Source organism: Larus michahellis, chromosome 20 (assembly GCF_964199755.1).
Source record: "Larus michahellis chromosome 20, bLarMic1.1, whole genome shotgun sequence".
Lineage (NCBI taxonomy): Eukaryota > Metazoa > Chordata > Aves > Charadriiformes > Laridae > Larus > Larus michahellis.
Genome location: NC_133915.1, coordinates 7,207,302 through 7,351,480, shown reverse-complemented (window position 1 = coordinate 7,351,480; position 144,179 = coordinate 7,207,302). Strand labels below are relative to the sequence as shown.

Genomic DNA, 144,179 nt, shown 5'->3' with positions numbered 1-144,179 from the left:
CAGGAGCGCATCGCCAGCCCCACAGCAGGGCACAGAGCGGGGGCTCAGGGGCAGGTAATGATCCACTGTCCGTCAGGGGGGCAAAACCGGGGGCAGGGGATGTCACCCACACACGGGGATGGTGTCACCAGCGACACTGAGACGATGTGAGGGCCATCCCTGCTCTCACACCGAGGCAGAGGCAGCGTGTGGTCGCCAGCCTGCAGCGATGCCGAATGAGAAATCCCAAGGAAAGCCAGTGAGGAAATGAATTCCAGGCCAGCGGCTCGGGCAGGGGGAGGGAAAGGGTGGAACGAGCGTCTCTCTTTTCAAGGCAGCCGGGCTTATTTTAATGGGCAAGGTCAGCAAAGAAATGACCAGGAAGAGAAATCGCTGCCATTACAAATCAGTCGCGATCTTGTATCAATTATTCCCTGCGCAGTTCCTTGCCTTGGGCTGAAGCAAACACGGCCTAATCAGTTTTACATCTACGTTTAATTTTATTGGAAAGAGGAGCCAGCAATGCATCATGGGGCTGGTGCGTGACATGAAAGGTGACCCCTGCCAACTTAATGACACAATACATAACCCTTAATGAAGTCACTATCTTGTCCTTTTTTTGCTGTCTCAGCCTGATGATTTATGATGGCATCATTTTGCTTTGCCCTCTTTTCATTTCAGCTTGACAAAGTGGATGAAACAATTATCTTCGTTATCGGCCAGAGCAGTAGAAATGTGATAGCTGAGGATTTCTGCAGGTGGAAGGCCTCGGCTATGGATCAAGTGGATGGAAAAATACGCTTAGGAATGCTGGAGTTCCCCCCTTTTCTCTCTCCTGAAGATGGATAGAGGATCCCACCAAGCCTTGCAAGCCCTATATCACTGTGGCAAGAAGTAATTTCAAGAGAAAGAGCTCTGTGGAGCAGCAGATAGAAGAAAGCTGGGAGGTGTCAATACCTTTCCTTTTTCAGCTTTTTCCCCTCTCGGCTCCATACACAGCGGTACCGGTGTGACGCACGCCCACCAACATGCCTGGCAAAGGTTATCAGGCATGTGTGCAGCTCTATAAAGGTACCCGGTGCTAACGATCACTCTGTGTGTGTTTGTGCCTCCACATATCCAGATGTGTGTGTTTGTACCTGATTTTATGTATAATTAAAATCAGCATAAGCTTGTATGTGATCCTTCAGAGCTGAGCCCACCTCTCCGTGGTCACAACACTTTCTGGCTGCAAGTGCATTATAAACCTGCTGTTACTAATTGTAGCTTCATGCTTTGACCAAAACCACAGCCCAGCTTTTTAACCAATTTTTAGACAAAATAGGTACCTTTTTTCCCCTGGTACCAACAGAGGTTGCATGATGGAAGCCTTCTTCCAATGACAGAGATGCAGATGGAAGCTGACGGCACAGTATTTCAGTCCTGCTAGGCAGAAATGACAAAGTGCCCTCGCTAGCCATATGCTTGACGGCACTTGGAACTGCCACAGCAATATTTTTTGGCTGGTGCTGCTCAGGGTCTGATGTGGCTGTTGCTGTTTACTTAGTTTCTCCTCTACACTGAGATGATTCAGGATGACTGTGAGCAGACCTTCGTAGCAGTACTTAGGCACATGAACAAATTGCTGCAATTCCTCACCGATTTTAAGAGATAAAAAAGACAGACTCAGCTATTCCTGTCATGTCCTTTGCCTGCACAGGGCTGCTCCTTGCAGTGCCTCTCCCAAGCCCTGAGCACAAGCATTCCTCTCGTCCACAGGCTGACGGACGCCCTCCTTCCACATCCTACCAGCAAGGTTGAGCCTAAGAGGTTTCTGCTCCATCTTACGGTACTTAGCTACCCCAACTCCCCAGTCATGAGCTGGAATTAAAACGTCCATCCAACACTTGAACACAGCACTCGGCCAACTCAATCACACTGTCCCGCTCCTCGCTATGGCTTCACGTATTCAAAAGACTACCTTTTTAAGCCACATTTTTGACGTTTTTAGAAATAGTAGCCAGAAGCCTTCCAGGATTTTACCACCACTGCTTCAGCCTTTTAGCGTTCTTAAATGCACCCTTGTAGGTCAAGACCTCTGTACAGTGAACCAGTTAGAGTACCTCTAATTAAGTTATTCTGCCTCATTCCTGACTAATATAAAACATGCTTATCAACCCAGATTCTGCATTAGGGCTCCATCCTCCTCCTCACAAGGAAGGCTTTCTCTCCACGCTGTGACCTGAGCAGGGTTTCTCAGGGAGGGTGGGGAAGGAATGAGAAGATAAATGTAGTTTGGCAGGACATTAAGGGAAACCACAATATTGCCTTGTAATGCAGCTCCTATCTGATCAGCGGAGTCAAATGTGGTGCCAGAGTTATGTCTCATAGGAAGTGGAACCAGCCGCCCCGTCAAACTGATTGCCGAGATCTTCCCCGAGATACTCCTTCTGTCTGTCAGAGATACCAGCTGCTGAGGAATTCCCAGCATGTGCTGCAAGTGACCCCAACCGAACTAACGCAGACCCTTCGCCCGTCCCCGTCCCTCAGGCTCCTCTCCCTACATCCAGCCTCCTCCAGGGGCTGCAGCCACTGTGGGAAAGGGACAGTTGCATCCACACCAATGCGCTCGCCGGGCTTTCCTACCATGCCAGGGCCTGGGAAACACGGCCTGGCTTATCGCGGTGAATAGTGGGAAGGGGACATGACTACCACTTTCTCTTACAGCGAAAGAAAAAGCTGCAGCTCCCGAATTGCTCCTTTAATTTCCTAACACCTTCCTTCTGCCCTCACAGGAGGCATTTCCTGCTCCTCTCGTCAGTTTGGACAGCATCCGAGGAATTCATTCACATGGAAGGTGGGGAACGTGATGCGTTGGCAGAGAACACAGACAGCAGTAGCCCCTAGTGCTTTCAGAACAATCTGCAAAAATGTAACTGATTAATTCTTGGGGCGATCCTGTAAATTAGATAGGTATGAATGCCATTCAGCAGGGGAAGGCCAAGGTCACCGAGTGACACCAGCGCCCCCGCAGTGACGGGTGCTGGATGTGGCCAAGCCCGGATACATCTCCTTGGAGCAGCAGAACTTCAGCTCCAGGGCTGCAAGTCCTGGTCAGGTTCAAATACAGCAGAGAGAGAAGAAAAGGCCCTCTGGAGCGACTCCTCTACTATCGGGATAATTACAGCCAAGATTAGAACCAGTTGGAAAATAAGAGTGTTTTACAAATGAAGGAACAACTAACTGTAGGGTAGTTTAATCTTAATTAATGGGAAGACACCGCTCAAAGAGAAGCTGCACGCGGGCCTGGCTGTGGTTCGAGCAGCTGAGTGTGATGTATAGTGGCTGCTTTCTAATCCCCCCTCTTTATATGCCCATTCTTTCTCATGTCCTTGCTTTAAGAGGTTTTACAGGTTTTACATCATGCTCCTTGCTATGGTATCCAAGGGTATTTAACTGCCGCAGGTTGATACACGGGCTCTGGATTTGGGAACAAACAGCAGTGAACCCTTCTCCGGGAAGGGTGTGCTTTTCCTGATGGATCAGGGGCTCTAAGGGTTAACGCAGTCTTCCACTTTGCTTGCCTTTAGTCCCACTGCCAAAAACCCCACTCCTTCGTCTGCTGCGCTTCCTCCGCGTGTCAGCAGAGGAAATCCGTAATCTCCCAGCTACAGATTTGGGGAACTTTGACATCCCCTAATGAGGTAAACACATTACTGTCATGTACAAACAAACAGCAACAAATTAGCAGCTGACACGTGAGGAAGCCACGGCGCAGCAACATGCGGCACTCTTTACAGGCAATTAAGCTGCCTGTGCTGCTTGCTCACGTGCCAGCCGGGTCCCGGCCCGCGCTCCCCAACCAGCCCCGCGTCCTGCCGGCCATTCCCTGTCTGCCTCTTCCTCCCGGGGTTTCCTCCTCCTCTGCCATCTGAGGGCCCTGGCAGCAACTGGGGGCCATACGGGGTACGGTCAGGTGCAACACAAGAAGCTACTGGTACAACCGGGGAAAAAGGACCTTAATATCGCGGCGGCCGACCGCGAGGAGCTGGCAGGGCACGCGGCAGGTTTTGCAGTGACATCCCTGAGCACCCAGCATGGGCTCCTCCAGAGACAGGGGCTGAGCTGGTGAGACCCTTGGCTTGGCCCCCCGGATTGCTTTTATTTTCCAATGGGAACATCTCTGAGCCCAGAAGAAGGACTGCAGTGCTCCAGCAGAGGAGGTTCTTCGCTCAGGTCTCTCTGAGAAACCCGTTTCTTGCAGTATCACCCATAAAGATCCCAGGGTCTTTCCTCCTAGTCTCTTGCTCGAGGCCCTACCCCAGGAAAAGGGCTCAGCAGTTAAAACAAGATAAGAAGGGGAGACAGAGCTGCTGAAGAGAGACAGATATTTGACTTTTATTTTAGCAAAATATATTTAGCAAAAGCACTCTATTAAGCGAGAGCCAGGGCAATAGGCCCATGGTCAAAGGCCTTTATTATTATAATTGCTTTGCAAAGGTGAAAGCCTCTGGATAAGAATCCAAATCAGTCATCACTCAGAATAATAATCACGAAAAGAGATAAATAAATAAAGGTAGGATCCAGCCAAAAAAGGAGCTCACATTATCAGCCAATAAACCAATAATCCATTAGTGACCAAGGTTGCTGAATAATATAGTACTTTCACAGTACCCATAATTTATACTGCAGACTAGAGAATAGACACGATTATTAGAGTGAGGGCTACTGGATGACACATGATGCATGACCGCGCGGCATTGATCTTCACACAACAGGAAGGTGTCTAGACTGGGAGATGTATGGCCGTGCGATTCAGAGCAGGGCATATTTCATGCGGGGCCTAATGGAGTAGTGGAGGCCGTGATGGATGACTTGCCTAGTTTCAGTAGCAGCGCAGTTATAGCAGTGCTAATGCGTGACCTCTCCCGCTCCCTGCGTCCTTCATTCAGTCAGGGTGACCTCATTTAAAGGGATGGAAAATGAGAGGCGCAGAGTACGAGGGGGAGGGAAGAAGGGGGAGAGAGGGGAGGAGAAGAGGAGAGAATAAGAAAAATAAAAGATAAGGAGAGGGCGTGATGTAAATGAACAATCTCTTGTAGCTTCTACCCTGCTCCAGGCTCACTCCAGCACTGCAGTGGCACCGCTGCTCACGGGGCCCATTCTGCTCCTGTTGGGATGGGGTTACTCCTGATTTAGACAAGCGCTATGAGGGCACAGCAGGGCCCCCGTGGTGCAGGTCTCAGCCTTGCTCATGCTCCCAGAGCCCATGGGACCGGGCCAGCAGCTCCCCCAGACGCACTGCGCTCCTCCTGGCTCCAGCGCCAGCCGCGCAGCTCCCACCAGCTGGGGCGTTACGGGTGCAGAGGATACCGCTGCAAGGTGCCCATCCAGTCCCTCTGCCAGAAACTGAAAACCAGCGGTTTTCAGCCTAGGGCAACAAAATAACCCAAAACTAGTGCCAGTTCAGTCTCATGGTGGGCCTGATTCCTTGTTGCACGATAACAGGTGATGAACAGATTGAGCGAGTGAGTGCCTAGCCCCCTCATCAAGGCCCTCCACCTTTGCACTGGAACCCCCATCCCCTCTTCAGCATCCCTCCCTCCATCCGCTCTTCCCTCCAGCGGACACTCAGCCACCAGCCTCCGCTCCCAGGCAGGGGAAACTGAGCCAGCAACGTGGAACACCCGAAAAATCCCAGATGTAAAATATGCAAGCGGAATCAAAATTAATAAATGGCAGCAGTCCTAAAAAAATTGAAACAAAATAAAACAGAACCCCACTATGAATTTTTGAAGTGGATGAGATTTGGTTTTAAGCGCAGCATTCAAACTTAGCCACAAAGCATCGCGGCGAGTGCTGTCAGACACGCGACAGCCCCGGCACAGGCACCTGGCAGAGCTCCCAGGGGCTGAGGGAAGGCAGAGCACCTGGGACCGGCACGGAAAAGGGCTGGATTCACTCCATGCACTCCAGGACAGAGGAGCAGGGAAGGAAAATGTGACACTCGGGGCAGAGCTGCAACAACATTTTCCTTTCTCTCAAGGCGACTGGAAGGACTGTTAAAACGCTGGTCTGAGGCCCCTCTCTGTTTAGAAAGGTTATTGCAGCCACATCAGTGTGCCCAGCCTGGAGGAATCTCACTCCGAACCCCAGTACATCTTATTAGCTTGGGTCAGGACTAGCGGTGGCATTCCAGCACTCCACACTGACTGCTGGGACCTGGCTTCCAGAAGAACCCTGTAAGGATCATCAGAAGAATCTGGGGGGTTTTATTTGCTTTTGGGGTTGTTGGTTTTGTGTGGTTTTTTTTGTTTTGTTTTTAAAAACTTTCAGGAATTTCTTTGAGGAATACAGAAACCTGGGTAATTTTTTAAATGGCATTTTGTCATATTTTCACATCTAAGAATACCACTTTTTGATAGAAACTACTATATTCATGCGTTGGTAAGAAAGATACCCAGACTGAGAAAACAACACGCCCAAGAGCTCTAAGCTGATTTGTCTCAGGAAACCCACAGCGGAGCCCGGCGCGGAGACCAGCGAGCGGCTCTGCCACAGGCAGCACAAGCCTGGCCTGCAGCGAAACCCGGCTACAGCCGAGGACCCGTCAGCCACCGCCCTGCAGCCCTCGCCTGGATGCTCGAGGCTTTCCGTGATGAATTCTGTGCTTCAGTAATGAATCCTACAGGATCCCTGAAGGTTAAATAAAATGATCTGCTAAAGTTGAAAACTGAATCGATAAAAAGGAACTGTTTGCTTTCTCCCTACTATTTTGATTCTACTTTCCTTATCTCCCGTTCATTGTTTCGGTTATCCTGGATGGGTGCCCAGGACTGTTGCCAGCCAGTGTGTCTGCACAGAGAAGAGAGAGTCTCCGCCCCAAAGAACTTGCAAGTTTAACAGTGAAGACAGATGGATAAAAGGCAAGATTATTATTCCTGGTCAGAGTAGGAAACTAAAGCACTCCGAGCACACGCCACTGCTTGCAGCCGCAAGGGAAAGGGCAGAGCAAAACCAGGAGCTAAGCCTCGGGTCTTGGGGCTTTGAACACAAGAGCATCCCTCCCCTTCCAAGCCGCCAGCGCTTAAACCGAGCCGTGCAGCAGGTCACTGTGTGGGCAGACAGAAATGGCTGTTCGTTAGGTCCTTGGAGCATTTTTCAAGTGACTTCTCCCGTGTCTGTCCTCAGCCCTAAACTGCACGAATATCCCCCATTAGCACAAATCCATCTGGGATCCCTGAGGCTCCTTCAGCTCTGTCTCTCTGCCCACTTGCAACAGCTGTGCAGCCCCTTCCCCACACCACGGGCCCATCCACAGACGCCCCCTGCTACGTTCCTTCCCCTCCGTGTAAGGGCTCCAACTCCCCGAGCTGTGTGGAAAGAAAAAGAGAGAATGGCCATTTACTGCGTTTCCTTTGCCATCTGGGCTTATTAAAAACTGCGCAGCAAATTAAAAATAGGTGGGAACAAAGATGGGGGAATGACATAAAGGGTTGCAGAAAATTCTCTGTGTACTTTTAAAAGCTGGAATTGCCATATGGACTGGCAGAGAGACATGTTTTACATTTCCACTGGTACATGACTGACATCATTTAGCATTAACTTCTATTTGAATAAAATGGTAGTAGACATTTAGGTAATATTACAGGGCAATAAATGTTTTAAAGAGCCTTGGGGGGATGCTCTTGAAACACAGTCCAGACCAGAACTCTAAAAATATGTCTTAATATATATTAACCTCTTTTAGGACTTTTGGCTCTCAAACAAATAATGGAGGATAGAGGATTTTTTTTCTGCCCCCCCCCCCTCCCCTTTTACTCTCTGAATTAAGAGTCCCCAGCTATATTTTTTCCCTTTTTCCTCTTTAGCTGTGCTGGGAAGAACATGAGGGAATGTAGTTAAAATTCAAAAAGGTTCCCCTTTATCATTACCATGAATCAACACAATAAATGAGCCCCTTCAGAGCACGGTAATAAGAATTTGATAAATCATCAGCCAAAAATTAACTAGATGTCAAAACAATCTTTGGGAAGTGTGATGGATTAGGGGCGATAGTGGCAATTAATCTCCCAGCATGAGTTCACAGGAGAGACTGAGCGCTGGGAGATGGATAGGGGGGAGACCAAGGCCTCACAAGGTCAGGACACTGCAGAAAGGAACGAGAGAGGGAGAGAGAGACGGAGAGAAGAAGAAAAAAATTCCACTGAGTCGGCAATACCCGGGCCCCCGGCAGCCGAGGTAGAGGTCAGTCACATGCCTTTGAAAACCTTTCTGTCTCCAGCTGCTCGCTGTGATGAGGCAAGCACTTTTCTGCTCCTGCTAATAAATGCCACAAGCCAGCTCATGGGGTACAACACATGGCTGGAGAGAGCCGGGGACCGAGGCAGGCTTCGTTCGGGGGCTGTACTGCTTTGTAAACAATAACAGGGGCGGCTGGAGGTGGCAGGATGCCGGAGGGGGAGCGGAGGGAGACAAATCCTTCTCTAATGTGTGAATTCATCCATACAAGGCCTGGCAGTGGGTGCGTGTGGCTTGACTAATTCCGTCTGAGCACAGGAGGGGAGAGTGCAGGAAGAAAGTGCCGCTGCAGTCATAAATCCCTATCCAGCTGGCAAAACTGCTTTCTCAGTCTTCCACCTTGCGAGACGGTTTGCAGCCCGGTCAGAAGCAGCAGAGGCAGCGCTCCCTGCCTGCACCAGTCCAGCCACATCTCCCGCTGCCGGGCTGGGGTCCACCAGACCCCTCTGACCACCCCATGGAGAGCCATGGGCAGGGAAGGGTTTGGGCTGCTCTGCCTGGCCCCTGCTGGGCTACCTTGGGGGAGACAGTAAATAGCAAGGTCCGTAGCTCCTGGCGTGCAAGCATTAGGAAGAAGCCGCTCACTGGCCAGGAGGAGGTCAAGGGGAGCCATTCTGCTCTCCATCCCCACCTCCCGCGACACAGCAGGCGAGCCAGGCCACGCGGGTATCCGCTACCACAGCCTCACTCGCCTCCACTGAGCGGCGGTGGGTCCCACCAGAGGCGTTTGCTACAAACGGAATCACAGAGCTTCATGCCGGAAGGGGAACAATTCACACGGTTGCAAAAACTTCAAATAAAGGATATACAAAACTTGCAAAAGTTCAGACTGGCCTTCCAGAGCTCCCAGAAAGGACTCTACATTGGTGCTACGCATAAAACATTGTCATAATCAGTGATCTTTTTGCAGCCTCAAAGACAACCTCACAAATAGCAATGGTCTGTAAGTCTTTTCATGGCACCTACGTGATGGCTTGGGCTGAAGGAAGAGGGTGGAAGTGTTCAAGCTCTGCTCCTCCAGCACAGCCTGTGACGCACAGGAGGGCTGTGACAAAGCAGACCGTCACAATATGCCTCAGTTTCCCTTGGTTTGCAGTGCAGGTGATTATACCAATGCGGTAGTTTGCTACTGCAAAGTTTAACCTGCCAGGGTTGGGAAGCATCCTGGGACACCAAGAGGAAAAGGTGGAGGGTTCTACACTGTGTTAACAAGATCAACCTTGCAGAAATGCACCGAGGGTGTTTCTCCGCCACAGCTTCCAGGATCCACTTCTTAAAATCCTGTACAGGCCTCCTTTCCACTCTGGGAAAGCGATTATCTTTACCTGCCCGCGTTACTTTTGCATCTTACACGCTAACAGCAGCAGGCTCCCAGCTCAAGTGAAGTACGGTACAAACAAAAATGTCTACCATGAGTCAGCCACCGCTTCACCGTTCTGCTGCCCTGGGCAATTGCTTGCTCTGCCGGCATTGCACAGCGAACAGCACAGCACCTACCCCCCGCTCCCCTTTCCCATCATGTCCAGCCCTTGGTGATTCCGCTACAGCAGCATCTCCGCTCTGACCCTGCATCTGCGCTGGCAGGACTTTCTGACCAGCATCAGCTGGGCCAGATCCAGCAATTATGTGCACAAGGGGTGGTGGCATACGCTGCCAGTCTTGCCCAATTTATGCTCTTCCTTCTTTGCACAAAATCTGTCACCTGGAATCCTTTGCAATCCAAACAGGGGAGAAAAAAGAAAATAAAAGGGGGGGGGGGGGGCAATGAAAGAAAATAAGAAGTCAGGCAATCGCCTGGCAGGGCTTCTGCTGACATCTCACACTTTGCAGCGGGCCTCAGGGTATGGAGCTCCCAGTGACACTTCTCCCAGCAAACACAGAGCCTGACACATACTCGGGATCACAACCGCCACTCAGGGTGGCACTGGGGCACGGACAGGCCTGCAGCTGGCTTTTTTAGGAGTGACAGCAACCACGAGAAAATAAATAATTGGCCTAGATCCTCTGCAGCCACACTGCTGCGGTTCTCCTTTTCATCACTCTGAGGCTTACAATCCTTTCCTGAGCTGTTTAGCATCTCTCCTCACATTTTCACTGCTGGAGCACTGTTGGCTTTGATACACACTGTGCTCTTCCCCTCAAGCGACAAGGAACAAATGTTCATGGAACAGAGAAAGCGCCCGTGGGGTGAGGAAGGAGAGCCTAAGACTTACTGAAATGGGCCGCGGCTGCCTGCTTTCACCACTGGCTACCTTCCCACTCCCAGCGGGTGAGAGGACCAGGAGGCAGCAGCCAGCGACGGTGTCTTGGCTCACCAAAGGTTCCTCTCCTCCGCCGTCACCCTGGCTCACACTGACACCAGCTGAGAGAGAGGACAGGCTCTGCTGCTGACAGCCCAAAGGCCTCCAAGGATGATCAGGAATGTGAGATCTGGGCAGAGCATCCGGCAGCAGGGAGGAGCTCTGCATAGCGCTGAGAGCTCCAGTCGTGACCTGAAAGCCTCTCAAATGAGATAGTAGCACACACAAGTGAGATTTTGAACCCGAGTTGTAAAAGTGGAGCTTGGAAGCAGAAGTGGTTGTGAAGTGAAACCAGAAGTGGGAGCACCAGCGAGGCAAAATCTGACAGGCAGCGTGAGCTGTGCTCCAGCAAGCTGTTAGCTCTCCTGTCTCATCTCACTAGAGGTGCTGCTCGTGGACTGAGAAGATAAAGACTCGAGATGCAGCTGTGGCAACAGCGCTGTCAAACTTCGCCTGTTTGCATTGGCGAGGTTCACAGACCCAGTTATGCTGGAGACTCCACTACAGTGGATGCTCCACAACTACAATGCAAGATACGGTCCTTTTCCTGAAGAAATTAAAGTCCACAGCAGGTCGCAAACATTGGCAATGGCAATTATTATTCTTTGGTTAGATGCCTCAAGGCCAAATACTGTTGTCACTACTGTAGGGCATGGGGTCAACCCACTGAAGTAGAAAGAATTAATTCAGATTTGCGCACCTCAAATAAATGGGTTGCTAGTGTCTTGAACAGAGGTGGTACGGCACCACGGCTCAGACAGAGCAGAGCTCCTCCTGGCTCACCGGCACCATGTGCTCTGCAGCGGTCTCAGGGATGCTGTGATGAGAAACTCATTGGCTTCCCCATTAAGATAAAGCAAAATATTTGCTGCGGTCACCTGAATGTGCACATCCAGCTCAGTAATGTCTGCCACCATAACCTGATAGTCACGTATTTACTGAAGTAGGGTTAGAGCAGAAGCATTGTGTAGTTTTCCCTTCCCTACCTAATTTTGTTGCTATGTTAATAGAAACTCGCCCACTATTATTTGTTGTTAGAGGCTAAAGATAAGCCTCCATTAGCACTGATTGCATTGCTCCTGCGTATTCATACAGTTGATAACACCTTTCTTCAATATTTGCATCCTTAAGAAGCAACCTTTTTTTTTTTGTAATCTTATTGCATCTTTCATGATTTTTCCCTGGGTTGCTCATACAGTTTTGTGTAAGAGACAAATGCCTGGCAAATGTTCGGATACTGCTGGCTGCTTGGCGCATATCAATGTCAGAAAGATTTTGGGGGTGGGGGGAAGAGAAGAAAACACCCGCCCAGCTGGAACACTTTCCCAGAATGCCTGTCTCTTCTCAAGACAGACAAGGCTTGGACAGAACAGATGTTTCCACCCAAAAGCAGATGTGAAGATGTTACTTTCCCAGGGAGGAAATGTGGTGGGGTTTATTATTAACCAACAGTCCCCATATGACAGCTTCCCTTGACCAACGGTCGGAAAATCTGGAAAACAACACAGCCCTCTAATCCAAGTGGTGGCAGGAAATAGCCAGCCCTGACGGACTCCCTTGATTTATTATTATTAATTACAACCCGGAAATGACCAACAACATCTGGGAGAGCCAAATGTGGAAAAGAAAGAAAGCTTTTGCGCAAAGGGGCCAAATTTTTGATTCCGTGATGGCCTTAGTGTACTGCTGAACTTCAGGCAACGCAGCTGCAGAGTCGGTGGGAGCAGCCCCTCAGGCAGCAGCAGCGGTGGCCGGCGGGGAAAGGGGAGCCACGCACCCAGCAGCGATCCCGTACCACACACGGAGCGTAACCCCAAACGAGGGACAGCCCAATCGCTAGAAGCACTGGAGTTGTATGAGCACGATGCTGAGCCTCAAAAAATGATGCTTGCTAAAGGCAGACTGGAGCTGTGGCACACTGAGCGCCCAAACCAGTCTCCCCCCACATTAAATGGCAGCCTGCGCGTACAGCCGAGCCGGCCAGCAGATCCCCACGGCACTGTGGCTACGCCACACCAACACGCTGTAAATCAACTGATGGAAAACAGGCAAAAAAGGAAGAGAAGAAAGTTCAGACCAAGCCCCAAAACAAATGCAGTGAATAAGAGCAGAAACCCATCAGAAAAACAATAGCGAAGTTTTCAATGAAAGAACAAAAAAGCAAAATAAATTTTAAAAATGTAAGACATTTAAGACGTGACCAAATCTCTAGTGATGGGAATGTACAGACAGCTCTCTAACTAAGTCCAGAAAGCTTAATCAAGTGTGGTTACCACTTTGGAACCGGAACAAAATAAACCAACAGTTCACAGAAGGCTGATCAAAAGCAAGTGAGGCTGTGACAGGTAACAAACAGACATGTGCAAGTTGGCTTACAGTTCCGTGGCAAGAGGAATTGTGAACAGAGTATGTACAGCATCAGCGGGCCCCCGTGAGCCGCATCGGCACGGGAGCGGCATCGCTGGGTACTCGGGCTGCTGCTCCTGTAGCCCATTTGGGTCTCATTTACTGCCCTGCCCGACACCGCAGACACACGGCACCACTCTGCTCCGAAAGCACCGCGCTCCGAGCCCAACACCAGCACATGGGTGTGATGGGGAGCCGCCATCAGAACCGGAGCAAAGGGGGTACGCAGCCACTCAGAACCCAGCAGATGCACGCCTGTGTCGCTGAACTGAGAGACCACTTCAGCTTTACTAAAAGCGTTGGATTTCTTTAGTCCTTTTACTCTATAGAACTTACGCTATTCCAGATTTTAAAATAAACATTGAATCAAGCGTTACCACTGCTAGCGTAAAGCGAGACATTCGCTGCCCCTCTGCTGACAGCCCCACCGAAGGACACGTGGACACTGTCCCACCAGGTACTGGGCAGCGCGGGCTCCCGACACGCAGACGCGCCAGCTGCGGTTCACCCACAACCTGAGAGCCCCTAAAACATCTGTTTATATTTTCAGAGCAGTATTAACATTGTCAGACCGTGGCAAATCTGCTTAATTTTAATAGACATATGTATAATACACAAGCCAAAATACACTTAAAATGGGACATGTCAGAAAATAAACAACTATTAACTAATGAAATATAAAGGAAGTCAGTTCTTGCACTTTCTCTCTCCCACACACATCCCCTGCAGCCACAGCTCAGTCATCTCCTCCTCGTGACTCCCCTCCGCAGCCTCACACCCAGGAACTTCTACAGAAAAATAAAGACGCCTCGTCTCAGCGTGCTGCGATAGCAGGGGAGGGAGCACGGAGGAATGGCGAGGCCTCTGCCTGCATTTGTGTTTCACCATCAGGGTAGCACTGCTCTCATGGTCCAGATGTTAATCCCTTTCTAAGGAAGCTTAAAAAAAAAAAAAAAGGCGAGCACCAAATTCATGTGAAAAATCAACCTCACTGAACCACTTAGAGAACAGTTCTGGCTCAGAGACACCAGAGCTCCACTGCAGCCACACGGGCGGGAGGAGGCATTAAAGGCCTGGGTTTCAGTTGTGCTGTTTGGGGTAGTTACGCTACAAAAGCTTCAACGGGGAGACTGGAACCCAGGCTCACTTTAAAGCTCTTTTCCCACATTAGATTGGGGGAAAGGGCTTTGTGCACCAGGACCAACAGCTCCTGTCTCTGGGCGTGCCTGCTGCTAAGGACAATTGCATTTTCTTTGGGGGGTTTGAAGTTCCTTCTTAAAGTGGAGTAACAGTCCCACCCTCAGACTCACCATGCCCTCTCTACCCCTATAGATATATTTGTAGAAATTGAACCTGAACGGGTTATTTCCACCCCTGCCCTTTTCCTTAATTCATTTTGTAAGGTATATACTGCAAAAAACGACGGCAAGGAGGTGAGGAGAAGTGCCCCATAATTGAGAACAATATCTCCAAGGGGCTTTTCCAATGAGGCGCAGATTTCTCTGGCATACATTTTCAGAGCTGAAGTCAGTATAATGAAGTCCAGAACTTTTAGGTTTCTCCTTTAATATATCCATCATGTCTAGATCCATTATTGACATGTTGACTTTCTTGTTTCTGATTTAAGCTGCCAGACTTGGTAAAATTGCCTTGACAGCTTTAGCATTTGTGGCAGAACACTGACATGATGTTACTTACAGCTAATTAAAGTTGAGAGCATAATAAACAATCTTGGGATCCTAGCAACCTAATTTCCTCGGGTACTGAGTTTGCTGGATCTTGACCCGAGTTGTTTGAAGCTCCAGCAAATTCTGAGCCTGCCTTCCCTGCTCCATGGGTGCTGGCTTTAGAAATCAGGGTGCCTTCTCTCCCAGTGGGACGACACCGAGGACACAGGGACCCTGCCTGTCTGAGGAGATGGTGAGTGATGGGGAGAGACAGCGATAGGTAACTGGTGAGGAAATGGGAATCTCTGAGATGCTGGAAGCGGGTTTCTAGGGCCATTTCACTGAGTAGAAGTGGGCCAATGGGTTATAGCTAATTAGCAACGGGATGAAAGCGAGCAAAGGAAAGTTTAGATTGATGACCAGGAAATCTTTCCTACTGGTGAGCTCTGTTAGACTGCAAAATCCTCTGTGGAGGGAAGTGGTGCAGACCACATGGCTTGAGTCAACTCAAACTGGCTGGACGAAGCACTGCAGCCCAGAGCGCTGGGAAGGGCGCTCGGGGGTGGGACTGAGGTGACCTCACAGAAGTAGGTTTTCTATTACTAGTCCACAAGGTCTTGGAAACTTCAACTGCATCACTTCAGTTCTCTCCTCTCCCATGCCATCTCAAACCCAGCTTGTTTGACACAGAGGTGCCTGTCACAGTGCGGAAATTACATACAAAACAGAAGAAAATTTCTTTCATCCCAAAAGATCAGTTCAGCCAAGGGCAGAATTTCACCTTATCTTCTGATGAACGCGTTTTTGCTATTTATTTTCTTCTAGCAACAAAAGAATAAAACTTGCCATACCCAAATCAGATTCTTAGAGCTGACTCAGCCAGCAAAATCAGCATTTTTTTCTTGTCTGCAGTGAATCAAAAATCACTACTCACTTGTGCAGAATCAACTGAAATTTGAGGTGAATTAAATCCAAAATCTCCCTCTGTTCCTGCAAATGACTGACATGCCTTCTTTATTGCCAGTTTCTTGAGTGCTATTGGACTGACTTCTCTCCCACTGTATCTCCTCATTCTGCAGAAGTAGGGCAACAACATTTCACATCTCTTTTGGAAAGACTCAAATGCAGCGCGAGTGACACCCTCACTGTGAGTCGAGTCACTCTTAAGTCATTAGAGCAAACAAAAGTTAACTTGTACTAAGTTAAATCTCAATGAAAAATGTTCTAGTGCAAGCATGTTAACTTGCATTTGTGCCTATAAAGAAGAGAAACCACTGAAGTCACAATAAGATGATGATGCATCTGAAATGTCAATAGATAATTTTTAACTGATTTAGCAGACCAGCACAAAGGCTGTGCTGGCGCTCTTAATTGAGCTTAAAATAGTCTGAAACTGAACCTCATGTTCACGCAAGGGTTTACTGCATTTGGAGCGGTTTCAAAACTTCTGGGCACAGCCCAGGCCCTAGAGGTGAAGAGGAGCAGCCGCGTATTCTAAGAGAAAGGATCGCTGGGTTTCTGGGCAGAGCCACGCACGGGAAGGAAGCAGAGAGTAATTATTGACCAAATGAAGTGAAAAGCTTGGGGGCACACATGTCTCAAGGCAGAACATCTCCTGGGCCTCTCGTGAAGGCCAGTGACACCACCCCCGAACTGTACTCGCTTGCTCCTTAGTGCATTGTTCAAGGGGGGAGTGGAGTTACTAACTGGGGGCGACGTCCTGCCTCCTCCCGACTGGTGCTGGCGCGACAGGGAGAGGAGCTTCACCACCCGACAGGCTTGGCTTGAGGCAGCCAGGGCTATGAAAGCGCTGCAGGGGATGCCTTTCTCAAAGGTGACAGTGGGACCTCGGAAGAAGAGGTGCCGCGGGAGGAATGTCTCTGTGCTCCTGGAGAGAGGTGCGGATCCCAGCCTCCCCCCATCCTTTCCCAGGAGCCGGGGAAGGCAGCGTGGGCTGGGCCTGAGTCTGGAGATGCAGAAGAGACGAGGGCTCGGAGCACTCCCTCCCTTTCAAGTTTCATTTCCCATTTCAGTCCTCCCTGTTTCCCGGTGTTTCATAAACACTGAACTTCATTTCAGTTCGCCGGCTGCACACAGTCCCTTTTAGCAGGCGGGTAGAGGCAGAATGGATGGTAGAAGGACAGTGAAGGAAAAGGAGCATTCACATTCCCCAAATCCTGTGCTGAAATCCCAAGTTTCCCAAATCCTCTTGGGCTGCACCCTTCCCTGTCTCCAGAGCAGTTAATGCAGCAACACCACTGAACTCACTGCAGGGAGGGGAAAAAACACGACCAAAAAAACCAGCTCTGGGATGAAGGATGCCTGCAAAAGCAGCATTTCCTCCCTTTTGTCTTGGCTGGGGCTGTTTTCAGTTCCTGGTTGTTCAGACTCTTTATTCCTCACTTTCAGACTCTTGTTCGTTTCCAGCTGGGCTGTATGTGTGCTTCAGAGATCCAGTGGGAAAGGTGGTGCGCGGTGACCCCCAGTCATTAATCAAGCTGCCTAAGCCGGGGCCTTTTCACAGCCAGAGCCTGATTATTGGCTCTTGGGAGCTGCGTAATAAAATGACAAGGGGAGTGAGTCTATTTCCTGCCGCCAAACTGCTGACATTAATTCACACCGGGGGGCTCGGGGAAGGCAGCGGGAGGGGGAGAGGAGGGACAGAGAATCAGGCTGCAGGATCTGCGTGCCGCTACCCAGCTGCTGTGCGCATGCGTGGGACCAGACGTGTAACGGCACAGATGCATTCACGGATGCACTAACCGTCCTATGGAGCGGAGTAGAGCAGCTTGGAGAAAAATATGGTTCTACAAAATACTAGGCAAAAATCTTGGACCAAAACTAGGATCCGACTCTTGATCCTCCATTACTTCAGAGGTCCAGATCCGCTCTGCAGCTGCTTGTTTTATCTAGACTGATATTCACACTACTACATCTACAAAGCTCAGGTTTTTTCAGTGGTAGCCCTTAAAAACAGCAAGAAAATTAGGTCAACACTTATAAAAGTTTACAGTACAACTTTAGCTCAGATTCCCAGGCTGTAGCCCAACCGAAGAAAACTCCAAACAAAATAACCACCAGCACACCCATTTTGTCTTCAGACTGCCGGGGCACGAGGGGTTCACCTCCCTCGGCAATGAGCTGTGGCTGCAGAAAGCCTTGTTCCCAAATACCTGCTGTGCTTCTAGGGATGACAGGAACCCATCCTAACAGCTAGGGAAAAAAAACAAAACAAAACAAAGCCCCACGCAATTACCACAAGATCAACACTGGAAGTAGTTATAACTGAGATCCTAGAGTCCTTGTGTCTAGGAAAACTGGGCGATTGCACCCTGACATTCCTACTGCCGAGGAACAAACTGGATGGTAAGTACAACTGGTAACAATTTGCTAAAATTGCAGAAATCTCTTGTTCTTTTCTTTTTTTCGTGGTTAATAGTTCTTTTGTCCTGACTCTAGACATTTTGCTAATCAGTTTATATCATATGGGAGCTATCAGCAGAGACAGTCAAGCCTGGGGATATGTAAAACCTTTCCCTTGCCTGAAGAATCCAAGGAGACCTTTGACACTTGCCAAATTCCCTTGCAAGGGAAGGGAGAGAGAATAAAGTCAGAGCCAGAATCTGGAAAGTCGATTCTTCGTTAGCCTTCAAATATAATCTTAGAACTTTCCTCTGCTGATACCATGTTTTTATGGGGCAACAACAATCGAGGAACTGTTTTGCTAAGACTCCTTCTTGCCAGCCTCTTGGCTCTGCTCCTTGCACACAGGTCACTCGCAGTCTAGCCTGGCCATCTGGCCCCTCAGCATGTCCCCGGATGGCTGGGAAGAGCCAAGTGTGTGGAAGCTGAGGATCTGCTGCACCCCGCCAGCTCAGCTGCTGGGATGCGAGCAGGCAACACGGCATGGGAATGGCAGCAAGAATAGAAACACCTCTGACATTTTTCTGGAGCAGCGTCCTCCGACACAACATTATTTCATCAGAGTCGTTCTAGTTGCACATGTAGAATACTTTTTGAGCCTGGCTGACCTTTGACATGATCCTCACCATCAGCAACAGCCTTGCAAAAAGAAGCAGAAAATACCCTCACGTTTCCCACAGTGTGGCACCAACAAGGTCTGCAGAGGTGTAGATGTCTGCACGAGGCATTGGGGAATCATGTCGAAATTCTTTCCTGAAACATTAAGGATCAGAAGTGTAGGTCTAACGTTTCCTAGCCACCAGAGCAAACCCAACCTTCTGGTTTAAGCAGAACCGGAAAACACATATTCCTCCATCCTCCAGCCACCAAGAACCATTCCGCCCCCCCAGACAAACCACCACAAAACCCATCCCACCACATATGAAACCGCGTGAGGGGCTGACCGGAGGTACCACAGAAGCCTCTGCTCCACAGTCCAACCTGTCTTTTACCTTTTCTATTGAAGTAAAGGGAACACAGAAACTGAACAACGTCAATTGAAAGCAACAGCCCAGAACCCCACCAGTCTCCATTCGTAGAGCTGAATTGCCTTTGATGGAGTGGCACCACCCCGCAGCATCAGAGCCCCTAGTGCTCACTGATCACCAGGTACGTTGATCCTCAGAGAGCGTAACTGAGCCCAGGGCTCAGTCCCCGGAGCCGCAACGCAATGGTTGCACCAGCAAAGCCCCAGCAGCCGGCGGTGCCAGCACCAGGCTTCGGGCTGGTACCGAAAGCAGCCAGCAAATCAAGGTGTGCAGAGGAAATCGTATCGTTAATTCTCACATGCGCCTGAGCAAGAAGTGCCTGATAAAAAAAGACCCATTTGCCATTGCAACTATATCAAACCTTCTACAAAAAGTCACTTTGAGGTCACTGTTTTTGTCCAGTATTTCAATACATTAAATGCAATTACTTCATTGTTGATTTACCTGTCATTAGAGGCATGTGTTTGAACATGATTTATTGAGTGAGTTTTGTGCCAGTTGACTTGCAATAGATTGCACAATATTCAAAAAGGCTCATTTGCTTGGCATTACATTAGAAGCAGGGTGATTGCAACACAAAGCAATGTAAATGAGTTCTGAGAGGCTCCATCATTCATGTTGTCATGTACTGAATCCTATTATTATTTATTACCATAATTGTACTGTGTTTCCTGGGGCGATAAATTAGGACTGATGGGTCCCGCTGACAGCCAAGGACTGGACTCGCTCTATATAATTTAATAGGGATACTGTTGGATCTCTGCTTGGAGGAGACTTAGGAAGGAATTTAGTAACTAAGCAAAATCTTTTCTTAAAAAAATTAAAAATAAAATAAAAGCAGAGGGGTTTTTTTCCCCCCCCTTCTCCCTTGGCAGCAATTTAAGTCTTGATAAAAGCTGCAAAGGAAATGGGAGCACTCTGTCTTTCATAATAGGATTGTTAAAAAAATCACTGCCCTGTGTCACAATCTGTTTTATGCTCCCTGCTGACAGGCAGCCTCACCACGGCTGGGAACAGAGGGACAGAGGATGACTTAAAGGGATAGCAGTGACAGCTCCTGACCTCCGGCATACCAGCTCCAATCCAACCCACAACTGCAAGCAGAAGTCGTTCTCAGCTGACGGCAGCGGGCAAGGAGTGAGGTCAGCCCTACACCGCGCACACGAGCACTCGCAAAATGCCGTCAAACCCAGTTCTTCCTGCAGTCCCACACGAGAGGCTGTGACCAGCCTGGGGACGTCACCTCTCACTGAGGCCTCTTCCACAGCCCGGTGGGGTCTGAGCCCACCGCCCCTCTGCTTCCCACACCCGACCCTCCCTCCGAGGGGCCTGCAGGCGGTCCGAGCTACTCAGCTGATCGGGGAGTTTCTGTATTTCAGATCCTGGGATGTTTTAGGCCTAAGTTTGATAATGGCTGAACGCTTCTCCCCATACGACTGAATTCTCAAGCCCCGAGGGGCCAGCGCAGGACCCAACAGCCCCAATAACCCTTCCAGAGAGCAAACCTAGCACAAAGGTGGGACCACAACTCCAAGCAGATTTTCCAGCCACTACTTGTTGAAACCAAGCAGTTTGCTCCTCCTAACGTCAGGTGCTTCAGGGCGCAACACACAAGGAGGAGTCACAAGACTTAGCTCTTAATTGTAATCCAACCAGTGAAAGCTTTCCGAGTGGGACACCTAGAGTGACAATACCAAAGCCGGGACAGGGTTAGTCTGGGTTCGGTGGTGTGTCAGTGCAGGCAGTCCCGGCCCTGCTCTGAGCTGTACAACCTGTTCTGTTCTCAGCCCAGCTGGGACACACCTTCCGCTGTTATTTAAATGAAAAACTAAACACTTTATCTAAAACTGCTGATGAATGAAAACTGTGACCTTTCCCTTTTCTGTTTGAGCTTGGAATCAGAAAATAACAGTAAAACCAAGACAAGGGTTTTTTCCCCATCCCACAGGCCTGGATTCCAAAGCACGTGGAATACACAGTCATGGCAAGAGTGTCACTAGTTCCGAACTCACTGGCAAAGCACGGGACAGCCTTCAAAAAGCACAGCATCTAATGGGCACCAAAGCTTGGAGAACTTCAGGGAAATCTGTCTCTGCAGCTCTGCGAGCTGTAAAGCTCTCTGCTCTCGACTGGTGCCGAGAGCCAGCAAAAACCCATCACACGGCTCAAGTTCTACTGAAGTCCTCAGAATAAGATGGAAGTAGATCGTCAGCAAAACACAGGCCCAAATTTTAGTCTGTAACCTCCAGAAGTCTCATTCTCCCTTTATGCTATTTCGATACCAATGTCATTGTGCTGACACAGCCAGAGCAATTCTGGATTTACCAGAATTTACTTTCTACCACACTTCTGAAGAGACTCAGAGCTGCAGAACCTCAGAACTGTTGGACTAGAACAGGTTAATGGTCTCTACAGTCCTGTATGTTGTATTCGTGAGCAACCAAATGTCCATAAATCCTCCTAGTGGACAATTTTATGGAATAATCAACACATCAAGGATATTTCCTTCTAACTTTCTCTGAGTTAGTGACTGGCTTATGCCCTGAGGCATGAGAGCTTCTTGACTGGATGCATCTCTTGTTCAAGTCAATAGATATCTGTCAATTCAGGTCAATTCAAATGAGATTTTATTGACAGGAGAAGCTACACAAAATGTTGCCAAAGTGTGAGAGAACGACAGCACACCCCTACCTTCCTCGAGCCGTCTGTCAGAGGTAGACACAACCTGCACTGCTTTTACAGAGAGACTTACTCCCAGCTTCATTGAATAGAAATTGTCCTTGATTTAGCTTCATTGACTTAATTGAGCTGAGCTATGCTAAGCATAAACAATATCCATCCTGTTTCTCTATGGACACCATCAGAAGCAGCACGAGTACATTAAAAGGCTGAGGTTGTAAACCCATAATTATGTTAGAAACAGGGCAATACAGGTATCCTCCTGCCGAGGAGCAGTAAGCAGCGTCCACAGCACAGAACACCCCAGCCGCGCCCGCACCTACAGTGTCAGGCCACCAGCAGCCCCGTTTCCCCCTCCCTGCCCATTGCAGCTCCAGCTCGTGTTCTCTCTACCCCACACAGACATATGAAACTTGTCACTCAGACATCAAAGGCGCTTTTCGCTCACCCTTTCTCAGCGGTGACACATTTTTGGCCAAGCACATCACATTAATAGAACTTGCTGTCAAACAAGAAGGCTTTCAAACAATGGAAGGATTGTACACTGTGCAGCATGGCTGATGGGCAGATCACCAGGTAATGTGATGCAAGAGCTATAAAATATCTCAGAGACACAAGCAAAAAGCACAGAGCTTAGTTTTGAAGGGGGACTTGTGGTTTGGAAAGACTTTTTTTTTTTTGGTATAAATTTTGGAACAGACCCTGGCATTGGACTTGGTTGGGTTTCCAAACCCAGCTTTAGTTTAACATGCATATTTCCTTAAGCGGTGCAGCGTTTCCTTGTCTTCTCCAGTGCCTCCCTCCCCAGCACATACTCCCCACCCTTCATTTCATTACTTGAGACAAATTATGGGCCAAGGTCAGCTGGCCTCACAGAATCAGTGAAAATATTTCAAACACACCACGCTGCACTGTAACCTGCGCAGAAACAGCCTGCTGCTCACTAGCACTTCTCAGCATAAAACAAACAAAGGTTCTGCTTTGCATGACACCATTCACGCTGTGCTTGAGCCCCAGAAGGAATAACAGGGAGAGCTTCCGTGAGAACCAACACTTCACGCTAGAGACAGGGTGAGCGCAGGGCACACACCTGAACCAGCCCTCCGTGGGGATGTGCCCCTGAGACCTTTCCCAACAGAGGCCTTCAGTGCTCCACGTGATGATTAATGAGCACTTGGGGTTGGAGCTTAGTAATTGTGACAATTCTTTTATATAAATCACTGGTCAGCTAACAAATATCAAGAAATAGTATAAGGAAAGGAGAGAAGAAAGAAAACCATGCACGTGTCTGTAACCCCAACTCAATCTACCAACTAGCCAGGGAAGTGACCCCAAAGGGTTTGATTTCTTCCAGAGCCCCCGAAAAGGCCAGTAGCTCTTGCCGCGGTGGTGGGGGGTGTCTTGGCAGCACATGCTGCCACAGCTGGGCCAGCAGCACTCAGGGCACTGCAAGAAATTCCTGCAGGGATGTCAAGCCCGTATGAAAAGTACCCTGCTGTCGTGGGGGCTGAATCTTGCTTCAAGGCACAGAAGGGCAGAAAGGGAGCAGGGCGCTGCCCTGGGGCAGGGAGAGCTGCAGTGCCCGGACCTCGGCAGTCGGGTCAGGCTGGGATTTGCTGCCCACCGGTAACAGACAAAGCGTAACCCATTTCTCCTCCGCCAGCACCCAGAGAGCACGGGAGAGCCCTGCACCACTTGGTTCACGTTCTCATAAAGACGACAGGGATAGGTCAGAGCAACTGAAACCACCTTTGGCTTCAGTCGCGCAGGCCACTGAACATCCATTAGCTAGTAAGGATTTTTGGCCCTCAGTGACCTGGCCTGGATTTAAATCAGTGACCTGGCAATCAAAGGCTGCACACCCCATTAGCCACCTAGACTGTGTCCTGAAGGGATGCTTTGTGCAGCTTTGGCGAGCTCTCACAATCCGTACGTCCTTCCACACATCTCCAGGAATATTACTGCGATACAAAGTATGACTGACTAGAGAGATGAAGATATTAAGCATGTGTCTTTGTCAGTTATGGCCATTATCATTAGCAGACTAGCTACTATTCCCTATATATTCCTTTTAGAACCGTTTACAGCTGAAACATTTTTAATGGCTCGATGAATATGAATGCAACATTTATAACCATTTACACATATGAGACTTTGGGGCACATCCATCTTTCATTGCAGGCACATAACCTCCCATTACCACACTGTCACACTGAAGAGCGAGTGGGGAGAAGAGGACCCCACTTTGTAGTGAAAGATGAGGGCATTATTTCTGCCTGTTTTGTGAAACACATGTTCAGAAATCTCCCTTATTGTCACCACAGACTTCTCTCCCCAGTCACGCGCTTATTTAGACTCTTTATACTTTCATTAACAATGGAAAAATGCAGGCCGTTACATCTGTTAGCAGACATAATTTTAGACAAATACAACTTCTTATCAAATAAGCCTGCAATAAATGTTTCATGAACAGAACCCTTCAATAGAACTCCCAACACTAATTTAATGAGAAGTATCAAATGAATTTTTTTTTTTATTCTGATATCTCCCCTGAGACAAATGATACTTTGCAGGCCTATTTTTAACAAATGAATTATTGACTTAAACTGGCACAATTAATCACAATATAATGGGATCAGGGGATGTTAGAGGCTCATTCAGCACGGCAGATGATGAGTACTGACTCTTCCAAGAAATGAGGCTCTTTAATCACTCCCAGATTAACAGCTACATGCTTTCAAATTTCAATCACAGGGAACTGGCAGTGTGGAATGAAAAGGGCCCACTCCAGCAAGAAGGGAGAAAGCAGGAGGATTTCTTATTCCACAAGAGCCCCTGTGCTCATTGTCTCAGAAACAGGCACCCAGCTTCCCTTGGGAAACGACAGGCTCTAAATCACGCTGCATATCCAGTTCTTCCTTCCAGTCTTTATCAGGTAAGAATCTGGTTTCAAGAGGACAGAGCATGCTCGCAACACATCAACACCTGCCCATAAGGGAAAATCTTCAGGACTTAAAAGAAAAAGGCTCTTAACTAATCCTCTTCTTATCAGGGTAACTGTTCTTCAGAGTTTTTGCATATTCCTGCAAAAGGTGCTTCTACACCGCATGCCATGTATATGAAAGGTGCTGGTTTGGAGTTATTTTTTCTTATTTTCTTTGGTCAGCTCCGAAGGCTTATAAAGACATTTCTAGGAATTGCAAGGCTTCCCCCCACCCCCCCCCAACTCCAGAACTGGGTTCTTTATGCCCCCAGTCCTGCATGCACGAGCACCCAAACTCTGCAGGCAGTGGGGCCACAAGCACATCTGGCACTCTCTCCTTGCACTTCCTACAGTTCATAAAGTAAAGATCTCTCCCTCCTATTCCATGGAGGCCTTGGGTTCTGAGCTAGCAAAGCACTTAGGACACTACCTTCAGCATAGATTATATCAGCTCCGGTAATGCTGAGGAGTCTCCTACTCTGCAGATCAGTTACCGACCCTTGGGGGAAAGAGAGGGGCCAGGCAATCCTATCTGAGCACCTGCAGAAGGGGCTCGTGTGTTCTGAGCACCAGCACCCTGCAAAAGGGATTGCAAAAGCTCCATTGTGGGCCCCCAGTGTAAAACGCATGGCTGATTTATCACCTTGGCTAGACTCTGAACTCTTGCAGTCGCCCAGATACAGATCACAGCGAGAGCATTCCTCACACCGGGGACTTGATGCAATTGTCTTGCCATGATTGGGACTGGAAATTCTTTCAGCTCCCCAGACAACATCTGACCCAATTAAAGAGTAATGCAGAAGCTTTTGTGACAAACGATAACAAAATGATAAGTATACAGATTAACTTTTAAAGCCAGAAACAGCAAAGGAAACGAAACAAAATTAACATCAAGGCAAACTGAACGCATGCTGAAACTACAGGGAAAGGCAAATACTATGTCTGCTTTACTTTGCTGGTCTTGAGTTTAGGGTTCTGTCTTTTCTCAGCAACAGTTAGCGACATCTCAGCCACCTCTAGCTGAGCTTTCTCCTTCAGCCTGTGCTGCTTGAGGTGCCTGTGATATCCTGGAATCTCGCAGGGAAAAATTGTCAATTTGACAGGAGACTTGGCAAGTAAATAACCGGTAAATAGATTCCCAGCAGCTGAGCTTCAAAACAAAAATGCATTGTTGTAATTTGCACTTATAAACTATCTTAAAAATTAGCTCCTTTCTAACCTGAGGAAAGGAAGCAATTTCCAGGGTGGATCACGTGCATCATCTGCCTTTATATCCTGCCTTTGAGAGTGACCCGCATCAAATGCCCCAGCAGAAGAGAAGAATTCAAGAAGCTTCATAGCAGGATGCTCAAGAAACAAAGGGAACTCCGAACACAGCCCCGCAGCCCACATGGCTGTCTCCTCCTGAGCGCTTCCTTATAAACAGACGCAAACCCTGAAACACATGTTTTAGCATTCTTCCAATACGTGTTTGATTACTGTTTACTATTATATCTCTACATATTAACATTATTTAGATAAATATACAATCTCCCTTTGATTCCTGTGCAGAAAAATAAACAAACTTCCTGGCTAAGGGTTGAAGAAGGAAATAATTGGCTCCCTCCAAAATCATTGCCCAGAGGTGAATTTCATTGACACTGAAGCCAACGTTAATATTTGCACTAAGGGCTATCAGAAAGAAAGTCTCATTTTTTTCAGGATGAGATTCTGTGTTGGAGCCGATCACGGGACAAAATAATGAAGATGGTTCTCCCCCTGTGCAGGGAACCTTTGCTCCCTCTGTACCAAGAGGTATTTGCCAAGAGCGTTACGATATTGCACGGTTACTTCCCAAGAAAGTCGCCTGGTAATCTTTGCCTGCTTGATGTACAATACGAGGCTTTCAAATGAACCCAAACAGGACCTGGTAATACTAACAGCACAATGCATTTAAAGTTGTCAATATGGTAAAAGTGAACCCTTTTCTCTTCCCTCAACTTTGCATTTTACCTGAGTGTGTAGCAGTCTCCACTAGGATTTCACTGCAGGAGAAGCATCCAGATTATTTTCCTGATCTACAGCCACTTCCAAATATTTTGACAGGGAGAGGTGACAGTTTTCTGTCCCCTTCAGTCCTGATTCCTGTTGAAGCTGTCAGAGAGTTCCTCAAAATGGGTTCGCTGTATTCACCACGTGGCTTTAACAGCTGCACGTCCTCAAGCAGGAAGGAAACTGCAGCTCCCATTATCCCTAAATTCACCCAGAAAGGGGGAACAGCTATTTGCAATGGAAAAGCAGTGGGAAAGAGACTGGGAAAGATGGCAGATGTACCGGGCTGTGCCAGACTTTTTCAACACGTCTCATTGTCTGCAAGGCAGAGTGCAGAGATGGGAAACGGCAAGTGAAACCCGTTGGTGCTTAAACACGCCTGAGCCTCCTCAGAACCAGGGCTGCGCTCAGAAATGGGGGCCAGCTCCCGGGTCTCTAGTGGAGGTCTGGTAGCCAAAAACCATTCCCTTCTTTATTTTAATTTATAGGCCTGTCAGAGAGTTAGAATTGATTGGGAAGAGGTCTTGTTTTACCTATGGTGGGAGGAAATCAAGTGATGTTAGCAGCAACGCTGGGCACATTATCATCTGCTGGTTCCATTTAACAACTTCTCACAACATATGCAGTTTACATTACGGTATCCTGCACATGTAGTCTTTGGCTGAAAATATCCTCCAGAGCTCTGAATTTATGGTCATGCAAATACTCAGAGAGGCAAGAAACAGGCATGCCAAAGAATGAAAAAGGAAAGCCTTCTTTGTTTCAGCTTCTAGGTCGCGTTAACTCTAACCCTGCCGTGCTGCAACGCAACAAGGGATGCTGGTGTTTCAGCCGCACACCCGCATCTTTGCTGTGGCAATTCCTCAAATACCACCATCTAACACAGACGCACTTGGCTTCCATGGGCAGCTGGAGCTGGGCCTCTGAGAAGAGATCTGCTCCCAGCCAAGCTGTCTTTTCCCTCTCCGCAAGCCTGGCACAGCCACAGGCCTCGCTCTGCCCTTATTCCTACCGGTTCTGCATCCCAGGGGAGTCTCCTGAGTCCCAGCACAGACCCTCAAGGCAACGCTTAACCACTGGGGTCAAAACTCCACAAGCACAAAATAAGGAGTTTGTTCCTTACTGTTGCTATCCTTTCTGCTATTTTTTTTCCCTGACATAAAAGCTCAGTGTGACACAAGAGGAGGATTGAACAGACCCTTTGTCCATCCTTCCAGCATCACTATCTCCACTCTCCAGCACGGATCCAGTAAACTGCTCTGGTGGTGTGCGATGCCCATCAGAGACACCAGGCTCCATCCCAAGATCCCTACGTACATGGTGGGGGTCCTGAGCTTATTAGCCTTTCTTGCCCAGTTGATTAGCTTGGGCACAATTATGCTGATTCTGGAGCTGTGGCCTCAATAGTACTTTGGTATCTTTGCACGAGGCTGGCCAGTGGCTGTAATTTTTGTCATAGTGGGTTTGCAGGTTTAATGAAAGAAAAGAAAAACAAAAAGACGTTGTTCAAAGACCTCCATCTCACATTAGGGCACAACCAATATATATACAAGCAATGCAGCAATCTGTCACCTGTCAGCTGTCGGCAAAAGCTTTGTGGGAAATTAATTTTCAAGTGCAATTTCAGTAGCCCATTGATCTAACGCCGTGGAACAGTGGGAAGGGATCAAACGGGAAGCAGCCCTGTATGTTTCCCGCTTCTCACAGCAAAGATGCAGCCCACTACAAAATAAAAACGTATCTAAGAAATTTTACGTTCTATGGAACTTTTTCCTGTGCTAGGCTGGATTGTCAGTTCATGTAAAGGAATAGGGTTTCATGGGTGCAGGAGTAATCTCACTTTATACCCAAAGGTAACATGACCCTCCGTTCTGCAGGGTGGACGCTTGGAACAGGAGGGTTACAGCACCAGAAAGGCACCAGGATTAAGTTACTAGGATTACCATCAAAATGGCAGCATGTGTCACCAACAGCCATAGCCAGAGAGCGTTGCTCTTCGCGAGTCCAGCAAACCCATCCACCGCCGGTGGTGGCAGCGAAGCCTGAGCACGGCTGTGCTCCCCGCGGTCCTACGGAGTAACACCAGTAAATACGGCTATTTCCAGCCCTGACCTCTGACTAACCCACATCATAAATTAGACCGTCCCTTTCGGCCACACATATGTTAACTACAGTGCAGTTTGGTCACAACTACTGCAGAGTTCTATTTTTTGATAGATTTAATTACTCCTAATTTATATCAGGCAGAGCTGCACTTCCTGTGTGAAGTACTTAGCACGGGCACTTTAGTGTCATGCTTAATACACATTTTTAGAGCTCTGGTCATTAACTACACAATAGATCTGAGCCCAGGATTTACTATACGGTGCTCCAAGGCCTCATGTGGCTTTTGGAGGCTGTTGCAGCAGCCTAATCAGTGCTGCCTCACACACAACATAGGCTCTGTGTACAGGACAGACACCCCATTGCTCAATTTTGACGTCACCAGGAAGAGCAGCGCACCTCTAGGTGTGACACGGGCTTTATTTTTAAAGAGAGATTCTCAGCTTCAGAGACCCGCAAGCTTTCAGCCAATATAAATCAGCGTGCTCAGAAATGAAAGCAAGTTTATGCTTCTTGGGAATGTTTATTATTGCGACAGTTCAGAAATGAAGTCTCGTATTTGTGAGAAAAATACGGTTGAAGTTGTTCCTACATGAATAAAAGTGACCCACATTCCTACTTTCCTCTTAATTTTTTATTAAGCTGATTCATTCACTGCATGATATCACTACGTGTTCATATCTTTAACAAAAACATTAATAAAATATTCACTTCTATTTGTTTACCAAAAATGCCTTTTATGGAGATGAAATATTTGTAAAATCTACTCATTTATGTGTTTTACTAAGCAATATATTAAAAAAACAAAACATAATTTGTGTTGGTGAAAGTTAAAGAATTTTGACAGCAGCAGCAACTTGTTCTGCGAAAACTGTTTTTGAGGGGAAAAAAGCAACTCAAATTCCACAGTTTGGTTGTGTGTTTTTTTTTTTTTAAAAAACCCAACCTGCTTCTGTGTTTGCTCATTGCTGAACACTTTGTGTCCTCGATGCCATCTGAGGCATCTGAACACTGTAGAAACATAAATATAAATGAACATGCTAAATGGAGATTGCCAAGTTGTCTAGCCCATCATCCTAAAACGGCCATTTAGGACAAATTCCTTGAAGCTCATGAATGCAATTCTTTTCCTTTCAAAGGTCTTGTCTACAGGGTACACTGAGGAAAGTTGAGACAAATGAAGCCAAAGCGTGACATTAATGTGCACGCATCAAAGCTCTGGGGTTCAATGAAACTACAGCCACATTATCCTGAAGCGGAGCAGCCACACGGGGGTTTCTCAGCTCTGAACTTCTGTTTCTATCTCACACAACTAGTTGCTCCTCACGACTCCCCACACAGACAGGACCTAAGCATGCTCGTGAGCTTACGGGTTGCGTGAGTTGTTTCTATACAACCAAGCTGTTTTTGTCCCACTTCAGCTCACCAGGAGCTGCCCCGGGCAGCCGAGACACCCAGGATGGTGCCTCAGGATGGGCCTGTGGGATGCAACTGCCCCGTTCCTGCTGCTGCGGCAGGACCTGGGTCGGTTCCTCTGTTCCAGAGCAGCTCCAGGGACACAGCCACCACAGATGGTGCTGCAGGTGAGACTCGAGGGAGGTACAACAGCTCCTTTCCTGGGCTTTCTACAAAGCACAGCTGTTCCATCATGCTCTTTTCTGATAGTAGTAAGTAGGACAGGGAAAGTTTTGCTACAGAAACTGCAATTACTCATGGTGTGTGTTATTCATCTTTTGATTATTTATGAGAACATAATAACAGAACAACTGAGCAAGCAAAGCCCCCCTTCCTCTACTCCTTCTCCTCCAAACAAACCAACGTAAGCAAGCAGGCTGTGTTTATGAGTTGGCTTTTACAAACATACAACCGCTACCTAAAAACCTGGGGAGAAAAAATCCCACCTTTTCTGATTGACAGGTGCCACAGTGATCAATAAGGGCAAAGAAAACAATTTGAAATCACTGTTCGAGTTGCTGTTACACAATTTTGGCAAACAAAGGGAAGTCTCCACTGGCAGTCATGAGTGACATGGCATTGTCTCCCGTTAATCAATACCAGCCGCACGTACCCTGCTCCTCCCAGGACCCAGCTGTCCCTCCAGGAGAACCTGCCTGCGGCTGGAGGGGGACGCAGCTGAGGAGAGATCAGTGAAGGATCGGGCATGGGGGACTGGAATTCATCTGCAAGCAGGTGTTAAGTGAATTCCTCCAAAAGGACAAGATTCATTCTTTTGCTGGCTTTGGGATGAATTAGCATGAATTCATAATCCATAAATCCTGGTGGCAGCAGAACAGCATCCCTCCTGTTGTTATTTATTTTGAGATTTTCACTGGGGCAATAGCTTTACGTTTGACATTTATATAGGTCACAGTGAGCTAATAGCCATCTGCCATCTGGGGACTTTTATAATGAACATTGCAGAAGACTATGAAACAATCTCTGGCATTTCCGATTTGAACATAAGCTGAAATAGGGTTGATCTTTACAATATGCTCTGCTGTCTCTCTTCAGGTTTGCATTAGTCATTTGCCTGGCCTTGCTACACACACACACACGCTTGCACATATGGGAAGTGGTGGGCTTCAGCATTTAATACTACCAGTTAATCACCACATGCATGAAAAAAACCCAATACCTTGCACAGCTATAAAAAGACATCCCTCACCTGAAAATTCTTAACACATTTCAGAAATATCAATGACTCCCCAGCCCTCCTTCCCTGCAGCACTGGCACAGGAGACTCAGCTACAGTGCTGGCTTAGCTATGGTACGTAGATGTGAAACCGCTCCTGCAAGGTCACATAGTTCTTTAGCATAACCCCATTGCCTTGGTCATCCAAAACACATACCAGGCTGAACCGTCAAACTTGAGAACATGCAGAGGTGGAGAGCCCCCAGGAAAACCACCACAGGAGCTGAGGTACAGCAGATAACGCCACTCCATCTCCCCCTTAGGTCAAAGCAGCTGCCCCTACCAACCCCGACTATTTATCAGTTACCCAAAGCATTCAGCCAAGTGCACCCATGATTGAAATCAGCTGAGCCCCCTCTGCAGGGGAAGGCTGGGGCAGGTGGGTCACGTCCTCACCTCAACAAGCAGCAGAGACCTGCAGTGAAAAATCCCTGCGAGGGATTTTTAGTGCCACGAAATATCCACAGTGTCCCCTCTTGATCATCTACGCCTATACTGAAGGCGCTGTTGATGCAGCAGCCTCTGGGCTGGCCCACTGCCGGCAGCAGGGAGCTGGTTGTACCCCACTGACCACAGCACGTCCATGGCGTGACCTGAGCTCCCTGCAGGACAGGAGTCACCCTGCACACGGGAACACATCTCCTTCCTAGCACCTGGGTGCACTGTGCTACTATCATCAGCTCTTGCAGATGGGGAATTGATAGAGGAAAAGAGTATATGACTTGCTAAATTGTAGAAGTCACCTACAAGAGCTGTGAGTGAACCCAGGTGTCCCGAATTTCAGGTCAGCACTTTAACTGTGAGGCCGCCCCTTCTCCCAGTACCTACATGCTGTTTATTTTATGATACAAGTGTGTGAAAGGACCGAATGTGCTCAGACAGATGAGAATATCCCATCTCAATTAGTCACTCTCCAAAAAGCCTCCTAGGGGGCCAGGCCTCCTTAATGCTGCATGTTCCTCCTGAGTTCCCCAAGCCTCAGCAGGCCTCAGGGTAATAAATTACATTTGTCTCTGCCTTAGCAGCAGCAGCCTGGCCGAATCCTCCTTTCCATGACTCAACTCATGATGAAATGCCTATTTCCTGGTGCTGAGATCTGTGAAAATTGGTCTTTTCAGCCTCCCTCCTGAGGGACGTGCCTCAGCGAAGCGGCTGGGGGCATCTTTGATCAGATGTGCTTTTCCCCCTTCCCTTTGCCCCCTGATACAGACGCCTGGTCCTGGGGTGTCACTTATTTGTATTATGTCTTTCAAGGACGACACACAGAGTGCGTTTGAAATCCAATCCCCTCTCGTGGGGCTGTGAGGACGGGAAGTTAGGGAGATGCCTGAACACTGACCAGGTTTTGACCTGGTCCTACACGGACTCAGGTTACACAAAACGCTGTGCTGGCTCTGATAAGCATAAATCTTTTGGGCTGCAACTTTTGCGAAGTTCAGCAGGTGACAGCTTAAATAACTTAATGCTCAGCTGCTGCCTACTAATGCTGACATGCAGGGGGGCACGACAGGCTGGAGGGTGGCCTGGGAAGTCCACCTTCCCCACTGCCACCACCACCGTTCCCAGTTGTCTGTTCCTGACAGCGAGCTCTGGCTCTCTGTGCCGGTACGGCGGGCAGCCTTGGTGTGACCCAGCAGCCTGTTGTGGGCTGTGAGACTCCAGCCCATCACACAGGCTGCAGCATGACCCCCCGAAGCCCTGCAGCCCCTCCTGGCTCCAGCAGCGGCTCGGTCCCCGCCGGCCTCTCATCGCCCCCAGCCTGATGGATTTACTTGCGCTGCTGCTGCTGCAAACAGGCATGGCTTTGCCTGTGTCACCGACTCCCCGGCACAGACACCACTGCAGGCTCTGGTCCACGAGAGCAGCTTCATTACAATGGAAGCATGAAAAGATAAACGCTATAACAGCCTTATCTCTACTTCTTCCACCACATGCGCGCTCCCTTCCCCACAACACAGGATGTGCGACACTACACAGTCACGGCTGTACTGTTAAACACAGCTCATTCTTCTCGGCACCACTGGCAGTACATAACACAGCTCAGCCTGAGGAGCGCTTCTGGTATTGTTATTAATGTCCATGTCATAACTGCTTCCATAGGATTTCCATTACAGGCAGGGATCACAGTGTGCAGAAGGTGCCAGGAGCTCGGCCCAGGCCTGTTTTCCCCCAGCGGGATGTAAGACCCAGCTCTCCCTTTGAAGAATTACAAAGCGCAGGAGAGAGAGAGCAAAGTTTCACATTGTTTCAGTTAAAGGGGGATCCCCAAAGGGTACAGAAGAGAAATGAAAGCAAAGGGGTCATTCCTATTGCTGGGAATACATTTTTGCACCAATGACATGAGGTAAATTTACTTTTGCTTTGCTGCTTAGTGTTTTCCTGCATTCCTGTCCTGCTTCGTACCGAACTGCAGCACCAAAGGCAGCCCTTCATGCAGACCTGCCCTGTCCCATCTCTGCGCTCTGCCCCAGCACTGACTCCTGCAACCCGGCGTCAATCACAGCCGGTTTAATGTGCTAACTTTCTAAAGCCACACTGGTGCTTACTTAACAATATGCTGCTTTGATCAGTGTAATACAAGCAAAACTAACACAAATGAGCCCCTTCCCTCCCTCCCCTCTCCTGCGGCAAGCCTCGCCAGGCCTCAGGCTTGTAAAACCAAAGCAATTGCAATCTTAATTTTATTTCCTTTATTTTCAGGCTGTTAGCTGCTGGTTCTGATTAGGGACATTCTGAGCAGGAATAAAGCTATTTTAAATAAAAAACACGTTGAGCTTTAGGAGGAAAAAAGCACAACCTTATCAATTTAGAAGAAATGTCTTTTCAGCCGTTGTTGTGGCCAAGGCTTCCCCAGGCATCTTGGGAAGCAACCTTTCTTGTTAGTCACATTGCTTTTATGGTTTAGAGATCAGAAGATCATTTGTGGGTAGAGCGAATGGATTCAAGAGGACAAGGGCTCCAAGCATTTTCAGGAAATGTAGTTCCGGGAGCACATTCAGAGATAACTTCTTCTTACCTGCCTCTGAGCCTCACAACACCAAAGAGATTTCTCTCGGACTTCACTTGGGTAAATATGAAGTCTCCAGCTTGATTTCAATAGAGTGCCACTGAGGATGTACTTCATACCCTGGTGAAGCCGAAGTTGCTGCACTGGGACAGCTCTACAGCCACCTAATTCACGGAGGCTGATACAGTCACGCTAATCTGTGCTGCTGAACAAACAGGCTGGTGTTTGCAGTAGAGCTGCTCTGCGCTGCTGCTGCTGCTGTAAATGAAATCAAAGATGGCCCAGTGGCTGGATTTACACCAGTGTAACTAAAAACATCATCATGCCTTCGGAGCATGGGTCTGACACACCTGATCCCACCAGCACAGCTCCCTGACCAGTGTAAACAGGCTTCCCTAGAACAGCGTCACTTTTAAACAAGCTGCCCAGATGCTATGCATAGGAAATAGGTGCGACATACACGTGGCTCTGTGCTACTGCACAGGATTTTATGGTAGGGTCAGGGGAATACTCCGGACCCACCATTTAATCCTACTCAATTTGGGCATGAAATCCGCCAAGCCCAGCATCCTGACTGCACTTTGCCCTTCAAAGCAGCTCCTGCCTACTCTGGTGACTCTGGGTAGCAGAACCTTATCTTTATTTTCATCTGTCTGTCATTCTTGATTTTTACCTCTTTGGATATGTGCGCTCTCCTCCTACCCCTGCAGATCCTATCACCTCAAGGTCCTCCACTACTCAGTGCCAAAATCGTGTCAGAGCTGAGCTTCTGCTCCTCAGGAAGGAGTTACTGGGACCTTTCACGGGTCAGGGTTCAGATTAAGTTAGAGGCAGGGAGATAAAAGCCGGAGCAGACTCTCGTGGAAGAGTTCATGGGCGCCTGCCGTACTGCAATACAAGTGGCTTGACTTAAAGTGTGCTGAAGCCAGCAGAAAGTGTTTTGAATGCACCAAAATGCCTTACGTGGTTTTATTTTTATTCATTATTTTTACCCTGGTTGAGGATAGAGAATGACATGGCTGTGTTAGGACTAAGACTAAATGCCCGATGATGAGACTTTATATATACCTTCAGGTGTGCTTTTTAAGACCGAAAAGACTGATCAGAATAAGAAGTTCTAGAAACAGATTTAGGGTGAAGAGTACACTTACCCCAGTACAGGAATTGATCCCTTTTAAGTGACTAGCTCTGTCCCGGTAATAGCTATTATTATATTATTATTCAAGTGGGAAGAAACTTTTCCACAGATGCGGGCTCCACTGTGCTAAGAGCTCAACGTGGAAGACAAGGCTGTTATCCCAAAGGGCTGGCAATCCACATGCCGTTCTGAAACTCGCTGCTAGCTGTGGCCTTAAAAAACTGCCTCTGGCACAACCAGTTTCAAAGTCTTTTTCTCATTTGGAATTTTGCAGTATAACATGATTTCATTCAGCAGATGCTAGACAGATAACGTGACATCTTCAAGAAAGGGGTGTTTCCCAAGTGCTTAGGAGTTTGCTGCATGACTCTGATGTCAATACAAAAACTTTGGCAGACATCAGAGGACTTTGAATCAAACCCTTTCCTTTTCTTTCCCTAAGCCATGCTTCTGTTGTAATTAATATTTTCACTGGTCGTTCTGTGACAGGTACAGGTGGCCTGGCAAAACCTTCAGGGAAGCTTTGTGGGACGGAAACACACCATCGCACGGCCCTGAGTGTTGGTCCTGCTGGACCGGGACCTCATTACTCCAAGTGCTGAACAAGCGCTGGGAAACCAGATTGCCCCAGTTTGCTGAACAGAAAGTGCAACAGACCAGTGCAGTTGCATGCACTTCAAAATGCTAATTTATTTTCCCAATATGTGATTTTTATGATATCAGCGTTTTGTAGCCGAAAAGCTCTGGGTTTCTTTCCAGTATAGGGAAGGTCAGCATTCTCTGAAGTGCATGTGGGCTCCTCTTGTTGGCACGCCAAGCCAGGGCCCCAGCTAGCCAAAGGCAGGTGCTTTCAGCAAAGACCTGGCCCCTTTCCAGTGCTTCCAGGTGGCCAACCCCAAAAGTGAAGGCATCTCGAGACAAATCACTTTGAAATTCTTTCACCAGGACTGGCAAATCCCCTCTAAATCCGCCTTTGCGTTAGTCGTGGTGTAGATGTGGGGAATTTGCAGAACCAGTCGACGCACTCCGCTTTGAGAGGGGCCCCGGGCCCCACGTTGCCACGAGGGCTATTGTACCTCTCCTGGCAGTTGCTGCATTACTATGACAGCTGCAGCCCCCGATGAGTGAATAACCTAATCGAGCCATTAAAAGAAACAGAAGCCCTCTGCCCTGTTTGATTTCTCTCTATAATGATGTAAAGTGCACTTTAATGGAGTCAAAGTGGTCCTGGGCCATTCTTGTTAAGGCCATTTGATGCAGTGCTATTGAGTCCCACTGCTAGCGTTCATTACCTCCCTTCAGCTCTCTCCCCTGCTGCATTGTACTTCAGACTTCCCGGCACAGTTTCTCTGCTGCTACAGCCCCTTGCCTGCATTTTGTCTACATAAATTAGACCTTGTGCAGCATATTGGCCTGTCAGGGGACTAGGAAGAAACTGTATATTGTTTCTGGCATTCCCGGGCCCTTCTGCCCCTGACATCTGCTGTGTTTGTGACAGGGAATACATTCCTGACTCATTATCCGGGCAAGCGGAATCCCTCCCTGACAGCACCATTAATCAGAATCAAGCAGTCCGGCAAATAAAAAAAAAAAGGGAGAGAGAAGAAGAAAAAGAAAGCAAGCAAAGAAAAGAGACAGTTCCTAACTTTCACTTTTGTGTCATTCCAGTGTCTGGACAAGTAGCAATCTATCTTTCTGAGCGACAGCTCTGATGGATGGCATTATTTATGCTTTTGTGTATTAAAAGACAGTTCTGGCACTGGCTTGTCACTCTACCAGAGATTTGAAAAAAGTTGAAATTTAATTTGAAGGAAAAGAGGGCAAAGATCATAGGATTCTGGCTAGGGAGTGTTGCCTGGGAGGGACAGAGATTACAGTGGGAGGGAGCAACTGGGAGAGGTGTAGAAATGATGCATAAATAAGGAGTTGCCCTCACAGGTATAGAGGTTTCTATTTTTCACTGGCTATCGATATTAGTATCTTCCTGGGCTGGAGAGATCTGTTTGTTGACACAAATAGGTTTGATGTTCCTTGGAGGGATGCATCATTTTAGGGCGAGACAGGCATATGCTTAATTTTCTGTACATAATTTGTGTGTGTTTGTGTATACAAACATTATTATATATGCACATATATATGTGACTAAATGGGTGTATATAACAGGGTGTTTTTACAGGCACAGGTGTATTTACACAAATTAATTTTAAATATAGGCTTTTTGTTCTAGCATACACATCTTCAAGATACAAAACACATATCTAAATATCTACACACACATGAAGACAGTCACATGGATACATCCCAAGATGAACAATACATCCATATTTTTAACTTCTTTTTAAAAAATGTTTACTTACTACACCATTTGTAAGCAAATTTAAGTACAAACAAAGGACAATATTCTTTAAAGTATCTTAATTTGTTTAAAGTTTGGGGGAAAAATTGCATTTAACTTCATCTGGAAAGTGAAGTTTGACTGTTAGTCTAGTTTTATGTCTTTATATTTATCCACACACAGGCTAGCTGACTGGTAGGAGATTTAGATGCCCACACTTCTATTGGTACCATCTCCTGCCTGTAGAAAAGGCTGGTAATTGCGTGTGAAGTGCCAGGCTGAGGAGCCGTCTCATACTGACCCCTTTATAAAGTCAGAATTGCAAGGAGTGTAAATCCGAATCTTTGTTTAACTGTCCTGATTTATCTGCTGGCAACTGAACCCATAGGTATTTATAGAGCATATACCACACCGTCTATAAATACTGCAACAGGCTCAAAGTATGTTTGTGTGGGGTATTCTACACAGTGGTACAAGAGGAAACAAGCAGGCCACATTCACTTCAAGAGCAAACAGGCACATCTTTCTGCAAATTGTTGATTATGTGTATTTATGCCGGCAGTGAATTTGGCTCTACACATATTTAAGTTTCTGCAGCCCTGATGATAGGAGTGAACAGTGAAGACTTACCTGATCTGAAGACCGTACTTAAATTACTAAAGGACACTATATGATTAAGGCATCCCAAATTTAGGTGTCAACATAAATTAAAAGCAGGAATCTTACCTGGAAAAACTGAACTTATTCATAAATTTTGGATCACAGATAGATGCACATCTCTTTTTTTATCTCCTTCTGACGTATCCTGGGACTGAATGGAGGGAACTGTTGTGCTGGCCCCAGTGAGGGATGGAGATTCGCAGAGGTGCTCGTGCGATTCACACACAGGCATCTGCATGGGTATAAAATTGAAGAGAGCGATTTGGTCAGAAGTGGAGCAAGGCTACCAGCCTCTGCCTGCAAAAACGTTCCCCTGCTGTCAGTGCCTGTTGAGCAGGCTGCGGCTGCCCGAGTAACGCCACACACAGGTTTCTAACTGCACAGTGGGTTGGGTTTATGGGTGAGATACACGGAAACGATGGCACATAGTTCCCTATAGCAGAACAACACAACATGCTTCACTCTGTGGTGTTTCCAACACTGAATGATGCATGGTTTTGACCTGAGAAAACACGAAATAACAAGAAACATAGTTCCTATTATTTATAACTTTTGCTTTCAGATGACCCATCTCTTGGCTATTTTGACAAACATCTGCTTTGGAACCCATTAGCCAAGACACAGCATTTGCTTCTAATTAATACAAATTGTTTCATTCCCAAGTCTCAGCAGGTTTCACTTCCCCTCTCCCAGACTATTGGCGGCAGCAGCAGTCACCCTACCACACCTAGCAAATCTTGACAGCAGCCACTCTCGAGACCGTAGATCCAGGGCAGAATCCCAAGCACTTCAAAAACCGCCGGAGTTCTTGGCTAAGTGCAGGAGTGGGGTTGACTTGCAGGCCCAGCTGGATTGTTACTATCATCCTCTTGGACTCTTCTATCCTTCCTGAGGATACTGTATCTCCTCTTCCCATCCACGGGGATTTTTCAGCTCGGCCTAATTACAAGACTCAGAAGTAACACGGTATTTCCAATGTATTGACCGAGCACCACGGATGGACAGACAGGGAACTGCTGTTGCTCGTGAGCCTCTGCAGACCCACCAGCCCGGGATCACGCCGCTGGGGTTCTGCTTGAGACGGAGGTCACACCACGGGCCAGGACTGTGCACGGACTGAATCTGAAAAACTTCCCTAAAGGGATGACATCACAGAGTCCCAGGCAATGAGCTGTCCCTTCAGGGTGTGAAGTTGTGGAATAAACCTATTCTTTCAAGATCCAGAGCTTAAATTTCAAAGTGAGATGTGTGTGTAATTCCCTCAGGCTCTTTTGAAACCCCAGCCGGTGTTTGAGAAGGAACTGGTCATTTTTCTACTCCCAGTCTCAGTACGGTAGAGACTGTGGATTGGCTTTTTTAAAATGTTGATACCATTAAATTGAAATTGGCTGGGATGTAGGGCAGGCTGCAGTTAGTGGAGAAATATGTGGAGGGGTTTCTTTTTACTGGCTTGCAGAGGCATAAGTTGGGCTGGTCAGTAACTGCTCCAGAAGGAAACACAATAATAATCACTCATAATAGCCAGGCACAGAAGAAAAGGAGAGTCTATCTTATTTGTCAGTCCTACGGTATCTATCTTCTTGGAATTGTACTGTGAAATAAAGACATCCAAGGTTGTACCTCAGCTGGGGTAAACGGTGTAAATTTTCATAGCTCCAGCGAAGACAATTTATACCCGCTAAAGATCTGCCCCTTGATCTCCAAAGCCAAAGGAACATAAGCTCTTGCGTTTTAAGCGTGGTAGTTGGAATGCTTAATTCTATTCTGTCGTCTGTCAGAACAGCAGGCAGAGGGAAGGAATGTATTGGTGTCATATGGAAACCACGGTTTGATGACGGACAAAATTAAATCCTTGCATTTGGACATAAACCATGGTAACACAAAATATGCAGCAAGTCAGGCTTGGTTTTCAATACTGAAAACACAAGGCCCCACTTGGCAGGCTGAGGAGGGGATATTAGTCAGATTTAGACATGGTTTTCTTTGTTTTATTGAAGGATAAATAATTATGTGCTGAGATATTCCAGACTCATGTTAACACAGTTGTGTGTGAACCACAGCAGAGGATGCTGTGAGGATAGGAAGGACTGAAGGTCATTTAACCTACAAAGTATCTGGGAATCCTGGAAAAGTTTTGGGGTTTACTTCTGGAAAACAACCCCAGTTTCCTCAAAATCTATCTGACATGCTAATCTCCATAAATTAAACCTTCCAAGCATTTGCTTTCTTGACATTCTTAGGTTAACATATTGATTCAGTATATACCATGTCTCCCTGTGGCATCTGCTCAGCGTTCCTGCTACTGCTCCAGCTGGGGATGTGCCCATCCCGCTCCCGTCCCGCTCCTCCCCGGCCGAGCACAGGCTGGGAACGGTGGCACTGCCACACGCGCACCGTACAGGCAGCTCTTCTTCCCTTTCAATGCTTTTTACTAGTTGAAGGACTGATGGACGTGTAAGAGAAAAATTTAAAAATGGAGGGTGTGCTCCTCTCAGGAAAGTAGCAGTGGCTGGTTCTGGGTCGCACAAACAGATGTTGGGAAGGTTTCATTATCATAGAATCATAGAATCTTCATGGTTGGAAAGGACCTTTGAGATCATCAAGTCCAACCATACACACACAGCATCTCTTATTCCGTTGAAACAAATGTCTGTGCAGAACAACAGATAAAAAACATTTTAACTTGCAACAACGCTTTTCTAAGTGCAAGAATTCTGACACGGATTTATTGAATATACCCAAATCTGCCGAATAGCTCAAAGTGATACTCGGCAAATGAATGTTCTGCCTCGCGCTCTTTGTTTGCTCCACCATCTCCCAAGGGCTGCTGCTACTTTTTCTTTTAAAAGAAACCCCAATGTAAAACTTGCCTGCAGTAGAGGATCAATGGTATGACAACTCTGTCCCACTGCCATGCTCCTATTTTCATTTACGTTGTAATATCCTGAAGGCAGAGACCCTTTTCAGGGTTTGTATTTCTGTTCAGGTTTGTGTTGTGTCTTGCTCAGTGAGACCTGACCTGGCCTCCGCTCGCTACCTGTGCTGCCTAAGCTAATGACCATAATAGTGAGCAGGGCAGTTTAAAACACGTGCCAGGATTATTCCCAGAGATGCTGGGCAGAGTCAAAGTCATTATCTGCCCCGACAGACACAACTTGTCCGACAGCCATCACACGACCTGGGTACCAGAGTGGGAGAGACGGTCTTAGCTGAGACACCAGGAAACAAACCGGCTTCAGGAAGCTGTGGGGCCACCCCTGTGTGGTGGCACAGGCCTTACGCGGGTCCCTCTGAACAGCTCTGTCTTCCCCGACCTGGTTCTGTAGTGTATGAACCGTCCCTCTCTTCCTTTCCCAGGATCCCCACCCTGGTTTCCATTTCCCAAAGCAATTTATGATCTTTTATGTGGTGAAATCTCCGTTTCTCTTGCCTGATAGCACTAATGAAGCGTGCAGAGAACTGACAATATTGACTGGTGTCAGTCATTCATGTTTCTCTTTCCTGGTCGGCTGCCTCTGCTGCCAAAAACACTTTAAAAGAGAAAAGTGGAAGGTGAAAGCCACAACTCACTGATGAAGTTCTGGAACTGTCTTTTTCTAGGAAAAAAGCTGCTCCGGTGCCTGCCCTCCAGAACTGAGCTCTGATTTGCACCACCCCCCGATTGCCGTGGCTGCTGCTTTGCATCCGCACTGTCCTATTGCACTCACAAGTGTAAAATGGAACTTGTAAATCACTGTTTGGAAAAGGCAAGGGACATAAATGTCAGCACAGCAGAATGCGTTTACGTAGAGATGAAACCAAGCTGAGCAGCATAGATACGGCATGGAGCCGGATTTCACATTTCACTGACGCTCTTGGTCCAGAGGTTTGCTCATTAACAAGGCTATGACTCTGTTATTGAAACTCATGGTAAGTGGTTCCTTAGGCAAAGATCCAGCAAAGCACTTAGGCAAATTCATAAATTTATGTCCCATTGACTTCTGTGCAACTATTTATATGCTCAAAGTCATGCATGTCTCAAATGCATTTCCAGATCAGGCCTTGTACTCAACAAATAGTCTTTCTGCAGCATCGTAAACCCCAGGCTTTCAAAATTCATGAGTTCAAGCTCTCATTTCCCTTAAGCTACCTTCCCCTAAGCAGAATGCAAATTCAGAAAATGCTTTTTAAAAAAAAAAAAGTCCTAGTTTTGAACTTCTAATTCTAATAACTCTGTATAGGAGCCTACCTTTACAAAGTAAAAGAAACAAAAAGGAACGAAAGCTGTAGCTGTCATCTAAGTTCATGTTTTTGGGAGATGAGATTTTTAGCAAATATACTCAATACAGTAACCTTGCAATAAAATCCCTAAAGTTAGAAGATTGTTTTTCACATTTGAAAAGACTGAGATCTTCGTAGCGGTCTCAGGCTCGGTATAACCAGGTAGGTGCAACGGGAGCTGTGCTTGCGGGGCAAAAGATTGTGACTCTGTTCTGGTGCCTCCCAGACTGCTCTGCTGCTCACGCGCTGCTTCAGCTCAGCAGGTTACTCCGTAGAGTTGTGCTGCTGCTTGTTTTCCTCTACTTCACATACGTTCTCTAAGTCTCTGTTTAAAGGCCATCTCTAAGTATTTCAATATCTCCATCAATAACAAACAGGGAATGAAATTGCCTTTTAGTAAGGAATCCCAGCTTGGTTTTTGCAGCATGTACTTTTTCTTATCATCCTTTTGGCCAGTAAGCCAAAACTGACTCCCACATCCAATTAAGGCAGATGAATTGAGTAGTTGGGAGCATCTCTGGATTAATCAACCCTTTTTCAGAAGGGCTAATTTCATTTCCTATAGGCTCCAGGCACCCGAGAGTACAAGAATGTCTTGCATTCACCCATGTGTGATTCATGTTTTACTCTTTTCTTTCCCAAATGCAGCACAACATATTCTTTAACCGATGAAATATTTTAAATTGCAAAGTGACATCCTGCAGAAAATGATTTACAGTCCGCTCAAGCTGCTCTTAATATAAGTGGTAATTTCATCAAAGTAAAAGCGATTGTGATTTATTTTTAATTATAATCACAATTTCAATGCAGGAAACTGAGCTGTAACTAGGGTTTGCATTTCCTGCTGAGTTTGTCCTGGCCCCACGCAAGACCTGCTCCCAAGGTGTAAGCTCTGCACGACAGTCGTTTACTCTGGCTGCGTTTTTGGTCAATCCTGCATTAAATATATGCTCCACTCTATGCTTATCACTGTTACAAACAAGCCTTGCTTTGTTTTAGTGCTTTTGCTCTCCCCTCTTGACATCCCATCTACGTACATGTACTCTCCGCCCTCCATACTGTTGCCTCTCTGCTCCTGGCTGAGGGAGGACCCATCGGGGGATGAGCTGACGCTGACAGGGAGTAACCAGCAGCAGACTTTAGAATAATCCAAACTTTTCTCCTGCTTCTTCCCATGTGGCTTTTCAGAGCTTGAATTGCCAGGGGCTGCAAGAAATGAACACGCAATTAAACTCTCAGGGAAACATGCCTTAATTAAAATCTCTGGACAGAAAAATCCTAGGGCATTTGATATTTTGTGGGATTTGGGCTTCTTGCTACTTTCCTCCAAATGAAGACTTTGAGGAACAGATTAACTTCGCTCGCTGGAGAACTTCAGCTGCAGGAAGCTCCAGCCTGTTGCAATTGCTCAGTTTCCCTTTGACGAGCCTCTTCACCCCCTAAGGCCGACAATCCACAGTGCGCTCTCTGCTCTCCAAGGGGTGGCTTTACATTGCATCATCGCATAAATGGAAACCACGGCGTGTCACAAGGTGAAATATGAGCTCACCAGGCCACTGATTCCCTGACTGCACTACTGTAGAAATGGCTCATTTCTGAACTAGGAAGAAAAAATCGCAAAGCTAAAATCCTAGATTTGCCTTTTGCCTATGAAGCTGTAGGGGCGAGGGTGGGTATGCTGCTAGGGGCTGCCAAAAGGTACCAGTCCAGACCCTGCTGTAATATTAATGTTCTGGGTGAAGGCCTGTCTGTTCCCAGGTCACCCCTTACCATCTTCCATGAACACATTTTTCATTTTACTGGCCTGATTGTAAAATATCTGTTGCAAACCTCAGCAAGGAAATTAGGCCCATAAGGTTGAGAGTTACGCACTCAAATGCTGGATTTCATAAAGCAGACAAGGAGATTAAATGCACACTGACGTATGAAATTGAACATACCCATAGGCCATCGAATACGTTCCCCAAATCTGAAAGGATGCACAAGCAAGCCGCCTATTCATCATCTCTGTCTGTTAGCACCCAGCCAATCCACGTTACAGAGTCTATAGAGACAAGGTATTATAAAGATCATGCAGCCCAGGGAAGTACAAAAGTGATTTAAAACGTTCTAATCTCATTAATCTGTTTCTTCTCCCTAAAGATGTTCAAAGCCCAGGCCAGATCCTTAGCTGGCAAGTGAAGTAGAAAAGCACTTAAATAAGACCTTAAATTTAAGCCCATGCTTAAATTCTATTTACCGCAAAGTTCATTTCAAGATAAAGTCATGCTAAAACAATATTTCTAAGCAAAAACCCTCACTTGAGCCAGAGCCTTTGCAATATAAACAGAGCTAATCTGTAGTAGATGAGGCTTTTCTGCTTCACGACTTTTTTCCCACTCTTCTGAGCCTCTTTCATCTAGGAAAGGGAACAGAAATTGTAGCTTTGGTGACTAGTCTTTGCAAACCAATTCTGCTTGGATTTTGCGTATTCAACTAAACTGCTGGGGAAACCACAGTGAACCAGTTTGTTACCATGCTGTAATGCAAACAAAAAAAATTTTCTATAATAATTAATAGAAATCTGGTGCACTTCTTTACAGCCCAGGAAGTCAGACCCATTTTCTTGATCCCTTTTTTCCCCCTGCAGTTACTCAGGAGGTGCGAGTACTGCGCTGGTTTAGGCTGTTGGGAGGATGAACACATTCAGGTTTGCTTACATCTCTGAAAGCCAGGCAGCGTAAATCTGCAGGATGTTACCACATACAAACATTCTTAATGATTTTTTTACTGTTATCTAAGTTATTATCACAGGCTCCTAAGGCTGATAGCCAGTATTTAAATATTTACCACAAGGAGAAGACAGCTGACTGCCAGCTGTCACTCTCCAATGGAATGGGCAGGTTTCCTCACACCTGCATTCTTTTCCCCAACTCCACTGCTAATGATTCTTTCTGTAGTCTGGGGGAAGCCAATAACATCCGTACATGAACTAGGTCACCAGTTAGACACTAATTTTGTGGAAGCTGGACAACCTTTTATTGTGCACTCGGCCACTCCTAACTCAGTCACAGCTTGATCCTACTTAATGTCCCTAAGCCTCACGCATGTGAAGAAACCAGTACAAGCGTTTGTAATGGTAAGTAACACTCAGCCAGGGTTGAACTGGAGGTACTATGCACGTGCCAAACCTTGCAGCATTATTATTATTATTGCTATTGACAGTATAAATGGCAGCACCATAATGGGACAACAGCACCAGGTCTCAGGGAGGCAGAGGGTAAGGAGACATTAATATGTGCAGTCAACTTACATCTTGCACTAGGAAAGTGTGCTGGTATGAGTGGTTCTGACACCTAGAACATAAACCAGATGGCCCCTTTCTTACGCCATATCATGCAAAAAGAGATTTGAATTAATTCATGTAGAAATCATGACAATTCTGTTACTGTTGGAACTCAGCATAGCGGACAGGGTGGCAGTAGATTATGCTGAATTTTTAACTTATAAAATACTAGCGACAGATGTCACTGCCTGTACTCTTTTGTTGCTTCCCTCTTTCTCCATCCCCTGGTGCCCTTGCGTCCCTTCTCCAGAGCAGTAACTCTGGACTACTCTGCTTAAAAAATTATTTAAATAAAATTTTGTGCAGAACTTTCTCATAGTCTGTGTGTAAAGAGAAATCCATCAAATCCCAAAGCGTGTGCCTGAAACATAAAGATGCTGGGGTAAAGGGGATTTCATTTCTCGGTGAACTCCATTTTTGAAATTCCATCCAAAATTAATAAAACCTTACTGGCCATGGGGATCGACGACCTATGCAAGGAACAGTGCCTTCCACAAAGAGTCTGCGCCCTGAGTGGCTGAGAGGGAGTGGGAGACGGGAGTACTGTCACCCGCGCCACGGGGAGGCTGAGGCACAGCAGTGACGGCGCTTTGCCCAGGGTTCCTCGGCCCAGGTCCCCGAGTCCTCTGCCCACAGGACATTCCTGTGCCTCTGCCCATGGGACGTTCCTTGCTCCTGCTCCAGGGACCCGTCCTCTCAGTCGCCTGCCCAGCAAGGTGCCGGGCTTTCCCTGAGGGCAGGACCAAGTTCCTGCCAGGACATTGCTGTCACAGTCCCCCGGGCTCTGAGTGCAGCATCCCAGGGCCGCCTCGGTTGTACTCTGCCATGAGGAGATCCCGGGCTGCTCCCTGCACTTCACACATGCCTCCTCACTTCCATTTTTCAGCGCCTTCTCCACGCAGCATGTCTCCTGCCGACGCACCCCTGTCAGCTCCTCCATTGTGTGGCCAGCAGCGTCTTTCAGCACATGAGCCTCAGCCAATATGGCTTAAACACATCGATCCAGGGCGGAGGGGAGCGGAGGAAAGCCTCCACCACCTGTGTGTGTGTGTGTGTGTGTTTGTGGGGGGGTCCTTTCTGCCATAGAAAAGCACAAGTGGTTTTGTTCCCGCTGGCAGAGGCCGGCTGTGTTGAAGCTCCCTTTCATCAGTGGGTATTAGGCCCAAATCGCTGCCTCTCTGAGTCTGAACACGGCGCTTTCCATCTCCTGTCACCGGGATGACAGATCTGCCAGGCTCCTCCGGGGCCTGGCACCTGGGGCGCGCAGCAAAGCCGGCTTTTCAGCTAAGAGCACACACAGCTTTTTTTCCTTTTTTTTTTTCTTTTTTTTTTTTTTTTTTTTTTCCATTGGGGAACTTTCTCCTCCGCCCTCTCCTCCATTTCCCCCCCCCCGAACCTGAATGAACACTTCTTTCAGTAATGGGTTTTTTCCACCTGGTTGACTTGATGAAAGGTTTATGAGTTGACATTATGTGTGAGAAGAACAAAGCAAGCGCGGGGATGTGTGCGTGCGTGGGGGCGGGGAGCGGGCTCGACAGAGCTGCTGAAAACTTTATTACAAACTAAGAGATGTTGGGAGCAATAAATCAGTTGGATGCTCTCTACAAACCAGCAGAAAACTGCTACTGCAGAACAGAATGAGAGAGTACACACGGCCGTGCTGGGCACCAGCGGGCTCCAGTGAGTTGCATGGGGCTGCCAGGGGGAGGAAGCGCACAGAGAGGGGGGCGAGGATGTAGGAAGCAGCTGTCCGTGCACCCATCTCTCACAGATCCCCCTTCCCTGTGCCAGACACAGCCCTCCCAAGGCCCTACCTCCACATCACGGCTCCACAGGCAATGGCTCCATAGGCAATGGCTCCAAAGGGGGCTGCCAGGCATGAGACAACGCTGCGCACCCCGCTCAGGGGAAACTCCAGGGGCTTTAGGAAACAAGCCGCCGTTTGGAGAGATGCCCTGTACCTACTCTCCCGCTCTCAGGAGTCTGTGCCTGATCCACCCTGGCAGTTTTGCTGTTTGCTCAATTCTGCCTCTCCAAAGGTGAAAGTCAGCAGCTCCTATTTACCAAGATACAGATGAACAACAACAGCTTGCTGTGAGTGTTTAAAAAATACCATACCTAAAACAAACAAACAAAGGAATTTCAGCTGTTGTTTGTTAGGAAACCAGAGTTAACAGGCTTACAGTTATGAAAAGTGCCTTTAGAAACACAAGTTAAATGATTTTTACTTTGCATTTCAGAGAAGGGCGGAAAGGACCTAAGCTGCTACCAGCTGAGCCTGCCAAACAACCAGGAGGTGTATTGTCACATCAGCTAAAGGCAAGGTGGGGTAGGTGAGACACGGCACGGCACCCACTAACCCGGCACACTGCTCTCCAACCACAGCGGGTCCTGCAGCTCCTTGGCACGGACATGCACAGCGCACCGCGGGTCGCAGACAGGGACAGGACAGCACCTCCCTTACAACGTGAGAACCACACAGCACCCTCCCCTTTTTATGTTATATTGGAATTACCTTCATTCATCCAGTTTTTTTAAAGCATTAGCCTGAGTTCTGCTATAATTTAGACCTGTGTTAATTAGCACTGTCTCTATTGAGGCGAGTGGTTTCTTAGGAGGAGCAGGTAACAGCTTTCCCTGACTAAGCCGAGTCAATTGCTCAGCGTATCGCCGCGATGCGAGAAGCAGCACAGGTCCCAGCGCAGGGACGCCTCTGACCCATGCAACTACTGCGGGTCACACAACCCAACTGCACGCTCCCATCGCTATTTCTCCTTAGCAATCCCATGCTGTACACAAAGGCAAACACGTTTCTATTTTAAACTCTAATCCAAGGCTACTGCATGCCTTTTGGAGTGCGGATGTCCTGGAAATGTCACTGCAGAGCAGTGTGCTCAAGAGATTAGAGCCGTTCCATTTTGCAAATGACAGAGTACAGTCACAGATGTTACTCTAGCCATGGGGTCAGACACAGTTGCTCAGGCTTAACTTGTTGAATTGCATTAATAAAAAGGAGAAGGGGCAAATGCTGAAAGATCCTGAGCAGCTGTAACTTTGCTCAGGTTAATATTTCTAAGGCTTTTATCCCAGATAAACAAATTTCCTTTCCCTGATAACAACCAGTAGCCATTACAAGCTTTAGAGAGATGACTTTAACGACTTAATTCTCAGGCAAAAAGTACGCTTAATATTTCCAGTCTTGTCACGTACGGACCAGCTGAAGAGTTCAGAGCCTTTCTGCAAAGAACTCTGCAACAAAAGTGACGGCCACGAGGCTCAGGGAAGAATCAAGCAACTAAAGCAGCTCAAGTATTGAACAGCACTGGCATCTGCTGAGCCACCGAAACGCTTCTGAGTAGAGCTGGGTTAAGGGAACTGGTCAAGACCAGAGACACGGCAATGCCGAACTGGTCAGGGACATGTGAGAGCTTAAGCAGGGCTGCCCAGGGGCGGGTACAGGCGGAGGATGGCCGGGAAGGCAGTGACACGCAGAGTGGAACTGACTCAGGTCAATGTGCAACAGCAGCGCTGGCTCTTCAGGTCAAGAACTGGAAGAGAGGAGCAGCTGGAGTCCGGGCTGCGGGACACACTGCCTCCAAACGGGGACACGGTGCAGGCTGGGACTGAAGTTCACGGGTAAAGAGTAACGCGACACAACCTGCTCGAGTCCGAGGGGCCTGGCTCTCCCATCAGTAGCCATTTACACTTGGGCACTCCACGCAGCGAGCACAAATCGCAGACAAGAAGGAAATCAGGCTGTGTTAACAATATTTCCAGAAGAGACTAATAATATGGGATGCTTCTATTTTTACGTACCTAATTTGAGAGCTTCTGATTTGCAGATAGCGAGAACAGAGTCGCTCTTACATTTTTAGAAAACCAGGTGTTTTTAAGATGTACCTTTAAAATCAAAATCCATTTTAAATCACCACTGAGAATCTTGGCTGGTGTATAATAATGCTTCTAGGCACTTGCTCTGAAAAACAGCCTGAGCTCTGTCCTAGATCAGCATGCAGTGACACGCATCAGTCACACTAATGGACTACTTCTAGCTGTGTTGGGGGAGAGAGAGAGGGAAGGGCTGGGGAAAAAGTGCCGAGATGTACTGAAAAAAAGCCTCCAAAATAAAAATCAGGTGCGACTGCAGCTCCAGCCTGCATGCCTGGTGTTAATCATTTGCTCCATTTCTGTGGCTCATATCGGCTCTGCACTTTTGCACTCGGAGCAATTCTGGTGCTCTGTAAAAAGCAAAGTACAGGCAAGCTCGTAGCTCCAGCTAGCACCACAGTAGTGGGGTTTCTGCCTACCTGCTGCCCAGGGCAGGGAGAACCTATCATCTCTCTAGGGTCTGTAGCTGCCTGAGGAAAGCTGGGGAGAGGAGGAGACATAAATTACCTAGCTATTTAAATTTTTCCAAGCAAAAGTTTGACTCGAGCACACGAGCCAAACACTGCTGTATCAAACTAACCTCAGTCAGATGCACTGAAGCTGGCAGGATAACTCGGGTGGGAAATGACAGGCATTTGTTCCCTACTGCCCACTGCTGTTTAAGCAGCGGTAGGCAGGATCTCCATTTCCTTGTTTCAGCTGCAGCTGAGGAGAGAACACAGTAATCAACGCTACTTTATGGTACGTCTAATGGAGCAGGGGAAGAGCTTCAGAAACTCATACGGTATTTGAGACGCAGATATACTATGGATATAAAAAGCAATATGTTCTCTATTTCTTCTCTACAAGTTTCTCACAAAGCCGATGCCCTCACAGAACTATCCACACAGCACTGACATCCCTCCCTTTCACGGTAGTAATGAATTAAGAGACACACCAGAAGGCTGTGCCCCCATACAGAGAGACCTAGACAGGCTGGAGAGTTGGGCAGAGAGAAACGTTATGAAATTCTGTGATTTTTGAGCAAATATTTTGTGGATTTTTTTTTAACCACGTGACTTTACTAACATTGAATTTTCACTGTCGTTTTATTGTCTGGCCATTCAGTACTGTGAAATCCTTCTGAAACAGGAACATCATCATTATGACATCTGCTTTTCTGTCTCTTTTCTAAATGATAAATATTCTAGTCCAGGGCCTCCCCCTCCTCACCCATCACTCCGTTCTGCTGGGTAGTCCTACTCTGGCTCAAGGCTCAATTTTTTGCAGTAATTCCTTCCCTCTCCACACCAGAGTCTTGCCCAAGCCACCAGCTCTTGCCCCAGCGATGAGGCTGGGGGCCGTCTGGGTGATCCTGCGGAGGGATGTGATCGCTTTATCCAGACCACTCTGACAAAAGCTGTGAGGAGTAGAAGTCAAGACTGGCAGCATGTCCCCCACGTCCCAAAGAGCAAGACTTACACCCTGACAAGCTCCTGATTATGAGCACTGACTTTTCAGTCTCAGACCTGCTTTTCCTTTTCCCTGGTAGCAGATCTGATCCACGCGCTTGCTGACTAATGCTAACACATCAGGCCCGTTGCTGCTTACTGGGATCACCTTTCAGTGGGGAGGTGACAGAAGAACAATGCAGCTGTTTGCAGCCTGTGGAGGCCGCGGGGAGTGTCTGTCATCAGAGGAGCTACTTGTCAAAAGAGCTTCAGGCTCTGGCTGATTCTCAGAACGGGGAAGAAAGACGTGTACAGACCTATAGCTGGACTGGTGTTTTGTACTGGTGGCGCTTTCATCTTCCCCTTTCTTTGCTTCCACAGATGACTTTGTTCTATCAGATGTGGCTTTTAATTATGAGAGTTCTATGTGCCATTAGTGGCTTAACTGAAGGGAAATTGAACCATATAAATAGCGCCATTTTGCTATTCTCTGTTTATATTAAGCTGGATTTCCCTTTTGATATTTATTGAGGGAGATGCGGACTTGTTTGAAGATTCAGTTCAACTAGTTAAGATTTTACTGGAGGAAGGAATTTAGCCACTGAAATTGCCATAGGCAGCATCACAACCAGCCGCGTAGGAAAGAAGCGAGCAGCAACCACTACTTAGGCAAGACAGATGACATCAAAGAGACATTCCACCAGGGGTTTTTTAGCAGTCAGTAAATTATGCATGTACAAAGTAATAAAGGAAGTGTAATAATGCCTTATTGTTATATGGGCACCTTTCATCCTGAAGGATAGCCGTTTACAAGCTGGAGATCTTAACACTGGAGTTAGCATTATGTTTTCTCTTGCAGAGCTGAAATATTAATTACCATTTCAGTCCTAAGCTTATTAAGAAATTACAGTTTGGAGAACATTGTCAATGAAAAACATTACTGAAAAACTGCATGGAAAATTAACATTTGAAAAAATCATTTTTTATATATTTTTAGAAGGAAAGCATTTTTTTTCACAGAGAGAAAATTATATTTTCATTTGAAAATAAAAGCAAGTAATTATAGTAAAATGTGAGGGACACCTTTTAATTAAAACTTGAGAAACACAAATTCCTTGCATTGTAGGTAGCAGTTTATGGTCAGACGCAGTAATACTGGGTGTCCTGTGAGAACTCAGACAGGTTGAATTTATAAGCAGCAGCTTCAGGGATAAAAAGGGGGAGGCCAATGGCACAAGACACTGTACAAAATGCAGAGACAAGGAGAATATCAGTTAAACCCCTACCAGAAAACTCCTCAGACTGATTCAACGTGGCACCAGCTCTCTGCAGAGACACAATGCCAGGTCTTAATGGCTTATTCAAATGGAACCTACAGAGCAAAGTGCTTGATCCGTAACTCACCTCACTGGGAAACACAAAGTGCTGAGTTAGCGTTACTGGGAACTGAAAGTGCAATTGTAGGGAACCTGAATTACTTCACACTGGTATTTGGATCAAGAAGGCAAGATGCTATAGAACCTGTTGGCTCCCAAAGCAACTCGCAGCCTATGTGTCAAGTCCAAGAAGTCAAGAAGTGCTGAGCAAGGAATTACAAATGCTTCTTAACACTTCTCACGAGTCACACAGCACTTGTAAGGGCGTGAAAGCAAGACCTGGTGGGAGACTTTGTCCTCAGACCTGCCTCTTTGTCCAGGCATTGCTTTCTTCCACAATACAGAATTTGGAAACATTTGTGCATCCGCGAGGTTTACCAAATTAAGCAGGAATTGCACATGCTCAGTTGCATCTTAGGTGATGTGGATCCACTGAGAGGTGACTGACCCTAATGCGGAAGGGGATTTTCAGGCTGTCTCATCTGTCTCCTGGAGAAGAGCCCCTGGCAGGGATGTTGCTTCATTAGAAAGCAACCCAGTGTTTTCTGCTAGGCAGAGGCTTATAACTGCACCCAGAACTGACTAAAACTCCCAGCGTACACACTACAATTATGGTTAAATTATAAATTGTGAGACATGGTCCCTCCGTTGTGGACAAGGGAAGGGGCTGGCCGCTTTTGTTTCGGCTAAGGCTGTGCAACAACCACTAGAAAATTCTTTATCTCTAGGCAGTGTTGCTTGTTTGTATGGTAGCACATCCTCCCAGAGAACGCTGCGTGCAAGAGGCTGTTCAGAAAGGAGCAGGAAAAAATGGGGAAAAATAATCTCTACTGTTCATTGTCCAGTTTCACTGGTAATTAGCTTGGCTACTTCTATAATGTGTTATGCAATGTAGATCAAGACTTGATTATTTCTGCTCAGTAATACTCACAAGCAGAGTTAGGTTGCAACATGAGAAAGTAAAAAGCAAAGTTTAATAGAAAGCAACAGACAGAGGCAAGCAGACATCACCATCTAATGATGTTTGAAGAGCTTCTCTCTTTCAGCCGAATGCCTGTTTGGCCTGTAGGCATTACGAACTGTATCACTCAAATTTTCCGTGCCACCCCTCGTTTATGAAGAAAGCTACAATTACTCATATTTGACAACACAGTCCCACAAAGCCTTGTGAAGTTCAAAGCACTACCCACCTGGTATTTCTTTTTTACAAGCATGCAACTAACAAAGTATAACTTTGGGAATTTTTTAACCTTTCTTTCCCACATGCCCAAGTATTCTTGTTCTTCCCTCCCTCTCTTCCGAGCTTTCATTTCCCTGGGTATCACACTGAGTAGACAAGTGGCGGATGAGACGGGCTTCTTTTAAAACTCCAAAAGCACCAATCCTAAACAGATCTTTCCTGCCGCATTGAATAAATTCCATCCCTGGGAGAATTTAAGTGCCCAAAACGGCTCCCAGGTTCAGAGATGCTGACCAAGGGCAGAGGTGACCGACAGCAACACGCTCCAGCCCAGAGAAGGCTCTGGCTTCAGCAGCGCCACACTGAACGCAGCCCAGCCTGCTCCGACAGCAAAGGCTGTTGCAGAGGTTTATGAGAGCTCCTTTCATTCCACTGCATTGTTATAGAGATGTGTGTCTGAAGATGCCACGATTATAATGGAGAATGTTTATTTTGTCTGTAACCCAGCTGGCTGGTTTGCTGTATTTCAAATCTCTCCAAGTAAATAAATGAGGGGACTCTACTTTCCCCTCTACACTGCAGTGTGTATACATGAGTGTTATTTCCTGTATCAGATTCCTGTACAAAAACTCCTGTCAGGCTATTAATAATCTGGAAAAACACCTTGAAACTTGACTCAATGAGGGCACATTGCAAATGGGCTCTAATGGCTTTTATTTCTCATCTCTGTCACCTCAGATCTAATCTGCCATTTTCTCATTTTTTATCCTCTCTGGTCCCCTCAAAAATCATTCAGCAGCTCCTCCCTCAGAGCCAGGCGGAGCAGAAAGGGCCATGGGATGGGGTCCACAGGCATTTATTTATTACCAGAGGAAGGTGAGGTGCACCACGTACTGCGAAGTGGAGCCTGGGGCATGGTCCCAGAAGGGAGCGAAGGCGAGCGCACGGCAGCTTTCTGCCACTGCAAGGCCCAGCATCAAAATGTAGGAAGCACAATGAGGTGTCGTCTTGGAGGGAAAATGTTCCCACCACCACAAACCAACTTTAAAAAAAAACCCACCCCAAACTCAACTCCCCCATCCCCATTACTTTTCATTTTATGGGTCATTAAGGAAGTTTGCTTTTAGCCACAGGGAATGAATTAGCCAAGACTGTGCCAAAAAGCCAGTAGCAAACCCCTGGATAGTGACATACTTGTTTTATGAATTCTTGGATTTTTTTTGGCTTGGTTGGGGTTTTTTTTATTTAAAAAAAAAAAAAAAAAAGCAGCCTGGACCTGAAACTAGATCCTAATTTTTTTTTTCTATTTTGGGGCCACATCTGTACCGCCTGTGGAAACAATCTAGGCATCATCGAAATTTTGCAGCATGCATCCCTATGTTTAAACTCACGCTCCTTACACTGAGTTTGGTGTGGTACATTTGTCTGAAGACAAAACGCAAATGAAAGGCTACTTAGTTCCTTCTCCTCAGAAGAAAAATGAGAGAAAGAATGTGAGAGGACACTGAAAAGCACTATGCAGGACTTGTGGCCTATTAAGAACTTATGTTCAGACTTTTAAAAGTTGTTCAGATGCTCTGAAGTTCTTAATTAGATATCACTACATCTTTTAATTAGATGGCATTCCTAGGTATTTAATTACCTTAAAAAAAAATGGACCTCAGGTACCTGGGGGGAAAAGGCATGAGGCAGTTTCTGACAAAAGTTGTACCGTGTGTGACTCGCAGAGAGAAGCCACAAGTCTTTTTCTCCCTCAACCATCTTGACGTTACAATCTGTTTAGGAGTTCCTTCTTTTCTGCTTTATTTGGTTATGCAAACATTAATTTAAGGAATATTTCTCAGGCCTCCTGTGGGAATCCAACCCAATTTTCAGAGACAATGCATGTGCAAAGATGACTAACACTTCTCTTTGAGAAGGGAGGCGATTTAAGGCTTTTGACTCAAGGTTGATTTTTTTCCCCCTTTTTTTCTTCTCCCTCCTTCTTCTAAGTATCTCTTTATTCATCACTTTAATTACCTAATCGTAAATTTCTTTAGGGGGTTACTTAGAAGGAAAATTAGCATCAAAGCTTGGCAGTAAATTCAGGGGCTTCTGGAGCAGGTCCAAGCTGTTTCACCTGTGATTAATTAGATGATTTTTTTCTTTAAGTGCCAGAGGGCTGTTGAGGTCTTTAAGCAGTTACATGACTGCTGGCAGCTCAGGAATTATGATTGATGCATTAGTCTGGCATTTAGGACTTCTGCTTCTTTTTGGTAGTTGCCTGGATCAGCAAGTACGTAAGAGCAGCCAGACTGGTGGAAACAAAGGGCTCGTTGCTGGCGAGTACCAGGCCTTGCTCTCAGAAGAGCGAAGGAACTGGGTACACTTGTTTCTCCGCTGCCGGCAGAGGATTCAACAGGACTGAGATGAGAGAAAGGGAGGAAGAGATGCCTACTACTCAGATTATATTTTACAGTCACAACATCAACTCATAGCAGTACTTCTTTTCTTTAAGGTATGGGCTTATTCAAGAATGAAAATGAGAGGAAAACAGAACTCAACCTTTAACCTCCACCCTGGATACCTTCTGTAAAAAAAAAAAAAGATGAGACTTAAAAAAATGCATTTCTCTTTCACAAAAAACTAATATTCCTTTCCCGTTGCCCCAAAGGGGAAAGACTGAATCTCAATGGGGTTGCATGGGTGTTGGTTTGTTGGTTGGTTGGTTTTTTTAGCAAAAAACTTTACAAGACAACTGATTCCAAGTGACAGTGACTGATCTGGCTCCTCCTTCAGGCTGGAAACAGAAATCCTGTTCTGCCACCACAAAAAAAAAAAAGCCACACCCAGAAAACCCAAGTTCTCACTTAAAACTTCAGCGGACGCTAGAAACATCAGCTGACGCTAACAGTTATCCCAATGCAACTCCCACCCATACGGAGGACTGAAGACTCTGGAAAAGCATCTGAACTTGTGGAGAGCCAGAGCCCAGTGGGCTGTGGCTGTACGTTCACTGCTCACGCTACATCTGTTTTCTGGGAAATGGAGAAACTTCAGTCCCTAATGCTTATTAGTTGGCACATGTGTACTACAGAAAAAGTGTCAGAAGCATTAATGATGCACTTCCAGATTGCTTAATACAGTTAGCTCACCTAATTCACTCTGCATGGCCTCCTGCTGCAAGTAGAGAAGCAATCAGCAGTTAAACAGCTCTAGTCCCTTTATAACTGGCCACTGGAGAGACAGTGGGGAATAAGACTATGGCTTTATGGTCCATTGGTGGCAGGTCAAGAGAGTAAGCTGAAGTAGATGGATGGGAAAGCAGCAAAGAGCCCTTCCTTCAGCAGGAAGAGGCTAGAGAACCCACTGCCAATTAATGAGTGAGAGAGACACCTCCTCCTGTTCCGGCGTTAATTTAAACCATTAGGTGTTTGGAGTTTATCTCAGCACAGTAAAATCATCTTTCGCACAAGATATGTGCTTTGCAGGAAACTCTGCATGCTCTCACAAGCTACTCCTGCTGTCACGCATCCTTCCGTCCAAGTGTTCTCAGGACAACAGGATGTCCCTTTACATCAGGAGACGGCTCCTCACCCTGCTGTGAAGTAGTTAATCTCCATGGGAAGTTCCTAGGCCTCTCGCCATCCCTGCTCAGAGAATAATGACACTTGGTGTTTGCAGCCACCTCTTGTTTTTGTCAATGCCCAGCCTGCCTCATCTAACATTTATAGAGTCCAGGTTCTCCTCAGATCTCATTGACTATGTGTCAGTCACCAGCTGCAGCATGCTGCACTGCAAAACCCAGCCCAGCTCCCGGCAGCGACGCCCCTCACCGCTCATTCTGCTGGATTGTGTCTGACTGCAGGAGCAGGAGGGAGAAACCAACCCTGCCCTGGGTATATTCATCTCCTTATGGGCAAACGCCCTTTGCGGAGGCCTGTGTTTGTCTCTGGGTGCCTGCCCTTATCAGTGTTCAGATCCGTGTGGATGCATGTGTTAGGATAAGTGCTTTAGCCGTGTTTGAGTCTCTGCAGAGTCTACATATCCCTGCGTGCATCTTTGGAGAGGTTTCTGGCTCCGTTTGTCATGTACAACCTGAAAGGACAGCGTGGCCCAGCTGACAGGACAGACAAGACACATCACTGCAAGACAGCTGACCTACTGCGTAACCTCAACAGGGTGACCTGCTGGGTAACTTTCCTGCTTGAAATCATGATGATACTCGTCTGCTTCTGTAAAGAGGCTGACCATCCCATAACAAATGGAAAAAATAATTAATCAGGTAGTGCTCCATGAAGACTATTTGAGCCACCTCTGGAAGAGGCACTTAAACCCCTATACAGACTGGCAAGGGAATGGTCATGTCAGCAGGAGCAGAGAGCAGAAATGCAAAATGGCCTGGAGGGAAAGCTGCTAGCAAAGAAATCAGGAAAGGTGGGTTCCGTTTTTATTTTTTCCACCAATCTGCTACATGCTTTGGAGCAAACTACAACTCCTCTGCTTTCCTTATAACTCTCTTGTATATACCACTTAAGCTCACTAGGGTCAGGGACTATTTCTGATCGTATCTGACACAAAAAGTTTCAGAACTCAATTGGAGACTCCGGTACCACTGCTATAAAGCAAAACCTACTAACATTAATCACTGCCCACACACTAAGGTGACCTTTACAGCTTAGAATGGGTGCAAATTAGCAAACTACAGTGCGGAAATCCTGTAACAGCTTTATGTACCACACTGTGGTTCTCACTGCAGGAGCTACATTTATTTATACAACAGGTATATGAACATGACCCAAACAATACACAAGAAGATAGTGCTGCTGAAGATTCAAAGGTGGCAGCTTCGGAAAGCATGTTTGCATGCACCCACACACAGATTCTCTCCTACATCTTTGCTTTTCACAGTTTGTGACAACCGAGATTATTCCTTGCTGGAAGAATGTGGCATTGTTGACATTAAAAAAAAAAGCAAAACAGGCCTTTGCTTTGCTTGAACAGCACAGGCTTTCTTGATCAGCTGTCTGAGGTGCCTCATCTGTACAAAGCATTTAAACCTGTCTAACATCAAAAAGTAAGGTAAGACAAGTCACTTTGATGCTCCAGAGCACATGCCTAACATGATTATTGCAGAATCTTCCTGGTGATAATAGAATTATGCAAAGGAGGCCTTGACCCATTAATGCTTTTACCTTTCTTAGGATTTCTCTCCCCTTTCCTTCTTTCATGAGAAGCAGAACTGCTTGCTCAGATGTAGCAACCAAACAAAAAGGTGGAATAAGCAAAATGAAAGACTTCCCTTCTCCACCTTGTCATCTCTCCCCACTCCACCTTACCCCAGCAACAGCAGTCGCAGGTTAAGCAACTGGAAATACGCAGTGCTGGAAAAGCTGTATGACTGGAGATGGGCACGCTCCCCCACCACAGACACACTGTGAATGCAGGACGGGAAAGCATGGCATGTGCCATCACGGGCAGTCCTGCACCTCAGACACCTTTGAGAGAAGGGATGTTTTTAAAAAACACACTTGCTGCAAGCCTCTCTTTCTCATGGAAGGAAGAAAGATACTCACACCAGGGGTTGCAACAGTTTCACCCCAAGTAGCATAGCTCTGGAGAACACAGTAGTATATCCAATGTTTGGTGCCTTAAAGTTGGAACTAATATGTTCTGGATCTCAATCACGAAGGAGCGCTTTCAACACTTGCCTCCATTTTCTAGAAAAAGAAGATGATTTCAGATAGAAGAGTTTGCTGGCAAGATACTCTGAGTTTCTCACGCGCTCAGGGAAGTTATGAGTGAAGAGCTTTTGCTGTTTCTTGCAGTTTTCTTAATAAAAATACCTTAACATTGCACAAGACCTGCTTAATATCAGAACACAGAGGTCCAGGCATGTGTAGTTATTAAAAGGCAACAGGACAATAAGAAAGAAAAAGGGATGTTACCTTCTCTGTGCCCAGCTTAGACTGAATTACAGCTGAAAATACAGAAAGGTTCAGATGACGAAAACACAGGAAGCATGCAGAATCTCAGTATGAGGTATCCTTTGCACTCAAAGGACTACAAAGCCTGCTCAGGCTCTTCCTTCCACCGTTTAACTGTCTTGGCTGTTTAAAGCAATGTGTGCTAGGGAATGGACTGAGACATTATTATTGAAGCCTTGCTCTGCCAGAGGGCAAACAGAATCCAGTGCATAAATTCTTATCTAAGTTTGTATATACAGTGGGTGATTTTAGGCCAAAAAACTCCTACCAAGAGATCAGCTGACTGTCTTGGCTCAGCTTCAGGTCTGCAAAGGGCTGGCAAAGGGAAAGCATGCTTCCTATGCATTTTGTTTGCTCTAAGCACGGTTCACTGATTCCTACTTACAATCTGTCCTGAATTGAAAATGTATGATTAGTTTATTCCAGGAAAGATGAATCCAACACATTAAGACTCAGACCCGCATCCAAATTCCAAACTTCCCCAAGCGGAGATACATTTCCATCTGGAGTTTTGGTCCAAGCTTTTCTCTTGCTTCTTACTCATGTTGTTTGAGTGGAGTTCCTCAAAGTCCCATCCTAAATCAGTACCTATTTACATTAGGCCAAACAAATCACAAACGACAGTCCTTTCCACAAAACTCTCATTATCTAAATTAACAAGTGTGTCATTATAGTTCCTGTGTGCTGCAAGCAGCATTAGGATACAGTTAAACAACTCACCCAAGGTTACACAGCCAGCTTGTGGCAGAGCTGGGTACTAAAGCCAGTGGTATGACCCTGTGAGCTCAGTGTGTTATCTTACTCCACAAGAGGTAAAGTGCAAGCCCGGATCTGACCATTCCCCTGGGTAGGAAAGCTTCTGGAGTATCTATTTGAGACAAAGACTTGCTTTCCCCCTTTTCCTGTCTAAAATAGAAAAAGGACCACGACCTTATTCTTGAGCTTCAGGGATCTGTTAATTGGCTCCCTAGTAAAATTACAGAGACTCAGCTGCCTGATAATGATTGTAAATGACAGAGACTATCAGGTTTACCGTGTGATGTCCCCGGGGAGCTTGCAGTTAGTTTAGTCTGAACTCTGCGTCAGCTGTTTGGGTTCCTTTCTTCTCGGCATGTGGTATCTGGACTCAAGCTGCAGTCTTTCAAACCTAATTAGTGTTCGGGGAAAGAGAGAGAGAGAGAGAGAGAAAACCAAACAACAACACTCTCCTCCTTCCCTCAACTGACTTTATAACGTACGGGCAGGACCTGATTTATGGTACAAGTTCATGGAGGTTTTTTTGCTTGTTTTTTGTTTCTTTTCATGTGTATCAATCCAGCATCTTCAGCTCTTGCTGCAAGAAAACTGAATTTTAGTGTGCTGGAGTCTTTGAACTTTGAGAAGTTCAACAAAGAATCTCTAAACTCAATGCAGTCATCGTGTCTGTATACAGTTGGGTCTGTTCTGTGCACTGCACAGCAGAAAATCAAATTTTTGCCCTTCGCCTTGCAGGGAGAGCATTTTACTCTCCAATATATGTTTGTTGTTAAAGCTGAACAATACTGTTTTCAGCAATAACCTCATGTTAATGTTTAGCCAAATTCAAACTGCCACCCCTAAGAAATAAGAACACAGCCAATTTCTTGTGGGGGTCTCCATAACTTGTACAATTTTTTATTTGCTGGGTATTTCACAATCCCTATAACTCTGGCTTGAAGATGTCTGTATTACCTGTTTTCTTGCTTGGTAACTGACTTCCATCCCACATCACACGTCATCAGTTGTGGCGATGTTGAATGGAACAACACAAAACTGCAGATCGTAGGCAGCATCTTCAAATCACTGTCAGGCCGAGCAACCACAAACCTGACAAAGCAGCAGCACGTGAAATTCAGACTGCTTTGTGAGGCCTTCAAACTGAGTGTCTGGGACAGCAAGAAAGCTGGAGGGGTTTTTTGCAGTGACTGATTGCATGTGCAGAATTCTTTAGAATGATGAGACAATATACATTTTACCTAGGAATGGGATACATATATTTTAAATGAAGCTAATTAGTCTCTGGAACAGCTGCTGAAAGATGTGATAAATTTTTTGATTGCTCAAAATCTTTAAATCAAGACTAAATGTCTCTCTAGGAGATCTGAAGCTCAAGCAATCACTGAAATCTTGAAATGGAAAGAATCGGTGAGTAGAACAGGTTAGATGAGAAAGTTCTCTCTGCCTGCAAACTCTCTGAAATCCCTGCCCTCAGCAGCATTACTAACTTCATGCTCCAGCAGCTCTCTAATGAAGAAGGCTCAATTGTAAAGATAAATCACATCTTAAGTGAACATAAGGGAATCTCATACAAGCGCCAGTAAGCACCATGTTCAGACCACACACCAGTTTGCCTCAAATGGCCTTAGCTGCCCAGAAGAATGTCTAAATCCAAGACAAAAATAAGTAATTCAGGTTGCTGATAACAGATGCCTAACTTCAAAGTCATGACTACTATCTTTTGACTTATGGTACAATTTGAGATAAAGTATACTTGCCTATTCTTGTACAGATTGGGCTCTTCCATCAGGCGGTAGAGCCTAAAGCAGAGTATCCCAAACAAGTCTAAAGCTCTGCAGTAAATGTCTCCAAAGGAATCCTCCTGCTAAAAAAGAAGCAAACTCGCTTTTATCTCAAAGGAACCAAAGCAGACAATTCAGCCCAATACTAAATCACTATTTAGCCAACTATCATCACTACTCGCTACTTTCAGTATCACAATATTTGGCAAGAAAGAAAGGAAATCTAAAAGTGTTTCCGCTGCCTGCAGTACATAAAATAACTTATTTTCCAGCCTTTCTCAAAAAGCTTTCCTACACAGAGCCACTTTGTGGAATCTGTCACCTGCATTTGCCTGAGTAAAGAAACTAAACAAGCTGCAGAGAAGGAATGGTGTTACTAAATCCATGCTGAACTCAAATCCGCTTAAGAACATCTCACCATATTGTCGGGCAAACGGGTATAATGCTGTTAGAGTAATTCTCAGTCTTTTAAAGTAAGGAGCGATAGTCCTGGGTTATCCAGGAGTGATACAGCTTCGGGGGAATCTGCACTTTACATATTTAACAGGAGCGTGCTGAGCTCTTTAACATATCATTGCTGTACTTTTTGACATCAAAAGGATTGCATTTCCATACTTGGATGAATTAATAGGATTTGCATGTCACCCTCATTCTGTACTTTCTTTGCTGAGTTACACTGCAGGAATTTGAAAGGCAGGGAAACTATAGAGGTGGGCATGTGTGCGCACTCAGGAAATAACACACTGCATTTAGAATGGGTCTTGAAGCTGACTTTAAAGGAGCAACATTTCTGTAATGTGCCCATGAGATGTTACCTTCTTCTCCAGTTGATGTTTGGTTACAGGTTCAGACAAGCGGATTTCCTGGGAACACCTCTGCACAAAAAGACAAGGCTGGAAACCTCCCAACACCACACAGTTGCCTAGTCCCACTGACTCCACGTCGCTACTAAACTTTTAAAGCTGGCCCAGCATAGCTCAGGAACCCACAGCTGCATCAGGAAGGGAATTCAGGGCTCATTAGAGTACCTGAGCCATAATGATTGTGCTCATTGAATTGTTTTCTGCCTATTGAGACCCCAAGAGTCACGTTGAAGCAGATGCCAGTTCTGCTTCAGGCTTCCAAGGGGTAACACTTCACTTTACAGACCACATTTTGCCATTCGGATTCTTCTGCCAGTCTTCTTTCAAGCTAAAAGAGCACTCCTGCTCCGAGCGCCTTGAGAAATTTCAACAGATATTCACGATAGCAAAAGGAGGTGATATTGGATTGCTGAAGGCTCCTTTCCCTCTTTCTTCTCTAGTTCACATATCTTTTCCCTGATACTGCAACTGCTAAGCAATATCATATTTCTCTCCGTCTTCACTGTATTTACAGAATGACCGAATCCAACCTAAGGTGCCCCTCTACTTTAAAGCAGAGTTGAGTGCTGATCGTTCCTGGACAGACTTGGAATCTTACGCTTGACTGAAATTTTATCCTTTAAGACAGGTCATGCTATGTCTTGAGTTACTTTTACACTTGACACTAGCAGTCATTAATTACCATCTGGCTGATTGACATATCAGTGAGTAGCAGCAATATAATACTTTCCCTAACACTGAAGCCTTCTCAGAAAAGCGTAACTGGACTTGACACACTTATTTTGGACTGCTTATCCCTTGGAGAGATTTGTTTTGTATTTATTCAGTTTCTGTAAAACTGCCACCCAAGCACTATCCCCTTGGACATGAGCTGAGAGCAAGGCATGTGGAACTTGACTGCAGCATGGGGAATCGGGGTGAAGAGGAAGAAAGGGGCTTTCATTAAAAAGAGAAGGAACACATCATGCTTTCAAAAAGTAAATAAATCTTTTGTAGCCTGTCAATATTTTGGAGCTGGGAACGGGAGGAACTTAGAAAGACACTCAAAAAGTTTCTCCAAATAATTCTATGTGTATATCAACAACAGGGAGAGGTGCTGCTGATAGCACATATTGAGAGACATCTCTTTTCGAGCTGATAGCTGCCTTTTAGTGTATGCAACCCACTACCCCAAGAAATCAGAGAGGCCCACTGATTAGCAAATTGCTAAAATAGGAATAGACACGTATAATTCTCAGGGCACTGTGTAATTCATCACATCACCAATCTCTGCAACATTTCTTGTGCCTTTCTCTGACACACACAGCCTTGACCATTGTTAAGGTGAGATTAAGTGGGTTTACCCTGGCTGGTAATCACTTTGTTACACATTGACGCCACTAAATATGACAGGACGTGATACATCTACTTACCATAGACAGAAAAGAATCCAAGAAGGTGCCTGAGAAGATAGCTCCTGCAGGGTCACCAGTGGCGGAAAGGTGATCTTGGTCTGGAATCTCAGAATTGTCGCTGGGAGCCAGATTAATAAACTGGGCATTCAAAGACTATATCAGAAAAGCAAGGAAAAAAGAGGAAACATCTTAGCAACAGAGACAAGCCATCCAGAATCAGAAACAAAAGTTAATAAATTCAGTTTGCCGTTCTGTGTCCAGCACTAGCCACAGCATGCAGTGTTAGCAAAGAGGAACAAAACATTCAGTGCTGTTAACTGATTGTGCAGTGGCAGACAATAGACACAAAGTCCTAAAACTAAGTTTTAAGGTATCAGATCATAATTAATTTACCTGCTTTGAAAAAGAATGGAATAATCTAATTTCTTCCCCTCGTTTTCCTGACTTAACAGAAATATAATTACTAGTTCTATTGGCTTAAATTGGGGTTACAAAGTCCCTTTTACAGCTGTCCTACTTTACAGGAATCTTCACTAGTTTCTCAACCTTATTCTTGCTGGCTGAGATAGTCATGCAGAATTCCCCCTACTCTGAAAGTGATTCCTCCTTAACTTTCTTTTCTGTTTTCAGGGAACTGGCTAAGCACACCCAGGCAAAGGTCCCTGCTGTGCTACTGAACACGCTGGGTATGTCCTGGCACTCCAGCACCACCAGTAAGAATGCTGAGGAATGACAGCAGCACAGCAGGAGACTGAAAGGAATTGAGATCAAGAACCCATATCTTCCCATTAAAAAACAGAGAGCGAGCACAACTAACTCTATGTGAGTAATGACTGATTTCTATTATGTCCCCTTGGGTCAGGAAGCGTTTCAGTGCATCATTTTTAAAGATGACTAAAACTAGCCAGAATCACAATACTATTAATGTCTCCTGTTGTCTTGCAGTGGTGGTGTCATCCTTCAGCCATGTGTTCTCAGTACAGATATTTCACCCACCCTGGATTTTCGAGTTGGCCCTGCATCTGGCATTAATCAGTATGACTCCACTGACTAGCTTGTACAGTCTGGGTATGAAAAGCATGGCCTCGCAGCCACAATAAGGGATACACTTTATTTCTCCTCGCCATTCTGCTTCTCCTTTATATAATTGCAGGATTCTTATTTCTTTACAGACCACGGTGCTGTTTCTCAGATCTCTGTCTCCTTATGGTAAGGGTTTCTAGAATTGATTGTTTCCAAGGAATAACCATTTATAAACACGCCTCTGAGCCCACTGACCAGCTCACAAGTTCAGAACTTGCTTGACACGTTGGACTGTGCTCACCTTGGTGGATCTGAGCCTGCAGAAACCCCATGCAAAGCTTGCTGTTTAAGGGGCCTCACATCAGCCTCATGCAAAGGGGCCAGTTTAGCATTTCTTCTTTTTCTGTGTTTCTCACCATTGGGCAAGGAAAGCAGCAGTGTGTAAGAGCAGAGGGACAACACGGAACTCTCCTGCTCCTCAAGGCAAAAGCCCCCTTTAGAGGAGTGCAGCCCCTGACTACGTGCCATTACCTCCGCAGGTGCCACACACCCTTGGGACCAGGGATTTCAGCTGAAGGTACGAAGGGTCTTAGCTTCTCTTATGGCAGGTTTTGAGCAGCCACAGTGCTAGCAATGTGTATCCTATTGCTGGCTTTGGTGTGTTAAGACACGCCAATGACACAGATGGCCCTTGGCCAGCACTCAGTGTGCTGTGAAATAAGAAATTGCCTGAAATGAGCAAAGCCCTTACAACTTAAGGCACATTAGTACTACCCTTCTCAGCTTGTTTCTAGAGATAGGCACAAAAGTGAGCATTTGTCTAGATCAAGGTCTACCAGAGGGACTTACAGGAAGCTTATTCAACGACAAGAAAGCTCCAGCTGTTTTTGTTTAGCTGTTTTGTGCTTCCAGGTTTTAAATTCTTGGGGTTATTTTGCTTCCTAGCCCTTCCCTGTAACTCAACATATTTCTACACCGTTCAAGACTACAGCAGGGGCAGGCATCCATGTGCTAAGGGACTGGGCTCGATTCATTATTTTGTCAAAGATCTGACATGACTAAAATCCAAGTCATGTCAACAGATTGCAGATGTTTTCCCCTCCACTGACACACCACATCCTGTAGGGAAATCACAGGGGTGCAATGCCTGTCTGAAGATGTTAGCTTGACTGCACAATATCTTCTCAGAGGAGCTGGGCCTCAGTAGCCAGCTCAAAACATTTCTGAGACTTTTGGACCCAGCAGAAATAAAAGTCTAAACCACAGCACAAGATATCTAAATATCACTCTGGGAAATTCAAGAGTTCTGGAATAACTCAGAAGGAGGCAACATTATCTTATCGTTATTTTCTGCGTCTTTTTTTTGCAGTAGCTCCTCAGTGTTTCAGTCTAAGGAGCACACAGGACTGAACAGCCCACTGAGGTGCTTAACGGCTTCTGGGACGCAGCTCATCGGGCGCACGTTCTGACTAAGCAGTACACCAGAGCTTCATACAAGTAAGATACTGCCAGTGCCCGTGACAGGCAAAGGCTGCTCACTAGCCCTGTTCCAGCTGCAAACCTCGTGAGGACTGGAAAGCAAGGACCCCACATGTGCTGAGTCCACACATCATTTTCAAGCATTGCATCAAAAAGAAAGAAAGAAAAAAATAAAAGCCTGAGTGAGTCAGAGGCCAGTCATGATGTCTAGCAACATGCTATACTAATTCGATGGGTACATTCTTACATCAGCACTTCAAATGCAGTTACACGTTCATGTCCCTGGGGAGTGGCAGCCCAGCCACACCACTCTGGTGTGACACTGACTGGTACGTCACTAGTAATCAGTTAATCGGCGCACATGTTCTAATTAACAGATCCAGTTTGTGACCATCAGGAGATGAAGACAAAGACAGCCAAGAGCAGCATACAAGAACTCCATGGGTTACTTCAGACATAGGCCTTTGACACCATCCCCCCACAGCATTCTCCTGGAGAAGCTGGCGAATCATGGCACAGACAAGTGTACTCTTTGCTGGGTTAAAACTGGCTGGATGGCCGTGCCCAGAGAGTTGTGATTAATGGGGTGAAATCCTCTTGGCGGCCGGTCACCAGTGGTGTCCCTCAGGGCTCAGTTTTGGGGCTGGTTTTGTTTAATATCTTTATCAATGATCTGGATGAGGGGATTGAGTGTACCCTCAGTAAGTTTGCAGATGACACCAAACTGGGTGGGAGTGTTGATCTGCTTGAGGGTAGGAAGGCTCTACAGAGGGACCTGGACAGGGTGGATCCATGGGCCAAGGCCAACTGTATGAGGTTTAATAAGGCCAAGTGCCGGGTCCTGCATTTCGGTCACAACAACCCCAAGCAACGCTACTGGCTTGGGGAAGAGAAAAAGCTGCCCAGCAGAAAAGGACCTGGGGGTGCTGGTGGACAGCCAGCTTGACATGAGCCAGCAGTGTGCCCAGGTGGCCAAAAAGGCCAACAGCATCCTAGCCTGTATCAGCAATAGCGTGGCCAGCAGGAGCAGGGAGGTGATGGTGCCTCTGTACCCGGCACTAGTGAGGCCTCACCTCAAGTGCTGTGTTCAGTTCTGGGCCCCTCTGTACAAGAGGGACATTGAGGTGCTGGAGTGTGTCCAGAGGAGAGCGACCAGGCTGGTGAGGGGTCTGGAGACCAGGCCATATGAGGAGAGGCTGAGGGAGCTGGGCATGTTTAGCTTGGAGAAGAGGAGGCTGAGGGGAGACTTCATCGCCCTCTACAACTCCCTGAAAGGAGGGTGTAGAGAGGTGGGTGTTGGCCTCTTCTCCCAGGTGAATAATGACAGGACCAGAGGAAATGGTCTGAAGTTGCGGCAGGGCAGGTTTAGATTAGATATTAGGAAGAATTACTTTACTGCAAGAGTGGTCAGGCACTGGAACAGGCTGCCCAAGAAGGTGGTTGAGTTACCATCCCTAGAGGTATTTAAGAAACATGTAGATTTGGCACTTCAGGGCATGCTCTAGTGACAGAGATTGTAGGGGGGTTTGGTTTTTTTTGGTGTGTGTATGGTTGGACTCGATGATCTCAAAGGTCCTTTCCAACCATGAAGATTCTATGATTCTATGACATGAATGCAGGCTAGAGAGGCTGAGCCTTGTGGGCTCGGGGGTGTGCTGGTCTCTGGAGCAGAACGCCTGTGCTCTCTGTCCACTGTGGCATGTGCAGGGACCCAGCCAGGCAGCGCACCCCAGGCGGTCACTGCGCAGTGCCTTGTACTGCAGATGGTTTGGAACAGACTCTGTCCTTTCACAGCCACTTATACAAGCGAGGAAGCCTGCAGCTACCCGCCCGTAATCCAGAAGAGGAGAGAACCATCACCAGTGTTTCAGAAAGACAAAGGGTGGAACATACAGAATTAGGCCTCGCTTCACCCCATTTCATTGTGGGATGAAAACCCAGCATACAGTCTCACTCAGTGCTCTTCAAATATCATCAGAGAGAGGAAAGCATGGCCAAAGGACAAGTGAGATTTCATCTGGGCAGAACTGCCTCTTTCTCCAATAAAAATAAGGGTAAACCAGGAAAATACACTTCTGATTTATCAACCTTAGTGAAATATGTTAGGATAGGTGGCATGAATGCAGGCCACGGGAGTAGAACTCAGATTGCCTGAGATCCAGTCCAGTAGAAAAAAACCTAAGGACATTATCTGTCTCCTAAACGGATGCTTTGGAGTTTGGCTACACATGGAGACCTTTGTAACACTTTGTTATATTTATTCTCCTGATAAACCATCCTGACTCGTTCAAAGCCAGTGAATTAACATCTAAGTCAAACCTTTTAATGTTCCTTGGACATGTAGTGCTTGTCGCGTTCTGCCTGTGAATTCTAAAAAGGGCCTGGGGTAAATAAATAATGCAGCATGCATATTGCTTCTGTGAAATTTTTTCTTAAAGAATAACTTACTCAGCTCTGTAGTGATGGGGATCCTTTTATAACATGGCTGTGATTGATTCCCCAATGCTCTTGCTCTGAAAACAGCATCTGTAGAAACAGTCTATAGCAACATGAGGAGAGAGGGAAGTTAGTAGAAACAGAAAGGCAGGGAGAAAGAAAAGGAAAGAAACCAAGGCACAATGGTTCAGACGGACAAATGCAGGAAATCTCATACCTATGCCTAAAAATAATGTCATTGTCATGCAAAAATCCCAAAGCGTTTCCTATATTTAGAAAGTTTCTTGCCTTGGTTTGCTTTTCCAAGGCTCACTTTATTCACTCAGAGCTTCAAAGGATTAAAAAAGAAAAGCTCTCCTGGGAGCTGCTTATTGACATCATAACTAAAATATAATTACCCTCTGTGGAGCAGCAGTGCTGGTTACAGTGTTGTTTGGCGCAAAGCCCCCACTAAGCCAATTTGCGGTCAGAGGGCTTTTGGGGTGGGGGGGAGGTGTTTTTTCCTTCCCCTTCAAGAAAGCCGTACATAAATAGATGGGACGTGCTGTAGGAATGAAAGCAAAAGCAGATACCATTTTTTTTTTTTTTTAAAACCTGGCAACCAAAAAGACTTAAGAGAGAAATCCAGAAGTTCCTAGAAGCATGTGTCCTTATTTCCTTCCAGTTCGCACCAGCTAGCTCATTTAGTAGAATCAGTACCAATTTGAAGTCTGCTTTCTGTGTTCTGATCACATCCAATCTTGTCTCCCTTACCATTATGTCTAAATTTGTCCTTTGCTACCTAGCACAGCATCTGGGTAACCAAGTATTAATAATACTACCTATTGCACAAGACAGTATCAAAGGCTAAACTCCACTAAAGATTTTGCTAGAAATGGAACTTCTTCCAGTTCAGATACTGTATAATGGATCCTCTCTGCTCGGAGGAGCACGTGAACGTTGGAGATCAGAGCCCCTAACGGGTTCCTAGATAGACAGCGGCTCTAATTAACCACCTCTGAGGTTAGGCGATGGACTGCCAAAAACCTCATTAGAGATGTCAGGCATCACAATCCCCCAAAACAGCAGAAAAAGGCCTTCCCAAGTATAGCAAGGCATGTCTGAGTGCACGCTAGTGGCAGCAACTGAATGCCTGAAATGAATCATTGCCTTTATTGTACCCTTCCATGTACTGAACTGGCTGATTTGAATGTGTGTCTGATCATTGCAGGCATAACTTTTTCTTATGTCAATATTTTTGCTATGAAACAGTACACAGTGCTCTACCTGAAATCTCACAAACTGGCAGGGTGCTATTACAAAAGATTACTTAATTGCAGATTACTACTGTACATTTGAATTTCAGTATCTTATTAAGTTGTCAGATTTAATTACCATTATATGTTTAGATTATGCCACAGATTATTTAGTTCGGTACCCAGGTTTGCCAACCTGTTTGCTTTGTGACATGACAGGGTGATAATTACAGCATTACTGGAAAACCTAAATTTTTCCATGGGAAAGACTAGAAGTCCTTGTCATCAGCATTGACCCTAGTAAATGCTCATTCTTGCAAATGTAAGTAATGTTTACCTCTGTGTGGGTCTGGTTCTCTAAAACCTGCTTAATTCTCCACCCCACGACAGAGAGGTAATGGGCAGAACAGGCCTGGGTTTGTTGGGTGTGAAATGCCCACAGCGAAATCCAGAACCACAGGAAATCCAGAACCCACAGGCCCAGGGAGGGTGTGGAGTCCCCTTCTCTGGAGATTTTCAAGACTCGCCTGGATGCAGTCCTGAGGGATGTGCTTTAGGCAATCCTGCTCTAGCAGGGGAGTTGGACTAGATGATCTCTAGAGGTCCCTTCCAACTCTGAAGATTCCGTGATTCCGTGAAATGCAATTGATTTGGGCTTTGTCACAGCCTCCAAAGTGAGACTATGCCTGCTGCAATGCTTACCAACGCACCTCGACTGTTAAGGGGGTGCAGGGCCTTTCATCCAAATAACTATTTTCCACTATGGTTAGGATACAAAATGCTATAGCTTTGTCTACAGCATCAAAGCTGGGGATGAGAAGGGACTTGGATGGGTAAGGTAGCCAAGTCCCATGAGCAACGGCAGCTACTAAATGAGAAACATCAGCCGCTGTCTTTTCTTTTTAAATCAGATAATAGTTGCCTAATCATCTTGCTTTAGAAAACTCACAACTATTCTTCTCTCTTTTCCTACCTGTTACTAACATTAATTGAGGACACGCTTCTTGGATCCAAAGTTTGAATGCAACTTTACCCTTTGCCTTCAAAACATTAGATCATGACCCAGAGGACTGCCGTGCTTTTTGGATCTCCCCTATATGCATTAGTTTCCGCTGTCCATTTTCCTTTCCTTCACAACTCCTCCTAGACATTTCTCCTACAAATAGGAAGGATTTTCCTGAACATGTTGATCTTGCAATTTTGCAGCTGAAGGCACCCACTGGCACATGTACCACACTGGTGGAAAATGCCAATTTCACTGGTACACTGTAATTAACTACTGCAGCAGTGACCCAACACCAAGTTCTGACCAGCACGGGCACAGCCTGGCTACATTACTAGCATTTGCTGTTCTTATTGCTTCCTACCAAACTTGACAGCTACCAAGTCTGGAAAATTTCTTGATACTCTCTGTACTGTTGGTTCTTTTCCAGCTGAATCTGTCTTCCATGCTCTTATATAACTTAAATAAGGCCAGTGGCCCTACTCTCACTCCTTGTGCCCACAAAGAAAAAATTATATTCTGATAAAAGCCAGCTTGTATCTCTCTTTTCCCTGAAACTTTCCTCATTTTCTGACCCCCATGAACTATTTCACCTGAAGGCCATCCAGTCCATTGGGACCAGCTAAGATGAGCTGATTTTATGAGTGAAAACTTTGTCTTCTCAGAGATAAATTCCTATAAAATAAGAATGGCGAGAGGGAGAGCAGAGACTGGAACAGTGGGAGTAGGGACACGTACATTCTGTTTCCACTTGGGGCACCTTGATCCAAAACTTGGTCACAACAACCTATGAGTACACATTCGTAATGCATCTGAAGACCTTCAGAGGCAAAGACCTTAAATAGTGTGAGACATAGCCTTAATCTTGCAGTTGTATCTGAAAAAGCTTCTGGTATGAGAATCCTAACCTAAGATTTTGTTCCTGTCATTCTAAATAATGACAGAACAAAGAAGAAAATGGGCTGGCTTTTGTATCGACTCACCTAACGAGCCTATGAGGAGAGCGTGCTTATTTTCACACTAGCAGATTTAATGGCTGACTTGAGGAACAAATGAAACTTGTGTCTTAGCCTTATTTTGCAGATATATCTTTATTCATTGATGATGATATCCTGTAACTGAACACTGCTTTTCTGTCTGCAGAAAACACTGCAGTGATGGTGATGTGGTGATGGTTCTGACGATGATACACCTGGTAAATTGCCTAACCAGCCATGCCTCCGCTGAGCCAACCAATCACACCTGAGGTCTTCTGCTGGAAGGAGACAAAGCAAGCCAAAAGCCACCACCCCAAAGAGAAACAAGTAAATATGAACTCTGCGAGGCAGCTGGGGAGGGTTTTGATGAACAGATGCTCACATCTCTTTTCCATACACACATTGTAGTTCAGAATTCTGCACTCCATGTACTACAATTTTAAGTGATAAAGCAAAAAATGCTGGAGGGGAGTAGGACAGTGATTGATAGGATGAAATATCCTTTTTGCTCTGAGTCTCTCTCTTTTCCATATATAGGTATAAAGATGCAGTAGGTACAGTATTTGTACCTGTCACTATAGATGGAAATACATAAATTACATATAAAAGCACATACTATTTACTTTCTTTCTATATACAATCAATAGTTTCATACATCTTTATATTTATGTAGCAGTAAATACATTAGATAAAAGTAATCTGTTCAAGTCACAATTACCTCTTACTCAAATATACTTTATAAATAATTTGTCTTCTGTTCCGATTGTATACACTGTATATTGATATTTTTTTCTCTAGTTATTATTAAAAAAAACCCTGTCTCTGCCTCACTCTAATTTTTTCTTTGGCACAGTGATTGTTTTAAAAGCCTAGAATGATAATAAAGTATAAGGAAAACACTTAGGAGAGCCATCCATTTCTCAGCCCATCTTCAGTTAATTAATACTCCACATTCTCAAGAGAAGGACAAATCTCAGCTCCTTCGCCAAATTAAGGGAGGAAGAGACGCAATAAATACTCTACTGGGCTGAAGCCGTTTTTGCTTCCATTGCAGTTCTGAGCTGCAAGCTCTGTTTGTCGGGAACAGAGCACCCACCCTCTCAAGCCTCAAGGGAAAGGTGTTATTTTTCTCTTTTTGAAGGATGGAAGAGGCCTCCACTCACACATGCTTTTGCAAATAATACAGCAGTTACCAACACTGGTTGCCATTTACCCTCCAGCCATGGTGTCTTTACTGGAAACCCTGAAGCACTCAGAATTTGCAGAACTGGCATATTTGCAGGAGCAGTGCTGGCTTATCACTCCTTCCTTCCCTTACCTGTAGCTACAGAAACTGGACTAGGCTGTGCAGCCGGCTATGCTAAAATGGACTTTGGATCCTTTTTAACTTACATATTTATATTTGCGAAACACAGGCTATGGCTCAGACTAGTGACCTTTCCATTCTTCCCTCCTTTAGCTCCCATTTTTGTTGCATCATCATGCTCACAGGCAAAAGGAAGCATGCTTACCTTGCGGGGCTGAGCTGGACTGGATCAGATGTTCAGAGTGGTGAGGATGCTTTCCGTGCCCCCCAGGGAAGGACTGCTTGAAGCAGTGGTGTTGAAAGACAGAATGGCACACGTAGCACAATCCTGGACATTAACTGCCCTCAGACCTCCACAAGAGAGAGCACTGCCCTGATAAAACCAAAGAAACAGTGATTTCACAATGAAATAGTGATAAGAAGAAACCTCAGAAAGTTGAACACTAAGGATCTTTAATGGTGGAGGGTGAACATTAAATTTGTTTCAATCTCAGCTGGCACAAATGCGTTCTGGAAACATCTCCGAAGTTTGAGCAACTTTGGAAATGGAGAAGTGTCCAATAAACTGCAAGTCTAGACCTGTGAATTTTATTCTCTGACCGAGGATTAGTGCTCAGTGCTTCTGCAGGAAACCAGAGGGTACCAAGACTCTCCCAGACAAATAATAAATATTTAAGAAGGGAAAGTTTTTCAACAACAGCTTGGATTCAAGCTCAAGTCTAGAGCCTGAGATAATTTTGGTCCTTTTTGAATCTGAATTGTGCTATCACCAAGAAGTTTAAAAATGTATTTAGAAATGTGCATGAGAACTACAGAAAGGAAGGAAGAGGGAAAGAGAATATGCAAAAAATTCTTACTGAGAATAACCACAGCTTTGGGAAGTTCTGAAAAAATTTCCATTCTCTTTGCAGATATTCCAAAGACCCGAGAAAAACAATGTCTTTCAAGTCATGGTAAATGAAGTCCTGCAGCCCAGTCAGTGGTGATTGCATCACCAAAGATGCAGCCCAAATGTGATCTTGAAGGTTCAGTGCTGCTTGGTCCTTGCAACTCTAAATTTAAATCAGAATTCTGCTAAACCAGCTACTAGGTTTATTTTTGATTTTTCTCTTCAGTTAGAAAGACTTAAGCCATTTCTTAGCTGTGTAACATCTATGGGTAGAATGAGACTATATATAAAACAAAGTATCTCCCCTTAAGTATTTGGATTTCATGTGTATCCTACAGCAATAAAAAAGAGTCATATGTTGGCATAAAACATCAAAAATGTAGAACGAGGCAACAATACTAGTTTAATGCCAGAAGCTTAATAACGACTTCGGCATGGTCTTTTTTTCCTGGCTAATTGATCATGTTTCTCAAATGAGCTAATTATTCTGTGAAACATACCAGGGAGCGGGTATCGCTTGGTGTGGTGCCTCATGGTTGGTAGGTGGGATGGCCCAGGTGGCCAACCAGCCTTGTCAGAGCCCTTGCATTAATGGCCAACCATCCAACCAGGAGCTGCGGGGTCAGTATATCCCTGCAATCTTCACTCCTTGGCAGTTTTTTTCCAGAGAGAAACAAGGGACTTTGTCAGCAAGAAGTTTCCTGATGAGAGATTAGAATCATAACCAAATTAAATGATTGTCTCTAACTAATTAGATTAGTTTAAATTGAATAATGAAACCTTTAGCTGTATTTAATGTAACATGCCTGAAGTCCAACGATTAGTCTGTTGAATGAAGCTAAACAATTAAAAACACAATCTATTTTATAGCTTATTTTATAGGAACAATTGGAAAAACTATTACTGCTGAAATCTGCAGAGGAAATGCACAATTACAAGACTAAGAGGAGCAGTCAGTATAGTAAATTAGCAGCAGGGACAGGTGAGCCATTCTGAAGACACTAAGGAAAGACTAAGGCCTTCCTACCAACCTGGGGCCAAGACCTGGCCATACCTGACATTTATTATATATTACTGAAGTCAAGGGAAAAAAATGCATTAATTCTCAAAATCTGTGCCGTATTAGACCTATGGTTAATTATTTTTTTAAAAATATTTAATAATGTATACCTTATGTAAAAGTCAGAGGACTACATTTTGATATGTGTTTGGATGCCCCGTGTTTTGCATGGACATCAAGGAGGAGCTTCCATAAGGTATATCCATCTAGCTGTCCATGGCTTCCAAACAGAATGAAATGCTGAAGTGTTATGACAAATCCCATGGGAGTATACTTGCACCTTTCAGCACGTAAACAACTTCTAAGTTATAGCTTTTAAAAACCTAAAGCGCAGTCTGGGACTTTGTCAAGCACCCAACTCACTCCCAAAAATGCACCTTAGACTCCCAGGCCTTTGAGGGCTTGCCTGTCCCAGAAATGTGACTGCAAAGGAAGACACTGCAGGAACATGAAGTGCAATAGCTATTATGCGCTAATTTCCTTTGTGGACATTCTTAATCCTCATAAAGAGCCCCTTGCACAGACTAGCTTAGCTACACAAAAACACTCAGTACAAAACCAAAGTGGCACATGGGGAATTAGGACACACTAGCAGTTGTAAGCTTTTTCCTCATGTAAACCTGTCTGTAAGATCTTTTCAAAACACTACCCTTCAATTCACAGAGCTGAGCTTCCAGTCCTATTGGGATATTTGCCCATTTGTAATGACTAATCCTATTTTGGAGGTTGCTGGGCAATAGGGTCCTTTTATTTGCTTGGAAGGAAGCTGCAGCATTTCAAGCAGCATGAATTCCAGCCTGCTACAAGTCTCCCAGCTGGCAGAACAGCTTGAACATTCTGTATTTTTGATGAAATCTTTGATCACCTCATTGCAAGATTTGGTTGCCTACTCTCAGCTCTCTGGCAGCTCTGAGTACAACCTGCCATTTCTAGATGGGATTTGTTCTTTTACGGATTAGACACATTAAATAAATAAACCAAACTGTCTTAAAGATATCCAGATCAATAATGTCACAGACACAGGGGTCTGGAAACTCAACATACACATTTTAAAATAAAATAAATGTCAATCAGACCTTCCTTTGTCCACCTGCTGAGATCCTCTCCTGAGGAGACAGGGTGCCTGCCCTACTTTAGATGAACACGGAAGGCATTACTGATCCCTTGTTACCTTGGAGATGTTTCTCTGTTCCCAGGTTACCACCTAAATTACAAGGGAATATGGCCATGGAATGAGCCTTGAAGCTCCCACCACTGCAACAGAGTCTCTACATGACCCTGGTCGAGATACTTTATCTGCAAAATATCCTGAAAAAGGGGGTAATGGTAAACCTTCAGTCTCTCTCTTCCAGGGCGGGGTCTGTCTCTTACCTTTGTATATGAAATCAAAGTTAGAAATTGGCTAAGATAACACTGCAAAATAAACAGAGTAAACTAGAGAGTGATGTGCCCTCCACCCAGATCAATGCCTTGAAGCTCCAGCTTATCCTGAGGAGAATAAGGAGGAAGACAGGTGAGGATCCCAAAAGCAAATACCCCACACCTACCAGAAGAGCCTCCTGCAGTGAAGAGCATCACACCAGTGGAACATTCCTGTTGCATTTAGGATGACTCTGCTGTTCTCTCCTTGGCTGTCAAACCCCCTAAAACAGAGAGAAAGACAGAACAACCTCTCAGCAGTGGTAGCTACAGTTTACCCAAGCTGAGATCACATCTCCAGCTGCTGCTGCAATGCCCTCTTCATCTACATCATAGCTTTCATGGCTCACACTAGCAAGGAAGAGTTAGGATGTATGAATCACATGCTAACCATGTCAATACAGGGGGAAAAGGGTTGTGTGGAGAAGAAATTCCTTTGTCAATGTCAGCTGAGTGAGACAAACATAAGGAAAAACATACTGCAGAGTGCTTCCTTGAATTATTGTATTAGTTGTGATGTTTATAGCTGTTTGGACTTGGTCCCTAGGATTATTTTAAATAATGAGTTCTTCAGTAGGGACATTCATTGAAGCAATATTTATATAAACATGGTCTTGATTAAGAGCAAAAAGAAGTCAGCAGGAATTTTTCCCTTGTCTACAGGGACTTTAAATTAGGCCCATATTGCAGGATATTCTTAGAGGCAAATTTCAGATACATAGCTGTGTTTGTGAGCATTGTGTTAGTTCAGAAGCAGCAACAAGACCACGTGAAACAAAAGCCATTCAATCAGATGCTGCTCTGAACACCAAACTGCTTCAAAGGACTGCTCCAGAAGAGGACTGCTGGTGACCCTGCTCTGGCAGGGGGTTGGACTAGACGATCTCCAGAGGCCCCTTCCAACCCCTGCCATTCCGTGATTCTGTAAGTCACACACAGTTGCAGCAGGGAGTTTCACAGGTATACAGCAGGTTGCATGAAGCATTTTTTTTTATCAGCTTTGAATTACCCACCCTTCAGCAGAATGAAAGGTAATTTTGCATCTCTGACAGGGAGACGCTTCAAACTGGCTCTCCTGAATTTAGCAAGCTAAATTGGTACAAAACTGGAGGGAAAGGGGAGCAGTACCCATCTAAGTCTCTGCAGTGTCTCTACACAGCCCTGTGCTACCTGCAAGCAATTGCATCTATTATCCTTGCGTCTCCTCCTCAGATAACGAATCCTTAGGCCGGTGATTAAATGGTATTTTGGCAAGTTAGAGACTATCTTCTCACAAGCTCCCCTACTTGACTCAGATTTACCAATCAATCAATGCGTACAGCTCTATCATAATAAAGCCATCATCTATATACACAACCTGTCAGAAATGACAACTCCTCATTCTAATATTATGGGAAATATATACGCCTTGGAGAACACCTGTTGGATCCCTAAACTGGGAGATAGAGGGAAAAGACAGCAGGAAACCCACTTCATCATGATGGCATCCACCTTGCCAAAGCCAAGCACGTTCTGACTTAACAAGCCATTCTTTAGTTAAGGGTTCCTTCTGCCATACACTCTGCAAATTACATGATTCTTACGGAAATCTGATTTTCCTGAGAGACTCGTAAATCATCCTGCACTGGACTCTGAGGAGCTTGAGGATGAGGGCACTGGAACTGACATGCTGTAGTACCCGACAGAGACAGAAATAGTCCCTGATTGAGCTACAGTCACTCACTACAACCATTAGCAGGTAATCTGGGTCACAAATTGACTGTGCTGTGGGTGCAGAGTTATCCCTGTTGTCTCCGCACGAGTCTGGAAAGAAAACAGTTGCATTCACATGAGGCTGTGCATTGCCATGCCCGTGTTACCTCTCTTTATCACATTCTTATTTGAGATCCTTACCACCTACACTGCACTGAAGAGAATATCAAAAAAGCACAAGACCACGTTACCAAAGACCGTCCAAGTGGAGCTGACCTACAAAAGCACGGGTACTTCGGACTGGGGCATTTCTGAAATGTGGTCCTTGGGCTGAACATTTGAAAATACTGTTCCACAGTGTCAGGTGCATAAGCCACTGGTGTAATCAGCCTGTGCCCAACACGCTGATGAGCTGAGTCTATTACAACAATAGCCCACCATTAAACTCAGAAAAATTTGGTTTTATACTGCAAATAACTCCAGTTCAATATCTCATATATCATCCAAAATGGCAGTTCAGTCCAATGTACCAGAGCTGAACTGAGAGTGCTACGAGGTAAAACATTTATTTTTTGCCTGTTTCCACTGCCACAACCTAACATAAGCCAGTCACTCATGTTTCCATGAATCAAAGTAGATAATGTAGCTCTCAGCTACACCAGAAGATGGTCAGACACATCCAAGATGTTTCAAACTTCCTTTGAGGACTAACATAAGTGATTAACAGTTGTCTATAGCATTAGAAGGCAGGGAGTGGAAGTCCTTTTATCAAATTGTTAGCTGCCAACAATTTCCCACTGACAAGCTATCTTTAAATTCTTCATAATGCCTTTGCAAAGCCCTAAAGCTTTGTCGAATCCCTCGCCTGCCGTCTTCCGACATCAGCTCTTCCACTCCCTGTCGTGGGAAAACATGGCTACAATGAGTCTTAACATCATGAGTACGCTTCGAGGTCTGTGGTCATTTGGTTTGCCTTCTATGCTCTAAGTACAGAATACCAGCAAATCCTCAGGAATCACAGCTTATTTCTGTGTCCTAAATTTTGCCCAGAGAGAGAGAAACGCTTCTACAAGCCTACTCCACAAAGCACCTGAGGACAAGCAAGGCCTGGAAGAGTTGTAGAGAAACCTACACACATGAGAAATCTGTGCGCAGAAGTCTGCGGAGAGAAAGTCCCCTGAGTACTGCGCGACGCAGGCAGGTTGTTCCAGCAGCCGGATCTGGAAAGCCCCAGCCCACCAGCACAAAAGCCCTGATGGCCTCCCCTACCTCTGTGCCACAGCCTTGGGATGATTTCACACTTGGCATGTGGGCTGTTCGGTTCACATCCCATTTGGGAATCCTCTTACTGTTTTTTTGAATCGCTCCCAGATCCACGCATATGCTAACCTTTTCCTTTAGGGAGGAATGGAGTTTCACACACACAATGAAAATTGCCTGTGAAGGCTGCTGCAAAGCCCCTTTTCTCACTCCCAGGCCCACACGGTGAGAATATGGTGCTTGTCTGGACTTGGCTTGTTCATCATCATGGATTATATCGCTCCAATCACGATGCATCAAAGCGCTTTCCCTGCCTCACAAGGAACTACCAGGCTTAATTAATTGACACAGAGGTATTATGCGTCATTGCAAAATGTTATAGTTTAGAGTATTCCATCCAATAATTAACAAATACATCAGGCAACAAGTAAAACCAATCTTAAAATGAGTAGTTAAATTTTTCTTAATTACATCCACTGAACCAAATCTGCCCCTAAGCAATGCACATGTAATCCCAGTGAAGTCAGTGTGGTTGTACAGAATACACTAAAATAAAAATCATCTGTAGTTATCATCTATATTGCAGCAATACTTACAGTCTCCCACTAAGTTTAGGGACTCCAGTGTTATTTAGAGCTGTAAACCCGAGCAACAATAAAGGTAAACTAAGTTGAACTGAGAAAACACCACAGAAAGAGCCGTGTAGCATTGGGACTCACAGAACACACAAACGGAAGGGCTGAAGCTGAGCCAAACAGACATTGTCCAGCACCACATCTGAAAGTGGAGCCAAGATCCTCTAATAACAGGACTCCAGGTGACGATGCCTTAGGAAGTACCCCCAATACCTGCGTGGCAAAGTCTGAAGAGTTGGCAGTATGGGAGAACTTCAGAATGCATCGGGATGACTGGACTGAAGGGTCTGAACGTTGAGCTCCCTGCATTAGGGTCTATTGCACTAAAGAAACCTCGGAGTGACAGCTAAGAAAAGACACCTTCTGCTTTTGTTATCTGCTCTCCACTTCTGCATCCAACCTCCACATCCAAATCACCTCCCTCCGTTAACACTTTACTATATAAGGAGATGGTGCTCAGCCATAGGTAGAAACCAGGTGTGATAACTCCCAAACTTTTGCAAATTAATATAGCACAGTTATCACGGGGAGGCTGGATACTACTTCTGCAGGCAGATCTCCTGTGGCTGAGCTATGAGCCATTGTTTCTGACAGAGAACAACAGCTCGTTACTCATAACATCCCTTGTGAAATCTTTGCTGAAGTCTCTCTCTCCCCTTCTGAGGGCAGAGGGCTAGATACAAACGCAGTCCTCCTCCTCAGCATGGACAAGTGTATGTGTGTTCTTCTGTTCTTCCACAGCTACCTGGGCTGGGCACAGCTTGTATTTTAAAAACTAAAGCCGAATCCTGCTACCCACACACAGAAGAGAGGCTTGCTTTGATTCCAGAAAGGCTGTTCAGAGAGTAAGACAGCAGACAGCCTGAGTAAGGGTGGCAAAATTCAGCTCCTAATTATTAGATTTAAACCTTGAAACAGTTGTCATGTATGAAGGGACAAAGTAGAATTTGGCAAACAGGAAGGGAAGAACCAAATCTTCTCATAATGACAAATAATCTCTGAAGACAACCTTGTCATTTTTTGAGAGCATCTCAACAGTTTCCCATTTTTATTTTTTTTGGTCAATGCTTATCAAAATTTGCATGGCTAGTTAGTGCGTTAATTTAATTATGAGCAGCATTTATGAACAGCCTGATGGGGGATCTGCAGAGGGCAATAGAATCTGTTCTTGAATTATGAAATTGCACACACTCACACATCTGGAAGCCGTCATGGGACAGATCGCTGTCTTGTAAATGCGTGTTGAGTGTTACAATATTTTACTAAGCACTCCCAATCTGTCAAGGTTTACAGGAGAGTAGAGACTGGGAACATTTGGGATCATTTGCGGCTTAGAGCCATTAGCTACTTCCACCCACTTATTGTGACGTTATTAATAGCAAAATAATCTAAAGAGCAGAACTTGGCTTACTCAAGATCTTAGATAACAGAAGTGATTTTCACTAAGGGCCAAAACCAGGGAGCCAGGGCCCAGCTGAAGAATAGGCTACGCTGGGCAGCACAGCCTTATTTTTGGCGGAATTGGTGGTAACTTTGTGCGGACTCTGTTCCTCAGAGGACTTACCTGCAGACCTAGCCCAGCCCCGTTGTTTCAGGTCTGCGTAAGAGGCAGCACACAGTGACACCACCCAAGAAATAACCAGAGGAGAAAATGCTATGAACCAATGTGATGTTGACCATCCCTTACTAACTGCCCTCTTCAATGACGGTCAATGCTAAGAAGGGCATTAAGCACCACACACAAGATAGATAAATTTACACTTCATTAAACCACGGGCAGTGTAACAAAAGCTATCTGCCAGAACAGAAAAATATGTGAGCTGTACCTCTACACTATCCCTACTAAAACTCAAGTTAACTGGCTAAAAACCAATGCCATTATGCTCGTATGACATCCAGGGATGCTTGTGACTGCCGTATCAGCATTGCCAAGAGTAAGGGACATCCTAAATTCTCCTGGACTCAGAGACAGAGACCAGAATGGCCAATTAGCTACCAAGATTCAAATCCTGTAGGACTCCAGTTCTAGCCTGGCACACAGGAATGGGTTTCATCCCAGGAAAAGCAATCCCCTGCTGCAGGAATCGGGACTTGGCCTGTGAAAGGAACTTTGCACAAAGTTTCCTCACCTTCTGGAGCCATAACTCAATGAAAAGATTTGGAAGACTCCGAAACTCCATGGAGCTTTTGGCTTCTTGTTAAGCCATTGCATATCTGTTTAACTTAAATCCCCATCCAATCATTAAATATGGGTGTTTTCTTTTTTTAATGGGTCATTATGATGTGATTTATGACACTGGTGTAATTGTCAGAATTACTGTGGGTAATTAAAATATGAAATGCATGCTGCCAGAGGCTTCAGTCACTCTCAGCACCCTCATTAAAAATCAGGAGCTGACCAAATTATAAATAGACTGGTTTGCACAAGTTCACAGGGAAAGCTAATTATGAAACTTATCCTTATGCACTCAGAACTCACACCATCAGTCATGCAAATTCTTTAAGTGATTATACTATTGTATAACGTGGAATCAGATTAGTATGTACAGGTGGGCGCAACTCCAGTTACAATGTGCAGTACAACTGTACTTTGCATGGTGAATGTGAATCCCTAAAACTCTTACGCAAGCTTGATGAGAGATGTGGGACAAGGGCCTGGGGAAGAGAGAGGTGGCGTATTTTCACATGAAATATAGAAAAAAAAAAAGACTGAGGAATACAGGGAGAGGCTGCAAAGGATAAAGCTCTCTGATCTATAATGTCTCAGAGAAACACGAGAGGCATGTGAACACAAGGGAAGAGAGCTTCAGAAAGAAGCTGGAACAAACTTTGGATTAGTTGACTAAATTCATAAGGAATGGCAGCTGGCTAAAATCACAGGGAGTTCAGGTGCCAAATACAGTGAGCATGAATACAAACTGAAGTTAAGAAAAAATTCAATATATAAGGGTGGGCAAGGGCTGAGACCTTTTCTTTCTAGTATTTTGAATTTTTTACGCTCCAGAAGAGAAGGAAAAAATAAAATAAGTGGAGGGCTATATACAAAATTCAACCAAAACTGAATCAAGAAGAAAATCACTGATGGAAGAAGAGGCCTGTTAGAGTTATCAGTAACATCTCTGGTGACTTAAAGCCCAAATGGAGTATGCTGCTGCTTATTCTAGGGTTTCAAAAAAAAAAAAAAAAAAGAAAAGAAAAGATAAGATAAAATGAAACCCCTCTTCCACTGTCAGTAGACAGACATGGTTTTCATGCAAAGAGACAATGCAGTCTGTACAAAACAAGTTTGGCAGATTTTGCACACCATGGAAGCTAGGTTTCCTGTGTCAGAAATCCACTAAAATATCTGCTGCATCACAATGATTCGTCAGCTTTATCGGTTGTGCAAGTTTCAGTGACAATAAGACCTCAGTGTTCCATGAGCAAGATTCAGCCAGCCTGCATCGACAGAACAATTGATTGGGGTGCTTAAAGATCCATTTATACCAAGAAGAGTCACGTTTCAAAAATGATGCTGATTCATATTCTGTGTACCTGTACAAGATTCTGGGGGTTGAAGATTTGAAGAGAGAAACCCTGTGGGGAAAGTATGCATGGACGATGTCTCCCACCTGAATTTTTTTAACTTCAATAAACCCAATTAACTGCCTGTGTATTTACCAGCTTAACCATCACTCCATCCAACCTGTCACCCTGACTCTGAGAAGCAGTGCTCAAAAATACACAGCAAGAAAGATGGGATTTCCCAACACAAAGTGGAATGCAAAATATTATTGCCTCTTCCCAGAGGAGCTCCCTGCCTAACATCAGTTCACAAACTTCCAGTGTCCAAAGCATCTGTTCAACTTTTCTTATGTGTCCCAACCTCCAGAAATGCCATTTGTGTAGTTCAGGAGGGACTCTTTTTAGAATTCTACCTGTGAAATGTTCGAGAGGTACCTATAGGCATCCACACTTTTCCGTGTTTCTACAAATCCTCTGAGGTTTGGCTGTCACTGAAACACCCCTTCCACGGCTCTCTCCCATTCTAGCAATAAAAGTAAAGCTGAAGGAACATGAAACTTGTCTAACTTGTGAGGTTTTTGCTATGCCAACAGACTGCTAAATTTTCCACAGAGCCCCCACCCTGTAGCGTAAATACCAGGTAGTGATCAAAAGCACAATGTGCCTGCTGACAAAAGGGATCTTGCTCACTGTAACAACACTTTCTCCACCTCTATCTATCTCCTTTTTCTTGAGAACACAGTTTTACACTTGTCCTTCATACAAATAACCCGAGGGTGGGAATTATTCAGAAGGCTCGTGTTTGACACCCCATCTGTTCATTTCTGACAGCGATATATAATGTAAGGCTATAAAAACTTGAAAAATAATGCAACATAAAAAGGGATTGACTCGGCTCCAAGAGGCCATAAACGGTAACAAATACCATTGTATGATTTATTTCATGCTGTAATCTTTACAGTAAGTCATCTTTCAGACATTTCCTTGTGACAGGTTTTAATAATATTAATGCCCAGAGCAATCCAAATCATCGCCAATAGACATATTTATCAAGCTGCCAATCCAAGTAAATGAAATTCTATAAGCAATAATGTAACATGTTTAAAGGAAGCTAATAAAACAAGTCAGGAGAGAAATATTACTGCAAAGTATGCTCTCTCTAATCCAGCCCTGGATTTTATACAGCCAAAATGCAAATCTTTCCCTCCATGATTTATCACTCCAAAAATACCAATGACCTTTTCAGGAGCTCTTGCACAGCCCTTCTCACACATTTATAAAGATTGTGATGCATTCTGCCAGATTAGCTGAGCTGGAGCGCTCAGCATTACTGCCTTGTTTTGCCCTACCTTTGGATTGGGAAGTGATGGGTCGCATCAAAGAGTAGGATCTTAAGTCTTTAAGATTTATTAAAGACTGACAAGCCTTAACACAGGCTTGGCAACTCAGCAGGTATTTACGAGCAATTATCCAGGCACTAGATAAGTTACAATTAAAAGGGAGCTAAAACTTGGTTCTTTAACCTGGTTTCTCTTTTAATCTAATTCAGTTTCTACTAATCCATTGCTTGGCTGAAGTGACTCTACACCAGGGCAAAGGGAAGGAGATGCCGCAGAGTTGTGTACGCATGGAGCCTTGCTCACCAACATTCTTTCATGCCTCACTAGAAACTTAGCAGGAGCGAAAAAACAAGAGTCAACAATTCAGCAGAACATACACCATTAAATTTCTCATGCCTTAGGCAAGAATGTGTGGAAAACCCATGACTAGTAAAGCAAGTGTATCGATGCAGGGGCTCAGAAGTGCTCGAGGAATCCTAAGAGGTCTTTACGGATTCACTTCTAGATGAGCTTTATAGGTCTTAGGGTACTTCTGTATCGGTTTGTGACAACTGTTTTGTTTGGTTGGTTGGTTGGGTTTTTTGTTTGTTTGTTTTTTAAATGACACTAAGTTCTTCCCCTGGATATAAAGATCTGCATATTCTCAGTGAGGGAAACAAGAAGAGAAAGGAAGAAGCGTACAAGACAATATGTGCAATACGACGGAAGATACCTTTCATTAAAATAGTCTAAGACACCAGCAATATTGGCAAGATCTGAACCAAGTATGTGTTTTGAGTATTATAATAGGTCATGCCTAATTCTTTCCCACTATACCTTATTGAATTTCCCTGAATTATGGTTTGATTACATTCTTCATTGATTAGCCCACATGCAAATCTTGTCTCAATCTCAGATGCAAATTTTTGTTTAAAAAAATAATTGGAATTTAAGTATTTAGCCGGCTAAATGTCCCAATAAACACAGCTATTTTCAAAGGACCCTGTAAAGGGGCAAGAGGGTAAGCATCCAAGTAATTTTAAAGGCACTGCCTGCAGGACACAGTAGAACTAATCCCTATGGTACATACGGAGAACCCTGAAAATTAGACTTGCATTAAAATGTCTGCCTTCCCTGGATCAGATTGCAGTTTATCATCCTAAATCAGATGGGGCTTTTTTATCAGCAGAACACCCCAGGTGGAAAACCTCACTTTAATCTGAAAATGGGCAATTGGATCCAATTCTACTTTTGGTTTAAATAATAATAAAAAATTACTTGGGATTAATTTGAGAACTCTAGTGTTAGGGAAAGTCAGCCCCAAAGAGCTGTATTTTGCATTGTGAGGTTTCCTCTATGACTTTCCATAACTCATTTCACCCTTTCCTACTCCCCTTTGCCCTCCCACTCTTTGTCTGCTCTTTCTATTTAGACTGAGAGCTCTTTAAGGCAGAAACTGCCTTTTACCATGCACACATACAGCATCCAGCCTAACAGGATCCCAGTCCCAGTAGAAGCCTCAAGGCACCGCTATAATACAAATAATAAATACTGCAACTAATAACAGTACGGTAAAATGTTTTCCCCAGGGAAGTGTTGGAAGACCAGTCCCTGGTGTCATTTAAAACTAAGCACCAGAAAACAGACCTGCACTCACTGGATAGAATATAGAGTCTTCATGATATGGTGATGAGAGAGAATCTTGATGGGGATTGGAACAATTATTTATCTGCATATTTGGCTATTTCTTTAGGGGATTTAAAAATCTCTCTTAGTAACGTTTTTGTTCCTCACTGCTAAGCAGCAGTAGAGATCTCAAGGAAAAGAAATAAATAAATAAGAAATATATAATCCCCAAGGTGTAATCCCAGAGTATGGAAACTCACTTCACTTAAATACCTCCCTCTGGCATAATTGACTTTTCACATGCATGTTAATAATGATATTTCAGCAGGTTGTGAGGGCTTGTTCTTTTCCCCCCACCCGCTTTGGTAAATTATGTTATTGGGCATGAGGAGGGGGAGGGACACATTATAAATCTAATTATGTTTTCATTTATATTTAACAAGTCAGCAGAATCTGGTAGTATGTATTTACTGTGCAGTCCCAATATTTACAGCTGACCTAATCAGTTGTAGGACAGCAGCACTGAGCAACACTTTATTGTCCCGACACCTTGTATGTGCTGGGGACAGCTGCTAAGATGCAGGGTTCTCCAGAGGACACCTTAGAGTCCTTGCCATGCTGACATTTGCCTTTGCTGCTGAAGCACACAATAGGGTTTTGGAGGGAGGACAGACATCATTTATTAAGCCTCTTCAGTTCTACAGCAGCTGAAAACTGCTCACAAGCAGAAACAAGGCAAGAAACACTAGTTTGCGCATCTCTCTCCCTACTACGTTCCTGTTTACTCCCTGCAAATTCTGGTATGACACTGTTTGCCAATATGTCCTGTCACCTTCTCTAGTGGATGCTTTGGAAGAGCATAACAGCTTGCTATTACTGACAGCTCAGTATCAGACCATGATACCCTTTCCTTATGCTGAATGTAGCAGCTCAGGTTAGAAGTCCCAGTGCAAGTCAACTGGACTGGCAAACTAAGTACAGTGTAGATAAGAATATTGCAATTCACACCTTGCCTTAGACGGCAGATGACTATGCTCTGCCACTAGTTTGTAAACCCTGCTGGGAAATCAGATTCCTCCGGCTGGGAAGAATTTAGATGGCGTAGAAAGGACTCCTCTAGCATGCATTACAAGAATGAAAGGCCGTAGGGCATGATTTCTCTTGGATCGTCATTTGCCTTTACATCAAACTTTTAGAGTATACCTGAGTTTGCGAATCTTCCACGTTGCTACCAGTGTCACACTGCAATTGAATATCTGAGCAAAGAGCAAATCTTGGTGTTGGCTGTTCGTGTTTCTACCTGTAACTATTCCTGCCTCAGCTCTCTCAGAAGGAGACAAATAAAACATGCTCGGGACTCAGCTGATCAGTGATGGTATCTTTGGGCTTCCGTCTGGAAGGCAGTGAGCACTTTCAGGAGGCGTACCGATCCCCTCTGCTTCCCCTTGTTCCTCCATAGTGGTATCAGGAGTTCACAGCACGGGCTTTGAGCTTGCAGGAGAGTATGAGAGGCTAAGGATTTGGATGTGGAGGCCTAAATTGTGTTTTCTACACTGTTCAATTAATCAAGATAGGGAGAAGCCATAAACCATACACTTCAACCACAACCACCACCAACAGCAGAAGAATTAGTAAAGAGGCTCACCCTGCTATTCCCTCTTTCCACACAAATTCTCAGTAAGTCAGGCCAGGAAATGGCTGCTCAGCATACCTGCAGCTTTACACTCCTTACCCAGCCACAAAACCCCAAGGTGGAAGAACACCAAGGAGCTTGACTTTGCAGGCTCTCCATCTGAAACATGCAATTCTCTATGCAATTTCAGTTTCTCTGAAACAAAGGCAATGAAACAGAATTGGGATCCTTTTGTATAGCCTTCAGTTGCATTTAGATTGTGTCTGCAAATGGCTACCATGGCATTTCAGGATTCTGTGGGGGCTTCAGAAATGTAGACAAAGGAGCTCTGAGTAATTGGTTATTCATACCAACTGCTCAGAAATACAGCACAGCGTTATAAAATAGCGATTCCATCCGGTATGCATAAAACGGTCTTAAATATGGTGAGCTCTACATACTTAACACACCATTTCATTCCAAAGGGAGCTCCTTTTCTTTGTGAGATTCTTGTGTTGGAATCCAGAAGCTAAAACTCACTCAGAACTGCTGAGTTTTTCCCCCAAAAGTGGAGGGAACCTTTGTCACTTCTGCAGGTGGAGGAACAGCTGAAGGAATCGTACCCTGAACACAGCCAACACACACATGACCTGTATGACATTTGTGCTCTTATTTTCCATGGGAAGGAACAAGATGCGTTCTCACCAAGGGAGAATCACAGCTTACATTTGGAAAGGGGGAGTTCCCAGGACTGGTCCTGGAGGGAGGGGGAAGTCCAAGGTGTGGGGGGGTTCTGGGGCTGGGCCTGTCCTTAAGAGTGTGGAGGAGGAGATTCCTGCCCCTGCAGGGGGGAAGGCATGCTCTAAGTGCTCTACAAAAACATGGTCCTCCATACAAGGGAAAAAAATAAATAATCCAGAGGGTAGGAGTTCATACTCTGTATTTCTACCGCCCTCATACTTATCATAAGTGACTTGCAATTATTTATGACACTATTCTCTGTGAGTCAAACCATTTTTAACTTCCTCAATTTCCCATCAGGAAATCAAAATTCCAAAAGGCTAAGTGGCCTAAAGTCCCAGATTGAATCTGAGGAAGCTGATCAAGAAAATGAGCTCAAGTTCCCCAAATCCTAAAGTAGCCATTTAACAGCTGGAACATCTTTTCTCTGACATTTGATCTAGTCCTTTCTGGGCCATAATCTGAGGTCATGAGCCATTAAGCCCAGCATTATAACACCAGGCAGTGATTTGAGGATGTACAGCAGCACCCTCTGAGATTCTTTTAAGAGCACCAGAGCCTACCTACATCTCCTGCTTTACAGGGTGATGTAGCGGTTCAGGATACACGATGTTACTCCCCACACTCCCCTGGTCTCTATCTTTGTTGCTAATCTGCATTCCCCCCCTTGTCAGCATTTGACAGGAGGCACAGCAAAGCTCTCCATGTCACATGTGTCTAAACATGTCCAATGCATACAGATGGGACAGGAAAGGCTGGACCGGAGGAACATTCAGACACATATCTTTTTATCTCAAACTGACAGCTGAACCCTCTCACATACCCTCAACTTTGTGATGTCATAACTATTGCCAAACCATATTAACCCAGATGAAACAGCTAGCGATTCTAAACGTACCCCCAGCAGAAAAAGGGACATCTCTCTGAACAGGTGATTTGTCAACCTTAAGCTGTAATTGCACTACACAGATGTGCTAAGAGCAGGTGCATTTAGCCTTAGTAACAGGATACCTCTTCCTACAGCCCTGTGGTTCAGCGAGGTGGGAGCTGGATGGCTAGAGAGCTCTCTCCAAGGATGCTACATGCCACTCAATTCCTCTAGGTGAAGCTAAGTGGAAGTATCATAGGTCAATTTAGAGAATGAAAATTCAGAACAGCCTGTCTTACACAGGCACTAATAAGCAGCGATAGGACAAAGGGTAATGGCTTCAAACTGGAAGAGGGTAGATTTAGATTGCTTATCAGGAAGAAATTTTTCACTCTGAGGGCGGTGAGCCCCTGGCCCAGGTTGCCCAGAGAAGCTGTGGCTGCCCCATCCCTGGAGGGGTTCAAGGGCAGGTTGGCCGGGGCTTGGAGCAACCTGGGCTGGTAGGGGGTGTCCCTGCCCAGGGCAGGGGGTGGCACTGGATGATCTTTAAGGTCCCTCCCAACCTAAGCCATTCTATGGTTTTATGTTCTTCTAAACCAAGATACTTGGCCAACTCCACAGAACTGGTCTCGGTCCCAGCCTTTATCACAGACTCCCTGGGTTACTGCGAACAACCTGCACAGGGCCTGATGCCCCGGGCAGCTCTGAGGTGCTGCAGAGATGCAGAACAGGGAGAAAAGCTCTCATTTACTCGCACTGCCTGACCAGGTCCCAAAGCAGGGCGGGGCCCCATTGTCTCAAGAAGCTCTATTGCCTCTTAATTACGTATCTGATGATTAAAAAAAAATAATCATCTAGTAACAGTAATACCTTTTGATTAAGTCTGGATGATAAAGGAAAAAATAGCCTTTGTGGTCTGTTATGACTGCACTCTGCCATTTATACTCCTGTTAAAATGAACAATAGCAGCTCATTTGACTAAAGCTCCCAATCTTTGAGGCTCCTGTATTAGTTTTTAGATTCATGACAATGAACTTGCTTTTTGCCAACTAAATCTCCCTGTTTCCATTGCAGGTACTGGAGGCATGCTCATCTACATCTACACCTACCCTTCCCCTCACCTCCCTCACAACGAGTTTGGAGGAATCCAGAACACCATGTACCACTTTAACTACAGTATACGGAGAGTGGAGGAAGGAACCAAGGTGCTTATAATTAAGCTCCGTTTTGCTCTGATACATCCAGAATCCTAGGGGAAACCGATGGCAAGGTCTTATGCCTGGCAAAGCTCCTGATCCACCTCAGGCAACCACTCTCTCCACAGTATAACTGGTGCAGAACTGCAAGTTTGTAAACAACTGCTTTTTATTAATACACATTTATACTGAAATGTCATCTTGTCCTTTTAAAAATCTAAGATTGCCTAGGAAACAAGAAGAAAACCAACCAGGTGGAGAGCTCCTACAGTGTCAATGTCTTTCTGTTCATTTGCCGTTGACTTTTATTAAGATGTCTTTGCGGTTTATGGACGCCTCTTTTCTGGGAGGTTGCTGGCTTTCAGGGACCTTAGTTACATCTACGCTGATGAGTGTGTTGGACTGGAAATGGGCTCCAGCTTCTCTTTCTACATGCCATTACTACATGGAGTCCTCCAGGTGTCAGCATGTTTGTGCTTGTTCGCTCAGTCTGGCTGAGCACAGTATGAATGAGTTTTGCCTTTATCTCAGCCATCTGCAGTTCAGAGGCATGTTTTATAACGGGGCTTGGCTGCCATCTGCTGCTTAAAGGATTTGCAAGCGTTTGAAATACAAGTAGGCATGTCTGAAACACAAGTAGGGAGGCATGTGTATGTCCGCATTTAATGTAAAGCTTGTTGTTTACTCCCTATTTTATCAGGTAAGTAAATGGCTGCGTATTCCAACGTATCCTTCTAGAAAAATACTTAATAAAAGTACAATTAACAGATATTCATTGAATCTATTTTTTTAAAGGGGAAACAGATTTTAAAAAATTACCTGATAAAAGTTTTGAGTAGAGTCTGGTTTTACATTCATATTTTTTAATCTACTCTGGATCCTGTATATCACTGTGACAGGCTTTACAATAGAACCGTGCCCTAGAAAACAAAAGTGAATTAGGCAGAACTGAACTGTTTAATTGATGAGAGAATAAAAGCACTTGTCTGCTCTTGAAAGTTTTTCTGTTCTAGATCTCTTTTCAACAAAACAGTAAGAGGAAATCTTACCTTTTGACTTCTGCCAGGGAATGAGCAATAAAAAAGCCCACTGTTCCGATGAAGCTTCATCTGTGCAGGTGGATTGCTCAGGACAGCACTGTATTGGGAAACAGTCAAAAGAGTAATCACAGTTTGTCTATCTGGCAACATTTTTCACCTTTGTTGTAAGAATTCAGACTATATGATCGTAACAGTTTCCTCTCACCTCATAATCTTACAGTCTCTATCTCTCAAAGAGCATACAGCTTCCTTTTCCCTCTTGCTTTCTCTTTTCATCATTCTATTTCCAGCCAGTCAATACATGAACTCAAGGAAGAATAGATTGAGTTGTGGCCTGTTTTCCGTTAGTGCTAAGCAACTACATCTACTGACTTCTTTCAGTGCAGAGCTCATTCAGCACTTCCGGAAGAGCCCCAATGTATTTCTCACAGCAGTGTTTCCCCACAACCCTGTTTTCAGAGTTTCTATTCTACGGTTTCATCAAAACAGCCATTTCCTTTATAAAAGTGGAGAAAGAAATAATTGCATTCAATAGTCTGCGTTTTCTGGGCGATTTCTCAAGCTTTTTAAAGATCTACAGCACTTATGGCACAGAGAGATACACAGCACTTGTGGCAGAGATTGTAGGTTGTTTGGTTGGACTCGATCTCAAAGGTCCTTTCCAACCATGAAGATTCTATGATTTATCCCCCTTTCTGAACTAGTTCCCGTTTCCCCACTAGGATGTCTTGTATTTCACCATTAGAACAGAGAGAATGTTATCTGGCCTAGGACCAGATCAGCTTCAGAGAGCAAAAACTCCGCTGCCAGCATTGACAAATTATCCCTTTATGACAACACTTTGTAGCATCATTTAGGAGCTTCTGTAAACTCATGTGGCTAGAAAAAATGAGGAGGCGTTTCCTTAACCAATGAAAATTAATATGCTTGAATCACCCCAAATCAGGGTGAGACTTACACTGTTTGCATGTGGAATAGAAGATAAGAATGGTGTTTCATCTCCTGTCTCTCACCCGATTATCCGTGAGAAAAGAGGAAGCAGAAGAGATTGTTGTATATGGTAAAATTCACCCCAGCACTTAAGTAACCTGTGCTTAATCCTGTCTAAATACTGTGCACAGGAAGACAAGAGGGGTATAAAACCTGTGCAGGCCCTGGGGCATGTTTCTTTGGAAATTGTTATTTTGGAACTGGTTGCCTTCTTACTAGAAGAGAAGTCTCCCAGACAATTACCTCTCCCCTTGACTGCCAAATTTGAGTTCAGTTCCCAAGAGGACAAGATTCAGTTTCACAAAGCACAACCTGGGGAAAAAAAGCAAGTCACAGTTACTCACAATATCTCTGTACTGTGAAAAGACACATCTGGAAGGAAATAACAGAAAAACAACCACATCTGCTGTACCACATACTGAGAAACCTCTATAAAAGTCATGTCTGCAAAATCATTGGAGAGCTGAAAAGTCATTACCTTGTAGTCTTTGCCTTTCAGAAGTATTTTGTCCTTCAAATATTTTCTCTCTGTCTAAAAGAATCAACATAAAGATAATGTATTTATTGAAAGGCAAAGCAAGTAAGATACGTAATCTAACACTGGGCCGATAGTCTAACACCACATGGTACTAGATCAAAGGCCTTTAGTTACTGGAAGCAGAATGATGTCAGCTAGATGTTGTCAGAGACAATATCGAGTTAACAGACCGGGGAAAGTCTCAACCCTTCTAGACACTTCCAATTCATATTATCATGGAACAGCAGCTGTTATTACTGCATACAAATGAAGTCATGGGGAAATCTCATGACTGCAAAGCATTAGGAGCCCATTATTTGAGCGAAGTTACACCTTAGTTTGCAATAAGATTAACCTTCCTCCTTAGTTATTCAGATGAGGACTGGTCTTGGGTTAAGTTTTACCAATCATAAATACAGGTATTAGAGGTGTGATTTATTGCTGAACTGTGACCATTTATTCACTCTGGTATAAGCACTTTTGTTTTGCTTTGGCAGTTGTGTGATTAGGGAAGGGTTGTTTATACCTGGGTAAAGCAGCAAAACATTCGACTGCTTACAGCTCCTTCAGGTTTTAAACTCCCACTCATTGTGTCACAGGATATGCTACTCTCTTGGTGTATGAATGCCTTCCACATAGAACTTCATAGGCTACTAAAAATGTGTAAAAAAAAAAAGCATTGCTTTCCAAATGAAAATTATTTAATGGATTTTGACATAAGAGGCTTTTTTCAATTTAAGAAGTTTGCGTGCTTAAAAAAAAACCTTAAAAAAATCAGTTTTGCTAGCTTTGCCATTGTGAAATATTTAGACTTGAATGAAACAGCACGTGTCAAGGAAAAAACACTGTCTAACAAGCAGCCCAATTCTGTATGCAAATTCTGCATTGATAAATTCTGTGTTTATTTCACCCACTAACTATTTAGTTTCTCTAAATCAATTTTGTGAATGAAAAATCCCTGAAGAGAGAAATAGCAAATTCTTTGGTGCAGGAGATTAATGTGAAGTATCACATACAGCCACTAGGTGATAGCAAAAGCATGTCCACTGCAGGGCTAGCAAACCTGAGACTTGTTCAGGTAACTTCATGCCTAATAGTTCCGTCTATGTTTTTATTAAATCTTCTGGTATTGATTTGGAAATATCTGAGCAACCTGTGTAACGTAAAGTTAATATGTAGCTTATCAATTTTGTGCTGTAGCAGGTACTGATTAGGAAAGACAGATAAAAGGAGGATAAATTTGGATCACCTTCCTTGCAGAGAGATGACAGAATTTCTAATTGTCACTTTTCTTGTGTAAGTTACCCCATAAGACCCAACCACAGAAATAAGCGTAAAAAGATACTGAAGAAAAGCATCCTATTAACTGGAAAGGGTACATTGGACCAATTTTTCTGGGTGTCAAGCAGGAGCAGTTCTGCAGAAGTGCTTTAAGCACAGATTCAAATTACAAATGCCAGAGAGAATGGAATGAAGCAGAGACACAGAGAAGCTAACAGGGTCCATACTGGGCAGTAACCAAAAATTGATTTACTGTGTTCTCTGAGAGGCAGTGGAGCACCAGCATCACCTAAGTGCTTTTCAGCCTAGAGCAACAGAAGAGGCACTTCCACATATCAGCTAAATGCAGCAGCGTGGCTTGCTATGGGCCATCCTTTGCTTTGGCACCTCCTTGCACACTATTGTAAAATGCATCCGTAGGTTCTTTTGCTTCGGCATGCTCTACAGCACTCTTCATCTCTTGCACTGAATTCAAGTATTACATTAGAAATAGTCTGTTAGGTTTTCTTGCCTTCTGTGCCAAGCTTAATCCCAGCATGATCAAGATAAGCTTCAAAAGACCTGGCTGCAGTTTCTACTCAGAAGTCAGGCACGTATTTCAGAGAAGATCCCACTGGGCTATATTCACATTATTTAGACAAGTGAAGGACGTACGTCCGTATCCTCTTTCACAATGAACAAATTAGTTAGGAGAGTAGACGAACCAGGAACAAGGCAGCTTTGTGCTACGAAGCCTAGCTTTGGTTTAACAAAACAGATGATGCTGTCTCCTGTCCCAGTAGGGGATGTTCGGCAGGAATACCTGTTTCAGAGTAGAAAACTGATTACAGATCAGCATAGAGACAGGCAAGGCCACAATGTTCCCGTAAAATGATGATTCTTGTCTTTCTTGCTTTCAACATTTATTTTTTCCCTGAAATCTGTGCTGGAATATGCTAACTGATAGCTAAGTGGACTTCTGAGTTTCTTTGGGTAGGTATGGCTTTTTACTATTTTTGGGTGGGATTTTTTTGTTTTGGTTTGGGTTTCTTTTTGTTGTTGTTGTTCGTTTGTTTTTAACATTGCTGACAACTTTGGCAAAAACAACACAAATAAAAAGTTAGTCTTTATTTTTAGTAATGTTAAAATATATTCTAGGTAGGTTAGTAACTGGATGAGTAAGAGACATGGGATAAAGATTCTGTTTTTATAAAAGACAGAGATTTTTGATTCCATAAAGGTCAGAATTTCAACCATGACAACCCACATGACAGACAACAAGATCCCTTGTTACAAGATTGAATTATCTGTAAAATTAACTCTCATGTTCGGATAGTGATTCTTGATGGCCAGCACTCTGTACAAAAAGTACAATTTCTGATTAATATGCTCAGTTCTGCCTACAGTCTCCCATGTTTCGAGTCAGACTATAGTTTACTCTGGCAGAGAGCAATTGGAGAGTAGTGACAAAGAACAGCGTATGTCCCAATGCCCATATCTGGGACCTCTACACTTTAATAAGCATATCCAAGTCCACTATCTGGAGAGGAAGGTAGTCACCATCAAAAGATTTGAAGATAACGGCACATGGCTCAGACACAGGGTGAAGAATCATACCTGTATCCCACTAAAAGTGTAGCACTAAGAGAAGCAACAATAATAATAGCATTTGCTTTGCCAATTCCACCTGTAAATTTCATTCATAAACTAATATCTCCACTTTGGTAGCTGCTCTACAAATAGAAAAGAAAGATAATCCACTTTGTAACTTGGACTTCTGGACTGTTTGCGGGGAATGCTAATTATTCCATCACATTCACACAATCCAGCAGCACTAAGAGCTCCCAATTCAAGTCTGCCCAGTACGAAGATGTGTAGAATTATCAGACCTGACAGCAGAGCTGCACCAGACAGTAGTGTGCAACTCTCTCCAGTGTAAAGGAGCCAGACTCCTCGACTGCTAATATTCAGGATACTGAAGAAGGTAATTACACCATATTTAGTAACATTATATTCTGTACGGGGTTGCAAGGCTGCACAGCTGCTACCTGTCTCAATCCTTCAACACATCTGATAAAATCATAGCAGAAAACAGTCAGTTGGCTTTCAGAGTTCTCCAGGCAGAAAAAAATGTGACAGGACAAATATGTTCCCCTGCCAGCAGCACTATCTGTGTCACTGTTAATATCAATCAGATAGAGAATGAAAGCACTGGAGTATCTCATTCTACCTTATGATATTGGAAGTATCTTCAGTATAAGGTTGTGGAGAGTGAACATTTGCTAGAACGAGACAAGCATTCGCAGATTCCATCTGCGTCCCAGCAGAGAGAAGTTAAATCAGGGTTTAATCCCATATGAAGAACAACAGTCTCCAACAGCGACCTGATTTAGTGGCATACGTCTTCAGTTAAAAACTTGTATAAGATCATCATGATCTATTACTTGGAGTTGTACACATGCCTGAACATTGCAACAGTGACATGGACATCCATGAACCAGACCCAAATACGATGCACGGTCTAAGGATGAGCTAAGGGCTATTCCAATTATTTAAATACAATTCCGAGAAATGCCGCATTCAATAATATTCCCCTTTCAAAACCAGATGATCACAGTTTGGCTTTACCCTTTATTTTTCCTGTTTAAGAGCTTGAAAAATTTATAGCCTGAAAAGTCTGTTACGCCTGACTCTTACACTCTCAGTACCCATAAGTGGTATGTTGGTATGCAAAAGGTACCACCAAAATAAGCAGAGCTCCTTGAAGTGTAAATCACAACATGAATTGAGTAAATGCAGCTCAAGCATCCTTTCGTAAGGGACAAGATTTTCACAAGGCTGGCTTATCTACAAGAAAGGGCAAATGATGAAGTTCTTACCCCAACTCTCTTCAGATCTTCACAGTTTAGTGCAGAGCCATAAAGAAAATGGTGTAGGCTGAACAGCATTTGAACACAGCTTCCAGCTCCAGACTAGGAATAGACCTATTCAATATAAACAACAACGGGGGGGGGGGGAAAATCCATCAATCTCTCATAATTACATTCTCTGCAAGTCTCCATTTCTCAGAGAAGCTATTTGCCATAACTACTTGCTGTTTAAAAAAAACTACAGGGATTTTGGCAGCTCAGTTAAAGTACATAGTTTAGATTTTAATGAAAACTAGCTTTTATAAAACTTAACAGTCATGGAAATGTTTCCTGGATTTTTCCTGTCTTCTGCTATTGTCATTAATTTTTCATGAGTATCATTCCACAGCCATCCATGCAGCTCTAATTTTATAGCTCACTGTTACTCCACAAGAGTCAGGAAATGACACTTCCTAGGGCTTGATTCTGCATTCTCTTTTCAAATGAAACTGCTGAACTTCAGCTTTCTCTCCAACTCAAGTGTTATTTTCCTATTCAATTTATACAACTGTATCTCACCCAGGAACTTCTGTAACATTCTCTTCTGTGAGCTGTACAATATATTATCAAGATATTCCTACACTGATCCCAGCAATGAAGCATGCCCTGGAGGACGGTACCCAATTTTGATTAAAAAGACAGGAGTTGGAAAATTCACCCATTCTCCAAGCAGTTTGTTTCAGTGATTATTAATCACTTCTCACTTCCAAAAATGCATGCCTTGCTTCTTACTTGAGTTTGCTCGACTTTGAACTCTAGTTATTAGCTTTTGTTATGCCTATCTTTTCCAGATTAAAGAAGATTTTTATACTGGTTGTGAAACTACTTAGGCACTTTTATTGAGCCAAGCTCCCGATCCTCTTCCTGCTCTGCTGAACAGACTGAACTCTGCATCTCTTCCTCTAAAGCACTTTTTCCTGTCTTTGAGCCGTTCCTGTACCTCATTTCCATGCATCCTCAATTCAACAGCTCTCTCAAAATGTCATGATATTTCATAAGAGATGCCTATAATATTCTGTTCACCTCTTGCCCCACCTCCACTGCATTCCAAGGTAAAATCTTGTTTGTGTTCCTAGCAATTACCTCCCAGTGAAGCTTCTGCTTTCAGAAACATGTCTAATAGCTTCAGCTAGGCAGAAGGAGGGGATCTGACAGGACAGTTGAAACGCCTGATATTTTTGTCACTGAAAAGTGGCTTCACTTTCCGCCCTTCACTATACGCCAGCACGACCAAGTGGAAGTATCAAATTTTCTCCCCAGGATAAAAAAAAAAAGTGTCTAAGAAATTGAGACAGCTGACAATTATTTGATTGCCAGACTTGGCAAGACTTGAAGCCGGGTATATCTGGCAAAGCTAGTTTACTATGCAATTTACAGGGAAACATTTTTTTTCAATTGATCACAACAGAAAACATTTTATCGTGAACATTCCAGCATGAAAGCTTCATTGCTACAATTTACTTTGTAACTCCCATTAATTAGTTACACAGCATCGCTTTACTTTCAGATCTCCTACATTTCCCCTAAGCGTTCAGGGAATCAAAGTGAAATATCTCAGCAAAATAAGGATACTTACTCTCCCAGAAAAGAGATTTCTGTGCAAACATTTCTCTTGTCCCGAAGCAAAAAGTCTCAGAGGAATGAAGTGACGCTCTCTGGAGCGGTATTACCACAGACAACAAGCTAGCTACAAGGAAGAGATCAAGCAAGATTTGTCACTTTGAAAATAGCAGAATGGTTGTTGCAAACGTGACATTGTATGAAACTACACACCAACTTGTAATATAGTAATCCCAGTAACACAGAAGACAGTTTGTGTCTTTGGTTTGATGAAAATTTCATCCATCATGGCTATGTACTTCAGGAGTTATTTTGGAAAGGAAGAGGAACTGTAAGTGTCAGATGTAGTGCGTGGTAGACATTCCAAAAACAAGAGTCACAGAAGGAACTTTATAAGAGCTGGTTAAAGCTGCACCTGCTCAGTCCTGTGAGTGGCTAAAAAACCCACCAAAACCACGACCCAAAACCAAAAGAATCCCCAAACCCCCAAAACAACAAAAATAAACCTACACTGAAAAAAAAATCACACCACCACCACTGAAATAGGTCTCTTCAATCTCTAAGTCAGGCTATCATGTCAAGTAGCTTCTCTTCCTTTGAAAATAAAGTCCATGTTGAATGTGCTGTTGACAAGGTTTATTCAGACAGTCTTGAGCAAGGATCAACCAAGAATAAGTTTCAGGATTTCATTTAAGTTACTACAAGAAGCTTTATTTAGCTTCTTATTTCTTCTGAGCTGGTTCCCAGCTTAGTGACTGACCTGATTTTTATTTTCTAAAGAGAAATAGCAACCATTCTTACTTTTTCCCACTCACCACTTCATAGGAGGATTCGTAATTTTTATGGCTTTCAACAATTTCCACAACTTTGTTTTTTTCCATATACAACACCAGTATTTTCCTTTATTACACGAGGCAGCCAAAATACACACATCAGAGAATGTCAGGTTTCCAAGTGTACTTGGCGAGGCTTTCACTTACTTGTTCTACACGATCCTGTGGAACTGTAGTATTCGTAGAAGTTATAAAACATAAGTGCTCTCAAAAACCGCAAACCTGCTAAAAAGTGAGAAAGTCAGAGGAGATGAAAAAAATCTGCCTAGAAGTAGAGTGGTTTTGGGTATTCAGATACGATTAAATATGCATGCTTTGTTTTCCACATAATTATAGCAGATCACACCTCAAACCTGGCAAGAGCGGATAAGATTGCTCAGTATTCAGAGCCTTTATGTCACTGGATTTCCACCTACGTCCTCAGAGGAGGCCTCGAATGATGAGAAAAATTAAGAATTACAGCTTCTTTGAGCTATAACCTGAAGGCTTAAGTGACATACATGTCCACTAGACTTTAGACCCCAGAGAACGCAAGAAAGCCATTCACAAAAATCAGGGTACCATCTTTGCTTCCCTGATGGGTAACTCCTCATCCAGTTGGTCAGTTACAACGATTGCTGAGGCAGACAGATAAACAGAATGGAGACAGACTTGGGTAAATTAAAAGCCCCTCAAAATTATAGTTTTCATACTGACGGTCAAAGCCTTCCACATAAAATAAACTTGAAGGGAGTCTTGATGTAAGATGCAGAATAACATGGATGGAAAGCAGGATGTCTAAATCTTACTTACCAAGCCAATTCCTCTTTCAATAACAGGAAAGAAACTGGAGGGATCGTGAAGAAATCCACAAGAGAATTCAACTCAAGCCAGAACCTCAGCTTGTCATCTGATGCCACAAACTGAAGATGAATAACATCAAAAAGCATCAGTGCTGTATGATCAGAGCAAGAAGGCAGCCCTCTGAGGAGACCCATTTTCGCAGTTTGCTTCCCTCTCAGGTGAAGATCTACTCTCAACTACAGGTGTAATGCTATTCATGGAAAGAACTCTGCATAAATAGGATTAACTGCCTGTTTATTCCTTAAAAAACAACTCCTTCCCTTCTGACGCTATTCCTACATGTTTGTCAGATTTATAACATCTTGGGATTAAACACAATATTGGATTGCTCTTGATGTATAATTCTGCTTCTCAGGTTTACTCCTGCTGATTGAATTCAGTTTAAAATGCTCCACAGCTTTCATATTTTATTTCATCTTACAATTCCATTTTATTTTTCCAGTGTTGTGCACCAGTTGAAGCAAAGAACTGAGAGCAATGCTCTAACGTATTAAATCAAAGGCACTTGCATATTAATATCTTCTTACCGCTAAGCACATTCTACAAAACATACATCTTCAGGTGAAACTGGCAGAGGCTAGAGTGTGCTTTCCTACTCAGTCTTGTTATTTTATTCCCATCAAAATGTTTCTGAAGGCTGGATTTTATAGAAGAGCTCCATTCCCATTTAGGTACCAAAAATAGATGGCCAGACTTTCAAAAGAGCTTTGGGTAGTGGGTGGCAAGCTTTCTTAGAAGTCTAGCATTCTCTAAACATTGTAATAGCAACAGCTGGGCTTTGAATGCTTTTGAAAATGTCTGTACCAAAACAGGTGCCGAACCCTTTTCAAAAGCTGTAGGATTTGGACATCTGTCCCTCAGTTCTTCCGAAAATCCAGCCTTGAAGGTATACACACTACCTTACAAGAGGAAAGCAGTGCTAACCAATCTACTTACCAGTGCACACACCACAGATGTTTGAGCTGATAGCAGCATTTCTGCCCGTGTAGAACTCTTAACCACTAGACCAAACTTTGTTTCCTTTTGTGTGACCACCAGACATCTCCATCCTCACAGAGGGGCAAATAGATTGTAAACCTTGCCTTTGCCAGACACCGTTTCCCAACACACCCAGCCACCACCAAATCTGAAAGGGATTGAAAGTAAGAGGGGAGTGGAATGTATTTTCCTCCAGCTAAGCTACTAAAAGCTTCGGGAAGCTTTATCTTCCTGGAATTGGCTGAGGGCATGCTGTGCAGACACATACTGTGATACACAGATGCACTCTCATTTCTCTACTGGTTGCACCAATGAACAGTGACTCTCATCACCTTAAAGCAATCGCCCCATACCTGAGTCCGAAAGGAAGAGTGTGCTCGGTTGCTAGTAACACCTTTCTACTAGTCTCCCCACCCTTTCCCATCTTACGCCAGGTGTGAATTCATTTTCTTAGTTTTAACCATGTAAAACATTTCCCTAGCATATACCCTGGAACACCTCAGTTCTAATGTTCTTGTTTTAACATGGCCTGTTACCTCCTTTAATGTTTGCCAGTAACCGCCCCAGGCAAGACCTACATCTACTGTAGAGCTTCAGCTAATTATGATTAGCTTTTGCTATGAGGTAGGATCCCATCCTTCTTACAGATACAGCTATCAACTGTAACAAATAACTAACAGATTATTCAAGGCCAGAAAACCTGTAAACATCTACCAGAAAAAAAAAAAAAGACAAAAAAGACCAACGCCACTTGTAATGCGAGATACTGCGCTGGCCTCTCTTCTTTTACACTAAGTTTCCCAGGCACCAGAATCTGTAAAGAGCTAACACTTAAGAACTAAACCCCACCCCTGCTCAGCAGCCAAAGGAATAGCAGAGAATCAGATTAATTTAACATTTTGGCAAACAGAGATGCCTACAATTTGCCAGCAGCACAGGTGTTCCCTTCATTTTCTGCCCACACAATCCAGGTGAGCCGATGAGAGTGCCAAGCTCTCCTTTGGAAGTGATGGAGTGAAACAGCCTGCAACAGTCGTTGGAAGCAACATGAAGTGACACAAGGTAAGAGCTCTTCGGTCCTGCAAATTGCATTGTAACCAGGTACCTAAGTGATGCGGATATGTCATATGAATGATCCTGGTGACACCTGTGGGAGCTACTAATACCTTCTCAAAAATTCCACAATGCACACGGGGAGGAGCAGGGTCAAAACATCATAGATCTTTTGGTGGCGGATTTGTTTTCAGTATGCTGTCGCGGCTTAACCCTAACTGGCAACCAGGACCACACAGCCAATTGCTCACTCCCCCCACGGTGGGATGGGGAAGAGAATCAGAAACTAAAAAACTAAATTGGTAAAAATATTTCCCTGCCATAATTAGGAATCAATTTGTTCTGCCTTCTGCCTCCTCAGCTTCCTTAATTGCTTGGTCCTGACCTTCTAGAATACTCATTGCTCCTGTGATATTGCAGTGGCCTCAGTACCGGTGGTGGTCAGACTGACATGCTGGGATACCGAGAGGGACTCCCTCTGCAATGGAAGGATTTGAACGGGGGTTCTAATTTAGAACTATATCTTTTTAGTGACATTACCAAGGTACTTCCTCTCTGGAATACCTCAGTTTATAAAGCTGGCTTTCACTGTATAAACATAAGTTGCTTAATACAGACCTGTGAAGTCTCACACAGAGCACTCAGGCCTCGTCCATTCAGACCCCATTTCACACTTCCCTTTCAAGAGCTGCAACATGCACATACTGCAGAACTCCTTTGGGAATCTCCACTCAACTTTTGGATCTAGTCCTTCAACTGCTCAAAACCAAATAAAAGCAAGATGTCCTGGCACTGAAAGAGTAGATGTGATAAGAGCTGCACGAGCCATATAACAGAATAAGCAAAATAAAACAGGTCAGATAAGTCACACCAGAGACATGCTTAGCCTGGCGTTTTGTCTCTGTAATTGCCCAGTTGTCAGTGAAGTGCAGTGTGACTTTTCCACTGCTGTCTTTATTTCCCTGGATTACCCTCTTCTTTTTCTAGTTTAATAAACTTTTTAATCAGAAGAATTTTAACAAGCTAAGTCAGAGTTTCTAATGATATGAATATAACCAAGCTGGGATAAATGTGCTCTCCTGCCCACAGGTGGCAGCATTTCCTTGAAGTTAGGCTACCTTTGCATACCAGCATGTAAAACCATTTTGCTTCCCAGCATCACTGCAGTCTTGGAGAGAGAAAAACAAAACAAAATAGCACAGCAAGGCACATCCCAGAAACTGGTCAGTAAAAGCAACAGCTCATCTTGTACCCTGCCAGCCTAGCTGTCCCATCCCCAGCTGGTGGGGTAGCAACGCCATCAGATGCCACCAGCTCGTGCAGTATCTTTCCCCCTTTCTATTGAAACAGAACATCATCAAATGCTTTAGGTCTAGTCAAGAGTTTTGAACTCTTTTATGAGGAGCACTGCAGATGAATAATGCAATCAGACTCTTCTTCATGCAATCAGGACAGCTGAGTCTAGAAGTAGTGATTTTGCCCAAATTGGTAAAAACATGTGCCCAGGAAAGAAAAAGAAAAAAAAACAGAAAAAGAACAGTGAAATAATAAGTCCAGCAAACAGTAGGTGGGGAGGCAAAGAATATGGTATTGTAGCCTTTAAATATAGCAATATTTAATGTCTGCTCTTCCCTTTCCTCCCTTGCTGAGCATCAGAGGGGACTATGAGTGATTGGAACCAGTAGGGCGATCTGAATGGTGAGGGTGGTCCCGGGGACAGTGCGTCAGCCGACAAGAGTCATTACTTATGTTTTCATGGAGACTAATATGACAGAATTGCAGTCAGCTCATCTAAAGCTCCAGGATGCCTGAGCCAAGAACAGAGAGAATTTAAAATAAGTTCCCAAAGGCAAATGGGGTGGGAGGGTGGGGTGAAGGAAAGCTTCACTCTCCCTGGGAGTTTAGGACAGCAGTAGTATCGCCCTCACTCTGCAGATACCCCCCACTTCAGTAATGCAGTGTTACCTGCAGGACTGTAGTCTGGGGACAGGAATTCACCCAGATGACAAAGGGATGTGACACCAGACACTGCAACTTCTGCTCCACATGCATTAGTGCTTCCTTAACGCATTTCTTCCACCTGGTCCCCACTCTGTCTCAAATCTTCTGTCTCTCTTCTCTGAATTTCTCCTCCCTGCTGCTGCAGGGAGGTTGTGACTGAAGATGGCAGCCTTTGCCCATCCATTGTTGCTGAGCCAGGACAGGACAAATCAGCTCACTGTAACTCCCAGCTGATTTCTCAGTCCAGCTGTCCCCAGAGCAGAAACAGGTCATTCACAAATCACAGCCACTCAGCAGGAGTACAGACTGCAAAAAGAAAGTGATTTATTAGCATGTGGTAGCCCGTTGCCCTGTCTGCTGTGACATAAACCAGAAGAGGGAGCATCACGCCACAACACAGTAGCATGATGCTCAGCTGCTGTCTCCAAGAGGAATGTTCAGTGCCCACTGTGACACATCATTTAGCTTAGTCTCTAATCAACAGAATAAAATAATGCTTTTCAGACAGCATTATGGATCTCCTAAATTAGGCTCATGTTCTGGATTTTCCTAATTTGTTACTTGGTAAATTCCTCCAGTGGCTAATCATCTTCCCCTGAAAACATACATACTTTTTTCTAACTCTTGTGCTAGCTCCAGCTTCCAGTGAAAGCTGAATCCAATCCTGACCTTCCAGTCAAATTTCACTTTATACTTTTCTGCTGGCTAGTGGAGCCATCCGTTACAAGAAGCCATCTTCCCTATATTTGTGCTTGCACATTGTGATGGAGTCTTCTCTTTATTTCCTCTTTGATAGCCTAAATGGATCAAGCTCCTTACATCTTTCACTAGAAAGATATTTCCCAGGCTCTGAATCATTTATACAGCTCTTTTATGAACCCTTCCAATTTTTCAGCATCCTCTTTGATCTGCAGACACCAGACCCCGAACCACTATCCCAGTGAAGATCTGGTTAATGGGGGTGGATGGAGTGGTAAGCTTATTACCTTAGACTTGTGAAAGGAAAGATTTGATTTTAAAGTGCACCAGTTTGACTGAGAGGAAAGAAGGATAACAGAGGCATTGAATTGGGGAGACATTTCCTGAAAGGATTAAACTTCTGTCTGGGTAATGAGAACAGCCACAGTCACATTAGACCGGATTAAAGAGAAAGATAAATTCTGCTGCTTCAGAGCATAAACCAATAGCTGGTGGGGACTACAAATAAATGTCTCCTTGGGGTAGATTCTTCTGTAATTGTTCACTGTGGAGAGAGCTTACATCTCCCACTGAAGCAGCTGGCTACCAGCAGACCCAGCACACTGGGATAAATGGGTCTAGAGGAAATCACCCATCTTTCTATTATGTGGAGACACACACACAGATTGAAGAGACAAAGGGTTTGTATTTAAAGATTCAATCCTTACGTCATCTCTCTCTGCTTCCAAGCCTATCTAGGTAAGAAGGCTAAGAGATTAAACTGAGGAAATGTATTACAGTCTGCATTCCCCCAGCCTCCTTGCCCCTGCAACCTCCATTTGGGATGGAAGGGAAGATAACATGCATGAAGGCAACAGTCCCCTTATCCCTGCTTGGTAAATAGTTCCCCCTTTTACTGTGCTCTGAATCTTCCAGGTGCAAAATAAAACAGATTGGTCCAGAATTTGGAAGCAAATGAGCCAGGCTGCTTGCTCCAGGCTTCCAATTTAATAAACATGCATCTATATCTAATGGACAGTCTGTCACTTCCCTTTAATAGAAATCACCTGCTCCTCTAATAATCATTAAACAAATTGACAGCACAATAGCCATGGCCTCTCATCTTAATGCCACCTGCAGCAAGAGTAAAATAATCCACTAATATATTTTCAGAAAGGCCACTATTCTGCCTAACATGAATGCACATACACATACTCCATGTGACATAGAATCAAACATGTCCATGAAGAGAATAAATTGCATAAGAATTCCCTTTATATAGTGCATGTATTTTATTAGTAAGATCATTTCTCATTTTTTCATGATGAGGATAATAATCTCTCATGCCTCCTGCAGTGCTTTCCTCTGCTAGAGCCGGACCCTGAGCAGCCTTATGGGCACCATCAGGCTGGATGGCCAGACATGCCTGCATCTACATCTGAAACGCAGCAGCTTTCCTAACTCGGATCTTTCAGGCCAGGGTATGCTAACACTGCTGAGACCTAAAAAGCTTTTTAAGTCCCCTTTTGGAAGGGACTAGAATCGCTCTCCTACACATCCTTGTCTAGTTGTGGCAGGATCCACAGGGGTATTGGGACTTCTGGCAGTTGACTGTAGAGCTTTCCTAAGGCCCAGGATGGTAACTTTGCAAACAAGCAAGAAAAATACTTCAGGGTTAGATGGAACCCAGCAACAGATAATTCAGCATGCCTGAATAACCAAGGGGCTGTGCGCAGCCTTCCTCGGCCCTCAGAAACAGTTAAGCATTCAGGGAGAACCACAGTCCTGTGTGGACTTTGCCATTTGTCAGACTCTAAAGGATGGTCTTTCTGAGCTCAGACAGTACACGCGGTGCTTTTGAAGCAGCCAGACATATCTCATGCCATAAAATTCTACATTAGTAAATGTAAGGTTGCTTGAGCTTTATCAAACTTCAAGTTATAGGACCCATATCCACATATCCCATATTCCATATCCACAGAGCGGTTTTGGCCACACCTTAGGGTCACAATAAGGGGAAAAAAAATAAACAGAAAATGAACTCCAGTATGACAAAATTCAGATCCACTGGTTATGGAGCAAGCAGGGACAGGAGTTTGCTCTTGAACTTATTCCTCCCTTTGACCTCTGCATTTTGTCAGCATTCTCAGATGCCCGTCTCAAGCATTTGTTTCTCTCTTTGGCCTGGCTCTTGTTCTCCCTCCACACACTGATTCTGAATACAGACCATCAGTCTCAAAGTTCTGCTTGCTATCGGCCTTCAAAAGCTTTCTTATCCATAGCATTCGTTACTGAGGGATACTTGAAGTTAATGAAGAATTCTCTTAACAACCTTATGCAACCAGTTTGATTGTCTCGAATCATGCTGATTTGAAAGTCACGCTGTACCTTATGAGGCCTCTCAAGTCTGATGAGAGTACAAAAAAAATACATGCTGGGAGAAAAGACCATGTGCCAAAGGGACAGTGACAGCTTAGCATCAGAGCATTTCACAGGCCATGCCCCAAGGGACACCTCTCAAAGCTTAGGACAAGCTGTTCTACAAAGGCAGGTGCACAGAAAAGTCTTACCCACACGTTAGTAGCCAGAATACCTTAAGGAACCCCAAACCATCCTCCAAGACACCTCTGTATCTAGCCACACGGTTCTTGCAGTGCGGGAAGCAGCTCAGGAGATATTAGTCTTTTCAAAACAGCTCGTTCCCAGAATCTGCTCCCCAGGCTGCTAACACGTGGCATGCAGCACAACCAAGAGCTCATCTGTGTCTCAAACAGGGCACATTCACTAGCTGTCCTTTATGTGCAGAAGCTGTTCTGTGGTTCCTGTTCAGAGGTAAATTCACTACTGTGCTGCGACTATTTTCTGACAGCTGCGCACAAAAGCTTTGTGGTGAATTACTCTTAGCACAAATCAGAATCAACTGTCCTTCACAACTCTCCCTCTGTGGAGGAGTATCCACACACACAAGCATTCAAGAGAAGTGACAGACATAGCAGGACTGGATCTACTCCAGGGCAATTCCTAGATTTAACAAATCTCATGGGGCTACTGATCATCTGATACATAACCTGGGAGTTGGGACAGAGGATGTGAGGAGTCTGAAATGGGTTGTACAGGGATAAATTGGGCCCTTGCTGTTTGTCTGTTCCTTATCTCCACAGTACAAGAGCGTATCAGTCATTTGCAGAGTTCTCTTCACAGCATGCCTGTGTGGGAGGGAAACTGCATATCCCCATTTTCCATACAGGGAGGCAAAACAAAAGGAGTAGTACCAGATTTTTCTGTTTCTCCCCCCGAAGTCAAGCAGGGGGTCTCTGCAGGTGAATGGAATTGAAACCATATCTCCCCAACTTCCCAGGGTCTCAGCTCACCTCCCTGTATTAGCAGTGAAAAACTGCTCTGCAATCAACCTTGCCTTCCAGAAATCTCAGCTAGGCTGATGGCATCTCAACTTATCTCTTTTTACCAAAGACTTTCTTTGGTCGGTTTTTTGGGGGTTTTTTGTTGTTGTTTTAGGGGGTTCCTACTTTTAGTATCAGTTTGAGGCCTGATTCTTGCTCACTTCATTACTGTGGCATTCATTGCAAGGCACCAGTATACACCAAGAGGTACAATTACATTCCACACATCCACTGAAGCTAATTTCAACAGTGGTATAGCTGCAAATTAAACTCTGAGGTCTCCATGGGTTATTTTCTCTTCTTGTCCCTCCTCATGACTGTCTAGCCTAAATTTGGAGGACAAATACCACCAGCTTTATTTAAAAGTTCTAGAACATTCCCATACTTACAATACCAGGAAATACAGAGATAAAAGCAAACAAGTATCTCAACATTTCTCTCATTAAATACTAGTTTTGTTAGTGCCAGAAGTAAAAACCCCTATTTATACTGACAAAGAATTCTGACAGTATTTCTCTTTTATACAACAAAAACTGAACTGCAAGAAGCCGGAGAGTCTTCCATGCCTATTCACTACTGGCAAATCAAGGAATGGAAGCCAGAACTACTGACTCCCATTGCCTTGTACACAGTGGCATCATTTACTGCTTCCCCATCAAGAACTGCCATTACTGAGGTGGTGCGAGCATGGCTGACTAGAAACCTGCTGCTCCTGATCCTCAACCCTGAAAATAAAGAATGCTCCTGAGAGGTACCATGACCAACCAAGTACATGTTCGCTCATCACATATAAAGGTCCACCTACACATGCAGCTTCAGGAAGGGTCGGGACATACTGAACTGTCTTCATTAGAAGGCACGTGATTCATCACAGCTGACCCTACTGCTGTATGCAAACATGCTTTTGTAGCACACAAACTAAGGACACCTCCTGGCCCTACAGGACCTGACATAACACATCAGTATCACACACTGATTATGACCCACGACCCACAGAGAGGTTCACGGCTCACAAAAGCAGTACACGCTTTTTCTCCATTTGAGGTCTAGCAAAGAAAGCTCTAATTCAACCGACAACCTGGAATGAGGCAAGCCTTCTTCCATCTGGGGGAAGCTGTGGGAATGGGTAGCTGCAAGTAGGAACCAGAAAGGCAAGGGCTGCACAGCCATCAGTTCCTTTGTGTTTAAAAAAATTCCCACAGGTTAAAAATGGGTCTGTGTTTAAGTATCTCCAGTTTTAGATTAAATTACTCCCATCAAAACCTCTCAGCAACCAAAATTAACAGAATGAGCATCATTGTCACCAAGATGGAGTGGGAGAGGGCAGAAGGGCAGTCACATTAAGAATCAGGTCTCAATCTGAAAAGCGGCGCCACAGACATTATATTGTAGCCTCTATTATTTCTCCCATGTTCCTCTTCAACTCCACCTGGCCAAAATACAGCTTATTAAGTAACAATGCTCTACAGCCCTTGGGATTGCAAAATCCATCAGTATCTGTAGATTTAGTAGCCAGCCCAGCTGCTTTTCCTGCATTGCCATACCTTTCTATCATTTGTGCAGAGGACTCGGGAGAAGTGCAGTGACTTTAGAGGCAATGGCTGTGATACGTTCACACAGACTTGCTTGAGCAGATTCACATCTGCCGACTCCTGCAGAGGTCACCTTCAAGGGACTCCAAGGTAGCACTGTTTGGGGTTTTTTTATTTTGGTTCGTTGTTTGTTCCCCCCCGGGCCTCTTAAATGTTTCAGCCTAGGAACCAAGACTCTTGCTCCAGATCCTCAGCAAGCACAGAGAGGTATAATTCAGTTAATTTTGAAAGTCACAGCCATGGAGACAAACTGACCCAGCAGCTGAGATTGCAGCTATATAACTTCATTCATAGTTTTTTTCATCTAGAATGCTAAAGAGCAGGTGCTTGACATTAAGCTTACTGTTTGGGTCAGCCCTTATTTTAAACAGCTCTGATAGTCCAAGGGGTTAACACAGCAAGGTGCTCTCAATAACACACCAGTGGGAGCCGGGCTCTCAGCCCACTCCAGTGTATTTGCAGAGGTGAACACATGTAATGCTTCTTCCTGCTACATGTGCTGTTGTTACAATCAAAGTAGTTTGCACTGGGTATAGGTTAGTCTAACCAAAATACATTAGACAAAGATTAACATGCCTAAATGATACATGTGTTCTAATTAGAGAATGTAATCACCTCAGGCTTGATCATTATTGCTCCCTTTATGTTTATCATTTCTGCTGCATTAAGGTCCCTGGCAGTTCTTTCATCTAACTTTTATATTCAAGGACATCAGGTTTTTAATCATTAAACACCTTAAACACTATTTTTCAGGAATCTTTGAAGAATAATTATTTTCCCAGTATAAACTGTATATCACTGAAGGTTGTTTTAAAAACCTCTCATCTCTGGCTGCTGCACTTATGTCAACAGATGTCTTTGGAAATCAGGCTGTGGGAAAGTAGCTCAGAAAAAAAGAAAAAAGTTTTGTCATTCTCCCTCTATTTTTTCATCTATTTTGTTCTGTTGGAAGATTTCCAACTGAACTATAGGATCTGTCGGGATTTTCACTTGAGACTGAGCCCTCAGGGTCAGTACCACCCCTGATTTGGGGCTGCCTGACACCTGGAACTCATTCCTTCTGATTTAGCTTACTGTTTCTTCTTGCACCTTTCTGCATACATCCAAGTTTTCCTCCCCATGTAGACCAACCAACCACCCCTAGGAAAAAAAGATTTGGAACTGCCACATTATTTGCCTTCCAAAGTCCTCTTTCACAATTAGCGATATGCAGGGAAACATTCAGTAAGAGTTGGCATGACTTTCTGCACATTCACTGCTACATGCATTTATTATGTGGTTAGCTTCATATGATTCTGCAGAATGCATAAATCTGGCTCAGAATATAAAAATAGCCCACTATCAATCTTTCTGTAGTGGGAAACGTAGATTCATTGGTGCAGGTAGAGGGAGCACTGGCAAAACTTTATAGCTGCTTCCATAAAGCTGTCAGTAGTGAAAACAGGCTGGTTTTTAAGCTCAGAGAACAAAGACCATATTGGCACCAAGTCTTACAGCAGGAATACTGATGAGATCCCCCAGCCAGAGGTTTGTGGCTAGGACGGGGAAACACAGATGTAGACCTGTGAGCTCTCTACCAGTGTGATTCCATCAAGTTGGTAAGTGAATGCAACTTTTCTGAATGCATCTATAAAGGATAGTGTTTCCTTTCCTCTGCAATTCCCTCAAAATACATTATGAGTCCTTAGTATGGCTGCCTACCAGATATATATTCCAGACATAATTATTTAGAATTGTATAACACAATGGCCTGATGTTGCACCTCTTGCTTCCATCCATGATTATTTTGCCAGTGTGCCCCTCAAGAAAATATGCCATTAAAAGCACAACAGTAAACTACAAACGTATTCTTGTAGGATTTTATAAGAAATTTGCTTTAAGTTTGCTTTAAGTTTTCAACCAAACATTCCCTGAATGCTCAGCATATATTCAATCTGAATGATATCCCAATACCAAATTTGTGAACTATCCCTTAAAAAGGAATGAAATAAGACAGAATTCACTTTACATACGTGTATATAATAGGCTCCAACAGTCAGAAGGAGCCCAACAAGAAAAGAAAAGTTTATAAAGAAGAAACAAAACATCTGAAACTGCTGCAGCCCACAAGGACTCACCAAAGTGATTCCAGCATCCTTTCGGCAATTGCCTCACTTTGTCACCCAAAGCACCACTGGCAACAACAGGCAGAGGCCCATGGGGAGCCAGCTCATCCCTTTACAGGCCCTAAGTAGCTGCAGCTCAGCTGACACCTGCCCCTCACACCCCAACCTAATTCCATTGCATTGATTTACATGAGCAACTGGGAATGCTTGCTATTGTTCTCCATTTGCCTTCTTTTCAACAACCTTAATTACTAGTTAATCTTTCTATTTCATTTATATTGTTAAAAAAAAAAAAAAAAAGGAGAGAGGAGAAGTCTCTTGTCACTTGAACAAGACAGAGGTAGGGGCTGGAGACCTGCACATACCTGACTACCACCGAACCTTGTTTTGAGATTTCTCATCTTACAGATTGATAAATATAATTATAGCCCACAAAGTTGTCTATTTGCAAGATTAGAAACTAGAAGTTACCATTTTGAGCCAAATGACCCTCTCATGAGTGAAAACTGAATCAAATTGTCCAGACTATATTTTGTAATTAGAGGCTCAAAACAACTTTAGGACACTATTACCATATGCATTTTTTTTTTTCTCCTTTTGATCACTCAGAGAATTGGTGTGATAACTGCACAGCAATTTGAAAAGTACATGGCATCCCCAGGCTCCAGCTCCCATCTCTTAACTGACAAAGTGACAGCGAATGTGCAATAATTCAACATAAGCATTAGGAAAAAACATAAACATTACTGACCCAAACTCCATTTTTGATACAGTTCACAGACGATCAGATCCAAAGCCCTTTGAAATTCATATGAAACCCTTTCAGAATCTGTTTGAACATCACCGGGTTGCACTGCTGTGGTTTCTCTGTAATGTGGCATGTATAGTTTTTGTGCATGAATACCAATAATTCAGAATAAAAGCAGCAACACATCTTTTGAGACTGTGCCCCAGACACAGAAATCAGTCAGTCAGTAAGAGGCAGAATGCCCTTTCTCCCAGCTGGCAGCTTTTACCAAGAGGAGTAATCACTTTGAAGGACATGAATTTTTATATCTAGAAAGATGAAAACCCCACAATGCCCTGCATAACATTCTTTGCTACCCATTGTGCAAATGTATGTTCCTTTCCCAGTCTGGACAGGTAGTTACCGTATCTGGAGAAGTTACTGTATCCACCATTCCTTGATTTCCCATCTCTTCAGATCTATTATCAGAGCACCTGTTTTTCTGATCTGTTTCTGTTCCAATACAGACAGGTCAGACAGATTACTATCAAAAAAACCAGCTTTCTTGTCCAAAAAGGGCTAAAGAGCATTGTTGTGAGGAAGAGGCAGCTTTACACAAAAGCCAGTGGTATCCTTCACTGATACAGTGCTCCGCAGCCTTAGGCAACCCCTGCATTCAACTAGTAGGAGCAAGAGAGACTGTCCCACCTTGCCTCCAAGAAGGAAGTGCCTGTTTTATTATTACCAAGGCTCAGTGATATTCAATGGGAGTTACCCTGCATAAAGTCGGCAATTTATGCCTCCAGGACTGTAACACCATTCAAAGGAGCTAACAACTTTGCAGGTGTGAGAAACTGGAATGCATCTTTTAAGGAGTCTAACAGCTGGAAAGCCCCAGCATGGATATATCATCTGCGAGATTGTTAAGAAGTAATCATGCAAACCAATCACTATAAGGCAGACCAGTGACTCCCTGTAATGGAAATTACATCACTTAGACATGGGCTAAAACACAATACTATGCCTCCAGTCAAGAATTTTCTCTGTTACTAGAAAATCAATTACTTCTTCCAGCCTGGACTGCAAATATCGGAGGTGACTGAGTATCCTGTGATCTTTTTCACTCATAAACTTCTCTCTATATACTAGGTATACCACAGAGGTGGTAATAAAATTTTTATCTAGTGGTTCATGCACATTTCAATATTACTCTCCTGCAATTGAGCCTGGTGAACAGAAAACAAATTTAAATCAAGAGCCCAGGCAGATGCTATCCATATTGCTAACTGCTTGTCATAGGTAGAGATGTATTTTCCATCCTTTGGGAACGGCACTTGTCATTTGTTCTCACTGTAAAGTTGTAACATTTGTCTCCGAGCAGGAGGTGCAAGGTATTCCACTTGGATGATATGCACGCGAGAATGGAGTCTGGTGGTTTATAGCTTGCTTTCTTGTGCTCCTTCCTCCATTTCTCTCCAGCAACACACAAATTCCCTACCCTTATTTTTCTTCTATCTTCATTGCTATAACTAAAGGGCCCGACTCAAAATCCACTGGCTTCAGAAAGATGTGGAGCTAGTGCCGCCAATTGTATTGGGTCTCTTATGACAGCTGCAATGATATCCTGAAGACTTTTTAAGGCAGCTTTTGGAGGCAAAGGTAAAAATACACACTTCCTATTGAAACAGGCTGGGGGCAGTCCTGCAAGAAGCACAGGTACAAATACGTATTTTTAGATTTCTGTGATTTATTTTTTCATATTTTCATCAAATATCTTGGTGAAAAGCCTCGGACATTGGGGTTAGAGGTTGAAAACATGCTAACAAAAAACCTGTCTCTCCAAAACAAACCACAACAGAAAACATTTGTTAGGCATAGGGAGCTTTTTGGCCCAAGAGCTGTTTTCTATTCCACTAAGAAGCTCAAGCAACTCTTCCTTTATTGCTTTAAATATCTTTCCCTTATTTATGAAGGTAAGCACTACTCTGAATGTTGAGTTTACACAGAATAAATGACTAAGGGACATCACCAGTCCCACTGTCCAAGCAAACCAAAGAACATGTAATCGAATTAGTTATATCAGCACATGAAATCTCTCACCAGCCTAGGGAGGAATCCATGTCATGCTGAAGCTGTTTCAGGTCCTCACCTGAAGACACAATTTAGTGGTCAAACAGAAAAGATAAGCGTAGCTGAGAAAAAAGCAACATCAGCTGTAATCCTCAGTTACTTCCCTGTCAGCCATATAAGGAGAACTCACATTATATCACACCTTATTATATCATATACAGGTGAGCCCTCATCACTTTCCTTCATGGCATTGTGTGTGTTGGACTCCGCCTTAAGCAGACAGCCCAGCATGTGGCAGTCAAAGAGCTTGCTTTAAGCTTTGTCCTATCACCAAGCAGCCCTGTGAGATGCTCCGCTGAGCCTGAATTGGTCTTGGTTAGAATTGACAACTACTAGGATGCAGGAACAAAAGTTACAGTGCTGCTAGCTTAAGCTGGAAGAGAGTCACCATTGTTCTAACAGCAAGATATGGAGGGTGTAGGTGGCAGAATTAGTCCAGCTGAGTGTCTGTATTTATTTGTATTACAACTATATTCCCCTCATTTTCTTCCCCCCTCCATTGCAGTTTTCAAAGCACAGTTTAGCACAAGCTCTACCAGAAAAAATAGTCAGAATAAAGGCATGCTGTCAACGGCATATTTGTGACTGGAAGAATTGGTACCTTCAGGGCAGGAGAAAGAACTATTTCATGTCAAAACAGCTGACCCAAGATAGCTGCTTTAATGCAAAATCCCAGCAAGAAGCATGCCTTTACCTTGGGTTAAATAGTCAAGATAAACTGCAGGGTGAGGGGTACATAGGAATATATTTTGACTGTACAGGCACTGTGCTTCATTTCTACTACTATTTACTTCAGCCTGGTCAAAGACAGCTGGTACTTTACTGAAAGAACATTAATTTTACAGGGAATATACATTCTGCCAAATCAACAATGGCTTAAATTGCCTTTTCTTAGTAGGCCAGTGGTTCTAATACAGAGACAGTAGAAATAAACATGCCTTACTAGATGGCTGTGTTGCAGTCTCAGCCCCATTTCTCTTTAGCCCTGCTGCTGTTACATAAACAGTCATCACAACAATTAACAGTCCCATTTCTTATCAAGAGAATCCTTTTTATTCAAAATAAAACTGCTGAGCTGAACCTACCGCAAAAATTCATCAGTTACCACATCTCAGGGTGGTAACTTAACCTGAGAAGAGATCATCCTCTAACCACCCCCCCTGCTCAACCCGATGTGGTTTTCCACATCCACATCCCTAACCCAGACCTCTAAAGGAGTTCCCAGTTCTCCTTCAAAGGGGGTTAAGTTCAGAGCCTTTTGGTTTTAAAATGAAAACAAGCAAGAGCAGATGTTTTCCTTGGTTTGTGTTCTCATTTTCTGTTGATAATTTTTATTTTCAGAGCTTCACAAATTAGAACTATTATGCACCAAAGGCTTCATTAAGATTATGTAATTAATTTCACTAATGGAAGAATTTCTAAATGTGGTTTTAAATATATTTTTTTAAAGTAGTTACCTAATTTCCCAGGTAACTCCCAGGCTATTGACATTTTGCAAGGCTCACATTTATAAATAGCATATTTCTAATGCACTGAACTTAATAGAATCCTTTTAGAAAACCTATTATACTCTTTAATGTAATGTAAAGTTTTATTACTTTTTAGTAATTACAGTGTTTGTTTTGGAGAATTAATTACCAGCTGGCTTTGACCTGAACAACTCCTCATTCCAAGCTTCTCTCTCTCCTCTAGCTCTGCACTGAGTCTGGGTCATTGGCATAATTACGAGAGATTAACAGAAACAGGTAGATTGGCTTCTGTATTCTCCTGTATACTTGACAGCAAACATATTCCCTCATAAAATAGTCTACTTTGAATTAGACCTTGAACAAGAAAGGTAATGCAATAAGACTTAAATGGAAAATACTGGGTTGTTTTTTTTTTTCCACAGGCTTTAGCGCTTGAAAGGGTATGCAGGAATTCTGCCCAGTATTTTGGATTAGGAAGAGTGAAAAACTTTGAGAGATGACTACAAGGATTTTTACTGTTATTATCATTCTGTTACCACAACAATGTCTCAGTGAGGATCCCATTGTAGTAGGTCTTATGTGAACACTTGTGAAAGAGCCTTATGTGTGTGTCCTGTAGAAAGCTGCCAGCAAGAAAGAAAATCACACTGCTTTTTATAAGAGGGCTCTACAACTGTCCAACAGGAATCTTCCCCTGAAAGGGAAATGCATCCCAATAGAGTTCTTAAGGTGCGTATCTCAGAGCCTTTCAGCTACATTACTACACTTAGGTGACACCTCTGTTTTATTAATCTTCAACAGCCAGGGAAATTAAGGAACACGCGTGTCACGAAAGCTCAAAACTTGTAAGAAAATACATTTTTATTTCCATTCCTTTACACTGTTAACATGACTGTACTCGCATAACTCTAGTAAACTATTTTAACAATATTTTTTCTTGACAAATATTTGGATATGGGAAAAAACCCATGATGTATTTCCTCAAAAGAACTCGGCAGAAACCTGCATCAAGACAGACTGAACACTAATTCCATAAAAGTTTACAACAACTCACATGGCCTTTTTCCTTCTTTTCACATGCACACACACATATAAACACAGACAACAGCCTCATTCAGTTCTGTAAATTAAAAACCACATGTGAACATATGGAAAGCCCAACATTTTCATAATGGCACAGAATCCAGTAACTGGGTGCCATGGCTTTCTAGCCCTTATGTGATTGTTCAGAAATGAGCTGGTGTATTTTTGAAATCTGATACCAAATGAGTCAAGTTATGCATATGCTGACACAATTATGTGATCCAGGCATAACGACTACCAATTATTCTAAATTTCCAAACTGAGCAATTGCTTACATTATTATTTTTTTTAAAACCCTGCAACCTCAAGAACAAACAATTGCAAGCCATTCTTTGCTTTCCTGGAAGTAGTCTCAAACTTCTTTCTCCTGCTGAGACCATAGGTCATTAACATTGTTAATGTTCTCACTAAAACTGTTTGGAGAATGTGACAAGTCTAATTTGTTACTGACAAACCAGTTGGGAGTATGTTTAAAATGCATCAGTCTTGCTGTTGTACACTTTGAATGGATGTGTGGTTCCTGTCAGGCAGACTTGCTATTTTGTTAAAGACTATCTGTTATTTCATCAATCTTCTTAGCTGGCTACAGAAGGGAAAACCCTCCATTTTGCTTACTTCCATTTCTGCTTTTAGGTTTTAAGAAAAAAGATCTTACCTATGCACAAACACAAGTTCATTAAACTGAGAGCATGCTTTTTATAGAGGTTTAGTTAAAATGTTACAGCTTTGTAGCTGGACATGTTTATATTAGTTTTAGCCTAAGCAGTGAAAGCTAGAGCACTGTAGCTTGTTCAAAGCAATATAAACCCATATCGAGAAGTTAGACAGTAACTCAGGGTAGACAGAAGTACAACTTCTGTGGGCCGCTTCCTATGTCCGACACCTATTCTTCAGCAACATTCCAGACGATTGCTTTCCTAGTAGTCTCCTGAACACAACCGCTCTAAGATGGTAGCAAAGAAGAACCAGAAGGAATAGGTTACGTGGCAGCCAAAAAGGAAATGTGAAGAATCTATCTCCTCCTGCCTCAAGCAGAAGTCAAGTATGTTTTGCTTTCCATGCTGACCCTCTTAAGAGAGATTTTAATAGTAGAACCTGCTAAGATCTGTCTTGCTGAGTTTTTAAAGTTGGTCCCTTTTCACAGCACAATGCCTCTGTTAATTTAACAAGCTAAGAGGGATTTATAGCTCTGACTTAGAAGTTTATAAATTATTATTGCTTTTCTTGAGTTTTTCATTTAAACCAGTTGTAAAGCTTGGGAATATCCCATGGAGAATGATTTAAATGTGGCCATGCTGCACATCTGTAACCAGAGCTGGCATAACATAAGACTGCTATCTGGCTGAAAATAAGGGGAGAGGTAGCCTGCTGCATGGACCCATGAAAAGACAGATGGCCATTACACCTGATTGTATTGTGTTGTGCACATTGCCTATACTTCGCTGTCTATCAGATATATTGTTTTGTATTAATTGCAATAGTTCGCATTTCTCCTGGCCTCATCATATGGAGGTGAAATTGTTTGGGTTTTTTGTTGGTTTTTTTTTTTCCAAAGGAAGACATTATTTCCATCCAGCAGAGAAAGAACATGGCAGAATGAGAAGGGAGTAGCTTTCAGAGGTTCAGAGACCATTTAGAACCCCAGCACCCCCCAGCAAAGGTGCTCATTTATACCTCTGAAAAGCTGTCCTGCTGAGTTTGAACGATGGCACTCCTGAGGCTACTAGGATATATATATACATATAAAAAAGCAATAACTACTACTAGGCTGTAGCCTAGTTCCCTTTCTCTTCTTGTGACATCTACCAACGCGTAGGTCACTACAGGTGAGGTACACCACTACTCAAACCTCACTATCTCAAAGAGGAAAATGGAATGTCTTAGCACTGTGCCACTGCAAGCTACAGGTGGCAGGGAAGACTCTCCAAGCTATGGTAGAGTTGGTTGGATGTGCTGGAGGAAGCACAGAACAGGTATGCTCATGCAACTTATGTGTGAACTTTGGAAATTTCTGCTTTCTCACACAGGGTATCTCATGAGAGTGTCTCAAAGGCAGAACTGTAACCTATGTGCTTGTACAGTACTTTAGCAATGTCAAAAAATACTGAATCCAAAAAATACTTCCACCATCTACAGGATTCAAAGATGCTCAGATGCTTAAAGCTTAATTGCAGTGAGCTTTCAGTATTGTTACCATGAGCATAAAGCCTGTACCCTAAGAGATGAGATATGTTAATGAAGAGGTGCTGATCCTTCTAAGCTTCTTGGGAGTTCAGCCCTTTGTGGAATCAGACCCAGAGGAGCTGTGCAACTCTCTTTGCCTCTAACTTTAAAGCACTAGGAAATAAGTAGCCTTCATACTCTTTATTTTCAGAAAAAAAATGTCAGTGTTGGGCTGGTGCATTTGCCTGAATCAAAACTGAGACACATTAAGGTCCCCTCCACCACTTTTTCCCTTTCTTCTGCAAAATGGCAATGGATCCATTCATGCAAATGTAGAAATAGCTTTTGTTTTAAGCAAGAAAGCTGATGCTGCTAGCTAGAGCAGATATATAAAGTGGATCCTAAATCAATCCACATAGTTAATTTGGGACTTCTTACCTTTTAAATATTCCCAGAATCATAAGGATGCCAAGAGCTGATCAGAGAAGATTCATGTCTCCTTCGGTGTAACAGTATTTATGTCAGTGCACATCCTGATAATTACTCAGTGAGAGTTTCACACTGCCAGAAATACCTTGAGAATTCCCCTATGGGTGCTTCTGTGTAGGAAAAGGAAAAAGTGAATATCAAACATACTGTAGTCAGTTTTTTTTTTTATCACACCAGCACCGCTAGAGCCTGAGCCCATTTGCAATTTAGCAATGCTGAGTCTTTCCATCTCAACTATAGCAATCTGTGCCTATTGCTGCCTAACTCTTTAAAAAAAATAAATATCAAACCTGTTCTCACATTCTAGCATAGAAGATGCACTTTTCATTTCATGCAGTGAGGGAGACTACAGCTCCATCAGAGCTTTGGTTGGCCTCAGAGCTCATTTGGAGCTAAAAGGCCTATGAGAAATCCATAATGAGAAAGATCTGATAGTTTAGTGCATACCTGCAAAGAACTGTAATTTGCTAGGAAATGGATAGGATAATATAATTCCTGAGATCAACTGGAGGTTGGTGTGTTAAATTTCAGCTGTAAGCATTGGTACAGAGGGATGCAATTAGGAATGGGTGACACAGTTCAGAGTCAGTCACAGACTATGTGACAGCTCTAGGGAAACGCAGGTCAGTTCTTAATTGAAACTTTAACATTCAGTTAAGTTTATTTTTCATTTTTGATTCCTGCTTCTGGTCAAGATGACTCAGTTCAATGTTGCATCTTGGGAACATTTGGATATGTACCCCAAACAAACCTCAAAGCACTCAAACAACATCCCATGATACTGTACATGGTACAAGAGCATTGTAAAACACAGTACTTGAACCATAGAACTTACAATCTAAGTAGACAAGACAGGAAAAGAGTGTTATCAAGTGGAGAATTAATTGAGCAGCTACCAGCTTTTTAGCAATTCAGTTCTCATTTAGACAACTAAGCAAGTTAAATTTTTCAACATCCTTGGTCTTCCTCTCAGCCAGTTAAACCAGAGCATTTACATTCATCTAGCTAATATCTTCCTCTCTACCTGCTCTGAGAACAGCTTTTGGAGAACTGTCAGAAAAGACTATTTGCTTTGTTCCTCCACTGTCACTCTCCCAGCCTCAGTTCAGTGAAGTTTGCAACAGTAAGAGCAGCTCCTTCCGTTCTCTAACAGTGTACGACATTTGCTTAGGCAAACACCTGCAAGACAGAAAAGGCTGTATTAACAGCACTTGCCGATTAGACTGTCCAAGGAAAACAGTGGGAAAACTTGAGTGACTGGGTGATCAGCAATACCGTGAGGCTTTGTCTCACCTTTCCAAGAGAGAAAAAGGCTGATGAGCAAATCACTACAGGGCAAATATGGGGTTTTGGCTCATGATTGGGTGACTTGGTGCTGTTGAAACCAAACTAATATACAAGAAATTACTCAACAAGCTATTTTAGTTTATTTGCTGTGCAGAAATAAGGCACCTTTCTAATATAGAGACTGTGTGTATAGAACATTCAGATTATTAATTGTAAAATGAGTTTTCTGCAAGTGAAGTATCATTAGTATGCCAACTCTTTCTAGCTCTAGATCTCAATGTATTAAAGAAAGGCAGTCTGTCACACTGACCCCCAGTATGTGTACTGGAATAACAAAGGCACCAGAAAATTGAGTCACCCAAGGTAAGCAAGTAACCAGATTCAGAGAACAAAAAGGAGATGAATCCTAGGTACACATCTCACCAAGCAAGCATCAGTAATTTCACAGATTTAAAATAATGACCACACATACTACCTGGTATCTTATATATGGAGAAGTGCCAAACAATTTTAAGGCAAGATTGACTAGGAAATGAGATACGACAGAAAGAACTATCATTACTTTTTAAGGATGCTACTGCTGCTGTAGGATTTATAGGCAAACTAAATCTGGAAAGACCAGAACTAGTGAATTAAAGGGAAAATGTTGAAATACATCAAACTGATCACCTTGGAGCTAATAAGAAAACATCTTAGAACAAATCCACCGCATGAAGATGGTGAGAGGGGTAGTGAGCTGAACTTCAGAAAAAATTTGTAATGCCAGAAGTGGGGTTAATGCATCTTTAGGATTAATGTAGTCATAATGTAACACTGCAAAGAGAGAACTGGTCATAAATTGCCACAAGGGAAGGAGATGACAAGAGGGAGTCTGTGTGGACTTACTGAATAATAGTATCACAGCATCTGCTATACAATATGGTTTGAACTTTGCAAAGCCCCATTGTATAACTCACTTGTCATTTGGGCTGAGGAACAGATGACAGATCTGCCAGGAGTGCTCAAAAACAGGCCTATTAATTATTTTTTTTCCCCCCCCAAAGAGAAGTTTCTAAACCAGCTGTTCTCACTGAGATGGTGTTTCAGCAAATAGATCAGCTGCCATTTTTTCAGAAAAAATAATATATGTAGTAGAATCTAGTAAAAAAAAAAGTTGCCTAAAAAAAGCAAGAAAGTTCAAAACAAGAACTGTGGCAGCTTCAGTTAGCTTACAGCATGAAATTATTTACAAAACAATGGATAAACCATCACACTGGCAGGGACCAACTGGGCCATCAGGTTTAAGCTTTCACGATCTGTCAATAGCAGCAGTGATACCAGCTATTAAACAGCACACCTGAAGACGCCTTCCCCCTCTCCAGAAATATTCCAAGACTGTTCTGAGAAAAAAAGAGTAAGATAGAGAGGGCTGCTGCCTGTCTTCCAGTCAGAGTGTGCAAGTGAATTCGGCATCTATTTGAAAAAACAATTATTTGAAAAAAGCGATTGCTAAGTTCACCTGTACACTTAATCTTGGTTTTGGAGTGCTGACCAGATGGGAATCTCTCAGAAGTCTTTCGGTAAAATAAAGTATTCACACATCACACGGGTAATGCAAGATCAATCCAGTACTGTCAACAGCACTGTTACTAAAAAGTGATTGTTGCCTTTGCAAACTAGAAGTTTAGCAGCTGTGCTAATGGTCTGATTTGGACCAGGATATTACTGTGCTTTGACTGTACAAAGACATAATCTATGCCTCAAGACATCTGTACCATTTCTTGTGTTTTAGTTTCCTAATCTTTCTTCTGCCTTAGCTTTTATTGAATACATTTAAGAAATGCCAACTTTAGGGGGGTGGTAGAAATTGAGACTCAAATTGACAACAGAAGCGTTCATTTCCTCCTTTCACAGGACACACGTAAACACATGGCCACTCAGCTTGCTAGGAAATGCAGCAGTTGAGTCAGAAGCTGAAGTCAGTGGCCATCTGTTCTGGCAGCATACAAGTGACCCCTTCACCTGAAGCCAGCAGCACAAGTAACAGAAAAAGATGGATGGATATACAGCAAGGAGCAGGTGAAAAAGACACCAAGTACAATGCATGCAGCCTCAAAAGCTGAATGCCACCAACTCCCCTTTAAAGTACGCTCATAATGAACAAATGCAGCAGAACAATAGCTAAAGACAAGTTTGGTGTAGTTATACAAATTTACTGATTCATTCTACCTTCACAGGTATCTTTCTATATGCAAAACTATATCAAAACATATGCAGGTTGCAGTTAATGAGAAGAGGACACTACCATGGCACTAAATCAAGGCATAATTTGTTCCCCACAGAACAGATGAAGTTTTAGGGCCCCAGCAAGTCAATACCAAAGTTTGAGGGAGGTAGGGAGGCTTTTTTTAACCAAAGTATTGAGTAAATGAATGGTTATTCACTATAACTTTTTCTACTGAGGTATGGCAGCAGAAACTTCCAAAGCTGCACTAAGAACCACTTGCATGTGTACATGTATTAAGTCAGGAGCTGCCAGTTGCCTACTCAAGTACTAAGCAAGTGATCACATTAACAGCAATTACATCAGGATCCATAGATCTGAAACACACACTTAGCACAGAGGGTAGCCAAACTGTCACATGCATACAGCAAGTTATCCCTCTTGCAATTTCCATCTCTGCTCACTCTTTTCCTTCTTGCTAGAGAACATACTTTACTAATTTCATGTTCCTTTTTCATGCTCATTAACTTGTGCTATTTAGTTCTTGTTTGACATGAAAATGAGAAATATTATCCATGCAACAGATTTCTTCCCTCTAATCAAATTGCTATCTGAAACTAGAGCATTATTACTGCATTGTTTCCAGCTCCTGTTCAGTGATAGCCAGCCTGCGCATTCAGGCTTGAAAGCCTCTGGTTCAGTTAATTTCTGATTTAAGCTGTGCTCTGTTCCATATATGAAGGAATGGAAAATCAGAAGACTTAAAAGAGTAACCTGATTTTGGATCAGAAGTCAATCAGGATCTATTTAATCCAAACCATGATGAAGTTGTAAAATGTTTCAGTGAATTTTTGTTTCAAACCTTCATGCATAGAGCCTTGTCTGGGGCAGAACAGATACACTTAGTTAGTTCAGGAGAGTCAGAAAGGAAATGTAAATAAGCACCAAGTTTGGGGTTGAGATAAACGTGTTTATCAAAGGTATTTAGCCACTCCAGCTTTCATTGATGTAGGGTTTAGGCAAATGAATACATTTCAGGATCAAGACGTGTTCTCAGTTCAAATGACTTGTTTTTCCTCTGAGAGATGTATTGTGCAGATGCATATAACACAGCATCATACAATTACCTAGACACCCATGCTTCTGTAGAGGCTTGCACCTGAGTCACCACATTTCATTTCATTAAGAAAATTCATCATCTCCTATTTAAATCTTTTCTGAACTGTCACACGCTGATTCATCAAGAACTTGAGAACAAAGTGTTTTGATCAGTTAAAAAATAAAATACAAGCAAAGCAAAGATACTTGCAATGACATCTTTGATGTTTTATAGATTAAGAGAGCCTCTCATGAATAACAGTGATTTGTGTCATCTCTTTTCTGGCTTTGAGAGTTTTCACTAACTGAGATTAACACCAACTGGAAAATAATTAAACTAGCTGATAGAGTCTGGCCTTCCCATCAGCACTAGTAATAATTCATCAGTACCATGAACAGATTTTTTTAGCATTAAAATTCCGATTCACTGCATTATTCCTCAGCCCACACCACCCACTTCTATTCTTAGTTCCACTGTGTGCAGGAAACAATATTCCTTGAGACAATACCAAGAGGACAAATATTTTATAGATATATCAGTGAGAATCCAACATATTTTGAAACAGATTATCTTGAAGAGAATCTCAATGCACAGCTAAGTTACATTTCTGCCCTTATACCAGAGCCGCACCTCACTAGCAGAGCTACTGGCCATTAAAAAAAAAAAAACCCAAACCCAAGAGGTTACTCTGACCATATCTTCATTGGATTTACTACTTCAAGGCTTGTGATGCAACAGACAGCAAGACAGAGAAAAAACCAACTCTTTCTGTCAGTGATTCTTGCAGGAAAGATCTGTGTTTAGACCTGACGCAAACCAATCAAAGAGACAGCAGAAGCATATGAATTAACTGAACCCCTGCAACTGAAGCAACTAGCAGCAGTCCCACAGATTTCACTGGACCCTTACCATTATAACTGTAGCAAATCTAAGCTAACCAAAGCAAAGGTGCCTCAGTAAGCTGAGTATTATATAGTCTTTGTTAGAAATGGATTAACCATTTCCTTATCATCAGGAGCCACATTTTACTAGTGCAACATCTGTTCCAAGGAATACATGCACTAGAGACCATGGCGAAGCACCTCAGCACACATGGAAGCCTGCAAGCCCTTGTAGAAACGAGTTTCACAACTTGAAGATGTAGGAAAAAATGAAATTCCAGGTACTTCATAAACCCCTGAATGCAATGCTTAATCCAAGTAATCCAAACGCAATCTTGTTGGCAACCTAATTGTGTTTTCTAAGGAGGAGACTGCAATAACAGTTTGTTTACATATAATTGGATCTCTTTATATGTTTGTATTGTGCTTATTTCTGAAACCTTTCAAAATTGAAAGGTCTCCTGTAATATTTGACTCGGCTTTTCACTCTAACCTAAGGGATTACACATTACCTTGCACATAATAGCCCAGACAAATATGAATGTTGTATTAGTACAGATCAGAAGTACAGCCATCCCTTGAGGACCAATAACCAGGACATACAAGAGAAATTGAGGAAACTGCACCAATTTTTAAATTGCTTTTAATTTTGATTTGTTTTTCTTAGGAACCTTTTGCCAGCAAGATCAACTTCTGTTGTAAATGCAATTCAGTGGCGAAAACAAGGGAAGAGAGACTTTACATTGGAGACTATTTTTAAAGTCATCACAACTTTTTCACAGGATATTTTTTATTTGCATCTGCACATTAAAGTGCTTGATTAATAGACAGATTTCAGAGTGTGCATCCCTCACCGATACTACTCATAGCTCTTAATTGGAAACACTTCATTTGCCTCTTACACTCCATTAAGGGTTTCCAGAGGACTACAGTGAATAGAAGACCAGAAGTTTCTTGTGACTGAAGAGAATGCACACCCTTGCACAGAAATGACAGAGTTCCTTGTGCAGACAACAGCTAATGTCAAATTCATTCCAAGAAACTATGTTCACTGACCGTTTTCCCCCCCCCCACCCTCGTGTCTTGTGGCAGATTTTCAACTCCAACTGCCTATACACTCTAGTAACCAACTTTGACGTGCAAGCATTACTGCCTAGGGGTGAACTGGACTACAAATTTAAGGATATAGGATTTTGCCAAGCTACATCAACTCAGCAGCCCATCAAGACATTATACTGACTCCAGCCACGGCTACTACCAGGCTACTACAAGCCAGACCTCCATCAAGCTTAAAAAAAAAATAATTGTGCAGTAATTTGCAGCATGGAAATTCCTTCTTGAAACCACCACCCCTCCCCAAGTGCTCAGTTCACACAAGTGGAGGGACCAAAACCAGAAGAAACTTCTAGGTTTGTGCACTACATCCCATTACCCAGAACTCTCTCCCTGCCACGACTTGGTTCTTACCTATTTCTTTCTCCTGTACCCAGAGAACATGGTGACAAGTCCTGGAACAGGAACCTGACTGGAATAGAGCAGTCGACATTTACTCTCCCGTCATGGCCCCTTGTAAGTATGCATATCTGCTTGCCCAGTCAGATATAAAATAGACAGGAAGTCAAAGGAAAGCATTATCGGGTGAGATGCATTTGAGACAGGAAGAACACTATTTGCTTAAAAGTCTGCTGACACAGTTGAATCCCGTAATTCTGGATTGCAGTAAAATAGTCTTCCCTAGACTTCACTTTGGAGAAATCCTGATGCATCGGAACAACTTGAAATTTGCAGTACCAGTTCAATCCAGTTTTTCTACGCAAAAATCTTTTATCCTTGCTCTCTTAGGAAACAAGAGATACAGTCTTCAGCGCTATTTCTGACATCTCCAGCCTGACACTTGTAAAGCTATTCAAACCAAGCACACAAGATTTGTCAGAACGGTGACATTTTAAATGAAGAATAATGATAAAATGTCTAAAAGTGTGCTGCAGAAATACTCTCACAGATAGTACTGGCAATTTGAATACAACAGCAAAGTGTTATCATGTAAAAATCAAACCAGAAATTCTTTCATGTACCTAAACATGGAGTTAAATTATGTAAAAGCCGCAAGTACTTTGATGCAGAAGGGGGAATTCACAACTCCTTGTTTTGAGGCTTAATGTATATGGACATTTTGTATTCAGAATTACACTTGTTTCACTTCCACTCTTGACAGAGCTATTTCATGAACAAACAATAGATGGAAAGTAAGGATGCCACATAGCCAAAGGAAGAGAAGTCTCTTCTATTCTGTTGAGCTAAATTAGTATGAGTCCTTCTTAAGCATTTTAGATGTGCGCAGTGCTATAATAGCATTAATAATGGTAATTTATTTTATATAGACCAAGATTAAGAAAGAGCTATATGCCAGTTGAGCATAATACACTGAGTTTTGTTATCCTCTACATTCGGTAGGGCATTATACTGGAATCCTGCTGTCTTTTTACAGTGAAGCCTGAATCTTTAACATTCACATTGGTTAATTTCAGTGAGAATTTAAGAGATTTTATGCTGCTTCCCTCATCCTGCTTCCCAGTGGAAACTAAGCATGCCTAATGCTGTAACATGGAGCCATATTAGGAAGTTTAAATATAGTTTTCAACCATCCTGGATGCAACGAAAATGTGAGCACATCTAAAGTAACCAACGCCCAAGTTGAAGACAGACTAAATCATTTTGAAAGTGAAAACCTATTGGAAAGCTCCAAAGATACAACTGCTTCTCAGGACAAGTAAAGGGGAGCGGGAAAATCTGAATATGCACACACGCTTTATATTCTGCTGAATTCTCAGAGTAGATATGCCCCTTTTAGGACTGCTACATTGCATAAGGGCAGATCAAACTGAGCACTTTATCCCTCATTTGTTTCATCATCTCACTAATCCATAATTAAAAATTAAATAGTTAAGTACAAGAAATCCATTAAGTTCTTTAAACAATTACAGCAAAGAGTCAGTTAAATATGATGGCCCATTAAGTTATTATTGAATGAGGTTGCTGTGTTTGCATAGTACTAACTTGCATCCTCAAAAGTACGTAGTGCCTGATAAACTTGCACCCATCTAAGGTCTGTTAGATAGATATAATTCTATCCCACAGCCCAATAAAAGCAGAATGTCACAATGCATATTTTTCCTTAGCTATAGAGCTCTCTCTCCTGTGGTTTGAAGGTAATTTAGCATGGAACATTTCCCTACTAATATCAAGAAAGATGAAACATCAGAGCAGAGGTGGTGTCAGCCAGCAGATGGTACTGCAGGCTGCCATACTGCAGGCTAGAAGACAGGCTGGGCTGCTGTCAGTTTGTTGCACATCAAGCTGCTGGGGAGTGAGCCCTGGCAGAGGTGGTGCTCTCAGCCTCCCTTCTCCCAGGGTTCTGATGTCAGGAGACAGGCAGCTCATTAGACCACAGAGCCAGCTGCAGGAAAATCAACTTTTCAGGTAGCCAAAGGCATCTTGTCTGTGAATAATCTAGATAAGCAACCTATACTAGAAAGCATCACCTGTACTCCCACCTTTATCTCACAGAACCGCTTCCTACTGCTGTGCATCTCTGGGTGTGCAGAGCGAGGGCAGTCACATGCTGGCTCATGGCTGCGAGCTCTTTTTTGCTCTCCCTCACTAGTTCTGTTTTGCTCAAGGACAAGCAGCTGTTTCTCAGACAGTGTGGAATCCAGCCCTGTACATAGTATCACAATAAATCACTGCTATCACTTACACCCCTCTCAATTCTATTTTAGTTACTGCAGGCGCTTCCTTTCTCAATTGCTTTCCCAGGGAACCGAGACCCTGTCTGTAGGGCAAGTTTCAGCAGCTTTCCAAGCCACCTTCAGTCACCAAGAATGCAATATTCTCTTTATGCTTTTTATCCACACAAAGTAGCAAGTTCTCCCTGGCTAAGGTAAGTTGCATTTCGTTGCATTTTCTAGGGGCCAGAGGCAAGTGATGAATCGAGCTCAGGGAAGAAGTATAACCTGCAAAAGAGCTTAACTTCAGAGCATGCAAGATTTGCTTACTTCAGGAGATTGGGGGTTCTTTAAGGATATGCAGATGTCTCTGGAGGTCTACTAAGCTGACAAAGGCACTTTTTTAGCACCTCAGTCTGTTCCTAGATTCTGATTTCCTACAAGCACCCTCCCCTTCTCCCCCAAAGATAAATTGCATTGCTCATGGAACATAAAGATTTTTGTTTAACAAGGTAGGTGATGACCCACTTTAGAATTGTATGATTGGCAACTGAAGGGGAAAAATGTGCTTTAATTACTAGTCTCTCTGGGGAAGGTTTTAAATAGTTGAGCTGGTTCTAAGTATGACAGCACTTAGTAGACTTTGTTTTCTTTTCTCATTTTGAAACACTCAGTTTACAGGTCCATGAGGCACCACTTGGAACAGCTACTGGAATCTTCACTAGAATAACTGTCCCTCCTGGGGATCCATTCCCCATTCCTTTGGGAATGTAGACACCATTCCCTACTTGAGCAAGAACCCACTCTCATTTAACAACCAACACTGTTTCCCCTATAGTAACTAAGTTAATTGCGAGAGTCAGGATACATTTGGTTTAGACCTGTCTGCACCACATGACAAGTTAAATAAGTCACTTCAGCTGATGTTTTCAGAAGTGTCACTCTGAGGTGAGGTGGGATCTTACAGATTTTGAGGTGTCATAGCCCCCTGTTGGAGGCTATGAAGGAGCTCTTTGCAAAACCGTGGTGATGGGCTTGTAGAACTTGAATTCCATTTCCCCATCCTTCAATGTCATCATCCATAGACTGCCAATAACATACTAGTACCTCAGACTTTCAAAGACCAAATAGAATTTAATTGGATGTTGACTGAATAAGATTATTTTTTCAAGAAGTTTAACAAAACAGTGCCACTTTAACCATGTAGCAGTAAGGTCTCTTACCTTGGTACTACATGTTCTGTTATGACACCAAAAAGCTGAGAAATTCAGTCCCAAAGTCCTTCAGCACATGGTCATCTTTAATGTACTGGAGTTCCTCGGTAGACCAGGATCTCTTCCCAAACTGAGTGAAGATAAACATTACATATGCACTACAGATGAAGGAAGTTACTGTCACATAATTGAGATGTAACACAATTTAGATGTAGCCACAGACACCCAAAGGGAAGCTAGGAATTGCAGGTAGGTTTGAAGCTCCAGTTTACCATGTTGACCACTGGTAAAAAAAATACAGCCTCAGGTTGCATGTAAAATATACTAGCCTCAGGTATATGTACTAATACAGAAAGATCTTAAGTGTATAATATTAGTAACACATTTAGCTCATTCTTCTGTCCTGCTGTCTCACAGAACTCCCATCAAGTTAACAGTTGTCCTTAGACCGCTTTGCTAGGTGGCTCACATGCGTAAGATTTTGCACAGCATTTAACTAGTGGTTTCTTCTTTGTCTTCCCCTTGTGCATTAAAGTTTTAAAGACTGAAAAATGAGCATTGAAAAAACTTCCCCAGTCAGCAACCTGCAATCTATTATGACAATTAATCAAAGATATACTTTGTCAACTTCTCCTTGTTCTCTTATGCTTTATGATCATGTTGTTATTTCTTCAACACAATAAAAAGGGATTAATCTTCATTGCTGGGAAAATTGTTTTCAGGACTAAGGGTAGCAGCCTTAGCTACTACTGATCTTGTGGTCCAAATCAATCCCTGAGAGCAGAATTAATTATTTTTAACTGGGATGCATTCATTAAGCCCTAGCAAGTACATTTTCAAGTTCTGCACATTATCATAATACAAATCTGTCATTCGGGACAGCATATTCATACAGTCACTGCAGGTTGACCAAGCAAAATATGAAGGTTGCACGCAACTGATTAGACTTGTTAGGGTGACTATGTACGTGGTGGTGTATACGTCTACAAAAAACACATCAGTATGCTATTGCACTGGTTTGTTACTGAAAAGAATAACTGCAATAATTACACTGTTATGATGAATATTCTACAAAGCAGTAACCATAATTTAATGTGTTACAAAGTATAACATCACAAATTGTTTTTCCTAATCTGGAGACTAATTACATAGCAGATACTTCACAACGCAGGCTGACATACTCTGGCATTTTGATGCCTGTCATCAATGCAAGTTCATACAACTTTGTCATGAAGCTTTCAGAATTAGGAAAGGCCATCTAGGAGAGGACATGCAGCATTTCCCCTAGAACATCATCTCAGCATAAGTTTGTTATCATTAGAGTTTTGGTTGATGGTCCCAGCCAGGACTTGCTGTTAAAGTGTACTGACAAAATAACAAAGTGACATCCCAAATCTTGCCTGGGCCCCCTCTAGTGAAAGCTCCTTAAAACCAGTTTCCAGTAACTTAACAAAGCATCATTTTGTAACACTCAATGCCTGCAACATCCCCAGTCACTTTAAAATTACCTGGTGTCACAGCAACTCAATTCAGTCGTCAAAGATTTTTTTTCTTTTACTGTAGTCACCATGTCCTTACAAATGCATTTCAGCAGAATTGTCCCAACATTAATATTGTAAGCGTCTGAAATATTTGCAGGTCAACTGCAGCACCCTAAATCTTTACACTGACAGTGGAACTTCAGAGCATCCAGTTCATGTGTTCTTCGCTTTTCTCATTATTCAGTTTGGCCTTATCATTGGCTCATCACCCACAAACTATTGATTAGCCACAGAATCTCCATAGCCAGCACTGTAAAACCAGCCATGGATTTACATTCTGGAACAAAGTTTTGACAGGGCCAATAACAACCTGAACACCTTGTAGGGTCTTCCATTACCCTACATTTCACCATGTAGGGCTCATTTCACCAACTCAGTAAACAATGGTTTCAGCTTAATGTTCTTGTAGTTAAAAGGATTACTAACAAGACTCACTCAAGAAAAAAAAATACAGCCTCAGGTTGCATGTAAAATATACTAGCCTCAGGTATATGTACTAATACAGAAAGATCTTAAGTGTATAATAATATTAGTAACACATTTAGCTCACAAAAACAGAAGCATAATGTGAAATACCTCTCTCTGGACACAGCGAGTACTTTTTTAATCTCTTTGAATAGGAGTTGGATGTAAGAGAGTCCAGACACACAAGACACTTGCTACTGTAGTATTCAGTCATTTCACAGGTCACAGCTAATTTCTGCTCTCTGGTATTTTGCAGTTAATTTCAGAGGAACTTCACTAGCAGCACAAACAGTTGTGCTCTGGTCTAAAGCAACGGTTAAGTGTTCACACATCTGGAATCTACAGTCAGCAGATCAGACTCACCTTCTCAAAAAGCCATGTAGAGCACTGACCCTCCTGAGCCCCAGCTCAATGCGCCATATACATGAAAGTTTTCTGCAGGGAATGCAGTAATGGGAAAAACTCTTCTCTGGTTTCAGTTTCTGGAAAACTGGGTTTTGCTTCATAAGTACAGAACTCAGAGATACACTTTGTTCTTCACTACCCAAGGGAAAAGCAGATAATTTTTCAGGTCTTTATGTCAGCTGCACTCCATCCTACGCCACAATACAACAGCAGCCTTACAAAGGCACTCCTGTGCTACAGTCTACTCAGCACTGATTACAGCTCCTAATAAATACCTCCTTCAGCGGCCATTAGAGAAAAATTCCTTTTTCCACCAGCGTGCTTCCTGCTCCCAACACCTCTTTAGAAAGCCTGCTTCCAGAATATTCACTGATGATTTATCAGCTTAATACCTGCCCCAGCAGCACAGAACTGCTGCTTGCTACAACCTGGAGTTCATGCATTGGCTGCTACAGTTTATTTCCTTGATTAGACTGTAGACCTATCAGACACTTTTCCCACTCCTACTGATTGGGGAGGATGACTGCAGGGAAAGGAGTTTCTATTTAATTGCTCTGTTACTATAGAAATTTAGAGCTTCAGCAAAATCAAGCAAACTGCTAATTTCCCACACCTGCCATATCCAAGCAGCACCTAAGTTAGAGGTACTTCCTTACAATTCCCAAGGTAGGGAAAATACAATTTAGGAAGAATAGTCAGATTTACTATGATTTTTTTGTATGAAACTGATCTGTTACGCCCTTGGGATTTACTCTTATCTCCCTCAGCCAACCTTTCATCACCTTTAAAACCACGAGTTAATGCAGAAAAGACAGCAGAAAGCCATTTTGGAGTTTTCACCCAAAATTCTGGAATCATGAAAATCATTCATGTTCAAAAGAAAAAAAAGAAAGAAGCCATTGAGTCATATCTGGTCTTGTTTTAATTATTCTTGGATAAATTGCTTCCATCTAATCGCTGCCCTAACTCTGGGTCACGTGCTTATCTCTAGCCCCTTGGAACATGTACTGTGATAATCCAGTACTGCCAGGTACCACTCACTCTGCTTTCCTTATGTCAGCCTTCTGACAACTGAGCCCTCCTCTTGCACTGCAGGAAAACTAACACAGAGACAATAGCTGAAATGCACATGCAGGGGAGGCAATGAAGAAATAGTACCAAGTCTCACTCTTAAGTTAGTAGTGCACAGAAGCAGTATAGTTTATGTTACCAAATTGTCATCACCCCAAGAGCAACCAGAAGTGCACTATCATGAGATGAATTTTCATCTCAATTAACAAAAATGTTTAAGTGAAAAACTAAGGTAAGTTGGTGACATTTACCAGGAGAATCTAATGGAGTGGCCATTACATTTCTTTTTGTCTGATTAACTCAAGCATAAGATGAGACCTGGCAGATACTTTAATTAAATGCATATGAAAACTCATACCCTTTGTAACAGTAACAGTTCAAGTGAAAATACAAAAACAAGTTTCCTAAATTACTAATTGAAGTTAGCCAAGTTGAAGGAAAATTCATTATCATCTTGTCCCATCAAGCTTGTGAGTAAGCATGAACATTCTGTGCTACCTTGGTCTCTAACCATATCCTACCAGGATAAAACAATGCATGAACATGAGATGCTCTAAGGATATGAGCAGCAAGGGTAACCTCCTTTCATTTTCACTAATAGTCATCCTATTCAAACAGAATGAATTTGATATCCCCAAATAAGATTAACTCCTGCAGCAGGAGCCCATTTTGGAAAACTGTTGGCCAGCATACATCATTTTAACAATTTAAATTTCACTATCTGAATAACAAAAACCAGGCCCCTGAGTCTAAGGGCTTTCAAAAAATTGTGCTCCCTCAGGATGCCTCAAGCAAGTGCATGAGCCGCACTAGAGTACAATAATTGCTGAAGCTCAGTTATAGACAAAGAAGGAACTCAAATGACCAGGCTGCTGGCACCACCCTCGTTCAGCATTGATTCAAGAACACAGAGGCATTAGAAAGAAAGATTCTGTAGGGCTCAATGCTGTAATCGCCTCATGATATCCAGTTCCTTCAGCTCATGAACTAGAAAAAAATATGCCTTCAGTTATAATTCCTCTGTATTAAAGTGATGATAACAGATTAGTGAAAAATACAAAGTAATTGATTTTTTTTAATTTCCTCCCTCCCCCAACAAGCTTAAACTAATAACAATAATGTGAAAGTATTTCCATTGGGAAGTTTCTACCTTTCTGGCAGTAAAATCAATTGTTCCGAGGACAAGTTTTATCACAAAAATTAATCATTGCTATCTGCAATTATGGTATCACACAATTACCACTCTTATTCACGATGTAAAGTATGAAGGAGGGCATCTTAATTACAAAATAAGACTGTACAGTAACTACCAAGTCTTATGAAAGCAAATGTATGGGAAAACATTCTTAATGACAGAGTACAGCAATATGTACACTCTGTCATGCCAAGACTTCCTGGGAAGTTGCTGCAAGTACTTGTCCCAACATTAAAATCACACTCTACAGAATCAGTGTTGCCTGTGCTGAGTTTGAAAATAACCTGCTCAAAGGTTATAATTGCTTCAGAGATGTTACCTATCCTTCCAAAGTCAGATTTCAGCCACAACTTCTTAGAAAAGTGCATAGCAAGTCAGATAGGAGTTCCAAATAGTTCAGCAGGCCTCATGGAAGTGCTCAGGACACTGAATCACATACAGAAGTAATTGTGAGAGACCAATGTCTCAGGCAGAAAATACACCAGGCGAAAACATCCGAGAAGATGGTTTCCTGCTCTTCCACAGACTTTCTGTATAACCTCAGGCAAGTCACTTAGGCTACATGCACGTGCTGCTTTGATGGCACAGTTGTAAGGACAACCACAAGCTTGTTTCGCTAAGGCAAAAGCTAACAGAAGGAGAGCCAAAACCAGCACAGAGCTCCCTACAGATTGCAAGAACAACTACACATCACAAGATAAATATATTAACAGCTGACTACGCTGTCATAGAATCATAGAATTGCTGAGGTTGGAAGGGACCTTTAAGATCATCGAGTCCAACCTTTAACCTACCCTGACAAAAGCCACTTCTAAACCATGTCCCTAAGTGCCCCATCTACCCTTTTTTTTTTTTTTTTTTTTTTTTTTACACACCTCCAGGGATGGTGAATCCACCACTTCCCTGGGCAGCCTATTCCAATGTTTAATAACCCTTTCAGTGAAAAAATGTCTCCTAATATCCAATCTAAACCTCCCCTGACACAACTTGAACCCGTTTCCTCTCATCCTATCACTTGTCACCAGGGAGAAGAGGTCAGCCCCCCTCTCTCTACAACCTCCTTTCAGGTAGTTGTAGAAGGTGATAAGGTCTCCCCTCAGCCTCCTCTTTTCCAGGCTAAACAACCCCAGCTCCCTCAGTCGTTCTTCATAAGGTTTGTCCTCCAGGCCCCTCACCAGCTTTGTAGCCCTTCTCTGGACACGCTCCAACACCTCAATGTCCCTCTTGTAGCGAGGGGCCCAAAACTGAACACAGTACTCGAGGGGGGGCCTCACCAGTGCCGAGTACAGGGGGATGATCACTTCCCTAGTCCGGCTCACCACACTATTCCTGATACAGGCCAGGATGCTGTGGGCCTTCTTGGCCACCTGGGCACACTGCTGGCTCATATTCAGCCAGCTGTCAACCAACACCCCCAGGTCCTTTTCTGCCGGGCTGCTTTCGAGCCACTCTGCCCCAATCCTGTAGCGCTGCATGGGGTTGTTGTGACCCAAGTGCAGGACCCGGCACTTAGACTTGTTGAACCCCGTACCATTGGTCTCAGCCCATCGGTCCAGCCTGTCCAGATCCCTCTGCAGAGCCAACCTACCCTCAAGCAGATCAACACGCCCGCCCAGTTTAGTGTCATCTGCGAACTTACTGAGGGTGCATTCGATCCCTTCATCCAGATCATTGATAAAGATATTAAAGAGAACCGGCCCCAGCACCGAGCCCTGGGGGACACCACTTGTGACCGGACACCAACTGGATTTCTCCATTTACCACCACCCTCTGGGCACAGTCAGCCAGGCAGTTTTTTACCCAGCAAAGAGTATACCTGTCCAGGCCATGAGCAGCCAGTTTCTCCAGGAGAATGCTGTGGGAAACAGTGTCAAAAGCTTTGCAAAAATCCAAGTAGATAACATCCACAGCTTTTCCCTCATCCACTAAGTGGGTCACCTTATCATAGAAGGATATTAGGTTTGATAGGCATGACCTGCCCTTCACAAACCCATGCTGACTGGGCCTGATCACCCTGTTCTCCTGCATGTGCCATGTAATGGCACTGAGGAGGATCTGTTCCATGACCTTCCCAGGCACCGAGGTCAGACTGACTGGCCTGTAGTTCCCCGGATCCTCCTTCCAGCCCTTCTTGTGGATGGGTGTCACATTTGCCAACCTCCAGTCAGCTGGGACCTCCCTGGTTGTCCAGGACTGCTCATAAATGATGCAAAGTGGCCTGGCGAGCACTTCTGCCAGCTCTTTCAATACTCTTCGGTGGATCCCATCCAGCCCCATAGATTTGTACACCTCCAGGTGCTGAAGCAGGTCCCTCACCGTCTCCCTTTGGATTACAGGGGCTTCATTCTGCTCCCCATCCCTGTCTTCTAGCTCAGGGGTCACAGCTAGGCAAACCTCATCTACCTAGTAGAGCCAATGCAGACACTGCCACAGTAGGGTAAGCAGTTATCTTGGCTATTTGGATGGCAAGATCTATAATACAGGGAGGGATGTCACTTGGCTCTACATAGGAATACCTTGTCAGAAGCATTCCATAGGAATACCTTGTCAGAAGCATTCCATAGGAATACCTTGTCAGAAGCATTCCATAGGAATACCTTGTCAGAAGCATTCCATAGGAATACCTTGTCAGAAGCATTCCATAGGAATACCTTGTCAGAAGCATTCCATAGGAATACCTTGTCAGAAGCATTCCATAGGAATACCTTGTCAGAAGCATTCCATAGGAATACCTTGTCAGAAGCATTCAAGCATCACTGTAATACAGATAATCTACACTGAGTCTTTTAGGATAACCGTCCCATCCCTTAAGGAGTTCAAAGAGCTATAGCTTTTTCAGATAAGCTGTTAAAATCTAAACATGACCCGTCTGATCTTTTTGCTTTGATTAATACAGCAGCCTTTTGTTAATCTAAAAATCACATAAGCAGCTAATAGCTTGCAGTCTGAGTGAACTGAGCAGGTGAGTGTTAAGGTGAGGTAAGAGCTTAAGTTCAAGAAATGAGTAATCAAGCCAGGGTACCCCTCCTGCTAGAGCAGGTACTCTATTTTATTATGCCTTACTAGTCTTTGTTGCTCAATTACCAATGTTGGCAACACCCTACAGATAGTCTGCCTAATTATTAGGCTTTTCATATAAAAAAATAATTGGCCTCACCACTGTCTCCTTAGGTAGGAGGAAATGAATAAATCACTTGATAGCATCAAGGTGGTTTTCTTTGAGGAGCGCTCTGTCAGTGCAGGTGAGCAGTACCATTTTGCTATCTCACTGGTACATCATTTACACTTAACCTTGAACACCTTACTGCCTGGGGAACTAGTCAAAACAGAACTGCTAGCACACCTAAGAGGCCAAAGCCTCTACTGAGGTTTCCTTTTGTTTATAAAGGGGTATTAATAAATACTTGGTTTAAATTCTTAGCTACTATAAATTGCACTTGCTCAGCTGATTTGTATCTGCAAAGGATCTAGTCCTTGATCTTGAATTTCTAATTAATTTTCTTAGCAGTAAGTATAATATGTGTTTGGTAAGAATAACAGACAATGACTGCACTGCTGTTATACTATGCCATGAGATAAATTTTGTTTATCATGTGGTTCTAACCATGTCACTTTCACAGTGCCCAGTAATTAATCTCCCATAACCCTTATTTCATTCTGAACCTTTGAGCAGATCCCAGGGGATGTTAATTGTTAGCATATCTGTCAGGCAAGTGCATCCCCCTTCTTTCCAAAGGCTGCTCAGCTACTACAACAGGCAGCATTTTATATCCACTTTGAAACCTGCAATGAGACTCTGCAGTTGTAGGATAATGACAGTTACCAGTAGCTGGTAAAGTATACAGAAAAGCTGACCACGAGCTTTTACTCCACTGTACTGGGTGCACATATGGCAATGTCCTGGGCTATTAAGTTTGATTTGTGTCAGTCAAGAACTATGACAAGATAGCTGGTGTGAAAAAAAGTCTTGTTAAATTTACAGTACGGCCCATGGAGAAAACCTAGGCAAAAAACATCAAGATCTGGCCCAGAAGAATGCAATTTTACTAACAACCTGGCAAGTAGTGCCATTTGTTCTACAATTAAAGTGAACTGTTAAGTTGGCAAGTCTAACAAGAACTTAAGTCATGTCCCATATCGAGACAGCCTGTGGCAAACCTGTTTTTAAATGCTAGAAGAGACTTTAATGTCTACAATGGAGTCTATGTCTGACTGCCTCTCCTTTAAACACATCCATAGTATTGTGCAATCCCTGAATAGAAGAAAAAATTAATCTGGACTTCCTGCTGCAGTAGCTACTTTCCTATGAGAAGTGCCCCCCGGTACACGCACAAGCACGCAAAGAACTTCCCAACTCACAACTCATTTTCATTGCATGTCTACATGAGCCAACAGTAGGATAACAGGAGGCAGCACAGGACCATGCAGAGCGATTCCCTCTGGAAGGAGGAAAGGGCCCATTCTTTGGCTACTATCTGAGCTCTCCGATAGTCCTCACAGCACACAGATGTAATTAAGCTAAATTGCAAATTTCCTCTTTTAAGTGATACTAATTTCCTTTTGCATACACTGCCTTGGTCAGGTCATCATGCCTCATTAGACACAGCATCTCAGGTGCCCAGCTATCACAGGTTCTAGGTTTGGGAAATCTTTCCCACAGAGTCATTCTTTAATAACTGTTATTTAAATAGTGCTTTAGGGACCAAAGAAAATTATGTATTTTAAACATTAAAGTATTATTAGTAGTAAGCAATAGAAATGATTGTTCTGGAAAAGAAAAAAATTCCTGAAAGAATCTGTGCCAGCCTTAATTACACTCCCATTGTATTTCATCTTCATGCTCCCCACACTGAGAGGGAGGGGTGGGTGGAAGATAATTGGAACAAGGTGAAAATGAGTGCTCATTAAATTGCAGACTACACAAGTACTCATTCCATGCAAGAGGGCTGTAAATATGACTTTTAATGAAGTTATGACATGCTTGCCAATAAAAGTCATTTACTTCACAGTATTACAGTTAATTATACACAGCTGGAGCCATTTTTTGCCCATCCCTTGTTAACTTTGCCTGGACTCGTTAACCCTTTCACAGCTCTGTGCTTATGATACCTCTCATGCAAGAAGTATAGGTCAAAGAGGCTGCAGGAATTTTAGGAGAAGGAATGGGAGTGTAGATACTGTAGACAACCTTTGCAAAAGTGCAAACGCTCCAGCTGGAAACTGAGTTGTTCATTCAGCTCTGGAAAGTACAAATGTGTAGAAATCTGCAATAGCAGCAGCATTAAGGTATAAATGGAGACTGAATGAATGATAGTGGCATTGGTGCGGACAGCACATAGGTCAGAGTCATCATGATGCAATACATCTACAGGCAACTTTGCAGAACACGGACAACAAAGTTTTATCTACAGTGCAGTGGATTTCAAACAGTTACTTTGTAATAGTCTCTTCTGGCCATAAAACTACAATTTAATATCAAGTCACATCAGCACAAATATCTGTTTTCCCATAAGAAACCTCCACATTCTCTATATACTAAAAAATTGAATTTGCCCATAAATGAAGGCACAAAGTTCAGTTTACTTATTCACTGGTTCTTACTTGCCGGTATTCAGTCCTTTTGCAATGTACTATACTATGCATGTCAGAAGCTCACAGCACCCACAAGAGAGGGACGGGCTCTTGCACAGCATGGTAGTGCAGACTTCTAAACATCCCTTTAAATCTCATTTGCTTCTCTGTTATTCAGGATAGAACTTATTGCCTAAACCATAAGCTTTACACTGTAGTCCCTGCAAGCAGAACATCTCGTTTTCCAGGAGGAATCCTCATTTGAATAACAGTATCAATTTCAGTTCCTTTAGCACTTTCTTTGCAATTTGCAAGTAGAATGAGTTATCCATTGCTTTCCCAACTAAAGAATCAAGAAGTCATCGCCTCTTTTGTAATGACAGGTCACTGATGACTACCCATACTGCGATGAAAAAAAGCAGACAATGGTTCTGGTATGTTTGCCCTTAAGAATTCCTGCTGCAGCAGTAGTAGTGCAATCTTAACATCCTCAGGTAAGATAGAATTGGTGTTTCCTGCTTGCTCTTTTACAAAAATCCAAGCTATAGTTCCATGGGACTGTAAATTAAGTTTAGGATGCCTAGTACTGGATTAAATTAAGAGACAAAGTGCTGAACTAGGACAAATGACATCTGCTAGTGTAAGTTAGCTGAAAAAAATTTTGAAGGGGTAACTACCCCTGCAAACCGGATGTTAATTCAGGAATATTCCTACTAGCATAAAGCTAGTAAGCCAAGGCAAATGCCACATTATGCACTCTGGCTATTTTTGCAGAAAACATGTTTGTGAGCTTGTCGTACCCATATCAAATTTCCACCACCAAGTAATCTAGTAATGTAGAGATTCGGTATTACTGAAAATGGAACCATCATCTGTCATTTATTAACATGACTGTCACACAGAAGTAGAATTTTAAGAGTCTGGGGTTAAATTATCTAGTCAATACAAAGTTAGGCTAAAATGACCAAGCTATTTCTCATAATTTGTAGGGTAGCATCACTAAATTAGATATGGAAGTCAGAGATAAAGGAAGGTATTCAGAACTAGTGCCAGTTGTTCTACCGCAGATAAGCAGTTAGGCCAGCTCTTTAGCTTGAGCTAGAATATGTTGACTAAGCACTCCTGCTAGAGAAGCACAACCCTGACCAATCCCTCCCCCAAAAAAACTCTTAAAAGAATATATGAAATACAGGATTTAACAAGTGTCGCTGGACAGATTTAGAATCCCTGCACTCAGGAATCCCCACAGCCGACAGCAACCTGGCTCACATTTACTCAGGGACTTGTTTTTCAGAATCCCATAGAATCCCAGAATTGTCTAGGGTGGAAGGGAACTTTCAGATCCTTTGAATGTTTAAGTAAACACTAATCTGAGTTGGGACACTCTTGACTTGAATCTGTAGATGAAATACTGGTGGTGAAGTTAGTTATTTGCTTTTTGGTGCCCCAGTGCCCTGAAGCTATCTTACAGAATCTGTGACTGCATTAGGT

The 144,179-nt window shown here is 43.8% G+C and overlaps 1 protein-coding gene and 1 long non-coding RNA gene across 2 annotated transcripts; both read right to left on the bottom strand.

The window, feature by feature from the left end:
- Positions 1-61,199: 61,199 nt before the first annotated feature.
- On the bottom strand, positions 61,200-103,391 carry KCNU1 (potassium calcium-activated channel subfamily U member 1). Its single transcript, XM_074563425.1, is given in 31 exon segments — positions 61,200-61,283; positions 61,847-61,938; positions 61,941-61,981; positions 62,650-62,756; positions 64,949-65,083; positions 65,579-65,652; positions 69,881-69,971; positions 72,339-72,361; positions 74,615-74,762; positions 75,247-75,441; positions 77,886-77,905; positions 77,908-77,981; positions 80,252-80,346; positions 92,136-92,263; positions 93,030-93,130; positions 93,260-93,301; positions 93,303-93,347; positions 94,484-94,552; positions 94,660-94,772; positions 96,693-96,810; positions 96,812-96,842; positions 97,306-97,333; positions 97,335-97,374; positions 98,248-98,330; positions 98,897-98,946; positions 98,949-99,001; positions 100,503-100,613; positions 101,288-101,386; positions 102,112-102,221; positions 103,099-103,154; positions 103,157-103,391. Coding segments are annotated over 30 exon segments (2,571 nt in total). The 3' UTR covers positions 61,200-61,283; positions 61,847-61,882.
- Positions 103,392-119,243: 15,852 nt separating this feature from the next.
- LOC141733461 (uncharacterized) lies at positions 119,244-123,145 on the bottom strand. Its single transcript, XR_012584300.1, has 3 exons — positions 123,056-123,145; positions 121,981-122,141; positions 119,244-120,322 (listed from the first exon to the last, which is right to left on the bottom strand). It is a non-coding gene; the product is annotated as an uncharacterized LOC141733461 (long non-coding RNA).
- Between the last annotated feature and the right edge of the window lie 21,034 nt (positions 123,146-144,179).